The 121,896-nt window shown below is 40.4% G+C and overlaps 1 protein-coding gene and 1 non-coding gene across 11 annotated transcripts; one reads left to right on the forward strand and one right to left on the reverse strand.

Moving 5' to 3' along the window:
* The first annotated feature begins 53,170 nt into the window (after positions 1-53,170).
* C1galt1 (core 1 synthase, glycoprotein-N-acetylgalactosamine 3-beta-galactosyltransferase 1) lies at positions 53,171-121,660 on the forward strand. 10 transcript variants are annotated; one of them, XM_060374013.1, is made up of 5 exons: positions 53,171-53,216; positions 71,102-71,338; positions 74,034-74,701; positions 110,172-110,297; positions 113,436-114,533. In XM_060374013.1, exons 2-5 carry the CDS (start codon positions 71,119-71,121, stop codon positions 113,658-113,660), a joined length of 1,239 nt encoding a protein of 412 aa, XP_060229996.1. In that variant the 5' UTR covers positions 53,171-53,216; positions 71,102-71,118; the 3' UTR covers positions 113,661-114,533. The 10 variants fall into 10 exon arrangements, with proteins under 10 accessions (XP_060229996.1, XP_060229993.1, XP_060229997.1 ...); XM_060374010.1 differs by lacking the exon at positions 53,171-53,216 and adding an exon at positions 53,708-53,919 and having other exon boundaries at positions 113,436-114,532; XM_060374014.1 differs by lacking the exons at positions 53,171-53,216; positions 113,436-114,533 and adding exons at positions 53,709-53,919; positions 120,092-121,660.
* On the reverse strand, positions 96,266-96,372 carry LOC132649788 (U6 spliceosomal RNA). Its single transcript, XR_009588305.1, has one exon. It is a non-coding gene; the product is annotated as a U6 spliceosomal RNA (small nuclear RNA).
* Positions 121,661-121,896: the final 236 nt, after the last annotated feature.

A 121,896-nucleotide genomic window follows, 5' to 3' on the forward strand; every position in this document is an offset into this window, starting at 1 on the left:
CAACCACATGGTGGCTCACGACTGTCTACATTGGGATCTGATGCCCTCTTCCGGCATGCAGGTGTACATGCAGATAGAGCACTCACTCATCTACACAAAACAAATAAATAAATCTTAGAAAAAAGAAGTAAGTCACCCTGAATACACAGAAATGTAGCCACAAAGAGGCAGGGATCGCTAGGAACTATTTCAGAGGCTGTGACCATGTGGCATGATGCCCATGATCCCCAAGAGCATGTAGGGGAAGCTTAATTGTCTAAAATCCAGTAGCGCATAAATACTCATGTTAAACATGGTGAGGTTGTGACAATATCCAAACATAGACCAATATACAGCCCGACTATATGGACAGGTCACTAAATAAGAACAATTATTCTTACAGGGTAATTGGAGTATACTTAGGGTTTTTTGGAGGCTGAATCTAGAGCCTTATGCATGCTGGGAAAGTGTTATTCCTTTGGAATGGACCTCTATCCATGACTTTCTTTTTCTCTTTTTTTAATTTTGGGTCATATATTAGTGTTCTGCCAGGGCCCACCTCTCCTGCTCTTGCCACAAGCTCTTCCAATGCTCTTATGGAACTGACTCTGAGATCCTACCTGCTAAAGTGGTAAGATCTCCCCTCAAATCTCCTCTTTGTTTTTACACGTTCTCAAATCAAATCTCATTGCTCACGTACTGATGCTTATTTATTTTCTTAAGCCTGCAGTCAGGCACTGCAAATACTCCATCTTTCTTCATTGATGTCAGGTATTGATTCTGGGTAAATGTGTTGGTTTCGCTGACTCCACCTTCCTCTGGGATGGGCTGCTCCTGGACAACAAGTAAATTTAAGTGGCAAAATAATATAGCTTAAGACTAGAACCTCATTTTTTTTTGGGGGGGAGCACCAAAGAGATGCTGGAGGCTGGAGGAGGTGATATGCAGGAGTAAGTGGTGTCAAATGACCATGAGTTTTTTTCTCCCACACTGTGAAACCCGGAACTAACATTATAGACAATGTCCATCACCAAGCCCTCAACAACCAAAATTAGTGGAGAACATATCATATTCATGCTATTATATCATACATGTTAAAGAAACTTACTGAAGGGGACTGATGCCAACCTTGGGGTCAGATTCATGCCTGGGACACACAGAAGGAAGCCAGGAAATGTAGATTTTCTTCCTGGATATTTTACTTTTCACAAATTCAGCTGCTGAGAAATAGTACTGTTCTAACTTGTCTCTAATGTTTAGGAAATGGGGTCACAGCACAGACTTGGGGACTAGCATCTTCAATCTAAACACCTGTGCTGTTTGTACCAGTCTTTCTAGATGTCAGCCCATATGAGGCGCTAAAAATGAAGTTTCAGTGTCTGGAAAAATAGGAGGGATGGTCAAATTGAATGTGATGATGGAGGATTTTTTTTTCAATGATGCTACGTATAAAATGTAGATAATTGCATGTGGTGTACTTCCTTTCTTTCGTTAAGCTGGATGCTATGGTGTCTTTGAATCCTCCACTTGAGTAGTCTTGGCCCAGGCCTGTGTCAGGACAGAGCTGGGAGAAGAGGCTCTTGCTGGGGAATGGCACTTCAAACAGACACCTGGTTTTACTCTGTGGACACATGTGGACAGGCATTGTGATCACTAACTCCTCAAAGAGGGAGAAGTTAGAACAATTTACTATTGACTGAAACCACAACTTACCCAGATAAAACGAAGCCAAAGAGAAGCAGCAAAGGGTTGAATATTCTCTGTTGACAGGGCTGCGCAGGAAAGCACACTCCCAGCCCTAAAGGGAGAGTTAGCAATGACAGCAGACCCTTCCCTATCTCTAGCTACAGGCCCTGGCCTGCCTTGCCTGTAGAGACAGAGATGAATGAGTTTCCTTGGTTACACAGGCTCAGTCACTTGTGGCTTCCAGACAGGCATCTGCAGGCCTGGAAAGGGAGTTCCTGCTCTTGTTCCCATTTGCAAATACTTATGGATTTCTGACATTCTGCCTCTTACTCCACTTCAGTACTTGTCACTCACTGACAACAGCTGTCAGTAAGATCCTTTCCACTCTAAATGCTGAGGTATTTAAAGGTCTATGCAGATAAGCACAGAACAGCATTGCTACTGATTTCTGATTCTCACTTCAGCCTGCTAATCTATGGAGTGGATCCTAGATTTTAACAGCCTAGAACTGGCTCAGTTCAGTAATCCTGGTTCTGACTGTCTCTTGTCAGATCACCTCCTCTCCCTTTAGCCTTCTTCATTATCCACCGTATCTGATCCCAAAGACCCCTAACTGATTTAGTTGTTCAATGGACCTAACCAACCATTCTTGCAGTCTCTTCTCTTACCACATGGCCTGTATTCACTTGTTCTAAATTATTTACTCTTCAGAAAAAACAAAACCCATACAACTGTGCCCTGGCAGTCCTAACAAACTGGGCTCAGCTACCAGTCTTCACTATATCAATGAAAAGGACAAGTTGCAGTGAGCACAAAATGGAGATTTATCTAGGATTGCCAGGTTAGGGAGAGAAAAAAGAAAGAGGTCAGTGACCCTCTACATCTCCCTTCAAGGTACTGGCATCAGACCTAGGTTGTAAAAAAAAAAAAAGAAAAAGCAATGGATATACCTAATTGGCTGTCCATGTCAAAGTGGAATCCTACTTCTTGTCTCTTGGTCTGTCCTGCAAGTTATCAGCATTCCTCCCGGAGGACAGGTTCCTCTCTGGCTGTCACCTGGGCTTCAGCTTTCCCCACTGTCATGAGCCACTATGCTGGGGACACAGAGAACATCATGGGTCTTTCCATGATGTCAGAACTGATTGACTCATACTAAAGTCACAAGGCTTAGCACTCTCAGTGACAGCGATTTGCCATTTAACCCACCTGCCCTGGAGTCAAAAGCTGCTTGTGAAATGGAGTCGGCCTGAAAAAGACACTGTTTACACACTGTGGAATACTTTAGAGTAGGGCTTAACCTGATCTCAGTACTCTCTCCCAGGATGAGATTCCTGTAGAAATTGTCATTGTAGGGGGGTCAATTCAACAATCATTTCAACAGTCTGATAGCATGAATGACTCTCTTTTACACTTGCTTTTCTCCTGCCAGGACAACAGGACTTGTGGCAAGTTCACAACGTGACTTCACGATTGGTGTATATGCTGTCCATGTTTTTCTTTCTCACGATGGCGGAGCTGAGACCTGGTTAAGATCATGAAAACAATGCACAAAAAAAATTGTCACATTTTCTACGTTGCATCTACAGGACACACATGCTAATGTTATTCTATTAAGTCCATTTCATGATAATATTAATGTGACATTTTAAAATTGTATCAAAAAATTTCTTATCATTATGGTCCTCATCCGAAATGCTTTGCCATAGACTCCTGTGTTTGACCGCTGGGCTTCCACTGGTGGTGCTCTTTTATGAAGCTGGGGAAGCATTAGGAGGTGGAGCCCGGCTGAAGGAGATGGATCACCCGAAGTGGTCCTTGAGTGCTGTGCCTTAGCCCCCTGCTCTTTAGCGCAGCTCTCTATTTCCTGACTATTGCCTCCATACTACCAGCCTGACTCAGGCTCCTGTGTCACAGCCAAAGAGACTCCCGCTGCCAGACCACCCCACCGTGATGAACTTTGCCCCCTGAGCCGTGAGCTTTCATCCCTCAAGTTGCTTCTGCCACAGCAATGGAAAAAAAGCAGCTCATGCTCACACAACCATTATTTTCAGAAAGCATTTACTAGGACGCTATAGCAAACATTTATTATATTCAGCAATAAAACTAGTAAAATTGGATATGAAAGCCAATGAGTAAAGTAGGGTTTTCCCAATAAATAGCTTATTTAACAAAGCATAGTGGACACACACATCTTCTAGTAAAGATAAACTTAACTGGGAAAATTTGCTATCACCCAGCATGGAAATGGCAGTCTGCGGAGTTTAGATTTTTATGTTGCGGGATGAAAGGTAATAGTAGCTCAAGCAAATTTAGGAGAAAGACTCTGTCTTCCAGAAGTACTTGAAAAATTATCATCTTTTGACTTCATAGAATACTTTTAAGACTCTTGTGAGCTGTGTCTTAGGGGGAAGCTTGTGAGTAGTGTGCAGGATTTGAATGTGAGCTAACACCAGGTGTGTGTGTGTGTGTGTGTGTGTGTGTGTGCCCATCACTGTGTGATAATCACTCCTCCATTATGATTTATAGATTTCACACTGGTAATGGAGCTTGGAGGTGGTGGTGTGTGCGTAGTCCCGGCTACTGGAGGCCAGAAGTTCATTCGTTTAGGGTTTTGTTTTCTGAGACTGGGTTTCCTGTAGCGAAGGAGTTCCTGATTCTTCTGCCTTCAAGTGCTAGAAATGTGTGTTTGCTGCTATGCCTGGCTCACCCAAAAGCTTGAATCTGTCCTGGGCAGCACTTCAAGACACACCTATCTCAAAACAAACCCCAAACAATTAAAACAGAAAGGAAGTTCCCCTTTTCTACCAATAGGTGACAGTATTGCTTTGGGACAAATAACAATTTGTCCCCTTTACCTTTGAGTCAGGGTCCTCCAATGCAGTCCATGTTGGCTGGAGGCTTGCTGTGTGGGCCTCTGTGGCCACTAATTCGAAATCCTGCCTCGGTCCCTTGAGTGCTGGATTACAGACATACCACCACTCCAAACCAGTCTACATAATTCCAGATCAGTTTCCTAATCCCATTGAAACTCTAAATTTCAGGCTTCAAAGTGCCAGTATGACCCACGTGTTCAGAGGCTGCCCCCTTTGCACTAACTTCTATACCCAAAGAAGGCTTCTCTCCCCTATCAAGGAAATCTACAGGCTCCTTGTTGCAAGCGGTAACTATGCGTCTCTGAAAACTCTAGATGGGCTGTATATTCAGTTCAGTGCTTCCTAATCTGCTTCCTAATCTGACAAGGATTTGTGTTAACAATTTATTCATACGAGGTTTTTTTTTTTTAAAATGTGTTTGTTTCAGTAGCAATCAGGGATCCTAGTCTTTTTGGTGTTTTTTTGTTGTTGTTGTTTTTGTTTTTTTTTTTTTTTTTTTGCATGTTGTGCTACACACCTGTATCAACACACTCGTTTAGGTATTGAGGGCCCAAGAACATAGCTTGGTGATGGAGCAGTTTCTCACGATGTCCAAAGTCAGATGTTTAGGACAAGCAATGAGTAGAAGGAGCAGGAGCAGGAGCAGGAGGAGAAAGAGAAAAAGAAACTTTCACTCTTTCAGAAGATTCCTGATGCTCTTTTACTTCCTAAAATTGAGAAACTATTATATTTTTCAATTTTTTTTTAAAGCAGCTGGCAAACAAACAGGAAAACGTGAGATGGAAGAGTTGAGGGGAAGGCCTCCCCACACATTGCTCTAGGTCTCTCTATGTTGCCTGAAGTGAGAGTCCCATGGCAGAAGGCTTTTGGAGGGCATTCCAACTCAGGAGGCATTTCTCTCTCTGAAACTGGCTTCCCAATCCATAATGTGGGCTTTCAGGAAAGATATTGTGTCTGTAACTTCCTGTACTTCTGGATATAGTTAATGAGGAAAAAAAAAAATCAGTAGCTTCTGATTTGTTGGCCAGAAACTAGAAATTGGGAATTGTGTCATTGCTCGATGCATGAGGAAAAGGTGAAAGGACATAGAATTTTTGCAATGTTTTTCAGGATGCAGAGGGAAGGATGAAAACTCAGTCTACAGCCCCTCACACCTTTATAGACAAATCCCTGTGTTAATAATTGTTAAATGAAGTCTTCCATAAATGTAAATATTGGCCAAGGTGACACACAGGTAGTGGCAAAGGAGAGGAACAAATATTTGTGTTCTGTGCCAGAAGGCAGCCTCAGGAAAAGGAAGAATGAGAAGTAGGAGTGGGAGTGGGTGGGGCAATGCGGACCAGAGCTTTGTGTTTCCGGGGCAGGAAGGAGCCCAGCACTCCGGAGCCCAGCAAACCAGGGTGTTTTCCTGAAGGTTGATATTTAAGAATTTTTAACATGGCTGCTCTACCACTCTCTTCAGAAGAGGAGATTTCCTCCACCTTCCCAGTGATAGCAAATCTAAGAACTGCCGTCAGTTAGGCCTGGTGACACAGGTCTGTAACCCGGCAGTTGGGAAGCTGAGGTGGGAGGGGCCTGTGTTCAAACCAGACTTGGCTATACAGAGAGACATTGTAGAAAGCAAGAAACAGTGCAAGAACAGGAAACGGATAGCCTTTACAAGTGAAGGAGTGGAGGCTGTAATTAATCCGGATCCCACATGTATGTGTACATACACGCATGCGTACACATGTGACTCTGCAAACACACACACATACATACATATGAGATATAGGTATGCTTTAAGCTACTGTTTGTGATAATTTATTACAGCTGAAACAGACACTAGTAGATTCCTATTTAGATAATTGTTGCCAATATTTCCTCCCTCAAACGCTTAGCTTATTTTCATAACAGTAACAAAAAACCTTTTACTCGAAACCTAATCCTGAAATTTATTTCATGTTTGTTTACATTTACAATCCTCTTGTTTTTCAGCATCTTTTATGTACTTGTTAAACATGTCGATTTGTTTGGGATTACTCTGAGGTTTCTAGACCTAGACTGCCAGAATTTCCGAGTTATGACTGCGTATTAAACGTATCTTGTTAGACATTTGTTAAACCGGTTTTAATTTAGTGGTTTGTATTTCCTTTCTGCTCTGGTAATTAGGCTGCATATGAAGCCATGTGGCAGTATTTACCAGAGGTCTGACTGAATACCAATAAGGCCTTCCTTAGTGAAAAACAGCCTGCTGTTTTTATCTAGTCGTGTTGCTGCCCAGAGAAAACAACTCTGCTTCTCGGTGGGCCGGGGAGGTGAATGCAGGTCATCAGGATCACGCAGACACCGATGCTTCAGGCTAGGTGCCACGACCATGAAGAACTCCGTCCTACCTGACTTTGTTTCATGCATTGGATTTAGAAGTAATGGCGGCAGCTTTAGCAGCCATCTTGGCCGATGAAGTGGCTATTGAATAAATAGAAGCCATTTGGTAGGGAAAAAAAAAAAAAGGAAGGTGAAAGCCTGATGCTCCTGGTGACTCAACTATAGTCTGGGAGCTACCTTGGAGCTTCCTTTTTCATTGTGAGTGAGCAGCTTGTATTAATCCTAGTGTTGGCAGGTTTAATGATCTTCTGCAGTATGTAGTGTCATGGAACACCAACATCCTCCCCCTTGACTTCTGTTGCCTACCCTTCCCTCTCATCACTCTATTTTCAGGTGAGTTTCATGGTCATCTTTACATTTGTATATATATATATTTTAATCATTGCAATTGCAGTTTTTCTTTATAGAGTGTCTTTTGTTTCTTCTTTGACAGTGTCATGGTGTATTTGACATAGCTCAATCAGATCGATCTCTGGATTCTCCTGCCCTTTTCTGACACCCCCAACACTTCTCCCTCCCATCTTCATGTCCTCTTGCTCAAAGGCTTCCCCCAACATTTAGTGCCACTGAGTCCCTTTAGTGCCACTCGTTGGGATATTGACTGATCTGGCGCAGGTGTCGTGAGGCCACAGCTGATGTAAGTTCAACATGAGTGCAACCATCATGTCATAGCTAGAAGGCAACATTTCACAACACTCTTCATCTTCCATCTCTTATATTTTTTTTTGCCTTCTTACAAAATGCTCTCATTTGGGTCAGTATGGATGTTCTGTCTGGAACATCTCATCACTTTGAACAATTATGAGTCCCTGCTTTAGTTGCTATCATAGAACAAGGCTTCTCTAGCTAAGGATAAGAACAGCATTAATCTAGGGGTCTAAGCATAGTAGAAGGTTGTTTGACAACATGCCCATTTAACTAAACAACAGTAGTGGTAAATGCCACCATCCTAGAGCCTGGACCTATTTTATCGTATAAAAGAATAGCTTATCTTCTGGTAGCATAAATTTTATTGGGTTGTGTCTAATAACTTTTAAATCTCAGAAGTCACCAATTGGAAAGTCTCTCCTATTTTGAAGTCTCTCCTATTCTGCTCTCTGAATTTTTTTTTCTTTAGATGACATTTTGTATTCAGTTATTTATTTTGGGTTTTCCTGTTTGTATTAAAGACTGGTATCTGAAATCTAGTCATCCTTCATTGCCACTCAAGAAACAAGAATGAAATGAATTAACGTTGTGTGGATGATGATAAGATACTGACAAAACCACACATTTTTGTGGTATTCCTTCAAAGGTAACCATAAGGAAACAGTAGAGAAACTGAAACCACAAACTAACAAACATTTTACAAAATAATTCACCAGTGGTCAAAATTGTCAATGCTACAAAACAGAGTAGAGAATTAATCCCACTGAAGGAGACTAAAGTAGTCTAATGCAATATGATTTGTAATTTCTTTCCTTTTTCTGTTCTCTCTCTCTCTCTCTCTCTCTCTCTCTTTCTCTCTGTGTGTGTGTGTGTGTGTGTGTGTGTGTTGCTAGGGATGGAATTCAGTGCTTCATAGAAGCTCTACCATGAAACTACACTCTCATCCAGCCCTGGAATAAGTCTTTGGCTAAAAGGGACTTAAAAAAAATAGTTGGCAAATCTGAATGTAGTTTATAATTATAGGCATTATATCAATGGTAGCTTCCTGACTGATATTTTCCCTGCAGTTATATAAGAGAATGCTTTTAAGCAACACACATATGGGCTGAAGAGATGGCTCAGCTGTTAAAGGCTAGGCTCACAACCATAAATATAAGAAACACACATGTGAGTAACTAGGCTCAAAAGGGCATCAGGACAGCAATTTGCTCTCAGAGAGTTCAGAAAAGTGAAATATATGTCTGTGAATATGCTTTCATCCATCTCTGTAAGTTGCTACTTCCATACCTGTCTATAGGGATAAAGAGAAAGGAGAGTGAAGGATAAAGTGTACTTGCTAAAATGTTCATACTTCATGAATCTGGTTATACTGCCATGGGACTTCTTTATACTTCTCTTCTAGGTTTTTCATAAGCCTATAACTATTCCAAGTAAAATGGTATTTTAAAAGGGTACTGTGATGTGAAGACTGGTTAGTGGCAGGCTGCAGCAGAATGCGTGCAGGCCGATCCAGCCGCATCTCTGAGGACTCTGGGATGCCAGAATTAGGAGGCATTCGTTCTGGAAAAGTCTTCCTTCCCAGCCCTGACCATCCCTGATTGGGCCATGTGGGCAGGCTTCACGCTGGTTGGTTGAACTTGGGGGATGTCTGGCCACTGGCTGGTCAGAGGCCTTGCTCCTTGTGCTTCAGCTAGGGTAGATGCCCCCACTGATAGATTCCCTCCACCATTAATCCAAACTCAGTACAGCTTGTCAGCAGTCAAGGAGGGATGGTGAAGTTGTCACTCAGTGGATGAGGAAGCTGTTTTTGGAAGAGGAGTAAACTAATGAATCTCCAGAAAGAAATGATCACATGCATGCGGGAGAGAAGCTGAAATGAAGCAAGGTCGTGTCTTCCTTCTGAATAGCTTTCCGGTTTTGGCCAGGCCCCATTGCACAGTGGTATGATTTATTTCTAACATGGAAAAAAGTGCTTTTCCCTCTTTCAGTCTTGTTTGTTTGTTTGTTTGTTTTGAGACAGGGATTCTCTGTGTAGCCCTGGCTGTCCTCGGACTCACTCTGTTTGAGGCTGGCCTTGAACTCAGAGATCCGCCTGCTTCCTGAGAACTGGGTTTAAAGGCCTGCACCAACACTGTGTTTGTGTGTGCATGAGTGCATGTGTGTGTGTGTCTGTCTGTCCATGTATATGGTAGGTGCATGTGTGCATGAAGGCAGTGCCATTTTTCAGGCGCCATCAATAGCCTCTACTTTTAAAACAGGGTCTCTAATTGGTCTAGAACTAGTCAAGTAGTCTAGGATGTTTTTCACACCACACAGAGACACACAGACACAGACACACACACACACACACACACAGACACGTACATCCTACAGGGATCTGTCTGTCTCCATCTTCCCAGGGGCTGATATTTGGGATTATGAGCCACCATCCCCAGCTTTTGAGTGAGGGTTCTGCAGATTCAAACCACATCTGCATGCTTACCAGGCAAGCACTTCACCTACTGAGTCTTTAATAAACTGTGCATCTAAATTAACATCAATGTCAACCAGAATACATATTAAAATATCAGAGGATTAGAAGTTATTCTCATTTCGCATAGATCTTCAGGTGAAATGTAGACTATGTCTCACCAATCCATGTCTAGTTTTAGTGAGTTTAATCAATTTCTCCTATTAGAGTAAAAAACAAACAAAAAATATTTTTCAAGAATCGCTCATTGCTCCAGCATGAATCTTCTGTGACAAGAGCTCCTGAAAAAATTCCTGTCAGCACCAACCAGAGAAGCCTAACGACCTCCCTGTTCCCAGCATTTGCTCTTCTCCATCTCTTTCCAGCAGCTGGAGGAAGACAATGCACCTGAAATGTCTTTCTGTAGCTGCTATGGGAAAAGAAGCCTAAGTGTGAACTTAGACCCTTGAAGCTAGACATTCTTCTCAATTTGAAGTCTAATGGTTTGGAGGCAGGGGGAATGCATAGAATTATAAAAACATAGCCAGAATAAAATTATTTAAACAAATTCTAATTTGAAGGCATTATAAGGTAATTTTATAACCACCCTCCAGATACTCTCCAGGTCCTGGTGTTTTTGTACATTCTCTGCAAAGTGAACACAATGGATTCATATCTATGAACTTCAGCTGTCCAATGGTGAGGTAGGATGAAATCATTTCAATTACCACATGAAAACTTTATTAAAATGTTGAGCCAAGTTTCAGTAGGAAAAAATACTTTTACGACAAAGTTTGTAAATTTCATCACAATTTCTTGAGTTAAAACTAATGTTTGCAAACAAGCCTAGCTGTCCTGGGGGTGAGCAGTTTATAAGAGCAACTGCCCAAGGTCCTCAGCGGTTCCTTCCCAGAACAGGTAAGAATCTGATCTAATTTCAGAGAAAGAGAGAGGGGGGAGCCAAAACGGAATAGATTTTCATATCAGTGTTTCCACTATAAGATGTCTTGTATTCATAAAAAAATACCTTAAAAAATACCAAGTTGGGGGAAATTTTTCCATTGTACATGAACAAGCTCTTGTTAGTTTGATTTTCTGTGTGTGTTCTTTTTTTTTTTTTCATTGAGGCTTTTCCTGATACACAGAAACAGCCTGTATATGTGAATGGGATGTCATGTGGTGTTTGACCCATGTACACTGAACAATGATTAACCCAGGTTACAAGGTTGTTCACTCATTTATCACTTTTTTGGATTGAAAACTCAGAATCCTTTCTGCTGGCTATTTGAAATGTGTGGTAGGTAACTGTTGTCTCCAGCAGCTCCACTGAGCAATGGCACTGTGGAGCCTACTGCTCCTATGTAGCTGTATCGTAGGACTAATTCAGCAGCCTTGCCCTAGGTACAGTTTTTAAAATGTCTTAATTAGCATATCTTAATTATACAAAACAGTTGGCTTCATTTTGATACCTGTATGTATGTATAGAATGTATTTCAAGCATATTCATGCTCTTCTGCTCAGTCTTTCTCCCTCACTCTCACTTTCTTACTCATGTTTTGTATTTTTTTCTTTAGTTGTAACTCACTGAATTGCAGTAGAGCTTGTGTTTGTTTGCTTGTTTTTACAGAAGCATAGGTAAGAGTCTCTTTACAGGATAATGGGAACCTTACCAGTAAATATACCACTGAAGAAAACATCTCTCTCTCTCCCATAGACTTTTTGTTTATAATTTTAAAAAATTTGAAATTATAGTATTTTATTTCTCTTCTTTCCTTCCCTACATCTAACCTCTTCCATGGAACCCTCTTGCTCTTTCTCAAATTCATGACCTATGTTTCTTCAATTGTTGTTAGATATATATGTACATATACATATATGTATGTGTATACAAACACAAACATTCCAAAATATACAAAAATAACCTTCTCCATTCATAGGTTACCTGTATGTATACGATCTCAGCGCTGACCACTTGGTATTGGAAAACCAATAGGTCAGTGCTTCCCTGTGGAAGACCGTTTCTCTCTCAGTATTTCCTAGTTCACTGTGGTACCATGTCTGTGGTTGAGGCATCTAAAACCTCCCCCTTCCGTGGTAACACATCCACTGGTGTTGTCATTACTCAGGTTTTGTTTCCCATCAGCTATTGACTGTGTGTAAATCCTCACTGTAGAATAGGAGCCGCCCAGGAGCCGCCCCCCCCCCCCCCCACTTTCATGACAGAAGACTGATGGGCCAATCTTGTACAGAGTGTGTATACGTGATAGTGTATGTGATAGCAGCTGCAGTGGTTTAATAATGCGATAACCATGCCCTGGCCAGAATTCAGTGTTCCACCTCCCCCGCTTCCTCTGGTTCTTACGTTCTTTCCACCCCTTCTTCTGTGATGTTCTCTGGGACTTGAAGGGGGTCATGTAGCTGTCCCACTTATGGCTGAGCAGTAAAAGTCACTTATTCTCAGGACTTTGACTACTGATCACTGTAAAAGTAATCCTCTTTAACCAAAACCGGTATCAGCACTATTTTATGAGTATAAGCATCACTATTTCGGAGGCAATTTTAAAGGTACATCACATCCCTTTAGCAAAATAACAGCAATAGCTTCCCCACTGGGGCCTTGCCATCTCTGAGCATAGACTGTTGAGTAGGTTTATAGTACCAGACATGAATTAACCCCCTGTGGAGCCAGCATTCCATCCAAGCAGAAAATGGTTGGCTACCCCCATAACAAACTAGCTACTGAAAGGGTTAGACTAACTTTGTAACCTGTATGTCTTCTAAAGCCTATAGTTTTGAGTTTTAGGTTCAGGTTAAGCTAAAGCCTCTTAGTACCTTTCCAGAGAATGGAAAAATGTGACCCTATCTACGAGGACAGATAGAAAAGAAGGCAAGCAAGCAATGACCTTCACTCAGTAAAAGAAAAACTCCTGTCTTTGAGATAGCATTTCTTAGCAATGAACCCAGACTTCTTCTGAGTAGCTTTTGACCTGCAGCCAAAAGTCAGCAGCCCCTAATCTTCAAAGATGAGCTAACCACCCCCACCTTAAATTGCAGCTGCATCCACACTTGGCAGGACTGGCCAAGCTTGAGCACCTAAGACTAACCAATTGTCTTACTTTATAACTTCCTCATCCAATCCTAAATTGCCAAAACCGCAACTTCAAATTTCCCGCAATTTTTCTTTTAAAAACCTAAAGGCCTTTGTCTCCCGGGGCCACTCTTTGATGACCAGCAGGGGTGACCCCATTGTGCAATGGTTAATCATTTTGCAACAAGTCTTGGTCTGGGGGAGTTTCTGGGAAGGGCGCGATCTTGAACTCCTGAGCTGTGAGACCCCAGGTCTTACACTACTACTGCGGCAGTGGGCAGATTTTTGACTGGCCAGTTAGAATTGCTGGACACAGCATCCACAGATAAGTAAGAAGCTTCCAATCTAGTTCTAGCTTGATTTCTCTGTGGCCAAGTCATTTGACATCTTCAAAAACAGGATCTTACTCTCTAGTTCTGGTGAGCAATCAGCCACAGCAGCAATGCTTTGGGGCCCTTGAGGAACAACCTTGACCAGCAACTCTAATGAAATAGTCCATCCCTGGTATTGGAATTTTCCTTTAATAATTTATAGCTTGAGAGTCACCTTAGCCATCCACATAATGTGGCTCCATTCAAATTATTTTTATTGTATTTTTAAGTTAGCTTCTCAAACATTAGATTTTTTGTTAGATGCACTTTTAATACAGCCTTCTGGTAATAAACCGAAAGATATAACTACTTTTCATATACAATAAAGAGCCAACTTACATAAAATTCTGGTTAACTTATTTCAAGTACAATGTACCATTTCCTAATGACTTCTCTCAGATTTACTTGCTAGGAGAAACCATTTGGCCCCAATTACAGAATTTCTGGTACATGTGTTTTGAGGGAAGAGGGAAAAGCATCCAAAAGCAATGCTTCTCAGACTTTGCTGCACATGGGATCCATCTCCCAAGCTTGTTAAAATTCATGGTTGGCATTTTAACAAGCTCCCAGATTACGCGGAAGCTTCCAGGATCCCGACATGCACCACGAAAGATCCTCACACAACGTAAGACACGGAAAAACTGATGGAAGACCATGTTTGCCTTCCTGTATCTACCTTCCAATAAACCCACTGGCCACAACCCTGGCCCATTTCTGGGAAGGCATGGGATTATTTCTCATTCCTGGAATGCTTCCCAGCCTGAGGGTGGAGTAGAACTTATTTGTCACAGTACAAGTGAAAGTATTGAGCAACTAGGTTGAGTTCCTTCTCTCTGTTGGAACCCTTCCAAAGATTCTAATATATTTGTTTATCTCGTTTTCCTTGGTAATAAACCAATCATACCGAAGGCATGGCTTCCTAGAATAAAGGCTACAACATTTCATTTCCCAGTCTCACTAGAAGATGGATGTGACCATGTTATCAAGTTCCAGTCAATATAATAGTATTGAAAGAGAATTATGCACACAAGCTATGGTTTGAAGATGAGGAAGTAAATTATTCCACCACTCCAGGCACAACACCAAACTGCTAGTGGAAAATCCCATGTCCTAGAAGGTGTGGCTCTGTCCCTGTTACTCCTTCTGAACTCTGGATGGTCCCAGTCAGTTTCCAAAATAATCTTTTAAGAATGAATGACATTACTAGCTACTGTGCAGGGAATGGTAATGCACACCTTTAACCACACCAGAAAGTTGAAACAGGTGGATTTCTTTGAGGTAACGACTAGCCTGCTCTATGTAACAAGTTTCAGGCCAACCTGGGTGGCATAGCGAATCTCTCTCTTAAAAAAAAAAAAAAAAACCAAAAAAGCCAAACAAACAAAAAACTCAACCCTTCAAATCTATATTATTATTAATTACCACACAAACACCACAGGAAATTTTTCTTGGTTAAAAAGATATTCTCTCTCAGGAAACTGAGAACAGCTCTACTTTGAGACCCAGCTATATACCACTCCTGGGCATATCCAAAGATGTTATGCCATACAACACGGACATTTGCTCAACTATGTTCATGGCAACTTTATTTGTAATAGCCAGAAACTGGAAACAATCTAGATGTCACTCAACCAAAGAATGGATAAAGAAACTGTGATACATCTACACAATGGAACGCTGTTCAGCTTTTTTTTAAGGGGGCAGGAGGAGCATCATAAAATTTGCAGGCAAATGGATGGATCTGGAAAATACCATGCTGAGTGAGGTAACCCAGACCCAGAAAGACACCCATGGTATATACTCACTTATAAGCTGATATTAACCATACAATACAGGATAAATATATTACAATCTACAGACCTAAGGAAGTTAAGTAACAAGGGGGACTCTATGGAGGATGCTTAATTCTCATTCAGAAGGGCAACTAGAATAGACACCGGACATGGTTGAAGAGAAGGAACAGGCTGGGAGTCTTCCATGGATGTCTTCTGAAAAACTCCACCAGTGGAGGATTGAAGTAGATGCTGAGGGAGTCTTATGGAAGAGTGAGGGGCAGGGGGATAGAAGGACCCGGAGGGGACAAGAACTCCATAAGAAGACCAACAGAGCCAGCGAATCTGGGCCCAAGTGGGGCCTGTAGAGACTGAAGCACCAGCCAAGGACCATGCTTGGAGGGCTGTCTCTGACATGAACTCTGTTGCCTGTTCTCTAGTCACTTCCCCTGGGGCGAGACAACCTTGCCAGGCCACAGAGGAAGAGGATGCAGGCAATCATGAAGAGGCTTGATAGTCTGAGGTCAGTTGGTAAGGGAGGAGGGCTCCCATTTCTGAAGACTAGGGGACTGGGATAGGGTGGAAGAGGGAGAGAGGGACCAGGAGGAGTCGGGAGAGGGGGACTACAATCAGGATGTAAAACAAATAAATTAATTAAAAAACTAAATTTGAAAAGATTTAAATAATAAAATTTGTTAAAATATTTTATGGACATGCGGTATCTTTGGTAAATAGAGTGAAAGAACTGAATGAGACCAATGCCTTATACACAAAGAAAAGGTGTTTTTTCTTATTCTATAAATGATGTAACATCCTACTTTTGGTCCTAGGGGTCTTTTGGCTGTCTGGTGCTGACTCCACAGAAAACAAAGTCTTTCTTCTGGAATGATGTCATTTCTGCCTCAGGTGGGCTTCTCTTGACTAGTGAGAGCTCAGCCCAGAGGACTGAGATTTCACTGACTTGAAATAGAAAACCCTGTCATTTATTATTAATCTTGCCTGCAAGCAGTGCCTGTAAATGCCTTCTTGTGTAGCTTGCTTTCCGTGTAACTTCATAAAAAGGTTGGAGGGGCTGCTAATCCTTTTGCTTCAAAATCTAGTGCCCTTCACTGCAAAAACGCGCTTAGGAGCTATGTGGGAGCAAACAGATCTGTCCACAGCACCGAGATACGGCGTGGGAGGCTGGCTCTATGAAACCTCCGCAGAGCTATCACGGGCCTTCAGGCTGCTGTATACAGCTGTGTAAAAGTAAATAATGTGAGAAATAAATTGTACGCTTTATTTTCATCATCTCACACTTTCCATCACTCACAGCAGAAGCAATTCTAACAACCCATGTGCCCCTGTTATGTCAGGTTGATCCCAGCACCCCCATACCCACATCCTCATACCCGACTTTGTAATTTAGGATTTTCTCTGCTCCTTACTTTCTGTACTTTTAGGTGCTTCTGCATTCTCCTCGAATGCTTCTGAGCAGAGAGAGAGATTTCCAGCACTGCTAACTTGGCAGAGATGTAATCACTTGGATTTACTTACTAGCTCAAGGAAAAACACAAGTTGGATTGTCCAGCTAGGAAGGGTTCTTTGGGAAACTCCACACATATGAACCGCAGTTCACAAGAAAGGCATAGAGTGTGATGACTGTGCTTGAGAGCCAGCCTTGTTATAGGGCACAGCAGGAAGCAAGCACTTGACAGTAGCCTGATAATTTCTAAATGTCTGAAAAATTCTTGAGCCGGGAAGGCATTTTTTCCTGGACATCTACTGAGAGTGAATGATTATGCCTCTACAGTGTTAGCAGGGTTAGAAGGCCTGGAATATCTACCGACCTTCCTTATTCATTTCCTGCCAAAGTCCCAGCCAGCATGTGGGCGTGGGCATGGCTGTCAGGAGTGACTCTTTCAGTTTCCCCACTCTAGAGAGGCAGTAAAACTTCTGCGTCATATACCAGTGCAAGCCTGGTTTGTCTGTATTTTACCATTGATCCAGATAGGTTTGCCTTATGTGGTTGCGAGGCTCTGGGTGGTATCTTATTAAACTAAATGCACCCCTGAAATTTCCCTGTAAAATATTTAAACAAAGACTTGTTTGGTGAGGAAACGTGTTTAATTTCTGATTACAGGGAAGGGTTTTCGAAATGCACAGCCAGTCACTAAAGCACCAACGCCAAGTCAGCAGGAATTTAGAAGCATCTCGGGAGACTGTACAGGATATCCTCTTCACATCGTGGCCTGCTCTGCGGCATGTCCTCCTCAAAGTGTGTAACATGCATGACATACTTTCAGATGGCCTTCCTGAGGAACTGTAGAACTACGTTTTCACAGCATTAAGTATTACTTCTTTACCTGTGGCGAATAAGGAGTTTGGGCTCGGTGGTGAGCAAGGGCTTCGGTTTCCCTTGAAGTCAAGTGAGCGTTATGCATTTCACAAACTCTCGAGCCAATGAAGCTACTGAGTACCTGTGCCGAACTAGGATGAACATTTAATCATGTCCTGGATGCAGGGCTGATCAAGAGGAGACCAAGTTCCACCCTAGCCTACCTGACGAGGACTAGCTCTTCAGAAAGCAATTCGTCCTCAGCCTCTGTCATACCTGCTGTCAAATGAAGTATTTAATGAGCCATTTATTTCCTGCTTCATATATTCTGTGATTCAGTGATAATATAAAGTATGTGCCACATGAGAGGGTGCAAATGTATTTTGTTAGTGGCTAAAACAGGAAAATGACTTGGCCATAAAGGAAAGCCACATCCTCTAACTGGGAGAGAACTTGACGATGCAGATTTTCTCCAGTTTGAGAGATCCTCAGGAAGTGTCAGTGTGAAACAATAGCAATTTTAATTACAGCTGCTCCTTAGTGAGCACTAGACAAAATGTATTATCTCATTTGATTCCCACAGTCATCCTAGGCATTATTCCCATTTTACATAACGGAAATTGGAGGCACAGGAAGATACAGAATTTAAATGAGCAAGAACCCAGAAGCACAGTCTGATGCTTCAGGGAATAGCTTCTGTTCACTTTTTATTGCAATTACATGTGAAAGGCAGGAGTGGAGTTCTCCCCGAGAAAGCAAGAGTGTAGATGAATTTGACCGGAAGCATCAAGAACAGAAAAGGATAGGCCATCAACAAGAATAATGCTGTCGTCACATTCCAAGTGTCAACTGTGTGCTTTTATGCGTGAGCCCTAGCCTTCTCTGGTGTTTTATCTTAGTTTTAAATTATCATCATGGAGACAAGAAATTTAAGTTCAGCACATTCAACTTGTATAAGGTCAAAATTAGTAGGAAGCAAATCTGGGATTTAACTCTGTCTGAATCAGGGACATGTTCCATCATGTCATGCTGCATTCTTGGCAAGAAAAAAAAAAGATAGAGAGAAAATAAGAAAGAAAGGAAGAAAGAAAGAGAAAAAGAAAAAAGGAAAGAATGAAGCTATAAGCAGGTACTAAATGCAATTGTATCTCACTGCAAGCCTGTGTTTATTTGAAATCTAGAGTAGGAGAAATGAGTTGATAGTGACAGAGAGTGGATCAGAGAGAAGTGGGGATTGCCTGCAACAGGATACTAAGCATCAGAGAATTTTTGTGAGTGGTAGATTTTATGTTTGGTTTTCCTCTGAGACCAGGTCTTTCTATGTTATCCAGCTGGCCTTGAACTCTTGAGCTCTTAGCAATCTTTGTGTCTTGTGTGGCGGTGATTATATGCACATCATCTGTTAAAACTCTTTGAATTGTACACTGAAAATTAGTACATTTTATTGTATGAAAACTATTCCTTGATGAAGATAAATTTTTGAAGGCCAAAATGAATCCAGTATCCAGTATAAAGGCAGCTACAACCTTGCATATGCATGGAATCAGCACGGGAGATGCAAAATGCTGGCTCTAAGCATCTATGCAATCACCTTCCTTGGTATCTTTTCTTTCTGAAGAAATCAAGAAGCTCAAAGATATTGTGCTGGCCAGGTTAATGCCAACTTGACACAAGCTAAAGTCATTGGAGAACAAACCTCAACTGTGAAAATATCCCCATGAGATGGACCTGTGGACAAGACTGTGGGATGTTTTTCTTGATTGATGATTGATTTGGGAAGGCATTGCCAATCTTGGTTTTGTGGTCCCAAATTGTAAGAAAAAGCAAACTGAGCAAGCCAAGATGAGCAAGTCAGCAAGCAGCAGTCCTCCATCACTGCTTCCAAGTCTGTAGTTCCGGTTCTGACTTGTCTCAGTGATGGAGTGTGACCTGAGATCTGTAAGCTGGAATACATCCTTCCTTCCTCCCTGAGTTGATTACGTTATGATGTTTCTAGATTTTCCAGAATCTAATATATTGTTTGAACATATTTTTCTATTTTGGTTGCTGAAATGATTTCTGTTTTCTCTGGAGCCATTCCACAAAAGAATAGATTTTTTTAATCAAAATAATAATTACAATAATTACTGTCATCACAAAACTAAAGGCAATGTTTACTGAGTACTGACTTTCTCCCACAATAAAGGCAGTGACATAAATGTAGAAGTGGATTTTATTCTTTTTCCCCATCTTCATAAATCCTGGGTGGACTTGCCCCTTATTCTATGGATGACAACAAGCAAGCCTAATCCCAGACATTCTTTTTCACTTCAGCACCTCAAAAAAAAAAAAAAAAAGTCCAGAGCCAGTATCATATAACGCAAGGCCTTCATGCTGTTTAAATCCTAGGTGCCCTCTTTAGTCAAGCTCCCTTTAGACTCTCAAGGCATATTTTTCATAGATCATGTAGCAACTCATTTTAGGACATGGTGGGTTTCTATCTCAATGCTTCTCCGTTTTTCCCACTTTACTTTTTATCTCCCTCCACTGCCAGACTGCCTCAGGATTCTTTGTGGTTGAAATACTGCTAATAAAATAAAACTAGGAGGGGAGAAGTCTAAATTATTCTGAGTGTAATCAGGTGTTGGAACCATCTGGGTATAGCAGATTCCCAATGCTGATTTTTCTCTACTGAGCTGCTGCATAGATTCAATTTCAGCCTTCCAACTATAACTCCTTTCTCAGATCACCACAGATATGAATAGTCTCAGTTTCTGTATCAGAGGGTAAATGTCCATCTTCTTTTGGCAGAGGTCCTGCTTGGCAGGAAACCCTCTTATGTAGAGGGGATGTCTTGAAATGACCTTAGATCAGGTTCTTTCTGTCACCTGATGGGACACTTAAAAACAAAACAAAACAAAACAAAACAAAAAAAACAAACCTTTGCCTTATTCTGCTATCCATGAAAAAGTATATGAGGCCCCGAAACCACTATCTAGACAACTACCAGACACATGACTCTTCCTAGGACTCAAATGTCCCTTCATGCTTCTCTCAAGCTCGCTGAAATGTCTCTGTCATCCAACTTGATGGGAGAGAAAAGCATTCCACACCCGCTCTCATAGATAGCAAAATCAACCAACTTTTTCTAAGAACGATTCCCTAGCCTTGTAAACATAGAGATAGGTGATTGCCTGTAGTTGAGCCCAGATGGCTTTGTAGGCTCTAACTATGGCTGACACGACGTGTCAAGCAAATCACTTTGGGATGTAGGGGTATTTTGCTGTTTCTTATTTTGGTTTTGGTGTTTGAGGCCATGGTCCAGATGGAGACAGAATATATAACATCACATTACACATGTGTCATTTAAGAATCACATGAACTCTCCCTGGAAACAAAAGCTCCATCTTAGAAACAAACTGAGCTCCCAACTCAAATGAGCCTGATTCTTAGATCTTTGTTATTCACGATTATCATGTAAGGCCACACTGGTACCTCGTAGGGCTTGAATTACATGCCCTAAAATTTATATGTTGAAGACTTGGTACCTCAGAATGTAACTGTACTTGCAAACAGAGTTATTACAGATGCACTGATTTAAATTATGATAGGAGGACAGATGGCTCCTGATCCAGCACAACTGAAATCAAAAGGAATAGACTGAATACAGACTCCTGCTCAGGGGAATGCCATCTGAAGACCACAAGCTAAGGAAGGATCAACGGCTAAGAGGAAGTTCCTGAAAAGATCTTTCCTCAGGCTTTCTGAGGCAGAGTGACCTGGCCTCCATTTTATCTAGTACTCTTAGACTCCTGGTTGTACAACAAAAGGCCACTCTGTTCGTGCTGTGCTGTTACATTCCCAGAAACCTGTCACACTGTTCCATGACAGCTGTGGAAATGTGACTGAATGCACTCTGATGGGAGAACGCTTGACCTACTGAGAAGAAAGGCAGCCAGAGAGGGACTGATATGTGTCTGTGCTGATTGACAGATAATTGGGTGGGTCATTAGACTGGTCAAGTACAAAGCTTCTAACTTAATCAACCTCCTGTACAACAGAGACAGATTTCTAAGTTTACCTTGAAAAAATTTAAATGAACAATTCTCAAACAAATTTTACATAACTATTGCTGGGAAGGTCTGGAGAAAGTTGAAAGTGAGCCAGAGACTATAGTATACCTGTATCTGACTGTTGAGAATTTACAAGTAAAAAAAGGATTACAGAGTAGAGAGTATATTTAATATTTAATGTTCTCACTCATTTTGAGTATAGAAGTGACAAGACAATAGAACACTTCATGGAATTTACTCATGTACCCATGGGACCTTCAAATGTATAAACAGTAACAAAGACTTTCAAAGTATAATTGATGCAGCTTATAGGAACACATTTGCATGGCCTAAAATGCATATTATTATTTATATTTGAGATTCAGCCTATTTTAAGAATGTTGGTTTAAGTTGTACAGATACACAATCAAATATTAATGCAAATCTCTAAAATCCAGTGGCTGATAACAATAAATATATATTTTTCATTCACATCGTAGTCTAATATGGGTCAGGGCCTTGAGAAGCTTCTAACTATGCCTCTTGGAAAGCTTGGTATCCACTGTAGCGGGGGAAGGGCGCAGAGGACAGCGCATTGATTTCTAATTACTGCCATGCAGAAGTGACACAGTATCAATTCTGCTCATTCTGCAAGTGAGTCTGGGCAATGTCGGAGAACACCTGGAATATCTAAAGAGCTCTAATTGCCTTTGCCATTTGGCGAATAAAGGGAATAAGAGTCTGAAATACATTAATCCACGATGAGATATTTGTTAGATGATTAATCCAAGAGTGGAGACACCATGTTAGCGGGGGGGTGGGGGGGTGGAGTGTCAGCCTGCTGTTTCCCGGTCCATAGGTAGATTATTATAGCATAGCTTGTGGCATTAGCTAAATGGCATTCAGGATCCTTCTCTCATTTACCCCGGGGACTGACAAAGGAGCGCCTCAAAACTGAATTGGTTCAAGTGTAAACAAAAGACTTGGAGGTTTCAAGGCAGAGTGGGAAGGAAGAGGTAACAGGGAGAGAGTGCCAAGACTTGGAATAAAAGTTGAAAGGAATGTGAAGGAAGGCTCTCAGTTAGATGGCGGCAAGCCCAGAGAGAGAATAGTAGCCAGTGTCACATGGGTCAGTACCATGAGCATCTCACAGTCAAGTTTGAATTATTGTCAGCCCTTTCTTTATCTGCAATCCTGTCCTTAAACTTAAAAAATACCAAAAGCCTGTTATCTCAGAGAAAAAAAAATCTAGTGCAGTCTAGGGAAGACTGGACTGTTCACATGGATTCTTGGCCCATACTTCCCAGGGCAAGGACGCTATTTGATACTGTATTTTAAATGATTTACTTCTCAGCCCTTGTGTCCCATTTTTAAAATTGTCACCATGGAAATCATCTCTGCGGGAACATGGAAAATAAAGAAGAACTTTTCTGTGCATCAGGGAGAGCCCATAGAGAGCAGATGACAGCACAGAATTGAAAGTAGGTCCAGGAAGCATATTTTCATAGTTTCTGCCAATAACATTCAACAGAGAAAGAATGTTTTATTTATTTCAATTATGTTATATTTGTACAAGTAAACCTGGAACACCCAGTAAGCTAATCAAATTTAGCCATGAAAGGGAAAAAACGGGGCTGGAAATGAGACTTTCTATCAGAGACTCTTGTGTTTATTATAAACCATGAACTATGTGAATATGCTATCTACCCAACATTTTAAAATCTGTGAAAAAGGAAAATCTTTCACGATCATAGCTTTGTTTTCAAGCCGTTTTAGGAGAATGAAAAACAGGCCAGAATATATCCAGAATGAAGCACTAGAAAAAAAAAAAGTCAGGCATTAGTATAATAACCATGTCAGGATGTGTAGGATGTAGAGCAAGAGGCATTCTGGGTAACTGGATTCTCCTGACCCATTACAACTTTCTCAAAGCTCTGAAGATACTTAGAGGGGCAGGGAGGCAAGGAAGAGGAAGGTGGTGACACTGGCTTTCCATATAGTGGTAATGAGGGCTAGAAACTTTAAACGTTGGATATTAGCTGAAAAGATGGTTCTAAATAGATGAAAGACTCAGGGATACCAGGTGGCAGGTATGTGAATTATATCAGCATATATCCAAGTAGTCAAGGCTCTCGGCAACTTGGCTGATTCTTTCTAAGTTTCTCTTCTCTCCTCTCTGTACCAATTCTTTTTTTTAGAGACAAGCGAGGCTAGGTGTTGAGTGGACACAGGATAAATTAAAGGTAAGGTGTTCTCATGCTGGGTTTGATAAAAACTAACTTCAAATAACAGGTGTTATTATGTTCTACTCAGAAGGTAGAATTTCAAAGAGTTTTCAAGTGTGGGTGGTAGCTACACCTGAGGAGACTAAATAATGTAGACTGGAAAGGAAAGGAAGGGGAGAGAAAGGAAAAGTAGAAAAGAGGAATTGGGGCTTCAGAATAATTCTGTGTTACAGGCTTTATCCCACAGACACAAGTTCTTATCAAGGCTTTACCTACACTACAAGTAAAGACTGTAAGTAGGTAAGGCAGAGCCTTCCAGACCAGGTGCACCTAGTGAGGGACACTGGCTCTTAGTGGAGACTGGTTTGTATCTGCTGGACCAATGCAAGAAGTGAGAGACCATTTAGACACCACTGCCATAGAGATAGCAGTTAGTGGACTCCTGAAATGAATCTGGTACGCTGCACTTTCCCATGCTCTGTGCTTCTGCTCCCTGAGAAGCCTTAGGTAAATCACTAACCTTCCTGATGTGTTGCTTTCTCAGCTGCCCACTGCATTACAGCGTTAGCACAAAGACTAACTAAAACATCATGGGTAGAGCACCAGGCACAGGTCAACGGTGGATGATCAAAGATTAAAAAGTTCTATACCTCAAACACACTGCAAAACAGTGCCTTGCTATCTGCCCTTCTGTGAGGGACTGCTGAGCTGAGTGTATCTCTGTTATCTATTGCAATGTAGCAAAATGCCTCAAGACCAAGCATGAGAGCCAGGGAGATGACTCAGTGGGGAAAGACACTTGCTGCCAAGTCTGAGTTTGATCCCACAGAACTCACATGGTGAAAGAAGAGAACCAGTTGTCCTTTGACTTGCACATACATGCACAAGTTATCCTCTACCTACACACACACACATGGAGACAACAGAGAGAGAGGGGGGAGTAGATGTATTTTAAAAGCCAATATTGATTCTTCAAGCTGTCTAATTCTTTGTGACTCAGGGCTTTCCATATAGTGGTAATGAGGGTTAGAAACTTTAAATGTTGAATATTAGCTGAAAAGATGATTCTGGATAGATGGAAGACTCGGGGATACCAGGTGGCGGTTATGTGAGTTGTATCAGCATGCATCCAAGTAGTCAAGGCTCTTGGCAACTTGGCTGATCCTTTCTGAGCTTCTCTTCTCTCTGCACCAATTCTTTTTTTAGAGACAAGCTAGACTAGGTGTTGAGTGGACACAGGATAAATTTTTTCTTGCTGAGACTTCTTCATGAAACTGCATCCACCTGGACCATGCTAGGAAGTCTAGATAGTGCTTTAATCCACATGCCCAGGACTTTCATTAAAGATGGCTGGAAGCTAGAGCTTCACTCTCCCTCCATGAGTTACCATCATTGCACAATCTAACTCAAGCTTTGTACATGGTGTCTGGCTTTGAAGACTGTAGAAAATTTTTAATCCAGCAACATGGCTGCTCTGGCAAGTGTTCACATCCAAAAATCTATGTCTATGTGATTGAGCCAGAATGCAGACAAACTCTGGATTGCAGTATGATCTGGCTGGAATGCTGATATGCCCTTAGTACATGCCTTTAATCCCAAACAATGAAGGTAAATTTAGTTTGTAGAAGGAAGAAGGCATATTTGAAAGTGAGGTCTAATTGAGGGATAGACAAAGTGATGAACCAGAGAAAGATATGACAAAATGAGTCAGAGATATGTTATGCCCAACTCTCATGAGAACAGGACAGGAAAGAGAGGTTACTTAAGAGCAGTGCAAGAAGAGAGGTTTTTTGTTTGTTTGTTTTTTAACCCAAGTTTCTTACTGAAACAGTTTTACAGAGACAGGTTGTAGAAAGAACAAGCTAGATACAGATGAAGACAGAATGAGCCAGAGAATGAGAAAGAGCCAGAAGATTAAAACATATTGTCAGAATTAGTTTGATGCCAGGCAGAGCAATTCAGTCAGAAGTGAAGAGAAACCAGTTTGAATCAGTCAGCTTGGAGAGGAGTTTAGGCCAGAACAGCTGAGTTGAACCAGCCAGTGAGAGTTCAGAAAGAGCTAGAAAGGCTTGGAAACAGCTCTCATCTCATCCCCTCATCTGAGGAAATAAAAACATTTACAGAAGACAGTGACAATCAAACTGCAAAGTCTGTTTCTGGTGCTGTGAAATAAGCTATCTTTAGACAATTTAGCCATTCACAATCATACATTATTTATTGAGAGGGAATAGTTTTTAGAAATGTTTCTCCAGGTGACCCATCTGGTAAAAAAACGTAAATATAGTCTAATGAGACACTTTAGCTATCAGACTATTAAAAGGGGGGGGGGGGTGTCTTTAAAAAAGTTAGATTTTTTTCCCAGAATATTATACTGGCAGAAGAAAAGCCTGAACCAGCAAGACCAAATAGTACCTGCGAACTCTTTTCTCCTCAGGAAAGAGATTTGTAACTTTACCGAAGCAACAGTGAGTCAAAAGTGGGTGAGAGCAAGCCTTGACTGGGATTGCTGAGATGTGCATATCTGCGACCTTCTAGCTAAAAATTTAACTCCGGGACCCCAAATATGGGGGTAAGGTTATCACTGGATCTCTTTGTTCCTCATCCCAATGTGGACACATGGAGTAACTCTCCCTTTTCTAGTTACATATCACTAATCTTAATGTTGTGATTGACTTTTCAAGGAAAGGGGGCTGAATTTGAATTCACAGGGCACAGACTGTGTCACCAAATTTAGTAATATTACCACCATATGAACATCATGGGGAGTCCTTATACAAGCCCAAGGATACGGGCCAATTGTCCACTGTGGCCTCTTGGTATCATCAATGTGAAGAATACAACTCATCTCAAAAGGGGTAAGAGACAGTTTATTCTGGATCCAAATATGAGTGGCTATGGCCTAGGATACAGGTTGCCCCAAATTCCATGTTACCACATAGTAATAGATTCTTGAAGTTTTAATAGGAACAGAACAAAGAACGTAAACACCATGACACTTTTTAAAGACATCAGCCTTGCAGAAGGTTAAGTGGAAAGTGTGGCTTCTTGCACTCACAATGCAACCAAAAGACATGGTAAATATAACACACATGAGGCTGCTTATGGGTGATACTGCATGCTCTTCTAGAGTAAATTTTTTATGTCTTTTATTGAAATAGAATTACTTCAGTTTTCCCCTCCCTTTCTCCCAGCTCTTCCCAGATATACTCCCTTGAACCACTTCCATGACCCTCATATTTGTAACCTTTTTCTTTGATTAATATTGTTACACACACACACACACACATGCATATACATATGTGTACATATATGTGTGTGTGCAAACAGATATTTATAGCTACAACTTGCTTTGTTGTTTTCATGTATATGGTTTCAGGGCTGATCACTCTTCATTCAACAGCCAATAAACGGGCTCATCTGTAGGAGAGGCTCATTCTCCTTATGCCAGTCATCATTAGTTGCTTATAGTTCTTTGTCTAGGAGTGGGACCCTGTGAAAAAATTTCCCTTCCACATTTAGATATCCATTGATATTGTTCATTATTATGGTCTTGCTTATGCCCCCTTTTCCAGGAAAGACTGTTTCTTGGTATTCCGGCTCCTAACAATTTCCCACCATCTCTTCTGCACTGTTCTCTGAACCATAGTTGCATGGGCTGTGGCATAGATGCACAAATTGGGTCTGTTAATATCCGTATTGTGTCCAGTTGTGGTTCTATGTGTTAGGCTTCATTTGCTGTAAAGAGAGACTTCTCTGATGAGGGGTAGTATGTATACTTCTCCAGGAAAGGTGTCTTACACACCTAAGTGGTCGTCTTCTTCTTTGTTTAATCTACAAAAAGCAAACTAAAACAATACAGCATAGTAAATGCATTCACTATACCAGTAACAATATTTTATTATAAACACCAAGTTCTGTGAATAACAATTAATTGTATGTGATATACTTATTTATTACTGGGAAGCTAGTAGGTCTGTTTACATCGCCATCATCACAAACACATGAGCAATGCACCACAGTGTGACATTACAAATGTCACTAGGATTTGAAACGTTTCTGTCTTTGTTATCTTATGGTACCAGCATCATCTATGAGGCCCACCATCAGCCTGAATGTTGTTTATGAGGCGTGTGACTCTGTGTGACCTATTTGTCATGATTTTACAGTTTGAGCGGGAATTGACAAGCTAACTCTGCTCCACTTAGGGATGACTGGGGCCACGACAAAAGCTAAGATCCAGGGCGTTAAGTTTCATTCAGATGCCCAGAACTGTAGCTGGTGTCACTGAAATGGCCAGACGTTATCCAGGTAGCTCTCCTCACCCCAATTTTCATCTTGCAACAATGCAAGCATTGCTTTTTCCATGACAGCTTATCCCTCAAGTAAAAAAGGAATTGGTGAGGCCTCTTAGAATCTAAGCCTGCAAGCCATCCTGCATGTTTAGCACATTCTATTGGTTTAAAGAAGTCAGGAGTTAATTAGAATTCAAGGGACAGGAAATAGATACCTCGTCTTGATGAGCAGGCTATAAAAGTGACAACGCAAATGGAAAAAGAAGAATTATAAAGGTCAACCTGAGCAATGACCTGCTCTGGAGAGCACAGATTTGAATGATCTTCACATTGGCTTTTAAGTTTTGCTTAACCACTCATTAAGGATGCTCTCTTTAACTGGGCCACACTGCCTTTCTAAGTGTGGTCACTGCTCCTCATAAGCACTCTTTTATGACCCTCCAAAGATACTAGAAAACTCCTAGGAAAAGATGGTCTTAAGAATATTTTATGGCCAGGTGGTAGTGACTCATGCCTTTAATCCCAGCACTCGGAAGGCAGAGGCAGTTTAAGTTTGAGGTCAGCCTGGTCTACAGAGTAAGTTCCAGGATAGCCAGGGCTACACAGAGAAACTCTGTCTAAAAAACCAAAGAGAGAGTGAGTGAGGGAGAGAGAGAAAGATAGAGACACACAGAGAGACAGACAGAGATAGAGACAGAGAGAGACAGACAGACAGAGACAGAGAGAGAATATTTTATGTTCAGAATTTAGCACAAAGCCTGGCACTTAGTAACAGAGGACTACATTAAGTAGCTCTGCATTGAATCAATAAGTATGTAGGAGGATTTGCTGTTTGTTGCATGTTTCCTATATGCCAGAGACTATATTTTACATGCTTTCTACATACCGACCTATGTAAGTATTACAACTGCACGTGCAGGTATTCTCACACTCACACTAAGACTTTGAGACACAAAGGGAGTTAAATCAATTACTCAAGGTGTTTTATCTCCTGGGTGCTGGCCTTGGCTTTGGATCTACTTCATGTGGTTCAGAACCTGTGCTGCCCGGCTTTGCTGCCTTAGCAAGCCTATAAACAACTGTGACTAAGACAGGATTGAAAAGTGAAGGAGGGATGGCTGTCCGAGGCAGAATTACAGAGAAGCATTGGATTATACTGGTTAAGAGCATCAAGCCTTGAGAGAGGAGCACACCGTGAATGCCAGCTCCTCCTACTGGTTCTGTGTTACCTTGGTGGATGCCCTCTGAATCTGTTCTATCATCCGAAAGAAGTAGTTTCAGAATAGCACCTCTCTCATTTGGCTCCAAGAGAACGTGCCAAGGACAGTGCTAAGTTTACTCCTCCCTGCACAAGAGTGCTCCACATACCTTCACCATGAAGCCCACGGAAACACAGGGATGTGTAATGGCAAAGCAATGCTGAAAAGACAGCATTGGGGCCAGAGTTTTTACACTGAACATCATAAAATCTCCTTTAAAAAAAAAAAAAAAAAAGACTGCCTTGGAAATTTTAAATACAAAGGAAACTAAATGGGTAAAGGAAAAACAATTAAAATTTCTGAGTCAAGGGAAGCTTGAACATGAAGATTCCATTTGAGCAGCTTTTTCTTTCTTGAAGGATGCTGTGCTAAGTCTTTAGACACTCAGACATACAGATAGCCAGACAGGGAAGGGGGGAAGGAGAGAGGAGAGGGGAAGAAGGAAGAAAGCAAAATCCAGGGCACTAAATATCTAATGCCAGTTTTCAAAAGATCAAGAACACTGTTAAGAAGTCAATGTGTGAGCACCCAGGGCTGAAAGGTTTGAAACCTATTGACATGGGTTTTATTAAAAGGAGAAGGTGCCGGGTAAACTGAATGAGCTGTGATTGATATCTGATGAAAGAAGAGTCGCAGGCATGGTCACTGGGGTTGTTTAAATAATTACATTAGTGGCACACAGATGAAGCCTTTATTAGAAAATTAGCAAATAACTTCTGGAGAGAGAGAGATGCATCCTAAATTAAATTTCTTTTATCTTTCCTGAATCTGCTGTGACTTGACCTTCTCCACTGTCCTTCCCGTCTTCCCTAAACTAAGAGTGACAGTGGTGTGGGGAAAAGGAATATGTAAACTCCTGAGGCCAGTGGAGCTTATACACACAGACACAGACACACATGCACACACACACACACACACACACACACAAAAAAAAAAAAACCCACCACACCGAAAGGGTTGTTTTTCAGGAGGAAACTGGGCATGATTTATCTTCAAATAATAAACACAAATTGAAATAAGCCACACGTGCACGCATGCGCATGTACACACACATTTGAAAAGAAGAATTTCTTAAAAGAACTGCTATACAATGCTGAACAAGGCTCTGCAGGGTCTGCAAAGCTTTTTCACATTTCCTGTTCATAATGCAGCATTGTGAACACTGTCTTTAGAGAAGAGGCAGAAGAGTGTTAGAACAAAGTGTTAAAACACAATGAAAGACAACGTTGTTTAGGTTTCATTGGGTAAAGCAATGGTACTCATTTAATCAACCATTCAGCAAATATTTGTGAAATGCCTGCGACGTCCCAGGCACTATTCCAGAGCCTGGGGAGATAGGAATAAACAAGACAGAGTTCCCATTCTCTTGGGTTTTCTATTTCAGTGGAGGGAAACAGACAATAAACAAGGCATAAAAAGTGATCGCATCCAATGGTGAAAATCATTCGAAGCTGAGAGCTTACAGATCTCAGGGGAAGGCATTCAGGAAAGGCCTTCTGATGAACAGAACCCTGAAAAAAAAAAAAGAGGAAAAGAGGGACCCTGATGAGAGATCGTCTGAGTAGATACATGACGAGTTCAAAGACATGAAGCATAGTGTGCGGCTTGTGCCCCTCTCAAAAACTCCCACGCTCTCCTTAAAGCTCTGCTGTCACCAGGGCACCTCCCAGCAGGGCCAGCCTCTGAACAGTGCTGCCATGGGGACCATTTGCAGCACAAGCCCTTAGCGGGGACATTTACAAACCATCACAAAGATGGGAGTAGAAACAGAAAAAAAGAGGATTTTCTGATAAATAAAGATTAGAATGGATATGGTTTGCAATTGGTTGGCAGGGTGGTGCCATCATGCCAACCACTGAGGCACGTAAAGCGCCTATAGCGGGAGTGTCTTCATCACTGCAAAACTCAGAAGAACACAGCCAGGGCTGAGTGTTTGATACAGGTGGGAACTGACCACCAGCACCCAAGATACCTGTGGCTCACTGAAGACATTTTGAAATCAAAGGATGAGTCTAAGTAAACGGATCTTTGTGGTGATGGTAACGTGTTCAGATTCACGGTGACTGTTGACAGATGAATGCCACCATGATGTGAGTAAGTCCATTATTTTTGAAAAAGAGTTTAGGGGCTTGGGAAGTTGCCGTGAAAACATGAGAGGCAGAGTCTGGTCACAGCATAGAAGGCAGGCCTGGCTACATGCTCCTGTAGTCTTAGCACAGCGGAAGTAGAGAAAGAAGAGTCTGAGACCAACTAAAAGATCAACCACAAACACACACCACTTTACAATCATCCAATTGTGAGCACCCTCCTTGAACTCAACAGTCACGTTAAAGAAGCATTCGGTGTCCAGGCTTCAGAAGGTTTGCTGAAGGGTTCAGGGCTGTGCAGCGGCAGGAGTCTGGATCAGCCTTGAGCATCGTAAACTACCACTTTCCCATTTCTTTGGACGCGGAGATTGGCTGTTTGAGCAAGTTCTCTCAGAACTGCTTCTCCTGGGTCCAATGTTCCAGCTACTGCTATTCTGGGCAGCAAATCCTATACCCATTGTAGTTCACAGGAGGCTCACGGAAGCTCACAGATTCTCTCTCGCTACCAAGCTGGCATGCCACACAATCTGTTCAGTTAAAACTGCGAAGTTTTCCTCCTCTCCGCTAATCATACTCATTACTGTTTTTGCTTAGGTCCCTGGAGATTTGGACTTGCTGTGACAAACATTAAATGTTAGTATGATTCTCACTGAGTGTTTTTTATAGGAAGTGCTTGAATTTCATTACAAGTTTAAATTAAAGCAATATTGATATCAAATGGATACCTTACACTCACAGTCCTGATCTGACCTGTAGCGTGTACATGGTCCTCTACCAAAGTATGGATGGAATGGCAGGGTCATGAGGGCAACAGCTTTGTCCACTCAAGTGGACAATCATTAGCAGGTTTCCACACTTACAACACAGGCTTCTACTGCAAACCTCTAATTCAAACTCCAACTACCTATCAAATATTCTAAATGGCGTATCTAATAGATGTTTCAACCTAACATACTCTAAAAAATAGTATGTGATATTTACCAAAAACATCATTTATTTTTCTTTAGTTCCACAATCCACTAATAACTAAAACCTTTCCTTTTGCAGTTGCGGAGATGAAAAGACTTGGCATCACCTTTAATATTCCTTGATCAAATCCACATCCAATCAGCAGCAAACACTGCTGCCTCTGGCTTCAAGATAGAAACAGGAGTTTTAGAAAAGAAAGGGCTTTTGTCCCCGCTTTAAAAAAAAAATCTAACTATAAACCGAGAACTTGACACAGGCTGAGTACTCAGTAAACCTGGGCTATGTGACTGCAAAGTAACCAGAGGCTCCTGGTGAGCTTGAGTCTCCAGAGAGTTTGCTATTGAGCACACTACAATGTCATCGGTTCTAGAGACCACTGGGTTCCAAGAAAAGCTTACACTGGCCATTTAAGATTTCTCAAGGTTCCCTCGCGCACCACATGAGTGCTTACAGAACAGTGCCTGTGGGAAAGCTGGCCACCCCATCACGGTCCTAGAAGCCCAGGCCTGGGTGGGCCTCCCCATCAGCCCATCACATGGGTGTTTAAAGCAGAAGTCACAGGAATCCTTTGAGTTGCCACTGCTCCTGCCGCTTTGGTGCCTCACACTAAGCCCCTGGCCCCTGCCCCCATCTCCTTCAGGCCTTAGAACACAAGAAGCTTCCTGTTTCTCGGAAAACAGAACTCAATACCTTTGAAAAAGGGCCCAGAATTTAGAGAAGCCAGTTTGTATTCCCTGGAGGATGAAAAGGCCCAGAATTTAGGAAGGACAAAGACCTTATTTACCCTTTCTCAGTACCCTCTCTCTGTCTGTCCCTGTCTCTGTCTCTCTCTCTGTGCGTGTGCGTGTGCGTGTGCGTGTGCGTGTGCGTGTGCGTGTGTGTGTGTGTGTGTGTGTGTAAGAGAGAGAGAGACAGAGATAGAAACACAGAATGTTCATGCTCACATGTCTACACCCCTAAAATTCCTCTCCTAGCGTCATTTGCCTATCTTTTCTTCAATAGCAATGTCTTTCCTAACCTTATCCTGTTGTGAGAATACTGAGGGATACTGAGAGCATGTTAAGTCACAGTCAGCAAAGGAGAAACTTGGCCGACCAAGAAACAAGGGTATTGCTATGTTCAGGTGCCAATTCAACTTAATTAAAGGTAATCAAACAAGCTAATGGTTATGTTAAGTAGTAAAACCAGAATGTAAGCCAAGGTCAAACACACAGAAACAAATAATTTTAAGGAAAGCAATTGCCTAAGGGGTAGTTAAAAAAGAAAAAAGAAAAAAAAAGGAGTTATCAGTCTTACCTACATAAGCTAGAAAATTCCTCTGGATTCAAAGGTGCCCGGAAAATAAATTTGAAATAATTGTTATGTATATCTCTAAGGCAAACGAGACTACAATAGTAAAAGAAAGAGAAGGGAAGATATAAATTTAGACACATACATGTTTAAGTACATAAAGTATAAGTGAAAACTAACAATTGGAAGAATTTTAGTCCAAGCATATCAATTGTTCTCTTTCTTCATCTTTCTCAAAGAATCACAATAACAGCAATACTGATCCCCAAAGCAGTGACGGCACAGCAGCTAACCCTTGCTGATTACTGTAGACATCTACACTCAGCAGTGTTACGCCACTGGATCACAGTCATTCTTCAAGGTCAATGCTCTTGATAGTAGTGTTTTATAAATAACAAAGTCAAGGCTGTGGAGCTCCAGAATTTAACTATTATGCTATAGAACTTAGTTTTCTTCACAAATGTTCTCATCAGTAAGGAGATTTCTACTTTTTATGACTTTGTTTCTTATAAAATCATACTCTAGCTACTAGGCAATTATATATATATATGTATATAATATGTATATATATATATGTGTGTGTGTATAAACATATATATATATATATTCTAAATTTTAGATGTTTTGGATTCAGCTCCCAGCAATGATGTGAAAATGTAATAACCAATCTTAAGCCTGTAAAACACGTTGATGTCTGAAGAAGAAACATATCACTAGAACCATTTGCAAAGCATTGAAAAAAGTAATAACCACACACAATTAAATGCCCACAGGGACATTGTGTTAAGTCATGTGGTCATTTAGAGATAAACTTTCATTTGGTGAAGTGGAAGGGATATTTTTAGTTTTGTGGTAAATTACTGCCCTTTAATATGCTTCATATGTTATAAACTGGAGAAAGGAAGGCTCTACCAACTTGGCCTGAAGTAAAGGGATTGGCAGCTCCTTGTCTCCTAGTCTTCCCCAGCCCCAGCCATGAACAAAAGACCTTTCTTCTCCAGAGGCAGAGCCTGTTTTTGCTTCTCCGTAAGAGACCACCGGGCCTGCGAGAGAACATTGTGTGGACAAATATATTCATGTCTAGCTTTCCTGCTCATAGCTACTACCTTCTTTTTTAAAATTTTTCTTTATTTCTGGTTATATTTTTTCTTTTTTAATAATTTATTCATTGTCTATCCTGACTGAATCCCCCCCTTTCCCCTTATCCCCTTCCTCTAGACCATTGAGAAGGAAGCAGGAGCTGCCTCTGCCATGAACTCAGTTGCCAGCTACTATCTTCTTAGCACTCAGCCTTTCTTGTTCTCACTCCTGGAAAGTGTCATTTTGGCAAGTCTAAACTTACGCCAGTATTTCATCCGAATCCAAAGATCAGCTAGAGACAAACAAGAGAGGGTTACTTAAAAATACAATGAATGAACTGAAGGCATGGAAACCTCAAGAGAAGAAAAGAGAAGGCACCGTACAAACTTCCATTTGCATTCATGTAAAATCCATCTTGAAGTCTCTGTGATTTAGCATAGCTTTCATCAATAATGAAAGACGATCTGACATATGTTGTGAAAAAAGATGCCAACCTATATGCCATATGATTCTAGTTTTGTCTTGACCATGATTATATAGCATATAGCTGTTCAAAGATAGAAACATCACAAAAGATCATGTTTATAACTGATACTAGCTTTTTTTTTAAGCTCATTTGGACTATAAGTAATAGATCTTATTTCTAATGTTTCTATGGTAGACATACGTGGCTGCAATTATTAAGTAAATGGAATTATTTTATTTTGCATTAGGTACAAGGAACATAACTTTTTGTTTATTTAGGGAGGAAATGAGTAATGATATTGAATGTCATTGAATATGCTTTTTAAAGTAAACTTCACATAGCACCAAAACACGCTACATCAATTTCTTGGTTCACCTGTGGATCACATGCACAGCTTAGCCACAAAACTTGGAAACAGTTCACTTATTTAAGAAGTAAGGTGCTAAATTATTGAACCTAAGTTTTTTCTCTGAAAGTAACATTCTTTCACCACATTTTCAATTCTGTGATGGTCAGTGACAATATCCTTCCCCTTTCTATCTGTATCTGGAAGTGCATTCACCTCCTCCCACTTATAAATTGGTTCATCTATCCATTTGCTCAAATATCATTTATTTATCGGCAGGCTCTCAGTTTCTGAAGTTTGGTTGGAGACTTTCCTGAAGTTTTCTCAAGGAAGCATCTATCTGGGGTAGTTTTCTCGGGACTTAGAGGCCCTATGTATTTGTATGTTCATAACTGCTTAGAGTTTTGTGCAATTTATACTTCAGAGTAGTTTTTGTATACGAATCATGGCTTCACACTCCAGCAAGGACCATGTATGGATGTGACCTAGAACCTCTGCTTGGATGAAACCCGTGGTAGCTCAGTAACCAATTGCTTTCCCATAGTAAGGGGAACAGAGACTATTTCTGACAGGAACTCAATGGCAGGCTTTTTGACCTCCCCACCCCTCAAGGGAGGAGCAGTCCTGCTAGGCCACAGAGGAAGACTTTGCAGCCAGTCCTGAAGATATCTGATACAGGTATCTGATACCTGATACAGGGTCAGATGAAAGGGGAGGAGGTCCCCCCTATCAGTGGACTTGGAAAGGGGCAAGGAGGAGATGAGGGAGGGAGGGAGGGTTTGGGAGGGAATGAGGGAGAGGGTTACAGCTGGGATACAGAGTTAATAAAATGTAACTAATAATAATAAAAAAAATGAATCATGGCTTCATATTTTCTTTAGCATCATAAGTCTGTTTTTCCACCAGTTTATGAGAAAAAAAGTCAGATGTAAGTATGATTTATTTATTTTTATAGTGACAGTCTTTAATGACTAAATATACTTAGAGGGTTTCGTTTGTTTGGTTTTTGTTTTAGCTGTTCGGCTTTGCCCAAATTATGTCTCAGCAATGAGCATTCCAGATTCATTTTCCAGTGTCAACAGTGATCTTTGAATGCAGGTGTTCTTTTTAATTTTACAAGGCTCTCCAGGCACTGCGAAGTTTATTTTGGCTTTGTTCACTGCTTACATTTTTGTCCATCCACTGTAAGTTACGCGCTGGGTAGGCTTTCCTTTCCTGTCTTCTATGTCACCTTTCCTCTTGGCATTTACTTATTTATACTTCTCTTTAAAATGAATTTCCAAAGTCTTGCCTGTGATAATTGTAGAGTAGGTTATTTAAGAACAATTTAAAAGTATTGAAAAATGAAGCAGTGCGCATTTATGAGGCCAGAATTTAGAAAGAAAAAAAAAAAAAAAGAAACAGTTCATTGCTTTTCTTATGGAGGCTTTTGCCCATTTGAAAACAATAAATGAAAGGATGTGAAATCGAAAGAACATTCGATGGATTCAGGAATCTGAGTGAAAATTCAAGTTAAGCTCTACCCAGGAAAGAGAGGGCCATAAAACATCCTGGTGTTTCAATTTGGAGTGAAAGGGAAGTATTTTAGGCATCGGGTAAACTGAAATTACCCCAGAGCACAGCAGCTCCAAACTGTTCTGAATTATGGCAATCCCTGGTTGATGTATACCCGCCGTATCTGCTGTTCTTTGATAGTTTCTCTTTTTATCTCCTAAAACGTCGTTGTTTCGTTAGTTTTCACCTGATTTTTTTAGTAATTATCTTCTGGCGTAGACTTATTGTCTATAGTTTCATTGTTTTTGTGTGTTGGTGCACACGGGTGTGCCCATCTTTGCTATTGTACCACATCTGTGTAAGTTACGTTTCGTTTCTTGGTGCTGGGATCAAATACCAGACAAAGGCAACGCAGGGAGGGTTTATTGGCCCCATTGTTTAAAGGTGCTATCCCCAGTGGCGGGGAAGGGCGTGGCAGGGTGAGCAAGGTGCAGGCGGCCATACTGCATCCACGTTAGGGAAGCAGAGAAACGTGAATGCTAACGCCCAGCTTGCTTTCTCCTGTTCAGTCTGAGAGCCCAGCCTGTGGGTGGTACTATCCACATTCGGAGCGGGGGTTCCCTGCTCAGTGAAACATTTGTAGCAACACCATTACTGCCACATCCAGTGTGTGTCCCTGTGATTCTAACTCTCACTGACAATGAAGATTAGCAATCACTAAAACCGTTTCTTATTGTTTGTAAACAAAGTCAGGAGCGCTGCATATTTAGGAAGTGGATTTCTTACCAGGGACCGGGAGAGGTACCGCAGAGGCTTTTCGTTACTTGAAAGTTCCCATCTATTCCTAACACATAGTAGAGAAGTAGCTTGGTTGGTCCACAGATGGAGATACAGATACACTTTCTGGAGATGCACTTTCTGGATACACTTTCTGGATACACTTTCTGGATACACTTTCTGGAGATGCACTTTCTGTGTAGTGATAGTCGCTTTCAAGGATCTGCCTCCTCTAGACTTCTCCCTCTGCCTCCCAGGGTTGAGTAAATTCTTTTCCTTCCCTTACACTTGTCTCCTCACTTTGCATTCTCTTTACATAGTATTTTTTCACAACAGAGGATAACAGCAATGTTTTCCACAATAGAGAGGTTTAGTTAGGTTTTTCTGAGGACTCCTTTGAGTATTTAAACCACCCCACTGCTGATTGATCACTCTGCAGTTCCTTCCTGCGTGGTTGAGAACGTTTCCGTTTCATTCACCTGAAAATTGGAGCTTGATGTCCTTTCCTTTCCAGAAGTATTCTCACAGTAACTGCTGAGACCCTCAAAGTAAGATCCTCTTTTAACTTTCTATACCGCACTGCTGGAGAGATGGCTCAGCAGTTAAGAGCACTGTCTGCTCTTCCAGAGGTCCTGAGTTCAATTCGAAGCAACTGCATGCTGGCCCTCAACCATCTACACTGCACTGTTCACCGAACCACCAACTCTGTTCTTTCCTCCCCACTTCCTCTGTCCAGCTGTTAACCCAATATAGATTCCACTGTTGCCTGTGGTTTGGGCAGGGCAAAACCCCCTGCATTCTAACAATCATGGGGATTTTCTTTCTTTCTTTTTTTGCAGTTAGTTTTCTGGAGAATGTGGTGATTATGGTTTTTGCTAGTCTAGTTACTCAGTGTGTTTTTAGGAGCATATGTGGAACAATTCTTGACTTAAAGATGGGCCTGTTTTTAAACCATGAGACTAGCAATCCGTCCACACGGGCTCTGATTCTTCACTATTCTGTAATACTAACCGGCTTCTGAGAATGTGCTTGTAATACAGTTTCTGTAATACAGTGATTATTGGCTTCTATAATTTAAAGGTTTTTTGTTTGTTTTGTATAGCAAGTGTCATTCCTGGAGTTGCACATATTCAGATACTGCTTTCATTTTCTTTCCTAACCTTCTTCAAATTTTGGCTTCCTTCATTAGCTACTCTTAGTTAAAAATGGGCATGTGCATTTTGGGCAATTTCTTCAATCAGTAAGATTCTTCTTCATTTAATATCAGACTTCACTTGAGAACTGTCTTAATGCTTAAAATGCTCCTCTTAGGCACGGTTCATATTGTTCTTTATATTTCAGGAGCCCCAGCCAGAATGCCTCCTTTAATGTTCAGAGGACTTGCTAAACGGAAATGGTTTCCATGCGTTACTATTGAATTAACTTTATAGCACATTCCTTTTAAATGAAAATTGGAAGATTCAAGCCAGTCGCTCTCTCACTGCTAGAGCTGAAGAGTAAAGTGAAATTATTATATTTCTCTGAAAATTTATAGAGCTTTACCTACTCCTTAGAATTTTAGAATGACATCTTTTCTCTAATGACAAAAAAATTAAATGGGAGGCCAGGATGAGCCAAGGAGAAGGGTCTGTGACTGCAGAGATTTACTGCAGAGCCTGTAATTGACTCTGATGGTTTAATTCACTCAGCATCCCAGCACTCCATGAGTGTATGCTACATTTGTATTGCACAAAGATAAACAAGAAATCATCCTCCAAGGTGCATTAGATGTAGCTCTAAAAATTTTAGATATAGCTTTAAGAGATTTTTTTTTGTAATTAGAAAAGTATATATGTGTATGTGTGTGTGTGTGTGTGTTGGCATGCCTGAGCCAATGTTTGCCACATGCAACCATGTGTCTATGGAGGCCAGAGAGGGTGTCAGATCCCCTGGAGCTACAGTTACAATCAGTTGTGAGAAGCCTGATATGGGCACTGGGAACCCAAGTCGGGTCCTCTAAAAGAGCAATGAAATCTTTACTTCTGAGACCTCTCTCCAGCCCCTTAACTCTACTGCTATCCAGTCTGTTCGAGTCTCAATCTCCGAGTGCAGTAATTCCTACATGATGACATAGCGGTGGCAACAACTGTCTATTTTAAAAGTATATATACCTCATGTTATATATGCATATAAATGCATATACTTGCAGACATTTGTATAAAGCAGTCTTTCTATATCTGTGGGTTCAACTGACCATGGAGCAAAAAAAATTTTTTTTAGATTTTACTTGTTATTGTGTATGTGTGTATGAATGCATTGTATGTATGTATGATATGTGTGTGGATACACAGCTCAGCCATGTGTGGAGGGAGTGGACAATTTTTGGCAGTTGGTTCTCTCCTTCCACTATGGATCCCAGGAATTAAATTCAGGTTGAAGGCCTGTAAAGTAAGCACACTTATCTGATGACATATCTTACTGACCTTCAAAATATTTTAAAAATGCAAATATGTGACGAACATTTGCAGACATTTGCTTATCATTGTCCACTAAACAATGACCTCTTTACTTACATTTTGGTGAACTCTGGCTTTAAAAGTAAGCTACAGACTTAAAATACATTGACTGATGTTCATATGTCGTAGGTTTAAGTGGTCACAGATTTTGACATCTGGAGGATCATGTAACCAATTCTGGCAGACACTGAGGTAGACACCCCCGCCCCCACACTGTGTACACATTACTACATCACACGGGAATCATACATATCTAAGTGCATGCGCTCATATCAACAAATGTTTGTTCCTTTGGCTATTGAAGGTGTCAGACTGAAATGCAAAGCAGCTCCTCGGGAGCAGCTGTTAGGGAGTTACACGCTGGCTTCTCTTCAGATGGTATAAATCTTTCTCTTTTACTATTTTTGGAGAGCAGCTACTTCATTGACTATGGACGCTTTATCTGCTAAAAATGAACCTAGAACCCACTTTATCTAACTTATTTACTTTAGAGATAATTGTCCCTTGAATGAAAAATCACACCGTTTCCATATAAGTACCTTTATAGTGGCTATCTTTGTATATATTTGCTACTCAGTACTTCTGCAAAGGGACCAAAAATGTAGCAAGAAAAGAAAAAAGAAAGAAATATTTGATAAAAAGTATTGCCTCAAAATTTTCGGTCAGTTCATTTGTCTTTCTATAGCTGCTGATAAAACAACTATTTATATTTGCAATTATACTTCAACTTAGCCCTTCAGTAGTGCAGAACCATGAGACTCAGAAAATAGAGCCAGTATACATCTCTCGCACCATACATATCAGGTTGAGTCATGATGCAATTTTAAAAACCACTTCAGTAAACACCAGGACTTCCCATAGAAAATGGTATGTGCTATTTCAATCTTAAAGGAAGTGTATTGTGCAGGTAATATTGAAGATAATATTGGCAAAACTAGACACAAACAGGTCACAAAGAAGGCTGACATACTCAGAGTAGTTTGAAATTCTATGATTAAATATGAAAAGTTTAAGACTTTTCACAATTGCTCAAATTACCCCTGATTGACATAGTAAATAATCTAGCAAGTTTTCCCTGTATGGGGCACTGATGCTAATGGACTTTCTATGCACAAAGAGGTCATGCTATGTAAGCAGAGGTAACTCACAGCTGCCCACTAGTGACTTTAGATACTTAAAAGTTTGGATTTCAATAAGTTTGAGAAGCAGATCTTCATCAGGTTTTGACATACAGGGTTTTCACAGATTCTGAAATGGGGACTACTGTGCAGAATATTTGTTAATGAGTGCTTTCAAGGTCAATCAATCGCTGTGGAAGGGAAGCAAAGAAAAAGCATTGGTTGGGAGGGAGAGGTGGGCTGTGATATGGTCTAAACAGAAGCCAAAGCCCAGTCCATGGGAGCTCCAAGTCTGGGGCGGCTCTAAAGGGTACCATAGTTTGGGAGTGGGGAGCTGGGTTTTATAGATCTGTGCTGATTCATCATTGGAACGGATTTTCTGAGAGGATGATATACCCGTGGGATGAATGCCAGGTACAGCTGAGACAGCTCCTTGATAGAGCCACAGGTCCTGTTTCTAAAAAGTTTCCCTGTAGCCAGCCTATAGGGTGACAATGAGAAGAATGGCATTTGTTGAGATTAACTGCCCTCTATGTATGTAACAGTTGGTTTAGTGAATAAATTAGCTGTTATGTTGAAGCCTGGTACATACATAAGTGGCACTAGCTACACAGCCTGACTCTGTCTCATCATCAATAGCAGCAAAAAAACACGTATTTTAATGCATGTTATACATAATTTGATCTTAAATTATAGATAAAATTTTAATATTAAGATGATAAAAAAGTAAAGACCCAGATGCTTATTCCCTAAAGAGCACCGTTAAGACTTTCTGAATTGTTAACATCATCTTCAGTCAAGATGTCCATTTCGTAGAATCACGAAGGTTTGCAGTTCTCCTCCAAGGAAAATCACTGACAGGATCAAAACAGGAAGCACTTTTGGAACATCAACATCTTTGGCACTGCTTGTGCAAGCACGCACGGAACATTAAAGTAGAAGACCTTCTTGAGAAGAAACAAGGGGGTTGTTTGGAATGGAAGAGAGAGATAAGAGATAATACATATGTATATGTGTATATACATATATGTGTGAATGAAATTGTGAGAGAATAAATTTCTAGCACACCACATTTTAAGTCATTTCACCATCATTTGCTAGACACTTGCGGTTCTCCCTACCCCTTGGCATTTACGAATACTGTTGCTGTGAACGCTTGCGTACTGGTGTCTCACCTTGCCCGTGTTTTCACTTTTTAAAGCTTATCTAGAAAAAGAATCAGCAGATCGTATGGTGCTGGGTTCTGAATGTTCTGGTCCCCAGCTGGCAGTGCACTTTTAAGACATAGTGGAGACTTTGAAAAGTAGGGCCTAGCTGGAAGAGGTAAGTCACTGGGGATAGCCTTTGAAGCTTGTACTGGCTCCCGGTCCTCTTCTCATCTTTGTGCCCTGTGGTGTGAATTCTCTACCAGGCCCTTCCCACTGTGATGGACTAAATCCTCCGAAACAATGAGCCAAAAATAAGTGCTTGCTCCTTTAAAGTGTTATGTCGGGTAACTTGTCACAGAAAACATAAAAGTAACTAACTTGTTTGGTAAACCCTGTGGTTAGTTTTTATTCGTTTTACACAGTGTCTCTACCACTTTGTGTTCCTACTAGTGACATACAAGTACTCCAACTTCTCCATATCCGTGTTAAAACTTGTTGTTTTGTGTATATATATATATATATATATGATATATGTATATTCCTTATAGCTATTGGACAAATGTGAGAAAGTACCTAATTTTTTGTCTTTGATGTATATGAAATCAATTTGATTAATGATACTGCTGTAGCTGAACTTTCTGGCTACTTATTGGGTTATTTTTCCTACTTCCCTATACCACTACTATCTCTTCCAATCTTCCCAACACTAGGTAGGAGAGAAAGAAGGATAAGGGGGAAAGGGTCATAGATCTCTTTGGACTACTTCCTGCTGATTTTGGGCATCGAGATCCTTGGGACAAGTCCAATCTTCATTGTCAGGGTATCTCCAACCACCTACCCGCAACCAGCAATCCAGCAACCAGCAAAAGCAGCAGCAGGAACCAGCAACAGCAGGAGCAGCAGCAGCCCTCAGAGCTCCTCTGGGGCTCTAGCATTAAATACCCCCTGAAAAGTCCCCAGAATTTTAAATATAAACTCTCTTCAGCTGGCACAACCATGCCCCTACCAGGGTGCAAGGCAAATCATAGTTAGCTGCCGTGAACAATCTAAAGCAGCCCCATATCCCACACCTGGAATTCAAACAGCAACAACAACAAAAAACATATTCACATAATATAACTTGGTTTTGAAAGAAACCAAAATTCTCACTACATACTGCATATCTTTCCTGTGTTTGTTGGGTCTCTTTCTTCTTTGGAGAATGGTCTACTTTAGTCCTCTGCCCACTGTTTGCTCAGGCTGTTCATATATTTTAACTTTTGGTCCAGTTTATCAGTGCTTTGTGGAGGATTTTTCCTTCAGTATCTATAAAGGACACTTGTATCTATATTCTCTTTTATGGGCCCTATTATAAGTTCATTGGTTATATTAGGTTGAACCTTTGCTGTTGCACATTCTGTGGGTTTGGAGAAATGTATAATGACATTTACTCCCATTTCCCTACCCTGCTCCAAATCTCCTACACCCTACCTAGTCATGCCACCTTCCTTTCAAACTTCTGGCAACGTTTGGTCACTCTGCATAGTTTTTTTGTTTGTTTGTTTGGTTGGTTTTTGTTGTTTTTTTTTTTTGTTTTTTTTTTTTTTTCCTTTTCTATAAAATCATCTGGTTGAATCATACAGCATGGAGCTTTTTCAGTTCTTTTCCCACTTTATGATAGGCATGTAAGATTCCATTATATCTTTTAGTATCTTGGTACCTTATTTCCTTTTAGTGTTGAATAGCATTTGTACCACTCATCTTAATACTCCAACCAAGGGCCCAACAAAAACACTTGAGAGAAATGAATGAGAAAGGAAAGGTTAATTTGGGCTCACAGTTCTAGAGAAATCTTAGTCCACTGTGGGGATGAGATTATATAGTGGGGACTTCTCCTATGGTGGCAGACCATAAATCACAGGGGGATAAAAGTAGGCCAAAACCAGCGTGGGTAACACCTTCAAAGGCCCACCAAATGTGATTTACTTGTATCAGTAGATCCTACCTCCTACTAACCACTCAGCTTTCAAAACAGCAATATGTAAGTTGGAGACTGAATACTTGAAACAAAAGCCTGTGGAGATACTTCAGATTTAAATCATTTTATTGTCTAAATCTACTATTGTTTATCCAGTATTATCTATTACTGAGCTAATCTATTGTGGTTAGTATAACAAAATAGCAAGGACTGGGTGACTTAAACACCACAAATTTGTTTTTATAGAGTTACTGAAGCCAGAAAGAAGTCTATGATCTGACAAAGTCTAGGAACTGACACATTCAGTTCCTGCTCAGTGTTCTCTGCCTGGTTTATACACAGTCGTCTGTTTCTAATATCCTCACATGGTATTTTCTATATGTCTGCCTAGGGAGGGAGAGAAAAAGAAAGAGAGGCATGAAGAGAGAACATAAGAATGGAAAGAAAAGAAAATGAAGGGGAGAGGCAAGGAGGGACATTCCACCTCTTCATCTCTTCCTCTTCTCATGGAAAAACCAGTTCTCCCAAAATGGTTCCTTTCCTTATGACCTCAACCTCTGTGTTACTTCCCCACAGGCCCCTTTTCCAGCCACCCTGCAAATTAGGGCCATAACATGAATTTGGGATGGTTCAGCTCATAGTACCCTAGTCAGGGTCAACCAGACAGACTCATTAATTTGAGAACCAAGTCTGTTTTATGCCTTCTGGAACCTGGTGAATACTGTCACAGGAGCAGTAGGATCACCGCTGCTTTAAGACTGCTGCCTCTTTGTGGCCGTGGCAGCTTTACAGTCCTGCCATCTTACTTTAAGTGCCACTGGAGGTGCACTGTGGAGGAGAGCACCAGGAGGGATAGCAAGACCACCAGAAAATGTCCTTATTGCTTTCAAGTGCCCCTTTCTCGTGTCAGTGCCTAGCTGGTTGCTATAGAGTCTGGACTGCGTTCCAGGGTTTTCACAAAAATTGGCTTTAACAGTCCCCAGTTTTCTGATGTTTCTACAGTAGGACAAGGGCCTGGAGCTCCCTCCTGTGCTGTTTGATTGCCTTTAAGCTTCCAGGCTCCTCCTAAGCCTCGTGCCGCTTCTTAGACCAGCGCTTTCTGCTTCTTACTCCCATACATTATAGTTACTGATGCCTCTCCTAAGTAAAATGATTAAATATATTTTCATTTTTATGACAAATTCACGTAGATTAAAAAAAAACAACTTATCTCTATATTTTTTTGAGATAGGATCTTCACACATAATCCAGGCTGGCTTCCAAGTCTCTCAGTCCTCCTGCTTTAGCCCTCTAAGTGCTGGGACTACACGTGCGAATCACTGTTCCTGGTGAAATATACGTGGAAGAGTAGGAAACCTATCTGTTCAAATTTAACAAGAACAAACAAATTTAAAAATAGATGCCTACGGGAAAGTGCAAGTAAAAAGAAAAATCTCTATAGATCATGGGCCCCAACTTGCAGGTAAGACTTAGAGAAAAAGAGCTGAGAAGTGGGCTACTTCTCAAGGGAGGTGGAAAAACCTCAAAGGTACCTGCTCCAGGTCTAGCTAATGGGCTCTGTGGGGAAAGATGTTTCCTGCCAAACCTGATACATGGTAAAAGGAGGCAAACTACTTTTCCAAGTTGTCCTCTGCCTCCCACGTATGTGACATGGCACATGCATGTCTCCCCAGTAATACACAGAATAGATGCCAAGAAATAAATGTGATAAAATGAAGTTATCAATTACAGTCCCTCTCTAGGTCTAAAACATGCATTGAAATTTGTGAGACTAATAACTGACTCCTTCAGGATTTCAAACCAAAGCAAGCTTCCCCTGTTACATTTACTGTGTTGCTTTTGGAGAGCCACCAAAGAAAACAGCTAAGGATTTCTGTGATTCTTACACTAGGAAGCTAGGGAAGACAGAGCAACTTCAGGGAACCTGACCTGGTGAGCAGGAAACATTCTTGAGATGACATCAGTTCCTGGTGATCACATGGCAGCCTTTGATTTGAAGCTGATATGTGAGTCATGCTGAGTCCACTTCCCTTGAGGTTGAAAGTATTTCCTAGACCTTCTTACTCTACCTGCTCCCCTGCCCTGTTCTCTATCCCTTGCTCCCCATGCCAGTCAATTCATAAAGTGCGCCAGCCTTCCTCAGATTTTCTGAAGACGTGGCTGATATGAATAAAGACCATTTAGAAAATTCCAGAGGGGCAGAGATGCTCTGTTGGAAGGATCCTGTCACTGTATTTTGGTTTCCTCAAGTTCATCCTTTATTTCTGTATTTGATATTGCAAAGGAGTATTAAAGTTCTGTCTCTTCCCTAAAATGCTTCTTCCTACTCAGAGATCACCTGCAGCCACAAACCTTCCAATGTTTATTTAAGGAAACAGATTAAACAGATTTTGTAGTCATAACTAAAAGGCAGAAAGTAAAACAACAAAAATAGCTTTCTTTTACTCTATTTTATTTGGGGAAGGGGGGGCTCCTCTTTACCTCTTCTCAATATTTGCCCCTAATTATTACTGCAAGTTCCCAGAATTAAGTTATTAAAATGTTTTACTTGTTCATCGTTCTGATTAGCATGAGAACTCTCATGCCATGTGACTCCATTTTTGTCTAGCACATCGATAATGTAGATACCACATGGCCATCTCACACTTTACAGCTCTCTCATTTGTCAGATCACCATCATACACATTGCTCATGATGAAGGAACCCTCCTTTTATTTAATAGTAGCCTCGAAGTACAATGATAACACTGCTAATAGTACGGCTGCAGCAAAGAGAAACCAGAATGTACTTCCTTTAAATGAAAGCTGAAAAGTTTTTAGTAAGAACAGAGAATTACATGCTGAGGTTTCTAATGTACCGTAAGATTGTGGGATGGAAACCAACTTTTTTTTTTTGCCAGTTTTATTTTATTTTTTTGTAATTTATAGTTATTTTATTTTTTATAATTTATTCACTTTATATGCTGATTGTAGCCCTCTTTCTCCTGATGCCACCTCCCTCCCTTTCCCCCCTTATCCTCCTCCCCTAGTCCTCAAAAAGGGGGTGACCTCCTCCCCTACCATCTGACCTCAGCCTATCACGTCTGATCAGGACTGGCTGCATTCTCTTCCTCAGTGGCCTGCCAAGGCCTCCCTACCAGGGGGAAGAGATTAAAGAGAGGGCAACACAGTCCATGTAAGAGACAGCCCTGCTCTCCTCACTAGGGAACCCCTAGGGAGATGGAACTGCCAATCAGCTACATCTGAGCAGGGGGCCTGGCTCCTCTCCTTGCATTGTCCTTGGTTGGTACATCAGTTTCTGCAAGATTCCTTGGGACCAGATTTGTTGGCTTTGTTGGTTTCCTTGTGAAGCTCCTGTCCCCTCAGGGTCCTTCTATCCCCCTATTCTTCCATAAAACTCCCTGTGCTCTGCCCAAAGTTTGGCTTTTAATAGTGTGCTATTATAATTATCTTTTTAGTAGCTGTTATTAATCTCTTATTATGCCTACTTTATGAAGTAAAAGTTATCATGGCTATTTATATGTGGGAGGAACATAGTATACACAGGGCTTGGTACTGTGTACCATTTCTGCTGAGCACTGAAGATCTTGAAACCTATTTCCTGTTGACAAGGGTTGTCAAGTATAGCACAAAGCCAGGGAGATTGGAGAATTAGCTCAGTGCAAAAGCAGTACTTGTATCCTATATGAAGGGTCTAGCTTACTCATTCTGATGCAGTTACTTCTTCCTCTGCTGGGACTTAGGGCTGAAAACCCACCGCCTTACTTTGTATTTCAAAAGAAAAGAGGAAATAGAACTTTGAGAAGGAAAGTGGATTTATTTATAGCTTCGCCCAGAACCAGGGAAAAGAAAAGTTCTCAGAGTCTCTCCACCTTTCCTATTTTCACTGAAACATGAAAGGGAAGCCATGATGGTGGCATCTATTGATTCATCTGTGGGATGCTGTCAGAGCCCTGTGGAATCTTTCTGGGAGGGAGGTTCTTCCTCTGGCCCCAGGGCTTTAGCTTTTTCCTCTCCCAGCATGGGCTTCCTGGGGAGGTTTGAACTCCTTGGGGGGTCTGTTGTTTTCGGGTCCCTGGTACACTGTTACACCACCACAGAACTGAGGGCTGACCATAACTGTGTCAGCTCTACCTCCTTGTGTTGCAACTCCTCTCTTAAAGAGAAAGAAACATATTCTACTACTTATTCTCTTCTTATTGGGTGCAGTTTTTTTCCAGGATGAACTCTTCCGACCATTGTTGGTTAAATGTTTGTTAATGACTAGGAATATTTAAGCACCACCGTGCTGCAAGCAGGGACAGACACAGAACCCAGTTACAAATTAATTCTTGAAATGAAAAAGCAACCAGTCATAATTATGTATTCTCTTTAAAGCACAATAAATTTTAAACAGGCTAATAAAGTGAGGTCTGCCACATAATAAGGTACTATCCTGCAACACAATTAAATCCAACCTGCTTGTTATGAATAAGATTGATATTTTACAAAAAAAAAATATATATATATATATATATGAATCAGTAATTAAAATGCTTCCTCTTTAGGGAAAATCTCCTGGTATTTTACACACATAATATTCAAATTTCATCAATCTAAATTTTTAAGAAGATTTTTTTTAGTTATGTGTTTGTCTGATTTGTCTGTATGTGCAGCATAAGCAATTGGTCCCCGAGGTGGCCCGAAGAACTGGAGTTATCGACAGTTGTGAACTACCGGATGTGGGTGCTGGGGATGGAATTCTGGTCCTTTGGAAGAGCACTGTGTGAGTCCCTTCTAATTGCTGCGGCATCCCTTCAGCCCCTCACCAGTCTAACTTAATTAAAGGGATGCTAACGCTTTCCAGTTACACAGTCACATAAAACGTCATTAGCTGTCTTCTGAACCAGACTCAGATGATTGCCCCCTGGTTAAGGAATAGGGACGTCGAGATTAAGGAGGGTTAGATTACTCAGGTAAAGGGGGCAGAGAACCTAGGCTTTAAGGATGGTGTTATTCTATTTGCCAAGCTACATTCAAGACTGTCGATATCAGAGCTTGTTGATATTTTAACGGATTTCTATGAGTTTGTTTTAAAAGCTTTATATGACACAGACGTCAGGGATCAAAGATAACATCAGTATCGGACATAACCCACTTCAGCACGGCAGATACACTCTACGTCATTCAGTGGTTTAGTCATTGAAACAACAAATGATTAAGCACTGGCCTGACTTCCAGGACTGTACAAGACTCTCTACCCAGATCTTCCACACCTGTTGTTGCCTAACAAGTCATCCCAACTTAGTGTCGTAAAACAATTATTTAAACATGGATTATCCCAGTTTCTGTGGCACAGGAATTTGGGAGCAATTTAGCTGAGTGACTCTGACTCAGAGTTCATCTTGTGGTTATCATTAAGACGTTGGCCAACGACGTGTCCGGGTGCTTGAGGATTAACTGGTGGATCTGCTTTTGGGATTATCGGTATGGTTGCGGGCCGTTCGGCTTAATTACTTAATTACTTACTGAGGTGACCTCTTAGGAAGTCGCCTCAGTCTTGTAACTATCGTGCGTTAGTTCCAGAACAGAAAGAAGGCTGGCATACTGTGTATAAACTCCTCTGAGTAGTCATACCACATTGTCTCACTCTCCTATTCGGGAAAACAAGTCATTAAGTACAGTCCAATGTAAAGAGAGGAATTAAGTCACACCTGAGAAAGAAGCACTACATAATAGGTAGATGTATTTTACAACTTCTTCATGAGTGGATATAAGTTAAATTAAAATATCAACTTAAATAAATTAAAATTATTTTTGAATATTTATGTATTTTTAATTAATTTATTTACTTAATTATTTTTTTGAGAGAAGTTCTCAAAAATATGTAGTCCTGTCTGGCCTGGAACTCCCTATATAGACCAGGCTGGCCTCAAACTCACAGAAATCCACCTTCCTTTGCTTCTTGAATGCTGGGATTAAGTGTGTGTGCCTGACTAGAAATAGCCTAAAGGAGATTCTGCCATGACAGAAATAGCCTAAAAGAGAAAATGCTACTTTGGTTTATGACTTGAGTGTTTAGTCCATGTTTGACTGGCCTCACGTGCTCTACAATAGGAGTGTGCGTTAGAGAATGTTTGTCATTTTTGTTTGGACTATGAAAACTAGAGGGCAAAGGAAGAGGTCAGGGAGAGTTATATCCCCCAAAGACACATCCCCAGCATCCTACTTCCTTCAAAGGTTCTACTGCCTCACCATAATGCTGTGACATTATGAGCCCATCAAGGGATCAGAGCTGTCAGCGCCTAATCGCCTGACGGAATGACGTAGAGGATATGCTCAGGAGTGTGCTCTGGTAATCTCCTCCAGGTTCCTTCCGCCAATCAAAGTTACCAGCACAACATCCCTGTTATGAGGAAAGGGGTAAGTGTAGGTTAGAGTGCTGAAAGGACATTTCGTCCATAAAGCTTTTCTTATGCTCGAGAGACACTGACTTTCACTGATGAACACATGGCCAGGCATAACTTAACAACAGTCTGAGGAGGTAACCAAATTTAGCTGGATTCATTGGCCCTGAAGTAGTCATGACTCTGCTCAAGAGGTAAAAAGGATATTGTTTAGACAACCTTTAATGTCTGTCTTCTTATGCCAAGGAGCTTTGGCACACATTATTTTGCTCCCCAGAGCTTTGACACACACGTTTTTCAGACGTTAAATACCAGCTGGGATTTATCTATGTTTTAAATGAGGGAGTCCAGTCAGCTTTGAGCCCAAATATGAAGTTTCAAAAGTTGTCATTTTTTTTTCTAGTTAATAATACTGAAAAATTAGCTGACATGAGTGTCATTTCTAGGGATACTTCCAAGGAGATAACTGCATGGTTGTACAAAGGAAAGTTCATCAAAGAGTTGTTTATAATAGTAAGGACTTGGGATGTATCACTGCAGGAGAAAAGAATTATATGTCAAATACATAATTTGTGAGTTAGCATGTGCTCTTGTGGGTTTTTATTTTAGTTTTAGAGAAATATCTAAAAGAATAGAATACAGAAATTTTAGAATTATTATCTCTAGATTATGATATAATTTCATCTCATATCTGCACAATTTATCTGCATTTTTGTTTGAATTGGTTTACATGTTTTGAATCTGTTTGAATGTGCATGTATTATTTTCATAAAAATGACTCTTAAAAAAACTAAGGAAGGGAGTGGTCATTTGATCAATATTGTTTCTATCTGCATTCCTTTTTGCCTGTAATTCTGTTAGATATGACTATGACTGAACTTGGAATTTATCCTTGGGTTCATTTTTCCTTATCTTTGCTAAAATGATGTTGTTCTTTAGCTCTTATAACTTTTAATAGAATTAGGGTCTTGTAGAATCCTGAGGTCTGTTTTGTTTTTAGAATACTTTGATTTGCAGATGGTTCTCTTTTTCTTTTACGACTGGCAAAATTATTTTGTGGAAAACTGCTGGGGGCTGTTAAAGCTGAGCAGGGGTTGAGGAAAGAGAAAGACGGTGTTAAGGATGCCTGGAAGAGAAGTTGGAGGGCCATAGACCAGTGAACTTAACTGGATATCAAGACACCCACTCTCCCCTTCTCTTCTGGCCTGAGCCCTACAGAGTTTATCACTCTGTCCTCAATTTTCTCATCTAAGAGAGAGAGAGAGAGAGAGAGAGCGACAGAGAGACAGAGAGAGAGAGACCTTTGAATTAAAATCACAAACTTTGCTTCAAGTTTTAAACTTCCTTTGAAAAAAATTTTTTTAATTTATTGGTGCTGTCTGTCCTAGCAAATGGCACTAACGCTGAACCCAAGTAAATTACAGGCAAATTAACAGCAGCAGCCAACATTCACTGTTTATTGTTCTTCTCAAACATGCTGTTCAGTCACTTACTAAAATTACTAAGTGAATGAATAGGTCAGCACCTAGATCCCAGCCTCTTTTGAAGGTGGCTTGTCCTCTTCAGTCTCTATTATCATGCCCTCACAAATGGCTTGATCCATTCTTGTGACTAATGGATTAATGAATGAATGGCTTATTCAGAGACTGCCATAAAAGTGAATTTGGCTAGGTTTCCTCTAAGTTTTCTGTTTCCTAGCGTGATATCCTGTTGCTTCAGTTCAGGACTTTCAAACAAAAATGTTGGAAGGCCATTGATCAGAGAAGGACACTTACCTGGAAAAGTTCCTTGATCTTTGTCTAGAATCACGGCGGAAATATAGCCGTTCTTTGACGTAGCAGCTATAGTATTAGAGGCAGAAAATGGATTCAGACACAGTTTAAGTGTCTTATTGATTCAACCCCTCACTTTTATTTGCTATGTCCTGGTGTGCTGAGAACTGTCTAAATTGAGCATTTATCAAACAGTGCATAGCTTTTCAGTCCCGGGCCTGGCTCTGTGGATGATGGTTGGGGTCAGTCGTCTCTAGACCTTACTTCCGCTCCCTGCTGCCTCAACAGGTGGCAGCCCACTTCCTCTGTGGGAAAGATAACTTCCTGGTTCACAGCACCTTTGCCCGTAAAGGGCAGTTTTGAGAAGCTCTTAAGTACTTGCCCAGGGCAGGGCAGAGGTAGAGCGCCACACATGAATTCCTCCAAGAGGCTCTCCGTTACCGCTGTCTGGGTTTTCTCTTCTTCTGAGGCACAGGTCTGGTTACAGAGCAGCACCCTTCTGCGAACTTCGTTACGCCACATTTCTTGTCCCTAAGGACAGAGAAAACTACTGAGAGGAAATGCAGGGAAAATAACGAGGGGACAAAGATTGGGTGAGAGATCAGCGCGGCGTCAGGGTTTGTTCCGCAGACACCAGGTCGTAAGGCACCTCTCTCTAACGCGCAGCCCCTGCCAATTTCGCTTTCCGCTTCCCCGAGAGAATAAGCCCCAGCAGCACCCAGCTTCACCACAAGGGGGCTGAGCCTCCACCGGGGGCTCGGGGAAGTCGGGGCTTCCCAGCCCCCTGCACGAGGGGGCGGGGCGAGCCCCCGGCGCCCAATCCCGGCATCCGCACGTCGCCGCGTCCCCGCCCACACCGCCCGGGCCCCGCCCTTCCCTGGGGCTGGTGCGAAGGCCGCGACGTCAGCATCCCCGAGACCCCTGGGTGGCGGCTGCGCCGTAGGCGGGCCGCGCGGCGCCGAGGGGGCGGAGCGAGCGGCGGGAGCGAGCGGCGGGAGCGCGCGCCGGGCCCGCCTCGGCCGCCGCCGCCGGGGGATGATCTGGGCGGCCGCGGGCGGCCCTGGCTAGCGGCCCGTGCCCGTGCTGCGGCCGGCCAGGGCGGCGGAAGGTCGCGGCTTCGCGGGTCGTCCTCCTCCCCGCCTCTGGGAGGGGCGAGAGGGAGCCGCGGCTGATGTCAGGTACGGCGGGGCGGAGGCGCCCCGGGGGCTGCGGGGGTCCCGGGGCTCGGCTGCCGGCGGCGGCGGGGACCGGCGCGGCCAAACAGGTGTCTCGGGCGGCGGGCGAGCGGCCGCCCTCGCGCCGCGCCGCGCTGCGCTCCGCCCGGCGTGTCCGGCGGGGGGCGTCCGGGGCGGGCCAGCGCCTAGCGGTCCTGCCCGCCGCCCCGCCCCGGCCTCCGCGCGCCCAGCGGCCGCCGGCCCTGCACTCAGGTGCGAGCACCTTCTGGCCGCTCCGCCGCGGAGTGCCCGCCGCCGGCAGGACCGTCAGCCTGGTCGGGGGCTGCTCGGTTGCGGTTGGAAGTTTCCCCGCCGTTGGCCGAGAGAACTAGCCAGGTGTGTTGGGGGCTTGCTTGCGCGCAGCAGGGTTGGTAACGAGGCGTGATGGGATCCCTGCATGTTGGCTGGTTACACGAACTGCTTTGGCTCTAGAGACTCTGGTAAACTGACCGGGATTTAGGGATGAGGATTGGGAATCGATTCTTTCTCAGCCCCGGTCCACACTCAGAAAGCGGCGGGAATATTCAAAGATCCCTCACATTCTGGAAAATAGATTTCTTCCCAGCCTGGTTTTCGGCATTCACGATACTGCCTTTTAGTACGAACAGACCAAAAACGCTTTCCGAATCAGAGAGTTACAAAGTTAGAACTTTAACGCGTCATGCTGAGTAATTAGGCAGTGTGTAAGGGACAGAAAATGTGGTAATTTGCTGGAAGTTGAGCGTAGACCGTAGATAGCTCTGCCTGGGTGCCAAGAAAAAGTGCTGTGCACGTTACAAGTTGTTTTCTTTCTTTCTTTTTTTTTTTTTCTTTTTTCTGGTGTAAGGTTGGAAGTGGGAATCTGAGGTTTTCGAGGGTATTTAGACGACAGTTTTCCAGTCCCTTATCAGATAAATGTCAGATACGCCTTATGCATGATTGTGTACTCTAAGCATTTACAGCATAAATTTTATTTCCTGCCAGCCTTACTTATATATTTTTGGACAGTTTAAGTGAATATAAAGTTTCAAGTTACCAAACAGTTAACTCTTTTCACCATATGTTAAGTAAAACAGTGATTTAGGAAGGCAAGTATGACTCACTTAAAAATTCAGCTCTAGGGGAGAACTATGCAGCGTCTCAGATTTGCTTGAAATTTATGTTTTCCTGTATCTTTTTCCTCAGGACTCAGCATTTTACAAATTCTTTGTGGTTACTGACCACTTAGAGTCCCCCCGGCCCCAGCTACGCTTTAAAAACATCATCCTAGCCTATAATTTAATACCAATCAAATTTGAGAATTTTAAAAGCAGTTAATTTAAGAGTACGTGTAATGAGCTGATGTTTAGCTCATCGAATGCAAAAGTGCTTCACTATATGTTGGCTGTATGCTGCTTGTGTGTTGATTTTGCTGAAATGAATATTGCGTTATGCATGTAAACAAGTATATATGTGGATTATGTTTATAATTCATGATAATATAACGTCAGGTCTGTGTGATGAAATCAGTGGTTGGAATTTTTTGTGACAGCATATTTATAAATAAAATGTAAGTAGAAATTTTTACCTATTACACTCAACTTTTGGCTTTTTAGTACAAACATTTAAAAAAGACTTTTTTAGATTTGAGTAAAACACTTAGTTGAAAATTACATCAAGGTTAAAAGAAAGATACATGTTTTTAATATCAAATCTGGTGGGACTTAGGTCTATTTAAAAATTAAAATTTTAAGTTAATATGCAAAGTAATGAGATCCATATACATGCATGCCATTATACTTGCATGCCATTATACTTGTTTTTATTCATTTCAGGAATGAAAAACAAGACTTGCTCCATAAAATGTAAAGTTAGCATTTAATCTATGAATCTGGTAAGAAACAAATGTCAAAGTATACTTAAGTTTTTCACTAATTCGAAAGCACGCGTCCCCCTAACTGAGTAGGTAGGGAACTCTACTACAAGCTAATATCTCTCAGGGTTGACAACGTGCAGCTGTTCTTTATGAACCAAGGAGTCCCTTTAGAATGTGGGATAGTCCCAAGAAGAAAGTTCAGTCAAATTACTTTGCACCGGCACTGAGTGCATTGAGGGCCTGGGGAGGCAATATTGAGAGATTCTGAATTCGGAAACCTGATTATTTTACAGTGAAATCTGTATGCTGAAGCACACTTTAATTATGGAATTGAAGTAATATACAGCTCCGTGCAGTCACTTGCTTCTTTGTTTGCTGTATTAGTTTTCCGAGGCTACCAGAATCCTGTTACTCCAAGCTCCTGTGTCTCAGATTGTCCTGGGCTTTCTGTTATATCACTCCAGCCTCCGCCCCTCTTATCACAAGGCATTGTCCTTGTGTGACTCTGCAACCAAGGAACTTGTTAGGAATTCAAATTTTCAAAGTTCTCTGGTTTTGGAAACTTGTAACCAGCCCTCCAGATAGGCTGGCTGATCAGATGCCTTGTTTTTAGGAAGTAAACAAGTTAAGTGAAACTGGCAGACCAGCACCACTGGAGGCTAATGCCTGCTGGACTTAGGAGTTGGGTGTGTAGAGAAGACCCCTGTGAAGCAGAGAGCGGAAATGGTTTGGAGAATGAAACAGGAGTGCGGGAGAGAGGAAGGAGTGTTTGCAGCAAAGAACAGCAAGACCCTGGTTTGTTTAAGGAAAAAAGCAGAGTCCAAAGTTAAAACACAGTGGGGGAAAACAGTATTAGGCATTATTGAATAGAGGCCATTCTAAGGTTTTGGTTTTTAAAAATGAGGCAGGTGGAGGTGGTTGAGGCTTTTGAGAAAATGGGTGACAGGATCTGATTTCAGTTGCTAGGATGCCTCTGGCCTAACTAGCAATAATAGGCTGAAGAAAGGTGGGAGGAAGAGAAGTACTGGCTGGAAGGCCTTTGCTGTAATTGAAAGACAGCTCACCCTGGGGCGGAGGCAGTAATGGCAGAGCATGCCCAAGACCAGGTGGGAAAAGGCTTTCCCTTTAGTAACCTTGTCGTCCTTAAAGATTAGCGACGTTGTGATTAGTCTTTATTTGTGCTTTCTGAGGGGAGATTTTTATATATACATATATATATATATATATATATATATACAGACACACACATGCATATACATATGTGTGTGTGTATATATATATATATTCATAAATAATCATATACCCCCCACACGTACACACATATATGAGAAACTATGCTACTGTGACCTACAACAGGTTGGTGCAGGGGTGTGCCTGGGCCAGTGTGGGTCAATATCAGGTGCCTTCCTCAGTTGCTTTCCACCATATTTTTTGAGACAAGGTCTCTCCCTGAGAGGAGGTCACCAATTCTGTTAGAACAGCTGGCTGGTCGTCAAGCCCGGCGAGGTAGGGGCCCATGTGGCACTGTTTCCCTGTGCTGGGATTGCAGGCATGTGCCACTGTACTTTCCTTGCTTTTTGACATGGGTTTAGGGGATTGAGCCCTTGCCCCTTCCTCATGGAGTGCTTCTTGACTAAAGCTGATTTACTCCTCTGTGAGGACTTTGGTCCTCGACCACATAGAATTTTGGTTGTCACTACTAGAAGAAATGCTGTTGTCATCTAGTAAATACAAGGTGAGAAGTTTCTGAACATCTTAGGAGTTAATAGCACAGCCCTCACAACAGTGCCACTAGCTAGCTCACACTGCCACTTGTACCAAGATTAAGAAAATGTGACTTAAAAGTACTTGCTGAGGTGAGAACAGAGGGAGTGGAGAGAAGAGGTCATTTTAGATAACACAAGAGAAATATGGAGCTAGCTACATGGAGATGTTTAAGAATCTGTTGATAGTCAAGGTTATTGGATGGATTTGTGAAAGGTGAGATTAGAAATATGGATAGAGTCATCCAGGAGAGACTTTATATGCCATGTTAATTACAGATGGTTCATTTTACACTTGTAGGCTGTAGAATTCTGTGAGGATTCATGGAGTGGCAGGTGCTAGAGGTCATTCTGGTAAAGTAGAATTGAGTTGAAGAGTGGCACATGGCAGGGAGACAGTCAAGAGAGTGAAATAAGGTAAGAGTAGATAGGAAGAAGAGGATGGATTAGAAATTTTAGTAGAAAATAAATTGGCAGTGCTTGGTACTTGGGGTGAGGGTAAGTGGAGTATTAGGAATGTGTTTGTGTCTGCTTAGCATGTGAAAGGCCCTGGGTTTGTCCACACCCCTCTCCCCCACCCTTACACATGCACTATTTTTTTTCTAATTACTAGTTTCAATAATAAGATGATTCTGAATGAAATAGGAGCACACTGCTGAGTAGCTTAGATAATTACTGATATTTAAGTAAGAAGAACAGGTTAAGGGAGGAAGGTATTGGCTCGGTTTGGGGCTTGTTGAGTTTGTATTCCCTGTGGACAAGGTGGAAGTGTGTAATTGAGTCCATGTGATTTTGAATCTTAGAGAAGTCTTTTAGGATAAAGAGTTGTAATGGGGAGGCAGATTAGTATGTTTTAATTTTTACTCTCTAGATAAGTAAACTACTACCTTTACTTAATTTTTATCAGAAAAGTAAAAACTTTTTAGCTTTACATATATGGAAATTTGTGTGTGTGTGGATGTGTATGCATTAACTATTTAAAAAAAAGTCTTTTATACAGTTAAAATAAGTGAGGCTATATTGGGTAAAATAAGTGATAATGATTAAGTAGAGAATAGTAGGTCCCTTTGTTGTAAATTTCAATGCTGTTATAGGGGGAGATTGATGGTTTGGGAGTTACAGGCATTATTTTGTTGGTTTTGTTTTTTTTGAGACCAGGCCTCATGCAGGGCTGGACAGCCTTGAACTTGTGGTCCGTCTACCTCTACCTTCTAAGTGCTGGGATTATAGGTGTGATCCACCATGCTGTCTTCTATTTTGGAAGGCAGGAGGAGGGTAGGGTTTCATATAAAACTTCATGGCAAGCTTAGGTAAATAATAAAACCTAATGCTCTTTTGTATATTTTCTTCCCTCTGTTTTTTGAGGGTTTTTCCTTGTTTTCATTCTGTTTTGTTTTGTTTTGTTTTGATGCTCTACTTTTACAGAATACACATTATAACAATTCAAAATATTAGCCACAGGTGCATATATATTATTCATCAACATGTGTAGGTCAGTGTTTTTAGCAGCTGCAGTGTATAGTACTCGGGGGACTAACATCTGAACATGGCTGTCATGAACATCTTGAAAGGCTTTGATGAGCTTTTCCATAAGTTAAATGACTGATCATGAAATGACTGTTCGGGGTATAGTCATGTAAGCTTCTAAAATAATAGCCAGATATTCTTTGAAAATACAGTAAAAATAAGGAAGATTTTATGGTGCCAGTTAATACCGTATATTAATAAACTAGAAATTCTGCCAGTATGCTGGCTTAGAAACAGTTTCTCTTCATTTGATTTACCCTTTCCTTAATTGTTGGTGAAATTGAATGGCCTTGATTACTGTGTTTGTTTTCTGGAGTCTTTGTGTTCTTCATTTTTTATATTGTTAATCATTTGTCTTTATGCCGTATACTCATTTTAAAGCATGTTATAAAGAAACATTCCTTTGAGCAGCAGCGTTGCCTCCAAGACTTGCTCACTGAATAAACTGTTTTTCTATAGGCCCAGCATCTGAGTTTTAGGAAGCTCCCAGTTCACCGTATAAATATGCAAAAAGATGTTTTCTTTTAGTCTGTTTTTAAAATACTGAAATCTTAGGAGCAGTTGTAATTGTTAATTATTAGAAAAAGACTCAGCTGGTTGCTTTTGTGTTTTCCAAAGGATTAATTATTTTCATACGATGCCTTGAATAAGCCATTTTTTCCTTGATGTCAAGTGCTATGTGGATTACGTATTACATTTCCACATGCACTTTTTTTTTTTTTTTTTTTTTTTTTTTTAAAAGCACAGACCATTTGAATCTGATGAAAAACTACCTCAGTGTCTGCCTGGGGCTTGACAAGAGAAGGGTGACTAGTTTGCTGCAGTGGAGAATACTGTCCAGCGAGGGAATAGCAGATTTCACTGACAGAGAAACCAGTACTGTGAAGGTTCTAGAGAAGGTTGGTGTTGAGACACAATTCTAGTAGAGACTGGGCGTCAAAAGGTTAAACATCCCACCTGCTGCTTGGAGACTGTCGAGGTAAGATAGTTGTGAACTGTTATGTCTGTCCACCCGTATCTGAGGTTGCTTCAGACGCATAATGATCAGTCATTCATGCAAGAAGTGGAGGGTCAGTCTCACTGGTAGCATTTCAAACGGTGTGTTTTCTGGCAGTCTGTAGAGTTGCTCAGCAAATCTTTGTTACTAATTGACATGCTTTCACAAAGGTGGCGATTGGCCTGTCAGCCTGTCAGTCTCAACATCAAATTGTTAACTTACTTCAGTTGACCTCTGGTTTGTTTGTTGTTGGTTAGGTTAGGAGAAAGAGGAAGTGTGTGTGTGCCTATTTTGAGACAAGGTAGCCCAGGCTGTTCTTCAAGGCCTGGACCCCTTTGCCTTCACCTCTTGAGGGCTGAGATTATTTGTGTGTGCTGTTAATGCCTTGATGGAGACATATTTTAACATGCAGTATGCATCGTGTATTTCCCTCTACCCATTCACCATTCAGGAATTAACTCATTCTGTGGCCAGGCATGGTGGCACAGGTGTTTAATTGTGAGACAGAGGCAGCTAGATCTCTGAGTTCCAGGCCAGGTTGGTCTACAGTGCAGGTTCCAGGACAGCCAAGGCTACATGGTGATCTGATCTTAAAAACATAAATAAATAAGTGAAATTTATGCTCTCATTTTTCCAAATCTTTGGGATATTTTTAAAGAGTTGTTTAACTCTTAAAAGTCTTTCTGTGTTTTGGCTAGAATCACATCACATGCACAGATTGATCTGTAGAAAACTCATCTGATTTGTATGTGTGGTAAAATACACCCAAAATGCTAATCTTAATAATTTTTAATTGTACAAATGTTCTGACCAGTTCACGAACCCCAAAAGACCAGGAATAAACAGACTCCGCTGTAAATACATGAGGTTCTTTTTATTGTAAATTACAAGCTGCAGCTTGGGCCCACACACACCCACCGCGGAAGCGGTGGGAGCCAAGCGCCCCGTGCCCAGGTTAGTTAGGTGATTTAAAGATTCTGGTCCATCCTAGCATGCCCAAGGTAGGGGCAGTTCCTGCCTGGCAAGCATCTATTGGTTAAAATGCTACATTTTGAATCGGTTGGCTATAGGAAGGTTCCCAGACCATTAATGACCTGGTGTCCCTCCCTAGGGGGATGGTCCAGTTTCCTAGCAACTTTATCTCTAGTGGGTGGGGAAAGAATGCAGTGAGGTGGCCCTTCCCCTCAGGGCATTACTAGACTTCTTTCACCTACCTACTTCAGGCCTTAATAGTAGCTGCTAATTTATCTTTTGGTCTCTCACAAGTCAATGATGGTTACAGTTATATTGTTCTACTTTAGAGTTCTGCATCCTGTGAGGCTGAAACTCAATACCATTTAAACAAGTCCCATAACCTCCCCACAGCTCTTGTCAACCAAAATTCTACCCTGTGACTGAGTTTTACTTAAAGTATTAAGAGAAGCCATACATTGTCTTTTTATGATTGGTTTGTTTTACCTAACAAAATGTCCTCCTTTTGTGTGTTTGTAAGAGATTGGAATTGCCTTCATTTTTTTAAGCTTGGTCAATAATCTCTTGCATATTTACTAATTTATCTACTTGTCAGTGGATAATGTGTCCCTACCCCTACTCCATTTTAATATTGCTGTGAATACCAGTAGGGGATTCTACTTTCAAGTCTTTAGGGTATGTACTCCAAAGTGGAATTAGTGGATCATGTGATAATTAACCCCTCCCCCCCGTTTTTGATATAAACGGTGTATATAACTCTGGCTGGCCTGGAACTCAGTATGTAGACCAGACTGATCTGGAGCTCACAGCGATCTGTCTGCTTCTACCAAAGGGCTGGGATTAAAGTTGAGCACCACCACACCCAGTGATCATTAGTTTTAATTTTTGAGGACCTTCTGTTCTGAACTGCTGTCTACAGTATTGTTTTACATTTCTACTGACATGCACAAAGATTCCATTTTCTTTATGTTCTTGCCAATAGTTGTTATCTTCTGATTGTTGATAGTGGCCATCATTATGAGTTATGAACTTGCATTTCACTAATGATAGACTTATGAAGAATTGTTTTACTTTCTTACTGACTTGTGTACCTTCTGGAGAACTATTCAAATCACATGTCTATTTTGAGTTGAATTGATTTTGTTGTAGTTGATTTTTAGGACTTCTTCATATAACATAAACCCCATAAAATCCCAATCATGCACGCACACACACACACACATAATATGTGTTTTGTTCATTCTGTCCTTGATTTTTTTTTAAACTGTTGATAAAGTCATCAGTTAAAAAAACAGAACAAAACAAAAAAACAGATGCACAAACTTTTGTGTGTTTTTTGTTTGTTTTTACTGCTGAGTTCAGTACTACTTTGCTTAAGGTCTCTTGAGATTCTATACAAATTTTACGGTGGGCTTTTTCTATTCTTAAAAACAGTGTTGTGGTTTTACTAAAAATTTCCTTGACTCCGGAGATTATTTTGTCACTGTATTGACTGTAGATCAATACCGTATCCTAACAGTGGTAGGTCTTACAGTCCATGAACATGAAATATATTTGTATTTTTTTTTGTTTCATATGTTTTAGTGATCAATTATTAGACACACATAATTGTTTTATATTGCTATTTTCTTGGTTACTATCTGCATGGAGCCTCTCTTTTCTATACTTTTACTTTCAAACTATTTGTCTTTGGCTCTGAAGTTAGTCTCATGGTTAAAATATAGTTGTATCCTGTTTATCCATTCTACCTATTTCTGCTTCTTGGTTAGAGTTTAATCCATTTTCGTTTAAAGTAGTTACAAACCAGAAGGGACTCCTGTCTTCGTTTTCTAGCCCCTAGAAAACGTTTTCATGAATTACTTTCTCATTTTCTTTTGCGTATGTTGTTTAGCTGTTTTCTTTGGTTATCAAGGGAATTATACTTTATGTCCTTAAGCTTCAGTACTCTAGCTTGAGTACATACCCATTTAACTTCAATAGTATTTCAAAAATGCCTTTCTTTTATAACTCCCCCAGTTCACTTGTTGAAAACATACAATGACATCTTTATACATTGTGTGTCAAAACTATACTAATGCCTGTCTCTTAAATTATATGGAAACCAAGTGTAGAGATAAAAAATAAAGCTATAATAGTACAAGATATTGTGTCTACCTGTATGTTTAATTTTTTATTTACCTTTATTGTCTACTGTATTTTTAAAGTATTCTGCATTTCTAGCAGAGCAGGTGTGTGACAATGAAGTGCTTTGGGGTTTGTTTACACAAGAATGCCTTAAGTTCCCCTTTACTTTTAAAGGAAAAATTTGTTAGATGTAGGATTTGTGGTTGACATTTTTTTTCAGCCCTTCTAAGCTATCAGCCTGCTACCTTCTGTCCTCCAAAGTTTCTGAAGAGAAATATGAGAAGCTTACTGACAGTCACTTATAGGCCATGAATCACTTCATTGTGCTTTCAAAATAGTTTCTTTGGCCAACAGTTTGATTACATTTTATTTTCATATGTCTTTGAGTTCATCCTCCTTGGCACCTATTGAGCCTCTTGGGTGCTAATATTGAAATCTTGTATTGAATCTGGGGCTTGCCAGTGATTGTTCCTTTGGATATTCTTTTAATCTGTTTAGGAATTACAGTCTCTTTGCTGGATTCCTTCATAGTGTCCCACAGTCCTTTTATGTTCTCACATTCATCTTTTTGTTCCTCCTCAGACTCAGTCATTTCAATTGTTCTGTCTTCAGGCTTACTGTTTCTTTTTTCTGCCTGCTCAGATTTGGGTTTATTCTTTCTAATAGATTTTTAAATTTAATTAATAGTGCTTTTAAGCTGTAGATTTTCATTTGGTTTCTTTTAGGTTTTTTCTTCAAACTCTTGTTTAATAGATTACTGTCAAGTCTGTCTTAGAGACAGTTAGTTGGGTTTTGCTTCCTTGTTGCTCTGAATGAATCATATTTTCTCATTTGTGTGCCTTGTGTTACTTGTTTAAAAAAACATGTTTTCCGTTAATAATGTGGTCATGAAGTCAGATTGCCCTATTCCCTGGTGTTTGATGTTTTGTTTTTGATTGCTGTATTCTGTCTCTGTGTAAGGATAAGTAAAACCAAGGTATTTCTGAGATTGTACTTTATCTGGGTTTGTAATTGCCCTTGTGCATACAGTTCTGCCTTTTTTATGTCTTAGTTCTCAAACAGAGGTGGAGGAGAAAAAAAGAAAACGGTATCAGCCTTTTGAATCCCCTAGAAGTCGCTCCAACCAGAGAGGGAGGATTTACAGTGGTATGTGAGGGCGTATCAGCAGTGGCTGGCTCTATATCTAGTTCTGTGGTCTAAAGCAGCAGTCACCCTTCCAGGGTTCAGGACAGGTTTCTTATTGCCCACCTTTGTTTCCATAACTGTCAAAACAACTGCTCAACAAATATGTGCTCCAGAAACAGCTGCCTATGAAGCAGACCTAGTGGAGCAAAAGATGGGTAGTTACCCCTAAGAGGTTAAATTAATGGAAATCACCTATATCTACCTTACTTTTCAAGTCTTTCACAGAAAAATTTGAATCTTTGATAGTTTTTTTCAGACATCTAAAATAGTTAACATCAGACTCTATCCATATAATGTCTGGGGGAGGAGTCTTATTCCTAATACTGGTCTACCCTTTCCCCAAAAACTATTGTTGATTTTTCATATATCAGACTATGTCATGCCTTTCCATTTATTTGGTTTTTATTCTTGATCCTTGAGTGGGATTATATTTCCCTTCATGTAGCTCTTGTGCTTTTAAAGTAATAATTTGTTACCTACAGCTTCTTTGGTTTCTACTACAATTATTTTCTGTATAATTTTTTCTATATATAGAAATTGATTCATTTCACAAATAATCACCTTTAAATGATTTCTTTTAAGTGTTTCCAGCTCTTCATAGTTGGTCAAATTATCAATTACCATGTTGGTTTTGACACCTTCTTAAATACATATACCTGTTATTTTCTTATACAGTTACATTTTTGTGTGCTTCCCATGCACGGCTAAATAATGGTGGTGATAACTTAAACCTTTATATTATATTAATATTTCATTTAGTAGGAGAACATCTAAGGACACTGATGCATCCACCATAATTGGTAAAGTTAATCTAGGCTTTTATAGATATGGTAGGCTCAGAAGTTAACATTTATTAACATTCTGGTTAATAAAGGGTACTTTTATGAAGATAGAAATAGGGGAAAAGAGAAACCTTTTCAAAATAGTCTACTAAATCTTCATGGCTCTTCCCTGGGTTGGATTTAAGCCTTCTGGTGGCTGCAGAGCTGATGGGGTTTATAGGATATTAGCTACTCGTGGGTGGTTTTCCCAAATGTTAGGGCTGGTGAGTGCTTCCTGTTGGCTGAAATGAAAGAACAGCCTCTGCCACTTGTTCCTACTGATGTGCACGTACAGGTACAGCTGGCCGAGCAACTCTGGCAACTGTGGACTGAGTCTGTTGAGACTGTGAAGCAAAATGAAATTTTCCTCCTTTGCGTTGTGAAGCATTTTGTCAAAATGACCATAAAAATAACAAATACAGGAAGCTCATAGTTTAACAGTAGAGAGGGGTGCATAGGCTTCTGATAGTATATCATGAGTGTCATAGAGGTGTAAGTGGAGAAATAAGGAAGGACTTCATGGGAGAGTAGTTAATTTACTCATGGGGAGCCATGCATGCCAGAGAGAATACGAAAGCTAAATGATAGCTATACATCTATCCATAATATAAAATGGGATCAATTATTCAGGGTAAGAAAAATGGAAGGGTCAGAGCCGTCCCTATAAACGTTCATGGCAAACTTTAAGACTGGGCAAATAAGATGAAAGGAATGTACACTAGAGCTGGATCTTGTCTGCCAAGTTTAGCTGATGGATGTACTCATGTGGCATTAGAAAGGCACAGCAGTCGTAACCATCTCAGAGTGCTCTCACTGCACATGCTGCTGCAGTTAGTCTCCTCATGGCTGTCTCGGCTCCACTGTCTTAGTATTTCAGTACTGTGTTCAGGCTGGCCTTATTTTTAGTAAATAACGGCTCCAAACTCTTACAGTGGTGGTAGGGGCAATGTGGGCACGCCAGAAAGAAGCTTCAGTATGCTTATTAAAAGTGAGAAAAGGTTAAAATTGTCCACTAAGTTGAGAAAGAGTTGGTGAGCTGTCATGAAAGGTTAAAGTAGAGCGGTGCGAAGGTCAGGCTAGCTAGCAGGTGTGGGGAATGGATAGTGTGCTACTTGCAGTCAGTTTCAGGGTGTTTGCAGCACTGCCGTTTGCTTCCTGTTGGGTGAAGCTGAAGAACAGACTGTGCTGCTTGAGAAAAGCAGCAGCAACTGTGGTAGACAAGGTGCTTTAATTTTGCTTTCTTGAAATCTTTAGTCTAGACAGATGAAAATTCAGTGATTATGTCTCTATAGTAGAACAGATTGTCTTGAACTTTTTGTCTTTGTGTTGGGCTTAGGAGGATTTAACCCCATGGGGAGTCAATGAGCATCAGGATTTTGTTTAATGATAATACAGAAATTTAAGGGAGTTAGTATTGTGTGTGATGTGTATGAGTCTGTACTTACTACAATACATGTGTTGGGGTTCAGGGGACAAATTTCCGGGGTCAGGTCTTCCATTGTGAGTCCATCGGTGGTCTGGCTTGTGCAACAAGCACTTTACCCACTGCATCAGGATTTTAAGTGGTTCAATGTGTCTCTTCAACTTTTTATGATGTGTTTATCAGGGTATTAAATACATTTGCTCCTTCCTTGAATACTTTCAACTTACAGTGAGTTTATTGGACTATAACTCCATCATAAGCTGAGCATCTGTCTTAGGGTTTCTGTGATGAAACATGATTTGGGAAGGGAAGGGTTTATTTTGCTTACTCTTATATCACAGTTCATGGTTGAAGGCAGTCAGGGCAGGAGCTTGAACAGGGTAGGAACCTGAAGGCAGGAGCTGATGCAGAGGTCATGGTGGGGTGCTGCATACTGGCTCGCTCTTAATGTGAACTGTGGACTTGGGTGATTCTTAGGTTCCTTACATATTTGGAGCTTTCTCTAAAATGTCAGCTAATTCTTAGCTGACTTCATAACTTGCAGTGGTGCTGAAAATTAATTGTAATCTCTGGACATGTTTTGGACCAGTAAGCCTCAAGTGTAAGATGACCTAAAGGGACTGCGTCCTTGGTCAACATTATGGGAGTTCTACACGACAAATCCAAACTAGTTAAGTTTTTTTTAACTTTCGATACCCTAGAATTGTAGCAGATGAAGCCAGGGCTCTGTCCAAACACCTGCTAAGGTCTTACTTTTTCTTAAGTTACTTTTTTAAACTCTTGGTGCTCAGTCCCAACAAGAAGTTAGTGAATCAGTCAGAACACATAGAATCTTTATTAGGTTCATGGTCCCATACAGGTGAGACCATGGTCTCCAAATAAAAAAATTAAAAAAAAAAAAAGAAGGAAATCATAAAAAAAATTTCATGGTCTTCCAAAACAGTACTAACACTGATAGCAAAGGTCACTGATTCCAGATCACCACAATACGTAGTAACGGTGAGACAGGCCTGTAACCCTAGCTGTTTAGGATGCCGAGACAGCAGGATACAGAATGAGTTCCAGGCCAGCCTGGACTTCTTAGTGAGCTATCTCAAACTAAGAAGTGGAAGGGCTTGCCTGGCATGCATGAGGGTTTGGTTCCTAGCACTGCTCCTGCAATTTTGGTGCCTCAGAATTGAGGGCATTACCAAACTGTGACAGTGTGGCACAAAGTGAGCGGGCGCTTTTGGAAAATAGACTTACTTGTTCAGTGTAGGACTGTCACAGCCTTCAACTTTTCATGACCACCAATGTCTGCAAAGGTAGTATAGTACAAGACACGCCTGGTCTACAGGGAGCAAAAACAGTGAACTTCTACAAGGGGTCAAAACTCGTGCAGTACCCATGTGAGAAGACCATGGCAAAACATCTACAAATTTTGGAGGAAAAGGTGTACTTGATCAAGTTGTACTTCGAAAGTAACCACGAGTGCTCTCAAGCCTACAGGAATTCCATTTGTGGCACCAGTTAGTGCCGGCACAGCTAGTTACTGCGTTCCAGTTGGTAACATGTAACGGAAACGAAGATAGCTCTGTTGAAATAACTGTTGATGGACTTGGAGTCTGACTTCCTATAGATCCAGGATGGAGCTATGAAACAATGAGTGCAAAGCAAACATTTACCAAATAAAATTAATAAAGTTGAGTGTGGGCATATGTTTACCTATGGATTTCCACATTTCTCACAGCCAAAAAAAAAAAATTCATAATTTTCTATATCTTTAAAAAGGATCATTTGAGAAGGATCATTCTAAATGTTTAACTTTTTCAGATTAATTTCACTTCCTTTTTTTCTTATAAGTTCAAAAAATAGAATTTACAGTTAAAATTTTGAAATTGCATGACCAGTGTAATCTCAGTTCTTTAAAACTATAACAAAGTGGTTAAGAGTCCAAATTTTTTTTGTGATTTCCTTCTTTATTTTTAAATTTTTTTATTAATTACACTTTATTCACTTTGTTATCCCCCCTGTAGCTCCCTCCCCTCCCAACCTCTCCCTTCCTCCCCCTTCTTCACACATGCCCCTACCAGTGGACCCTCCCCAAGTCCACTGGTAGGGGAGGTCTTCTTTTCCTGCCTTCTGATCCTAGTCTATTAGGTCTCATCAGGAGTGGCTGCATTGTCTTCCTCTGTGGCCTGGTAAGGCTGCTCCCCCCTCAGGGGGAGGTGATCAAAGAGCAGGCCAATCAGTTCATGTCAGAGACAGTCCCTGTTCCTATTACAATGGAACCCACTAGGAGACTGAACTGTCATGGGCTACATCTGTGCAGGGGTTCTAGGTTATCTCCATGCATGGTACTTGGTTGGAGTATGAGTCTCAGAAAAGGCCCCTGTGCTCAGATTTTTTGGTTCTGTTGCTCTCCTTGTGGAGCTCCTGTCCTCTCCAGATATTATTTCCCACTTCTTTCCTAAGATTGCCTGCACTCTGCCCAAAGGTTGCCCATAAGTCTCAGCACCTGCTTTGATAGTCTGCAGGGCAGAGCCTTTCAGAGGTCCTCTGTGGCAAGCTCCTGACTTGTTCCCTATTTTCTCCTTCTTCTGATGTCCATCCTCTTTGCCTTTCTGGATAGGGATTGAGCATTTTAGCCAGAGTCCTCCCTCTTGATTAGTTTCTTTAGCTGTACAGATTTTAGTAGGTTTATCCTATATTATATGTCTATATGAGTGAGTGTATACCGTGTGTGTCTCTCTGCTTCTGGGACAGCTCACTCAGGATGATCTTTGCAGACAGTGCTCCTGATCTGCCTACATTATCTGTAAAATGCAAAATAATAGCCCTCAGTTTATCCATATAAAATTCTTACCATTTTGTACTTATTTATGTTTGTGCATGCTCACACATACACGTGTCATGACATATGTGGGGGTAAGAGGACAACTTGCCGGAGTCATCTCCTTCGTCATGCAGGTCTCAGAAACTGAACACCATTTGCTAGGCCTGGCAGTGAGTACCTCTACTCACTGAACCATTTGACTTTCCTTCATATGAAGTTATTATTGTATAATGTTTCTGACATGTTAGTTATAGTTACCTCTTCTCTTCTCTCCTGCTATGCATAGCAGAGATCTGTAAGCACTCTTACCAAATGCTAATGGTGTTTTTTTTTTCTGAGTACGGAGCTTTGGATTGTTTGTTGGTTTTTTTTTTGTTTGTTTTTTTCTTCATAACAAATAATAAAAGGCTCTCTTTAAAGTAAAGACGAATTTTAGTTTTCTCAGTTCTTTTTGCATCTGAGGTCCAAATTAAGAAGCCTAGAGATCGGTATTTTTAAAGTGTTGCTCATGTAATTCTTACGATGTGTAGGGCTTACTAAGCACTTGGAATAGACAACTTCCTCCCTCCTGACAAGCTTCCATAATGGACAACATGGTTGAGTTGTTAGTCTACTGCAGTGTGACTGAAGAATCTGAGAAGCTGGACGTGATTTCATCAGAAATTCGACTGGGTTTTGGGGATGCAGTCCACCTTCATAGATGATTGCTTTATTTCAGGGATGTGAAAGAATATGGGAGTTCACAAATAGTCATAAAGGGAAGAGTCCTTGAAATTGGAAGGGGAACAACAGGGAGGGGCCTTCAAAGGTAACTATTTATGGTCTGAGAAGGGTAAGTGTGGATGGCAGGCATCAGACAGCGTCCCAAAATATTTTTAAAATGGAAACAAATAATAAAACACCAAGTGGGGGGCTGTGTGCATTTAGTTATCCTGATGTTTTAGGATTTTCATCTTCTTATACTTCTCAGTTTGTTTCTGCAAATGCTCGGTCGATCTTTTTTTTTTTCATGGTACTGATCTCATCTTCATGTGGTTTCTTCAAGACAGCCAGTTGTTCTCTAGTGTTCTCTCGGAAGTACCAATCCTCTCCAGCCTTCTCTTCCCAAGGGCCTGCCGGCTATTCAGATGGAGCTGGTGCCAGTGTCCAGGTTCTCCAACCCAAGAGAGATACGGCTTTTACATTTTTAAAGAAAAAGATGGAACAGGGGACAGTATGTAGCTCACAAAGCCGGAAGCATTTTATTTCTAGTTCTTCAGGAAGGTTGCTAACTCCGTATTGAAGAATAGACTAAGTGATGATTGCTACAAAAATGAAGGCTCTAGAGTTGACAGCCAAGAATGAAAATTATTCTGGCAAACAACCTTGGTTCATGGAGGATCCTGGTGAGAGGAGGATCCAGGCTCTGTGCCAACAATAATGAGTCCACCTACTACTGCTTGTAATTGTCCACTAAGGGCTGTTAAAGCAACACATAAAGCGGGAGAGTCATAGGTGAGGAGAAGTTAAATATTATTAGAAACATTTTCTTACAGAAGGGATCAACTTCCTATGAAAACTAAACCTCAGAATTTTTCTTCTTGATAATTTAGATTGCTATCTAATTTTATAACAGGAAGCCAATTTTTAAGTTATTAGTTTATTATTATTATTGTTATTTAATTATTATTATTATTTTTAAACAGAAATACACTCCCGGGAAATGGCCTCTAAATCTTGGCTGAATTTTTTAACCTTCCTCTGTGGATCAGCAATAGGATTTTTTTTATGTTCTCAACTATTCAGTATTTTGTTGGGAGAACGGGCTGACACGCAGCCTAATATGCTTCACAATGACCCTCATGCGAGGCATTCAGATGATAATGGACATGGTCACCTTGAAGGACAGATGAACTTCAATGCAGATTCTAGCCAACATAAAGGTATGCTCCATGTTACTAAAAAGTGTTTAACTATTGTGTATGTTAAGAAAGTTATATAAATCTTGTTATGTTGCTGTCTACACCAGTAGATTAAAATGAGCCTCATGTGTCAGATATTAAGATGATATTTGATTTATTTGCCTTGGGAGAAAAATGCAAGATTTATTTAAGAAGTTAATAATTTAAAATTAGTTCTAGATGGAAATGGTTCATAAATCATGTCATAGAGAAAGACATGAGCTGGAGGTAATTTTTCTTACAGTCAGTTTTATTATGACTTACAAAAGCTGTTTTGTTTAGTCCTGTTACTATAGAGAAAGGATGTGTATATAAATCTGAATTTGAATTTTTATCAGTGATTAACCTAATTATTTTTCTTTTTGAGGGTCAAAGAAGTAACAACAGTAAGTGTGTGTACAGTGACTTCATCTTCTCCTGGCTTGTGTCCCTGAAACCAGGCTTCTTTCAGGGGCATCTGTGTGATGCCACCAACTCTTGAAACTTTGATATCTGCTGTTTCCTTACTGAGGTTATCTTCAGCCCATTTCCAGACATTGAGAGAAGACTTTTTTTTTAACACAATACCAATATCTCTGCAAATGGATTTATTGGTAGAACAGGATGCAAGTAGTTTAGAAATGATGAAAAATCTCCCTCTAGTTGAGAGTTGGTTCTTTTACCTTCTAGCTGAGTACTTACTCTTAAGTACAGCTCCATGTCTTCATCTTCAGACAGTTAATTGGAGTAAAAATTATGAATTACTGAGAAGCTGTGCTGGACCTTACTGTATGCACATATATTCAAGAAATATTTGTTACCTTCATGGACCGAAAAATGTGGGTAATGCTAAAAATTACTCCCCCTTCTCAAAAATGTATACATTGAGCTCCTTTTCCTCCCCACTCCCAGAATTACTTTTGTTTTCTTACCTTACCTAGCAACCATTGGTGTAACCTAGGAACTGTGAAACTGGGGACATGCATCCCAGTTGAATTTTCATGTGTGTCGCCATTTTCCAAGACCTCTTAAATCCGAATGTTCTCCCTAAGTCAGGCTTGCAGCTGCCTGCACGGACCTTCATTTGATTAAATTTCCTTGTGCCTTTTCTTATCTTTCCTTTTAGTGAGCGCATACTGAAGATATATGCCCTACATCGTCTTTTCTAGTGCCATTTCATTTTTCCCTTCTGTGCTCTGCTCCAGTTCTTAGGCCACTACTCTCATTTAATAGTTCCCACATTTCCTTTTCCCTCAGCATACAGAACTCTTTAAATACTCATTGGTCAGGCTAGATGGAGAGATAACTCAGTGATTAAGAGCACTAGCTGTTTTTCCAGAGGACCTGGGTTTGATTTCCAGCACCCACATCATGGTCTGTGACAGTTACCTCCAATTTAAGAGTGATTCAGTACCCTCCGGCCTCCATGCTTATGGCATGGTTTACAGACATTTAAAAATAACCCTATCACTGCATTTCTTTCTTTTTTAAAAATCTTTTTGTCATTGCGTTTCCTACTATGCAACAATTACTGATCTATCCCTGGCTGTCCTAGAACTCACTCTAGTCCAGGCTGGGCTTGAACTCACAGAGATCCACCTGCCTCCCCAGTACTGGAATTAAAGGCGTGCGTTACTACCACCTGGCTCAAAAAAAAGGACATGAAGTTGGGGGGGAAGAACAGGAGTTGGGGTGAGGACCCTAAGGGGAGCTGGAAGGATACAGTGCTAGATAGCTATGACCAATACACATTATATTAATATATATAATTTCAAAGAAAAAACATGTTTTTAAAAAAGCGCTAGCCCAGGTCTTCTAATTATGCCCTTGCTCTATAGCAGTGCTGCTCACGTTGTGGGCCCGACAGCTTGAGAATGCTTTACATCCAGGTGAGGAGCTTTGGGCGCAGATGATGTGCAGTTTCAGTTCCTCAGCTCACTACTGTGTGTGGCGGATGGTGGTACCCTGCTCTACATTCTGACATGAGCCTCCTATTTCTTTGCAAACTTAGCTTACAGAAATTATCTAGATAATTTCAGTAATCCAGCTTCTACCATTGCTCTGTTGGATTTCTAACTATTGCAATTGCATTTTGGAATGAGGTATATATAGTATTGTCTCTGTAATCTCAACCCTGCATTAACTCCTATGCTTTGAACTGATCTTATAGAGAAAGTCTTCAAGAACACCTTAGGGTGTTCACGTAGAAATTCGTTACAGTTGACTCGTAGGCTTCAAAAATAATAAACTGACTTTAGCAGCGTAGTTTTTGTTTTGTTTCTTTTCTTTTTTTATTTATCTGTCTTTTGGAAACTCATTTCCAGGGGTGTTCAGCTACTTTATTAGTATTAAATAGCAAGGAGAGGCTATGTGAGGTAGTATTTGAGTATGAATTGCTGGATGGGGGGTGGGACCTGCTTTGCAGCTCACTTCTAACTAACGAGCTTCCCAGATGACGTTGATACTTTGGTCAGTTCCAGTAGTAAGCATTTAGGAGCTAGTGACTCTTCAGAGATCTGGTGGATAAAATTGACAGAAAATTAGAATGTCAACTCAGATTAGGTTGTATGTTTCTCAAAGTCATTAATAACAGATGGGTAAATAGAGCCTTGGAAATTATTTATGAAAAAAAAAAGTTTGGTGTGATTTGGATTTTATGTCTGTGTAAAAGTAACTTTTTGAAATGTTTGTTTGATAGATGAGAACACGGACATTGCTGAGACCCTCTATCAGAAAGTTAAAATTCTTTGTTGGGTTATGACAAGCCCTCAAAATCTAGAGAAAAAGGCCAAACATGTCAAAGCTACATGGGCCCAGCGTTGTAATAAAGTGTTATTTATGAGTTCAGAAGAAAATGAAGACTTTCCTACTGTGGGATTGAAAACCAAAGAAGGCAGAGAGCAGCTGTATTGGAAAACAATTAAAGCTTTTCAGTATGTGCATGACCATTATTTAGAAGACGCTGATTGGTTTATGAAAGCAGACGATGACACATATGTCATACTGGACAATCTGAGATGGCTTCTATCAAAGTATAACCCTGAACAACCCATTTACTTTGGGAGAAGATTTAAGCCGTATGTGAAGCAAGGGTATATGAGTGGAGGAGCAGGATACGTCCTAAGCAAAGAGGCATTGAGAAGATTTGTTGATGCATTTAAAACAGAAAAATGTACACATAGTTCCTCCATTGAAGACTTAGCACTGGGAAGGTGCATGGAAATTATAAACGTGGAAGCTGGAGACTCCAGAGATACCACTGGGAAAGAAACCTTCCACCCATTTGTACCAGAACACCACTTAATCAAAGGTTATCTCCCAAAAACATTTTGGTACTGGAATTACAACTATTATCCTCCCATAGAGGTAAGTCCAGAAGTTGTTGTTGTTGTTATTATTATTATAGAAATACTTGAGACTGACATTTGTGTATCTGAATATGAAAAAAGGGCTACTTAATAGGTGTATGTTTCATTAGGACCAATAACTAGAATCTTTTAAAATGTATATACTGACAGTATACCAAAGCAGATGAGAACGGAGGCCGCAGCCCGTCGTTTAGTAGGTATCTATTCATACCGCTGTATGCCAGCCACTAGCATATAGAAATCAATACGTCACTGGCATACAGTGATTTACCATCATTGACATAGAAGTCAGTACAGTCAAGTCAAGTCCCAGTTGTCTTAATGTTCTTCATAAGGAGGTACAGAATAAATAGGCATACTTATAAAAGATGTGACTTTAGATAATGGCAGGTGCTTTAAAGAAGTGATTCTCAACTTATGGGTCATGACCCCTTTGGCAAACCTGTTTTCAAAAGCATTTACATTATGATTCATAACTATCAAAATTATAGTTAGGAAGTAGCAACAAAAACAATTTTATTGTTGGGGTTCACCACAACATGAGATATTAGAGAGTCATGACATTAGGATGGTTGAGAACCACTGTTCTAAAAAAAAGAGAGACAATGTGACTTGAAGTGGGGTTGGCTACCATGTTTTGGGTGATTAAGAAAGTGACTTTGCAGAAAACTTTGGATAAGGTTAGAGAGCTATGTGAAGGTCTAGACCATGAGCCTTATAATTACCAAGAAAAAAAAAAGGTTCAGAAAGACTAAATTCAAATCCTATTCTTCCACTTCATAATTGGATAATTAAGCCAAAATTTGGCTTATCTTTTAGCCTCAGTTTCTTCATTTGTAAAGTAGGTGTGATGTATCTGTCATTTACTTGTAAGTACAGTGTAGTATAACCCAAGACGGTCGTTAATGACAAGCTTGGCTCTAGTTTGTATCTTAATTTACATGTCTCAGAATTGGACCTGGGTTACATTGTCTTTATGAACTATCTCAGATGTACATATATAACTTTACCAAGTATAAATCTATTGCCACATTTGTCAGTGTTGTAGACAGTTGAAGCCTGTGTGCCCTTCTAATCTGGTTCTTTTATCTTTTTCACACTACCAGAAATTAAGTGATATGCATTATCATTGCAAGCTTTTATATTTTCCCTTCATACTGATATGTGTGTAAACGAATCAGCATTGTTTTGTAGATTTTGAAATCAAATTACACCGTATATGTCTTATACATTTTCACTGGGATTTAATCTCATTGATATAACTCTGCTTCATTCATCTGAGTTCTATGTGATAATATATGAATATGAATCCAGGTACAGTGGCACATTCCTGTAATCCCAGCACTTGGGGAGGCACAGGCTGGCGGATTGCTATGAATTTGAGGCCAGCCTGGTCTACAGAGTGAGTCTAGGACAGCAAAGCTACACAGAGAAACCCTGTCTTGAAAAACGAAACAAAAAATTAGTATATGAATATGCAATAATTAATTCATTTTGCTGCTGATAGGAGATTATTATAAGCACCATTACAGTGAGTTACTCAGTGAGACTAGGATTATAAAACCTAGCTTTTCAGACTTTGTTATTGTTTAGTAATGCCTTTAGGCAAGTTACTAGTTCTTTATACTGCTTATTTATGGCCCTAACACACTAACAGTACACTTCAGGGTGTCATTCCAAGCCAGTTCTTCAGATGGTATAGAACATTTTCTGTCTAATATAAGAAGATTTGATGGTTTTTCTTAAGTTCTGAACCCCTTCCCATATAAAAATATATTCATATTCATCATTACAAACAATGTAATGGATATACCGAGATACATACAGTATTTTATAAAGAGTGACAGGTATTCTGTACAGGTACAACAGAAGCAAAAGGGTACAATGCTTGTATCTTCTTTTTAAGAGTGCTTTACAAAAAGGGTGTATTTAGTAAGATGTTTTTTTTTTTTTAAGATTTATTTATTTATTTATTTATTTATTTAATGTAGACGAGTGCAAGTATATCTGTATACCAGAAGAGGGCATCAGATGCCTGTATAGATGGTTGTGAGCCACCATGTGGTTGCTGGGAATTGAACTCAGGACCTTTGGAAGAGCAGCTGGTGCTCCTAACCTCTGAGCCATCTCTCCAGCCCCCAGTAAGATGTTTTATAAGAACAACAAAGATTCGGGTCTTCTACTTAAATCGTAGTGGCTTTTAAATGGATGACAACATTTTGCCATCCTTATAAAATATATTCCAATAGGTTGACAATTCAGAAACAAAATACAAGTATTGAAATTGTATAAATCTTCTAAAATTCCCCATTCTTTGTCAGAAGGTTCTAAAGCACCCAACGTGCAAACAAAATTTTATTATTCATTTATCTTTCAATATTTTTTCTCTTTGTGGTATGTTACTGTCTTCAAAACTTTCTAAATAGATGTTACTTAATAATCACCAGAAATACAGTTTTTGGTCTCGTTTTGGAGTCTTTCTTATGGTTTAATTGTTTTGGTCTGTATTCTTTTTTGTGAGACAATAGGCTGGCCTTGATCCCTCAACGATCCTTCAGTTTTTTGGTGCTGTGAATACAGGCTTGTGCCTCTCACACCTGGTTACAAAATTGTTTAGCTTAGCAAGTTAGGATGTAGGATAGTCAGGTTGATCTGAATTATGTTGTAATTCAGAAATGACAGAATCGAATTTACCCTCCATTTCAGATATTTTTCACATTAACTTTAGTCTGCCTAAAACAATGCATAGTTGAGATGGAGAGCTCCTGGTTTTTCCAAGTTGTTGAATCATTTCTTCGACTCTTTATAGTGTAATTCATTGTATACCATAGTGTCACCTAGGGGAAGGTCAGGGTCTAGGATTTCAGTTCTGTGTAGTTTTTCCTCTTTGGATTTGGTCCATGTTGTTTTGAACCTTTTACTTTTAAAATGTTTTTAAGCCATTAAGGATGTATTGCTCTCCCTCTTTTTCTTTCTCAAGTGGCAACTGTTCTGTCTCTTTCTTTGTATATAACTCATTAGTTTAGTGAAAATGATTACTTTGCCCAAAAAGTTTTTTAGAGTCCTTGGCTAAATTTTATAGTTTCCCTCAGATCATTGTATAGTATTGTTTGGTTTTTTAGGTTTATTTATTTTATTTTGTGTGTCTGTTTTGCCTGTGTGTATGACTGGTGCCCAAGAAGATCAGAAGACAGTGTTGGATCCCCAGGTTGAAGTTACAGGTGCTTGTGAACCACCCTGTATGTAGGTGCTTGGAGCTAAACCCTGAGTGTTCTACAAGAGAAACAAGTGTTCTTATTGCTGAGCCAGCTCTCTATCTGCAGACGGTCATATCTGAAATTCTCCCCTACATAGTTGGTGTATTTGCTGCTATCCTACTTGGGCTTTTTTAAAGTTAATCTTTTTACTTAACTGGCGTATGTGAGAATGTAGATAGTTTGTTTTCAGTGTTGCGCCTAAGGCCTCACACATACTAGGCATGTGCTCTACCGCCCTGCTGTACTCCAGCCCTTTGAGAACTTTTAAAGTAGCTTTGAATCTGACTAGTACAGCAGTCAGATTTGTTGTTGTTTTTCTAATAATTACAGTTCTTTTCTAATGCTTAAGAAAAATATCTTAGCCATCCCCTAAAAAAAATCAGACAAATAAAATAAAGCCTTATGTTGTGTAACAGCTTCTTCTTTAATTTGAAATCAAGAATGTTAAATGGTTAAGCACTAAAAAAATAAAGGTAAAAAATACAGTTTTAGTTGAAAGTGCTTTGACAGTTCCAGGTTTGGTTTTAACTGTGTGGGAACTGACAGAACTATTGGCTTCTTCCACCGTCTGATAGTGAGACACCCCCGCCTTCTTCCTCCAGCTTTGACGCTTCCGTGTTTTAAACTCGTGTGAATATGTGACAGCGTGCAATGCGCAGCTTATTAACAGTGTCTGCTTCTGTTGTTTTTTAGGGTCCTGGTTGCTGTTCTGATATTGCAATTTCTTTTCACTATGTTGATTCTACAACTATGTATGAATTAGAATACCTCGTTTATCATCTTCGTCCATATGGTTATTTATATAGATATCAACCTGCCTTACGTGAGAATATACTAAAAGAAATTAGTCGAGCAAACAAAAACGAAGATACGAAAGTAAAATTAGGGAACCCTTGAAAGCAGAACATGAGAGAACTGAGGTTAAATGGTGTACATTGCACTGAAGAGCTCCTGCGTTCTGACAGAACCCTGAAATCCCAGTGGGGAACTCATCTGAAGGGAACATTCCATATAGAAATCTTTCAAATGGATGACTATAAACTGAAGCATTTAAAGAGCTGTGAAGTCTGCAAAATGTTTTGATACAGTAATATATAAATATAAATAAATATATATAAAGAATTTGTGTTTTTAAAATGGTGACAGACAGAAGAGCTTAGAAAGATTCTGTCCCCTGTTGCTGACAGTGTGTATTATCACTAAAGCTGGAGTGGTTCAGTCTGTAACCAGCTACTGCACCCAACCCTGACAGAACACATGCTGAATGGATCTGCCTTAAAACCAGAAAGACTCTTGCTCAGTGGTGTTCCTCAGCTCATGTGGATATGGTACAAACCAGCCTTCCGGTTCCCAAACGAAAAGTTTTCTGTAATTATATTATTTATAATTGGCAGTGTTTCCTCAAGAAGAAGCAGAGTAAGGATGGCACTTGCCCTGAAGTGCACTAATAAACCACATTTTCTGATTATTATGGGCCTTGACTATATTAGTTAGTTCTACATATAAGCAGTCTTAGACCAAGTTCCCATTGTCTCTTGAATATCATTTTCACTATTAATGCTTATTTACTCAATGCATTGGCAGCATTCTATAAACCATGCATTTTAAAATATTTTGTTCCCAAATTCACTCTTTGTTAACTGTAGGTAACAATTAAAGTTAATGCTGTTTGGACAAGCTTTTTTAGTATTGGTACCACTCTCAGGAATTATTAGTGACATTGTAAATTATTTAGAAGTCTTTCCAACTACATAATTATTGCTCCTTTTATTTTCATCCTGTGGAGATAAGACTTGTTTGTGCCTTTCATAACTTCTTTAAAGCACTTTTAAAATTAATTTTTATACCTGATATATATGTCTGGTAACACTGGCAAAATTGTTTGAATGCAGGTTTGGTCAGAATTAGAAACAATAGCAAGTAAGGGATTCTTAAACAAGCTAAAATGTCATATACGTTATAAACAACAACCGATTTCATGCTTGCTTCTTATTTGTGGATAATTGTCTTTCCAGCAGTAACTCCAACACAGCAGAATCCCATTCAGACTGCCATCAAAAGAGGTCTGTGTATCACTCTAATTCCACAGTGGTTGCTTACAAACTTTTTTTTTTGTCATCAGCAATACTAAGTAGAGCAGAATATTTTACAGGTTTTCCGTAATATTTTTTAATTGTGAATGATTTACATTTTGTATCATGCTACTTTCGCATGATAATACATGTGGACTCGGTTGCTTGGCTAAATAATGAATATAAATAATTTTTACTTATTGTGCCAAAACTATAGCCTCTATGAATGGTATATTTGAAAGGGTATTCGTTTAATTGGCTAGTTATGGATCACTGTCCACATGAAGAAACTACAAACCAACTTTAGAAATTAATTTGGTTTAGGTTCTCATGGTGGTGCCATCTACCCATAGCCTAGGCTTCCCAGACTGTTCTTTGAACGGCCCCTTACCATGGTTTGGATAGCACTTTGTCTGTGCTCCAGACACTAGCAGAGTAAACGTTTCATCATAATGATCCAAACGCTTAACATTTGTTCACAGGAAATGAGTGCTACAGTGAATCCTGGCTGCAGAGTCAGGCAGCCTGGTTTTTAAGTTCTTCTTCCATCGCTGTTTATGGAACCTTGAACAATTTACTTAATTTCTTTGTACCTCAATTTCCTCATCTATGAATTAGGGATAATGATACTACCTACCTCACAGGATTTTAATGAGGATTATATAAATGAATATACATAAGGTTATTAGAACTGTCTGGCTCAGATTGGGACATCACTTTTAAGTATGAGGTTTCATTCTGTTACCTTGGAGTATAAATACTTTGATTTAGATAAATGAAATGGTCAAATCAGATCTGAAGGAAATATTTTGCACATTTCTTATAATATCTAGTATTCATCTAGTGCCTGCTGTATGCCAGATACTGTTCTTATTCTGTACATTTGTGTTAATCCTCATAAACTGGGTGTTATTTCCATAATATAGATGAGGAAACAGGCTCAAAGAATTCAAATAATATTTTCACTGTCACAAAGCTAGTAAGAAAGAAGGCTGGGATCTATAATAAAAACATATCAGCCATATATATATATATATACACACACACATACATATATATACACATACATATATATGTGTATGTATATATATATACACTCACACACACACATACATACATATATATATATGGCTAACAGTTTGGTTTAAAGAAGCCCTGAAGGTTAACCTTGCTAATCCTATGTTGAGAACCGTTGCCTGTTTACCTACACGATTTTGGTGCAAATAGTCTTTGGAACACACTCAGGATTTCCACCCAGGAGAGAGACATTTTTCAAAGACTCTGAAACATGTTTTAAATCAGTGTAGTCCAGTATCATACTATATTAAAAGTAAAATGCTACAAAGTTTAAAGGGTCAGTGCATCATTGGTTTTGGCAAAATTCTGTACTTCTCCTTAGTGACTATTATCAGGACCCTCAAATTCTCCAAGTTTAGTCATTTCACACTGAGCAGAAAGGGTTCAGTACGTACTAGTATGTACATATGAATTCATTAAAACATATGTAAATGAATATCATGAAAATGTCTGCTAGTTGCTAAAATTTCCAATAGAAATAGAAAACTGCTACTTTATATATGCCAAGTATTTTCTGCTACTTTATACTTATACTGTCAGCTTGAGTTTCGTCACTTTCAAAAACCACTTGCCTATCTTAAGATCTAATGAAGCAAAAATTTCTCCCCAAGTATTTGGTAGAGCACATTAAACAGGATTTTGTGGTGATAATGATTTATTCACCATCTTTTAGATAAAGATCTCTGTCTTATGAAAAATTGTAGTGTGGTTTCAATACATAAGACTTTTAATAAAGTCTTGTATTCTCTATTAATAATATACTTGTATTTTCTAGTGGGAAGTTTATTAGACAAAGCAGGTTTTTGTCCCAGAGTTTGACTGCTCGAACATGCCTAAATTTCAGAGATCAGCTTGTTACTATAAAAGGACTAGCCACTTCATAGTATGTTTTGAATATGGTAATTGGGTTTGAGCATTAAGTTTGCTAACTGGTTATTTTCATAGCTATTTCTTGAGTATTATTTTTTTTTTTTTACACTCTTAGCCTGTTAAACTATATTGCCGGATTGAGGCCCTGTTATACTTGAAAGAAATTCTCACTTGGTTTGTCAAATCCTACCTAGCTTTGTTCTTGCACTTTCAGTTCATGAGGTCATTCATTCTGTCTTTGATGGTTCCTTTATAAAAGCTTAACTCCCTTGCTACTTGTAGTGCTGTCTCCTTGCAGTTCATTTGGGTCATCAGAATGTTTATCATTTGTGATGGTTTCCCATGAGACTAACAGTCCAACAATATCTGCTGGGTCTCAGGCTACTTGCCCTAATTGAACTTGCACAGCCTAAAACAAGTCTACATCTGTGATTAAGGAAGTGAAGTTGTTTCCCCTCCTATTAAAAGCAAAAGGCAAACACATTAACTTCATCTCTCTTGTTTTGTATTAGGCCTGATAGAAACATCATGGGGGACAAGCTGGATATGTTTTACACTAATGTAACCTTTGTTGATTAAAGCTGTATTGAAATCTTAACACCGATTGAAATGAGAACTTTGTACAGATTCTTTTAGAGAAAAGCATCATCAGAGTTGAATGTACTTTGTTCCAGCTCCCTTCCCTCTCTTGAGTTTTCAGTAACATTAGTTAAGTTTGAGTAACTTTGCAGGGCGCTATAAACTAATGATCTACATGAAGTGTATTATTAGATGGAAACTAATCTTACTGCTAAGCAGTGTATTGTATTATACAGTGAATGTTTGTGTTTTGAAATTTAAAAATTATTTAAAGTAATAGTGTCAATGAAGGGTTTAAAAATGTCTGGTGACTTGCTTATTTTAAGTGATCACCATTAAGTCAGAAAAATGTATTTTTAAACATTTTTTAAAGTGCCTTTTGAGAATTTTTAAATAATGGATTCAAACAACTGCGTAAAATAAATTACCATGTTCAAAATTGCTTCATCTGTGTATTTTTAACTGCCGTAAGGGGATAGTTTGGGGGATTTTTTTTTCTGTTTGTATAAACTTTCTTAAATGTTCTAGAATATATGTATGTAAAGCAACAAAGTATCCCTCATGGGACTTGAAGTAATGTACCTTTAAAATATCTACTCTCTAGCATGTGTTGTCACTTGAGTTTCTGGTCTTAGCCATTCTGATAGGTGTAAGGTAAAATCTCAGGGTTGTTTTGATTTGCATTTCCCTGATGACTAAGGATGCTGAACATTTCTTTACGTGTTTCTCTGCCATTCGATATTCCTCTATTGAGAATTCTCTGTTTAGCTCTATACCCCATGTTTTAATTGTATTGCTTGGTTTGTTGGTGTTTAACTTAAGTTTTTTATATATTAGCCCTCTGTCAGATATAGGGTTGGCAAAGATCCTTTCCCAATCTGTAGGCAGTTGTTTTGTTCTGATGACAGTGTCCTTTGCTTTACAGACGCTTTTCAGTTTCATGAGGTCCCATTTATTGATTGTTGATCTTAGGGCCTGTGCTGTTGGTGTTACTGAGTCCTTAGGGCCCTGAAGAGAATGATACCCCAACCAAGGACCATGCATGGAGAGAACCTTAAACCCCTGCTCAGATGTAGCCCGTAGACTCAGTCTCCATGTCGGGTCCCTAGGAAGGAAAGCAGGAGCTTTCTCTGACAGGAACTCAGTGGCAGGCTCTCTGATCACCTCCCCCTGGAGGGTGCAGCCTTGCCAGGCTACAGAGGAAGACAGTGCAGCCAGTTCTGATGAAACCTGATAGGCTAGGGTCAAATAGAAGGGGAGGAGGACCTCCCCTATCGGTGGACTAGGGAAGGGGCGTAGGAGGAAAGAGGGAGGGAGGGTGGGATTGGGAGGAGATGAGAGTGGGGGCCACAGCTGGGATACAAAGTGAATAAATTGTAATAAATGATAATAATAAAAGTTAAAAAATAACCTAAAAAAAAGAATAACCTAAATAAATAAATAATAGCTAGTCACTACAGTCCTAGAAAGTGGGGGAAAGGAGGAGGATAATGAGAAACAGCAAGAAAGAGAAAAAGATTGGTTTCCTGTTTGTTAATTATCAATCTTTTCCATAAACTGAGGAATCTGTTTATTCAATAAGTAATTATGCCAAACATCAGCCAGAAATAGAGTCGCAAGCGGAACATACAGGCTCTCTGTTCTCTAATTTGTCATTCTAAAGCCAGGAGATACGCCAGTAGATGAGCAAACATGTAGCAGCAGGTCGTGCCATTAGGAAAACAAAGTCCTATAACACAGCAGTTTTCTGAATGGTGCCTCAAAGAACTCTGAGAAGGTAACGTTGACCTGAGTGATGGGCATTTTGTGAATTTCTGAAGTCATCTATGTCTGAAATTCTTTGTTCTTGGTATGTAGAAACAGACTGCCATCTTAAGCATGCTTTCAGCACATGTGTGAACTCACTGCTTTGTGATGACAAGCTGGGATACCTGATATTTGTAGTCTTAATTCATCTGGAACTCAAATCTGGTAATGTTACACTGGTCTGAGATATTTAGGATAAATACCAAAATTGATGTAGTATTATTCCTAGGCAAATTGATAGAAATGTTTATAGGGCCCTTGAGTCTAACCAGGGTGACTCACTTAAATAATCTGCTCCCATCTGTTCATCATTAGCGTACATACCTGTATATGTGTGGCAACTTTGGACAGCTAAAGACACATGCCATGTCATACTGCTTTAGTAACAGTTTGGTGACTTGGTTGTATGATTTTAACTCAGATGCCAGAATATTTTCAATTAGTAAATTTGTAATGCTAAGCTTATCGTTTTGAGTAAATACATTCAGATTTACTGTGTTAAATTTTTCAGGGTTAGTACCTCATAGTACTAGAAAGAATACAAAACTATTGAGTTTATCTCCTTTCTAAAAGGAAGAGCCATATATACATAATTTAAAAATATATAACATATATATGCATACATAAATCACTGTATTTTTTTAAGTCAGGCAGTATAGACTACTCAGGAGAAATTCTTTTCAGACCAAATGGACATTTAACAACTGAAGCCCAGCAACTTCAACATTCACTAGATATGTGCATGAGGAACATGGAAGTATGTTGCCGGCATTTTGATTTACTAGTTAGTGAAGTGTGTGTGTGTGTGTCAGTGCTTAGGACTTTGGTCTTAAACTATGTTACATCATTTCTTTTGCCAAAAGAACCTCAACTTATTTGTGCTAATGCCTCTTGTATTCTTTTACTGGTGGGTTTTGGGATTTTGGTTTGATTGTTTGATTATATGTTTTTCTGCTTTTTTTTTTTTCTCCCATGACTAAAAATTTGTCTTTGTTTAACAACCAAACACATCTTACTTTGTAGAAACAAGGTTTCTCCCACCCTTTTAAATAAAATCCGGCCCTTGATCTTTGTTGTGTGAGTTTTCCAATAATTCCTAGCTAAAGATTTATGGCTCCTTGTCATTCATAAATGAAGTACCAGCAGTTTGAGCGAAATGGTCCAGTTTGGATTTTTGTAAGCTTTAACTTACTATCCTAGATGCACTTTACATTGCCTTTCCCCCTCTCCTTGTACTAACAGAGTCATAGTCTAGATTGAATTTCACCTTCCATTGATGTTGTCCTTATTACAATGTGGGGAGGTGGTGATGAAGTCCAGAAGTAGGGGAGATCATGATTCAACATTATTTTATTTAGTTCCATACAAAATTGTCCTGGTTTTGTGCTGTTTAGTAATATGTATGTATGAGACAGTGTGGTGTCAGTTGCTTTTCTGTTGCTGTGACAAAACATGAAGATGTCAACACATAAATCATGTAATTTGACTTAAAGCTTTAGAGGGTTAGACTCCATGCTGGAATAAAGGCATGGTGGCAGGAACAGCTGCACCCTCAGGTCTTACTCCAAAAGTAGGAGACTGAACACTGGGAATGGTAGATACATTTTCTGAAACCTCAAAGTCCACCCCCAGAATACATCTCTTCCAACAAAACAACACCACATCTCTCCCAAACAGCTCCTCCAACTGGAGACAAGATAATGAAACATGAGCCAATGGGTGCTATTCTTATTCCGACTACTACAGCCAGTTAGTATCCCTAAGTCCGTAATGGCCGAGCAAAAGCATGTTAATGAGAACAGCAGAAGACTCACAACTTCATCCACAACCTTGAAGCAGAAAGCTCTTGGAATCTTGAAGGAGTCTTGTGAGATCTTGGAAGCCACCCTTAGTGACATGTCTTCCCCCAAGGAAGCCAAACCTTGAAGCAGAAAATTCTAGGAATCTTGCAGGAGTCTTTTGAAATGTTAGAATCCACCCTCAGTGACATGTCTCTGCCAAGGAGGCCATACCTTCCTAATCCTTCCCTAATGCTTCCATCATTTGGAGACCAAATAATCAAACATGAGCTATGGGGGCCATTCTTTTTCAAATCACAAGTATGTTTATGGTTATGTTAATTATTCTATTTCTCTTTAAAACATGAGGACTCTTGCCTTTTGTGTTCAATATAATCAGCTTTCTTGATGAGGTGAAAGTATGTGTTTAGAATAATTGGCCAGAGATGACTTCTGGCTTATAAAGTAACTTAGAAACCTGCTTGCCCAGTTGAATTTCTCTGCCCTTTGCTTTTTGTTTTTTTTCGAACCTCACCACCAATTCCCACTTCCACCCACACCCCTGTTATCTTCACATATCTTTATAACTTGTTCCCATTTCTTATCAGCAGGTACGTTTTGAAAACTTGTTTTGAAATTATATCCTATTGGATAGTTAAAGGAGAAATAAGCAACTTGCCTATATGTCACTGACAGAACATGACTAAGAAAACATACTGACATGATCTAGAGTTGTTTTTTTTTCCCCTACAAAAATGTTTCTAAAATTCACCTAGTGAAAATATATATACTTAAATAATACTACCCAGTGAGATTAATTTTAAAATGCAGTAGATACGTCCTCTGGCAAAACTGACACTTGAGATTTTGACTACTGTTTAAAGGGAGCTCTTAATAATCAGACATGTTTTTCCACTTGTTTGAAACAGTGAGGCTGAGTAGTCTCTGCTTTGCTGGAGGGGAAGTTCACAGTGTAAAATAATGATTGCTGTTCCTTAACAGGTGTCTCGGGTGACAGTCCTTGGCACTGCAAGCAGCCCTTGGCATCCAGAACTTCAAACACTGTTGAGAAGCAATTGTTTCCCAACTGAAGGGAAGCATAGCTAGTTCCTTCAGCTCGAGGGTGGGAAGGTAACAAGAAACCCACGCTCGTCTCCTGGGTACTGCAAAGAGGGCATTGCACCTGATTTAATGCCAGTGGGCCAAGGAATGTAGAAGTGAGGCATTGGCAAGGGATATGTGAAATTACTTGAAAGAAGTAGATTCAAACTCTAGTATTAGCCCTGGTAAAGTCAGTGGTCTCAAGGAGCTATATGCTGGTTTAATTGGCTCAAATACATTTCTTTTAATTAGCACACTTTTTTTTTTTTGAGATGCCTGGACCTCTAACATCATGGAGCAAGTTATGTTTAATCTTGAAGATTTGGGGAATTGGCAAATAATCACAAAAAGAGACTGTATTTCATAGAGTGAAACGTCTCAGTATGAAGGACAAAAACATCCATGCATTGTAATCCACCTCAGTTGGGAGACAAAACCTTTGCAGGCAGAAAAGGTTTTAGTCTTCAGTATTAAAATAATAAAACTCTTGAAAACTTTCATTGTTGTATTCAATTTTTGCACTATAGATTGAACGTACATGCACATGCTATATATATATATACATATATCTTTTATATTCACTTTGGAGCCTAGGCAGGGCTTGAATTTGTACTCCTCCTTCCTCTGTCTCCCAAGTAGCTGGAAATACAAGCTTGTGGCACCAGGTCCAGCTCCATTACCTCCCCTTGCATCACAGTGTACTTTAAGATTTTGTGATCTTCCTCAGCCTAATTTTATGTCATTTCCTTGTTTGCTGATACGTATTACCCAAATACTTAACTGCACACAAAATCAGCTTCTAACATACCTTTTAAGCAGGGTTTGACTGTCTACTTCTAATAAAGCACCAAACTGTATAATAGGCAAATTATTTTTTTGTTGGTCTCAGAGAACTCACTTTCTATGAGGTATAAAATGAAAAAATTTAAAGGTAGTTATACATCCAGGCCGTGAGGATGCTGGCGGCTACTTCACACCATAGTATTCCATTGAGTGAATCTTTAATCATAATCTTGGTGGCAGCCATAACCTGTTTGTAGAAGAAGTAATTTATTCAAGTCTATGTGAATGACAACTAGCAGGGTCAACATTTCAACATGTCAGTAAAGTAGGTCATTAATCACTACTGTCTATACTATAAGGCTTTAAAAAGGAACAACAACAACAAAAAAAAAACCTTGGCCAGTTAAGTGTGTTTTTTTTTTTTCCTGGCAATTTCTATTCAGTGACTGTCCAGTTTTATCCAGACCATCCAGTCTGTATTTTAATTAATGAACCTGATCTCTTTTATAAAGTCATCCTAGATCAATGCAGTCAGAAGTAGTTTTTTCCTCCTCAGCCATATGCTATAGTACTGTGCTCCAAATAGTCCAGTGGTAGGAGGTGCTGGCTTTTTTCCATTCTTATTTCATTGTACTTTCTGTAGGTGTACATTTATGCTTACATATGTTTTGATGTGACATTGTATACTAATACCTGGAAAGTCAAGATACACGATTAAAACCACTTTACTAATAAAATAACCCATCAAAATTTCACTCTTGCCAAAACTAGAGTCACAGCCTGGTACAGCATGTGTCCTGGTGGGCTACAGTTCTCCGAATCTGATACACTGGTAGGGGCAGCCAGTGCCTCACTAGTGTCTAGGGCAGTAATGTGCCCTACTTCTCCCATTAGTGAGTTGGTACCTACCTAATTATATTCCAAATCCTTTAAAAAATAGATTTACACTCAGTTCCGGGAGGTTTAGTTTTATCTTCTGTTTTGTCCTTCACAAATGATCATCCAGAATAGTTTGTAACTCCTCCTGGGTGATCTCTTTAACACACATTTTACATCTGGACATGCCTAAAATAAGGACCTTTCTAGATGACCACAGAATGCTGAAGCAAAAGTTTGTAAAAGTATTGCAAACAATTGAGCAGAAACCCACAAGTTTAAGTGACCTAAGAATGAACAATAAGGTTAGTGATTAGGCATTTTAGGTTCCTCATCCAATGATAGTGGAACATCTTGAGAATTCAGTGAGAGACAAGAGCTTTTCGGTGGCAGTGATTTTCTCTTGGATGCCTCCATTGGAAATGATACTTAGTAAGGAATCTCAGACCACGACTGAATACTTTGTTTGCTCACTGAAAAGCATGGGGGAACAGAAAGAACTTTATGCTGCACAGGAAAGACAAAATCAGTGTAAGAAAGGCTACTCAAGCGGCCCCAGAATGCCTCTCTCCCGTACCCAGCCATGAGTGTGGAGGCCCCTCTGCAGCACTCTGAGCCTTTTACACCATAACCTCATACTGCCAAGAAAGCTTAAGTTACTAAACGACCCTACATCTGGATGCCCAGAGAAGAGAATTCTACCTCTCTGACATCATCCCACCAGCCCATCCAAGCTGTCAAGACTGAGAAGTGATGTCTAAGAAATGCTTTCTTTTAAAATATTTAAAATCTTCCTTCTCTTTTCTGTTAATTTTTTCAAGACACAGAAAAGTGTAAATAAGAAGTTAGCTACCACCCCAAAAGTAAATTGTGTTACCCTTTACATATTTCCTGGCAGCCTTCCCCCCATCCAGTGGGCCAGTAAATCTATTTGATAAATGTGGAGGTCAACTCTTTAAAAAAAAATTAAACATTAAGGTTCAAGAATTAAAATTCAAGCAACAGAACTCTAAATTTACCATCTAAAACTACTTTCAGAATCTATTATGCATACTTAACAGACCAGTAGCCTAAATGTATAGTTAACACTATTTTAATGTTATATATGTATTTAAAGTAGAGCTCTTGAGAATCTGCAGATTGACCTGGAGTGAAGATGGCCTGGGATCTAAGCAGCAACAAAGTTGTTACTTCTGTGGAAAGAAGGGGTGGAAGGAGGCCTAACAGACTGTCTTTCAAGTTCTCTATAACAACATCCAGTGTTCAAGCAAAGCCTACCAGAGTGTCATGGTGCCTGGGGGAACCCTCACTTCATCCCAAACATAAAGGCAAGTAGGAAGAGTCAGGATACATGGCTATGAAAACTGAGAAGCGTGGATAAGCAGTAGAAAGGTGGGTGCTGATACTTCAACCAAGGACCATACATAGAGGGGACCTAGACCCCCTGTTCAGTTTCCAGGTGGGTGACCTAGTAAGGGGTACAGGTGCTGTCTCTGACATGAACTCTGTGGCTGGCTCTTTGATCACCTCCCCCTGGGAGGCCACAGAGGAAGACAATACAGCCAGTTTTGATGAGATCTGATAGGCTAGAGTCAGATAGAAGGGGAGGAGGTCTTCCCTATCAGTGGACTAGGGAAAGGGCATAGGAAGAGAAGAGGGATAGTGGATGTGACTGGGAGGAGATGAGGGAGGGGACTACAGCTGGGATACAAAAATGAATAAATTGTAATAATGAAAGAATGAATAAAATATAATAAAAATAAATAAATGAAAGGTGGGTGTTGATTATCTAGTTATTTTAATAAAAATTAAAATAGCAGAAGATGGTTATAAAGCTTGATTTTTAAAAAATGAGAAAATTGAAGATGGAAAGGAAGGCCCTAATTGCGTTGAGCTTTTAGAACTTAGAAATTTTGTGAAATGTATTCCTCCAGAAATAGGAATAGGATATGCGAACTACATTCATAAAACTACCAAAATAATTAAAAACATAAGCCTGCTAGCTATTAAAATGCAAACATAAAGATAACACAGGCCATGGAGCAAAAGAAAAAGAACTTAAAAGTGTTAACATAATAAAAGAAATAAGACATATGCGAATACAAATGAACACACATGTATGTGCCCCTCCCACACACATGGGATGGTATTAGAATTGAAAGGGGATTGTCATGTTTTGATTTTTTAAAATAAACTTTATGTCTTTGATAGCAGAGACTGTTTAAGGGGAAAAGGGGCTCCTAGCCCTCTGCCATGGTGCTATAGCTGCCTGTGGTGAAGAATGGCCACAGGCACCATAAGCAGCGCCTCAGGTTCACACATGAAGAGGATCTCAGAGCTGGCATAGGTTCCTTGTTTGTCTTGTCATAAGGAGTCCTCCAATAAAGGATATGGGGATAGATGCTTAGTTAATGATAGAGGGTAGGGGAGAGAAGTATCCACTATGAAGACAGCAACAGTCAAACTAGCCAATGACAAGGAGCCTGCTCTTAGCATTCTTCCTCCCATCCACTCAGAGGACAAAAATACTTGGTAGATACTGTTTATTCTCTAAGCCTTGGAGTCATGAATTTTATTTATTTAGTCATGAATTTATTTAGTCAGAATATTTCCACATCTTAAATCACATCTGTTCTGGCTTAGGTCTTTTGTCTTTCACTGAGAGATAAGACAAAGTGAGCCCTTCTCCACATACAAAAAATAAACAAAACCCTACTATCATCTAGACATTAATGAGGTCCAAACCGGTTCTTTTGAAAATCCAGAAGCAGCGACACCAAGTTTACAGAGATGACACAATTAATGCCACTTATCACAACAGCTTGTCCTGATGTCTACTCAGCAGCCCCTTGCCTTACTGGCATTTCCATTTTTCCTGCACAACCTGAGTTGTACATTTTACTAATAGATAAAGCCAAATACTTTTATTCTGTATTTCTCTCCCACTTGCAAACATATTGTAGGCACCATTTAGTGTCCAAGCACTGTTACAGCTGAGTCCTTAGATTTTTCTTCTGTAATCATCAAGGTGTGTAACGCAGACATTTATTGATCCACTTTGTCCGTAACAAAATGGAAGCTTGAGGAGGCTGGGCTTTAATTCCCATAGTGTGTTGGGTAGTGGTTTTATTTGGAAATGCTGAGGTAATTAGCTAAGGCTCTCGGGATGAGATAATTCTGATGTCCTTCAAGAGAGGGGAGAGGAACAATTGTCACACAGAGAAAGAGAGAAGGCCATATGTGCACAGAGTCAAGGTTGAGGATGAGCTCCCACAAGCCAAGGAAGGCTAGGAGCCTCTAGAAGCCAGAAGAGATTGGGATCCTGTGTAGAGCTTTAGGAGAGAATATGGCCATGCCAACACATTAATTTCATGTTTTCCAAATTCCAGAACTGTGAGAAAATAAGTTTCTGTTTTAGTTCTCTGAGTTTGCCATTAAGTTTTTACAGCAGCCAAAAATAAACAGTGGTTATTGCAAAAGTTCTGGAAAGCAGCCACAAAGGGTTCAGTTTGAGGCATCTGACTCCCAAGCCCTTGGGAGTTATAAAGAACATGCTGTGAGGTGGCTTCCCTTCCTGCCTCTCTCTGTTCAGCCTAGAAACCCCACTTTGCTGACTCTTAGACATGTACAATTTCAGAATCAGCTCTTATTCAGAAGTTCTGTTCAACCGCCATTCAGTAGACAGTACTGCTGTCTACTCTGGACTGGTCAGCACTCAGGGAAAAAAAGGTAATTGGTTTTTAAATTATATAGGGGGTTTGTTGATCCTATGTGAGCAGGGATTCAGTGTCTTATTTCCCATTTTGTATGCTAAATATGAATCATGTATTTTGCATAGAAATAAACTGTAGGCTTGTCACTCTAAGGAAAGTTGAGGCTGGTGGATAGCTCATGCCTTGTTGCCTTCCATATTTATGGAGTTGTCTAGCCCAAACTATGATAGCCCTTTCTTATGAAGGCAGCAACCCCCTCAGACAGGTCTACTCCAGAAAATGTAGATTTGAACTTCTGCATACCTTACCACCTAGCAAAAAGCCTTGTATTTATACTGAGAGAACACAGATCAGAAGAAAGAAAGAAGGCAAGACTCTATAGCTGAAGCCTACACACACTCTAGATGCAGGGCTTGGGGGAATCAAGCTGGTACTGAGCTGGAAGCCTCCTTCCTGAGGTCCAACTCCCACAGCACGGGAAGGTGCTAGTCAAGCTGCCAAAGACAAAATCCAATCCTAGTCCTATCGAGCTCTTACGCCTGTGAAGCACAACAATGACCAGCGAGGCAAGACATCCCGGTGTTACAATAGCGGCACTCATTTCTTGGGGGCAACCAACATCTATCTAATGAGACTTAAAGCCACACAACACAAGGCAGTGCATGCCTGGCGTTGTAAACCGAGATAACTACCCATGGGTGGAAAACTTGTGGATCCTGAAGGAGAAGTTACTACCATTTTCCTAAGTCAATATAACTTCCTACAGGCAAGTGTAGCCCTTGCCCCTCATCAAAAAAATCTCTTTTTTATAGCAGATGAAGGCCACTACGGAGATCCACAACCAATCAGAATACAGAGAATAAGTGAGCATAAGCTACCTAGCCCCGATTAGTTCATCTACAACACAACCCCTACACCTAAGGCCCAGGAGATGTGCTGGGGCTGAGGCAGAGAGATGGTAAGAACCAGAAAAGCAGGAAGACCGCTGCAATACAGTGTCTTCTAGACATGACAGAGTAGTTGCGCCCACGAATCTCAACAATATGGCTGCCTAAATAAGACGGAGTACTGATAATATCAGTCAGCAACTAACAGCAACTAACTTGGCCCCATTTCTAGATGAAGAACAATGGGAAGTCCATGAATGCTAAGAGAGGGAGAATCAGTCTCTTTTTTTAGGAATGAGACCCCTGTAGGTTTGCCAATTCCAAGTGGTCAGCCCTAAACACACAGACATAGGCCAGCACAAAATGGACTCAGTAAGTTGTGTGTGTGTGTCTGTGTATGTATGTATGTATAATACTATCATTATAGAAGAAGAGGTCATGAATCCTAAGGCAGTGGAGGGGTAAAGAGAATGGGTGGAAATCGTGTAAATTCAGTGTACTTATGAATGAAATTCTCAGAAAAAAAATAATTCTCATGTTTCCCTCCATTTCTCATAGGTATTTGATTTCGTATGTTTATCTTTTTCTCCCTCTCTTCTGAATTTAGGAAAATATTTTAGAAAATGGCTACTGAGCTATCTCAAAAGACTACAGTCAGTTTTTCAATTAAAAAAAAAACTAGTATTCTATACGACTTTACTTTTTTAAGCTTATCCTGCTATTTCCTGCCTATTCTGTAATATCAGTGTTTTTAGACTTAAACAACAATTGTCAGAACAATTTTGTACAGACGATATACATGACTATGCCACATACCATGCCATTCCCTGAACTGGCTCCAATATTGCTACCAAAAGAAGCCACCCTTAAAGCGTTGACCTGAGGGAGCTCGTATCATTTGTACCCAGGCAGAGGTTGCCGCCTCACGTAGTTCCCCGGCTGTCCTTCTAGTCACAGCCACGTGGACGTCGTGCTACCTTCTGCTGATGACTTCATACTATATCTTGCTTGGCCCTGGGGAAAAACCTGATCTTTGTTCCCTTCTACCTCAGTAGAGTTACATTTCTCCAACAATTCCAGAGGGCGAAAGAAAGAGTCCAGAGACTCGCTGTGGGAGTCACGAAGCATCCTGCGCCAGCCTGGCTCCCGGCTTTCTTTCTGTTTCTAGACTACCAGGAGTAGCTCAGCTGTCTCATTGCAGAAAACGGTCCAGGTCCCACATCTACTGATGCTGAGCTGATTGACCGCTAGGAGCACTGACGGTGTCCTTTCACCCCAGCTTCAAGACCTCTAAGCCCCTCATTTCTGCTGAAGGGCTGGCCTCAACCTGGGAGGCCAACAGGGAAAGCATTAGCTATTTTAGAGAAATGTGGTCTGCAGTTTGGATTGATGCTCCCTATGAGAAAAAGCTCCCAGTACTCTGACGTTTGTTACAACGTCACAAAGCCTGTGTCTCACTGAAGCAGAAGAAGCAGCCAAACCCAGACAGGCGGAGCCAAGCCCAGCCCCGTTCCTGCTTTGCTTTCGGTGCACGGAGAAGAGTTTCAAACGTCCTGGCCGCAAAGCTCCACTGTGTCGCCCTCTCACACCAGCTAGCCTTGTGGCAGAATGCTGCTTTATAATCTTACTTACATTCTAGTTTTTGTTTCGTTTTTATTTTTAAATTTATTTTATTTTATTAATTACACTTTATTCACTTTGTATCCCCCCATAAGCCCTCCCTCCTCCCCTGTAGATCCCGCCCTCCTTTCCCTTTCTTCACGCATGCCCCTCCCCAAGTCCACTGATAGGGGAGGTCCTCCTCTCCTTCCTTCTGATCTTAGTCTATCAGATCTCATCAGGAGTGGCTGCATTGGCATCTTCTGTGGCCTGATAAGGTTGCTCACCCTCGGGGGGGGGGGGGTGATCAAAGAGCAGGCCAATCAGTTCATGTCAGAGACAGTCCCAACTGTTCCCATTACTATGAAACCCACTTGGACACTGAAATGCCATGGGCTACATCTGTGCAGGGGTTCTAGGTTATCTCCCTGCCTGGTACTTGGTTAGAGTATGAGTCTCATACTGTGTTCAAATTTTCTGGTTCTGTTGCTCTCCTTGTGGGGTTCCTGTCCTCTCCAGATCTTACTATTTCTCCCTTCTTACATAAGATTCCATGCACTCTGCTCAACAGTTGGCCATAAGTCTCAGAGTCTGCTTTGATAGTCTGCAGGGCAGAACCTTTCAGAGGCCCTTTGTGGCAGGTTCCTAGGTTGTTTCCTGTTTTCTTCTTCTTCTGATGTCCATCCTCTTTGCCTTTCGGGATGGGGATTGAGCGTTTTAGTCAGGATCCTCTCTCTTGATTAGTTTCTTTAGATGTACAGATTTTAGTAGGTTTATCCTATGTTATATGTCTATATGAGTGAGTATATACTGTGTGTGTCTTTCTCCTTCTGGGACAGCTCACTCAGGATGATCCTTTCCAGGTTCCACCATTTACCTGAAAATTTCATGATTTCCTTATTTTTCATTGCCAAGTAATACTCCGTTGTGTAAATGTACCACAATTTCTGCATCCATTCTTCAGTTGAGGGGGCATCTGGGCTGTTTCCAGCTTCTGGCTATTACAAATAAAGCTGCCACAAACATGGTTGAGCAAATGTCCTTATTGTGTAATTGAGCCCTATTTGGATATATGTCTAGGAGTGGTATGGCTGGATCTTGAGGAAGCGCTATTCCTAGTTGTCTGAGAAAGGGCCAGATTGATTTCCAGAGTGGTTGTACAAGAAAAATATGGAACGCTTCACGAATTTGCGTGTCATCCTTGCACAGGGGCCACGCTAATCTTCTCTGTATCGTTCCAATTTTAGTATATGTGCTGCCGAAGCAAGCACTTTTGTTTCGTTTTTAAATAAGCTACTTCCAAATTAGTCTCTGTCTTCCTTAAACCAGCAAACCTTTTTAGGGCCTTCAGAGATCAGTAAAGATTTGTCTTACAAGTGTAAGAACTTGATTCTGACACTCAGAACTTACCAAAAAGCATTAGATGTGGTGGCAAATGTTCATAATGTCGGTGCCGGGGAGGTGGCCAGGAGGATATTAGGTTTGCCGGCCACTCAGCTAAGGACAGACTCTATCAAGGACGCAGACAGTGCTTTTGAGAGTGATACTCTGAGGCTGTTCTCTGCCTTCTACAGGCACATAGCTGCCATGTACATGCACACACTCACGCGTACATATGCGAACACGTATGTGCACACATACAACTAGTGGAAGGGGAAAATCAGTTGCAGAGAAAAGTGAAATCACCTTTTTCAAGTATGTGTAAGTTAGACCCCGGAGCACCAATTTCTGAGGTTAAGTGGTGGTTCTCTGTGTGAGAATAGCCATCCTTATCAGGATAGCCACTTTAGACCATGCCGCCTTTTATGCTTAGACGCAATCAGCCTGCTGCACAAATCCTCCCACAAACCTGCTCCATGGAGAGATGGCATCCAGATGTTGAGCGACTCAGTGAGAACAGTGATGAAGAACGAAGCAGAGAAATCTAACCTGAGTGTGAGGTTTCAAAACCTATCAAAAGTCAGTCTTCTTACTGTTAGAAACTATGTAAAGACAGAGCGTGGGACAACATAAAAACTGCTTTGTGCTCTTATATTTCAATATACAGTTACAAATGACCTCACCCACAGCCAGCGGCCTCACAATAATGCAAACTAGTGGCTGGGTGTGTAGATTCCACTCTACCGTAAGCAGTAGGAATTGGTTCAGCTGCATTCTCACCGATTCCATGGTCTACAAATACCAGGCTTTCAGAGAATTTTCTAACTGTCTTCTTCGATTCCTCCAGGCCACTGCTTGGGATTATTTGAAAATCACTCATCGACTTACCTTTTTCTTTTTTTTTTTTTTTTTTTTTTTTGCATTTAAAATTTTTAATGCCGAATTACTCAAGCTCCCTGTTTCTAACCGAAACCAAAGGAAGTGAAGCCAAGGAAGAAGGAGTCTGCAAAAAACATTAGCAGTGACTTTACCCAGAATACTCGGCTGTTGTTCGTCTTAATTTTATCTCCTTAAAAAAATGTGAGCATCTGTGAGCTTCTCATTCTAATGAGGTCTCTTTTAAAAGCAGGAGCTTACTTTGAACTGACACAGCTTTCCCCCTTACATGACAGGACGCTAATCATTTTCTTCTTAAAGAACTAAAGACTGACTTCACCCCTGGTCTGGCATGTTGATGTCCCTGGGTGCCAGCATTACTTTCTCTTTAGGCTCTCAAACAGGAATTTGACCCAACATTCACCCAAACTATCCAAATACCGCAGGTCAGCAGTCACTTGATTTTTTCCAGCTCTAATATAGGTCAAAATCACACCCGAAAGACTCGGGTGTGGAATACATCAAATCTGCAAGAGATGCTTCTTTCACGTCTTTCTCTTCAATCTTCCGCTCCGTTTCCCTGTTTTTCAGTTATAACTTTTATGTTCATATAAATGGCTGTTTCCTTCCCTCAGGATATTGCTGGGGCTGAAGAGAGGGAGAGAGAAGGTTCAGGTCACAGGAGCTGTATGCACCCGGGGATGCACGTGTCCTCCAGCTCAAGGGGATAATTAAACATGCCAAGCCAGCCTGTGCAGTTAAGGCTGGAGCATCGAAGTAAAGAGCAACTCAAAGATGAAAAATCCTCACTCCCCTAAGCAAGGCCATGTAGTGACTTATCGTGGAGTTTTCCTGGCAATACTTGGCTACTGTAAAGCCCGTTTTGAGTGATTGGTTTTGTTTTAAAATTTTAAACTTAAAAAATATCAGTTGGGTACTTTAAAAAATATTTTCAAGTCTCTGCTGGTATTCATATTAATTCTTATTAATTCTTATTTTCTTAAAAATGCTCGGCACAATCATAGAATACAGGTAAATGATTTCCGGTACACAGATCTTTTATTGTCTGTTATTTCTTTTGGTAGCCATTTGTATTTTCTTATCTTATTTTGGGTGGAAAGCTCTCTTTGGCAGGAACATCACACTTCTCAGAAGCCTTCTGACCAGAAAAATGAACCTGTGGCCTACCTTCCAGAGGCCACAATACGTACTTTTCATTGTACTACTTCCCAAGGTTGCTGTGGCCATGGTATATGACTGACAGCCCAAGATCTCCACTGACTTCTGCTTGCCAGTTTCTTACTGAAATTATAGAGAACTCAACAAAGAAAACCTTCCTCAGAGTAATGGAATCAAATGAAGCAAGGCCCCAGCCTGATGTCGGCAATGTGGAGAACACTCATCTTACCTTGGTTAGTATTCAGCCCAGGGAAAATCTCTCACGTTAGACAATCAAGGGTGAGCTGAACTCTACAGTGTTAAGAGGGAGGACAGTCCTACACTTAATCTCTTAGCAGCCATACTTCAGTGGACTCCAAAATTAAATTGAGAGCACAAGTGCTGAAGAGGGGTAATGTTTTTCACTCTTCAGCATGGCTGTATCCTACAGAAAGCTCTAGTCGCATACTCAACTGACCTAAATTTACAGAAATCTACAGATGAGAGAAACTGCAAGTCCTCCCTTAGATAGTGAAGACAAAGAGTTGCATCCTGTACATTTCCAGACTGGGGCCAATTAATAAAGTCAATCTTAAAATATGGACTAGACAGCGGGGCTCAGCTTGAATCTTGAGGTATGAAAAAAACTCCATGGAACAGTTAATATCCCACAACAACTTCATGTAAGTAAATCATCAGAGCATGGCATACTACATAGCGAACACAACCATAAACCTTGTAAATGTATTCATGTATACTAATGTATATTAAAGCCACATGCCTGGTGTGATTTCAGCTTTGACGTCAAAGTGGCCTGTTCGCCATCCACCACCCTGGTGGTGGCTTAGAGCTTGGAAAAGAATTTAAAACAAAAATAAAATCACTAGTTGGAATTTTATGAGCATTACATTAATGGACTTTCAGGAGATAATCTTCACGAAGAATAAAAACAGAATTAGGAGAAGTTAAATGAAACATTGCTGAAATTTAGATGACATTTTAGATTTGTGGAGTACAGGAAATTGTTTTATATTATCCCTACACATTTACAAAGATAGGTAAATATCCATAAATATTTGTTCAAATAAAGGGTTCTCAGATTGTCACATGAACACTATGATTCATCTATATGCTTTAGCTACACCTCACAGTGGTTTGATTAGATCTCTCTATAAAGGCTCTACTAGCCCTAAAGCTAATCTGCTCATAATGGAGGTTTTCGTTGTGTTTTCCTGTTGCAGAATCACCTGGTATACCACCAGGCCAGCTAGATCTAGAGTGAGGTGCAGGGAAGTTAGTTCTATACATCATTCTAGATGCTTCTATTGCAGATAGTATGAAAGCTAGGTTACAAGCATTGACTTGGACATATACTCTGTTGTTTCCCATATTTGCTTACAATGTAACAGTTCATATAATATTTGTCCCTCTAAAGAATACTGTTTTAACTGATAAGAACACATTTTTTTTTCTTGGTACTTTACATTTAAAGAATCTTAGAGTCTAACTCTTATCCCAAAATGTCTATAACTGAAGACCAGAACCTTGTGCTCATCCTTCATCTACAGCTGGCTGCCAGATTTCTCATGACATTCAAGAGCACTTGTGACCTAACTACGTAAGGGTGGGCTTTTCTCATGCTATCCCAATTGCCACGAAAACCAAGGATTTAAGAAGACATAAAAAATGTCTATGGACTTGCACTTCAGGGCATAAGACAGACATTTGCATGTGTCTTTCTCCTCAGGGGATTCCACGTTGTTCTATTCTTTATACATTGTTCCTCTCCTAGGATGTTTTCAATACTCTCTTAGCCTCAACTTGCCAGTTACTAGCAAATTAATGCTTTGACCCATTTTGAGTAGAGGTCAAGGGTGAGGAATCCTGCTACTCTACAAAGAGAGCCAACGTGTCTCAGAAGTAATACTTATCACTGTTGCCTTTCCAGGTCACAGTCCTACCCACCCGAATTGACCAGATAGAGAATGTAGGTGGATTTTTGAGAAACGATTTCCCTGAATTGTTGTTTTAAAGATGGTAGAACATTGTTAATTGTTACTAATTTGAATTTTGAAATGGCTCATCTTGCATAACTACACATGAATGACAACCTACTCCCCCTCCCCCCGCACTGTAACTCAAACATGGCATGTCTAATGCATCACTAAGGAAATGGGTCTGATATATATATGATGGGTCCCATACATATGATATATGTATATATGGTCTCTGGGAAGTTTTTAACTTTCCATCATTTCTCTTCAGTTGTCTCCTGGGAATGAAATTGTAGTGCATGATGGGATTTTTCAAATCTTTCCTCCTCAAATGTATCTTCTACATTTTAAACTTTACATCCTTTTCCCCTTCCTTCTCAGATTCACTAGAAAGCATGTGTGTCCTGAGAACAGATGCATACCTACTGTGAACATACCTGTCAAACCATCTACCCTTAAGGCCTGTCAGGCTGTTGGGATCTATTGTCAGCCACAGAGGAATACATAGGCAGGTTGTGGTTGGTGCTGTAGGGTTGATATCTCTAAAGCTGTCAAGGGAAAAGGACTGGGTAGAGGGATGGGCTGAATTGTGAAGAAGCCAAGGCCTGAGCTGATGACAGGATGCATTATGGACAGCTGTTTATTTTTGCTCTTATTTGAGGCAAGACTGCTGTTCTTGCATTCACATTATCAGTCATTGGAAAGTGATGGCCAGAAAGGGACCAAGACTTTGGGCAAAATGCCTCTCTTTGGCTAAGGCTAATTCCCTTATGAATACTCAGCAAGAGCCATCAGCTGCCAACATGTCAGACAGCTGACAATGAGTGTCTCAAGTTTGAGGAGAGAGTGGGGTGATATATCATTGTCCATTGCAGAATCATGGTAAGAAAGAGGTGTGTGGTGGCTGGAGATAAATCCCAGTGTTATAGTGCCTGCCTGGCATGTGTGGGACTCTAGGTTCAATTCTCAGTACAACACACACACACATACACGCACACACGCACAAACCACTACCATGAATGTTTACCTGCAGTTTTCTACCTCACATTTGTAATTCTATGGCTTTTGCTTTTTTTGGTCTCCTCAATTCAAAAAAGGTTTATTCATTTTGTGGGTGCAAGAGGTATGGCATAATACACTTTGTGGAAATCCGAGGACAACTCGCAGAACTCTGTTCTTTCTACCATGCCACGCCCTGGAATGAAACTTGGGTGGTCAGTAGGCTTGGCAAGACACGCCTTTACCGTAGCATCTTGCTGACCCTGGTTTGTCTTTTGAAGATTTTTACTCCAGATTCTCCCAGCACTACTTTCTTTGCATTCTCATTTTAAGGTAAGCTGTTTTCCAGTATGATGATTAAAAATCAGAATAAAACAATGCCAGCTTGAGAATTCCTGAAAAACTGCTCTGAACAACTGTAAGATATATACGCCTTGGCATCATTCCTGCTCTACTGTGTGCTTAATATGGTATATAAATTATACTTACACGAGCTACAATAAAAGACATGCTGGTGGGTATATGTCACTGAATGACTATAGAAACACTGAAAAAAGGGAAGCTCAACAGGGGAGAAAATGGGGAGCCACAGCAGACAGGATATTTACAATCATCCTCAAAGATGTTTTATCCTATTCTGAAGAACCTTTGACCATGATGACACAGCACTTCTGTGATCTTCCCAGCTGATAAAGTACAGGTAACCTTAAGATAAAGAGATTATCCAGACTTATCCACATGAGCTCGGAGTAACCATGTGAGCCTGTAAACATAGAGAGCTTTTCCAGCTGGAGGCACAAAAGGAAGCCAGAGTCATAGCTTGAAATGGACTCGGCACACTGTTGAGGCTTTGGCGATGGAGGAGACCATGAGAGAAGCTTCTAGGAACAGGGAGAGGATCCCAGCTTGTCTCCTACTCAACAGACTAAAATTGATCAAAAGCCCGAGTCTAATCAAAAGCAGATTCTTTACTCAAGAGTCTAGAAAGAGCCTAAACTGGCCAACATTGAGACTGAGCTTAAAAATCAGCCCAACCTACCTGGCCTCTAACCTAGAGCTAATGAGTCTGTGCATTAAGCTGCCAGATTTGTGGTGATTTGCTGCTACGGCAATAGAAAACTAGTATAGTTGCTACTGCAAACAAATGCACTCACAGATTCAGTGGCAGCATTGCTTTGGAAAGAACCTGTTCCCGTAATCATCTGGCATAAGGGAAAGTGGATTAAGATTCTAAATTTATTCACCTATTATGTGTCCGTGATGAGCTTCAACAATATTTGCACACCTGTCTCCCGGAAGCTAACACTGATCCTAGGTGACAAATAGTATTATAATCTTAGCAGCATTGCTGTAGGCTTCCAACAGGTGTTGAGAGAAATTTATTACTCCGAGTTATGGTTGAGGAGAAGGTTTTTATCGTAAAACCTATGAAGAAGAGTACAGCCAGAGGCATCTGGAAGAGTCCAGATCAGGGAGAGAAAGTAGAACACTGAGTATGGCCAGAAGAATGAACTGGCATGGGCGGGGTGGGGGTGGAGAGGAGAGGCATTAAGACAGGAGGGCACATAGCCAAAATGGCAGCATTATATAGGAAAGAGAAGCTGGGGGAAGGGAAGCCAATGAGTTGGAGACGTTTAGGGTAGTGGGCAGAGTGAGGAGAGCTGAGAGGAGTCAGGATGCTAGTCTAGATCCTGTAACAAGTCTTTGTGATGCTGGAGAACCCATACGCTTTGGTATCCTAATGGGCACCACAGATAGCCATTTATCCATTGGACCTGAGCATGATGAATTCCCCATTCCAGTTTTGTTCCTGAGTCACCTACTATCTTAATTAAATGTAATTAATTAATTAATTAGAAATTTCATGATGACCCTCACCCAAAATCAAGGCTATCCAGGCATCTGGGACTTTTTAAAAGACCCTTGAACGATTGTCCTAAAACCAGGTGATGTCCAGCGGTGTGGTTCATAAGTCTCTCCACTGGTGTCCCTCAATACTGACACAAGAACCACGTTATCCCTGTGGTCCTCCACTGTCTACCTCTTTACCCATGCTATGTAGTTTTTTCTTTGGAATTGAAGTAGTCTCTCCCAGAGGGAAGGGAAGAAGCTCATGAAATTCTCCAGCAAGTTACAAGTGCCATAAGGCCCCTTCTGAGGCTCTCTAAGCATAAACTACTATGGTTGAGTGGGGGAGGGGATCCTTCTGTGCAGATGCCTGTCGCTTCAGTGAGTTTCCAACCATGACAGTTGGGCTTTTCAAGAATGCAGCTGCCCAAGTCTCCCAAGTTCCTAAGAAACTCATTAATTCGCCATGCTTGACTTGGGTGGACTCATTGCTTTGGGTTGCTGTCAGTGCCCTGTGTAGGGTGAAAAACATTTGTATGTCTTCCCAGTCTAAAAATGCAACAACTTAAACCCCAGGCATGCCTGGGGAAGAATGTATATTTGAATCATCCATCTTAGTAAAGGAGATCACCTTCCCTAAGTAAGGTGTACCGCAGCCCACCCAGGGCCCGACGCCTGACTGAAAAGTGAAATCAGTAGAAGAAGCAAGAATCCACGGGATTTCTTGCCTCGCCTTGTCATGTGGGACACCTCTTCTGGCCCTTTACTGACCACAATTCTCACTCCTGGTTCTCAGGTCTTTGTATGAGTGGACTAGGGGAGGGGCATAGAGGGAGAAGAGGGAGGGAGGAGTTGAGGGAGAGGGCCACAGCTGGGATACAAAGTGAATAAACTGTAATAAATGATAATAATTTTAAAAAGAATAAAAAGAATTACTGCAGCAGCTTTCCTGGCCTTCAGCTCCCAGACTGCAGATCATAGTAGAACTCTGTAGTACCCTCCCTGCTGTGTGTGTGTGTGTGTGTGTGTGTGTGTGTGTGTGTTTGTCAGCATATATGTATGTCCTTTGGTTTATTATTGGATTATAAACTTATTAAAACTGATATATCAAAAACTCACTAAAGGGCTCAGTGGGTAAAGCCCCTTGCTGCTAAGCCTGAAAATGTAAGTTTTGCTTCTTTTGGAACACACGTATAGGGGAAAACTGACACAAATTGTCTTCTGATCCCCACACGAGGGCTATGCCACGGTGTGTGCATATGTGCATGCACACACTAAATTAATATCAATACCTTCACAGATTTTAATCATTTTTATTATGAATTAAAAAGTAAGAAAATACAGTAAAAATTTTAACACCAAGCCTATTTTATAGTGAAACATTGCATGTACCTCCTGTCATTTTTTTGCAACACCGTATAGATCATGAGTAGCAAAATGGCTTTGTGGTCATTCCCCATGAACATACCCAGCGGCACATTCACTGGTCCTGAGGAATGTCCGAAGCACTGAACCGGGGTAGTTCCTACATGATGAGGCGGCTCAGGGCAGAGCAGAAGGCTCACCTTCATGCTCATGTGACAGAGGCTGCAGTTCCCTGTTACTGAGCATTGCAAGAGAGAATCACACAGTATTCCCAGCACTCAACCACGAGGTGAAGACTTTTTTACTGGGGCTGGCAAGGTTGCTCAGTAGGGTAAGATACCTTCCACCAAGCTTCATGCCTGAGCTTAACACCCAGAACCTACATTATCATAGAAGAAGAAAACAGACTCCCACAAGTTGCCTTTGCTCACATGTGTGGGCATGCAAATAAAAATAAATAAATAATACAGTAATAATTTAAAAAAATAATGGTTTTACTGAATGCATACCATTTTTATGCTATCATAAAGCTAAAATGATCTTGAATTGAACTATAAGTTGGGCCATTTCTATATAACCCCGCTATACTGGTTTTGTTTCTCTGGAGAGGCCTTCCCATCTCCTTGAGGCTACAGGCAGCCATTGATATTGTTCTGGCAAAAACATGTAAGGAGATACCATAAGTAAGGAATTTCTGGGAAAGAATTTTCCTCACGAGAGACAGGAGAGCTAGTTGCTTTTCCAACGGTCCCAGAACTCAAGTCAAAAGACTCACAAACACCTGTAACTCTAGCACTGTGAGATCTTATATCCACTTCTGGCCTCCACACCCGTGAGTACATGAGTGTGTGCCTATACCCACGCTTACACACACATATAGACCTAATTACAATAAACTGTATCTTAAAAAAAAAAAAGTAGAAGACTCACAAGAGCACTGACAGTGTTATTCCCTGGACATAGCAGAGAGAGGGTGTGCTGAAGGAAGCAGCCATCATCAGTGGTCGTGGACTGAGACTTCTTCCGATGAAAGTCAAACAAATGCCGAAAAGATAGGACCAAACAAGAAAAACCCAAGACTGCCAAGATTGAGCTTCCTTATCACGAGACTTGTTACAGGCCATAAAGAAGTTATTATTTGCTTTCTTTGTTGTTGTTTCTTACAGCTAATGGAACTTTGTAAAAAGTAGAATTTTCATTGGTGGGGGGGGGGTTTCTTGATTTTCAGCCACTGAGTTTTCTATGTGAAGTCTAAATACTACTGTTATCAGCTCACATAGTCCACAAAACAAAGCCAGCTCCAACTCTACAGCACTACAAACCAAACCAATAGAAAGGCATCTTCATGGCCCAGTTACTGTGAGAATGACAGTATTAAACTTCCCGGAAAATCACAAGGAGAGTCTCAAGAAAACATGCCTACCAGCTTTCTGCCCAGGGAAGGAAAACGTTTGTAAAACGCATAATTGTAAATAAATTGGGGAATATGAGTACTTCCGGAGGGATAAGAAAAGAAGTAATGAAAATGCCATGCATTTATTTTACATATTAACTGAAAAGGATTAGCTGATCATAGGAGAGAAATGTTGGGGGCTTCACACATTAATTCCACCTGTCAGGACATACTTTGGTAAGTTAGATATTGTAACAACACAATATCTTTGTCTGACATCTCCAGACTTTCCATTTTGAGTCCGTTTATTTTCACCCTAATCCGGGTGTCATCTCTGACAATTCATTTGGAAGTGGCCTCATGCCTAGACAGCCTTACAAGGAGCTAGGCCAGGCCTCCTCCACTCACTGCCATACTTGTAGCCTGCAGCACTAGCTCTGGACACAGCAGCAGGAGATGACTGACATCAGCTACAGGACCCCAGATCCTCCGTGTGGTCATTTACACCCCAGGAAGTTGCTTTGTGGGAACCTAGAATATTCTTCTGTCTCATTCCCTCAGACTGAACCCAAACCACTGAATGGGCAAGTGAGTTTCTATAGGTCACAGGGTTAAGTAATGCTCCTTAAGCTCAACACACACACACTCTCTCAAAAGTCAGCTCAAAAGCACCTGATACCTTCCTCAAAATCTCCCTCAACATTTCTACTGTATGGAGATTAAACAAGACACACAAGTATTTTACCCTCAACCAGTAACAGTCTGCAGCTATTTTTAAGAAAGGACTTAGGGGTTCCTTTACAAAATCAGAATCTACATCCTTCCAGTAGATAGTATAACACATGATTACAGCAGTCATATTAAATATTCATTTGCCACAATGATACGACAAAGCACATAATTCCTGACCTTTTTTTTTTTTCCCGTCACCTTCTTCAGATTCCAGTTTGATATTGTATGGCAAGAATCAGCAGCTCATTAAATATATGAAGATATGAAAATCTGTTCTTCTCCAAGTCACTGCAGTAATGAATCTTATCTTAGGACAAGCTTTGTCAACTATAAACCAGCTAATAAAGAAATCAGCTGATTGCAGTTTCCTGTAATTACTTCCACCTCACAAGGGCTTGTTTTTCTTTCACCTAGGAGGAAAAGCATTCTCTTGCAAAGAACATAAATTTTCTTAAATCTGGGTTGTCCTCTACCCAACACTAAAATCAGCACATTTCTCCTATACACCTCAGAATGAAGTTATACTTGGAGTAATTTGTGGGAAATTAACAACTCCATACTTCGTTACCCCACTTCTGGGGTCTTTTATTCCTGTAAAGAGCAGCTGGTCTCTGAGGATCTTTTTTGCTCCCTGATGGAGGGAAACAGCCCTGTGTCTCAGGCCAGCGGAGCTGACAGCCTCCTCTTCCCCTACGACGGTGGTGAGATTTCTAAAGCGTTTGAGGACAGTCTGTTTTACCTGTGACTTCCCATAGCCCCTGTCTCCATTCTCCAAGTCCTCGTGCTTCCAGGAGACCCTGACACTTTTCTGTACTTTCTATTGTGTTCATGTTATGGTTGTTTAGAACAACGCTTTTTTTTTTTCCTCCCCAGAACAATTTTTTTCTTAAAATATAAATTAAATTTCTCAGAAGGCAGGGAGAAAGTCTAACGTATTTTCCCATGTCTTAACAGTATCCAGGATAGGGGATGGAACCCAAGGTGAAGGCAGAAACAGCTGGATTTCTGAATCACATCCTGAGAGCCAGTGTTTAGAACAAACTTCTCCCTACCAGCAAGGGGAACCTTGCCTCCCAGCCCCAGGGGATCCAATGAGCCACAACTGTGATGGGCATTCAGACACACACCATGTTTGAGCAACCAAATTGCTGGCATCTGACAATCCAGAACTCCTCCAGTAACAACTTGCTATTTCTCACAGCGCCCTTCCAAGGGATCAGTGGAGAATTATTGCCCATTGTTTGATCTCTAACTTTATTTCCGGTAAGTGAAGTCCTAGCTGCTAAAAGTCTAAGACTGAAGCATTTGCTTTATGAATAAGCGTCCTGATCATGGGTCAGCAGTCAATGAGAACATGTCCTCAGAATGGCTTCCTGGAAGAAACTAAGGGTAAAGAGTGCATAAACAGAAGAGTGATGTGTAACGAAGTCCAGTAGCAGATTAAAATTACCCTCTCTGTTTCTGTGGGTGTATGTTTTTTAATTGATTAATTTGTTTATTCATTTTATATCCTGACAGTAGCCCCCTCTCTTCTTTTCTCTGGTCCCACACTCCCTCCTTCTTCCCCAACTCCTCAGAAAAAGGGAGCCCCCCCCATCCCCGCACCAATCCACTCCAGTACATCAAGTCAAATCAGGACTGAGGTCATCCTCTTCCCCCTGTGACCTAGCAGGGAAGTGATCAACAAGTAGGTAATAGAGTCCCTGTCAGAGACAGCACCCCGCTGCCCTTTCAAGGGAACCCACATGAAGCCTGAGCTGCCCGGCTGCTACACCTGTGTACGGAACCTAGGTCCAGTCCATGCACAGTCCTTGGTTGGTGGTTCAGTCTTCAAAAGCCCTTCTGGGCCCTGGTTAGTTGGCTCTGTTGGTCTCCTTGTGGAGCTGGGGTCACCTCCAGGTTCTTCTATCCTTCCCCCACTTTTCCACAAGACTCCCTATGCTTCTGCTAATGTTTGGCTGTGAATCTCAGCCGTCTGTTTTGATCTGCTGCTGGGTGGAGCCTCTCAGAGAACAGTTGTGCCAGGCTCCTGTCCGAGAGCATAACAGAATATCATTAATAGCGTCAGTAGTTGACTCTCTCCAATGGGTGGGTCTCAGGTTGGGCCAGGCATGGGTTGGACATTTCCTCCATCTCTGCTCTATCTTTATCCCTGTACATCTTGTAGGCAGGCTAAATTTGGGGTTGAAGTTTTTGTGAGCAGGTTGGTGTTCCCGTCCCTCCACTAGAAGACTATTTAGAGGCTGGCTTCTTCAGTCTCCATGATCCTTGCTGCTAGGAATCTCAGATAGAGTCACCCCCATGTCCTCTCAGAAGCCCATCCTGTCTTAGGTATCCAGCTTGTCTCAGAGGTACCTCTGCTGATGGTTTCTCTTCTCTCTGCAAGCCCTCTGTACTGACCCCCACTGTCCCCAGGACTCATCACCCTCATTTCTCTGTGTTCCCTCTTCTACCTTGTTCCCTCTCTTCAATCACTTGTGCTGTCTATTTCATTCCCCCTTCTGGGTGAGATTTAAGCCTCCTCTCTTGGGTCCTCCTCGTTACTTTTCTTAGGGTCTGTGAATCGTAGTATGGTTATTTTTATACTGAATGGCAAAAATCCACTTATGTGTGAGTATATACCATGTGTGTTTTTCTGGGTCTGGGTTACCTCACTTGGGATGATCTTTTCTAGTTCCACCCATTTGCCTGCAACTTTTATGATTTCCTTGTTTTTAATAGCAGAGTAGTATTCCATTGTGTAAATGTACAACATTTTCTTTGGCTGAGGAACATCTAGATGGTTTCCAGATTCTGGCTATTCCAAATAAGGCTGCTAACATAGTAGAGCAAGTGTCCTTATTGTATGGTAGAGACATTTCTCAGTCTTTTGTATACAGGAGGTCTACTGATTTCTTTTTAAGTTAATTTTGTGTCCAGCCACTTTGTTGAAGGTGTTTATCAGCTGCAGTAATTCTCTGTTGAAAATTTTGAGGTCACTTATGTATACTATCATATCATCTGTGAATACTTCTTCCTTTCCAATTTGTATCCTCTTGGTCTGGCTATCTTATTGCTCTGGCTAAGACTTCAAGTACTATATTGAAGAGAAATGGTGAAAGTAGGCAGTCTTATCTTGTCCCTGATTTCAGTGGGATTGCTTTAAGTTTCTCTCCATTTAATTAATGTTGGCTACAGGCTTGCTGTACACTGCCTTTATTGTGTGTATGTATGTGCCTTGTATCCCTGATATTTCCAAGACTTTTAATATGAAGGGGTGTTGGGTTTTTGTCAAATGCTTTTTCAGCATCTAATGAGATAATAATGTTTTTTTTTTTTCTTTCAGTTTACTTATATTGTGGCTTACACTGATGGATTTGCATATATTGAACAACCCCTACATACCTGGGAGGAATCCTACTTGATCATGGTGGATGATGTTTTTGATGTGTTCTTGGAATCCATTCAATTTGTGAGTATTTTATTGAGTATTTTGCATTAATGTTCATAAGGGAAATTGGTCTAAAATTCTTTCTTTGCAGGGTCTTTGTGTGGTTTAGGTCACAGGGTGACAGTGACCTCATAGAATGAGTTTGGCAATGGTCCTTCTGTTTCTATTTTGTGGAATAGTTTGAGAAGTATTGGTATTAGTTCTTAGAATTCTGCACTGAAACCATCTGGCCTTGGGATTTTTTTTTTATTAGAGACTTTTAATGACTGCCTCTATTTCCTTAAGGGTTATAGGACAATTTAACTTGTTTACTTGATCTTGATTTAACTTTGACAAGTGGAATCTATCAAGAAAATTGTCCATTTTATTTAGGTTTTCTAATTTTGTGAAGTACAGGCTTTTGAAGTAAGACCCAATGATTCTTTGAATTTCCTCAATGTCTGCTGTCATGTTCCCCTTTTATTTTTTATTTTGTTGATTTGAATATTGTCTATCTACCCTTTAGTTAGTTTGGCTAAGGGTTTCTCTATCTTCTTAATTTTCTCAAAGAACCAGCTCTTGGTCTCATTGATTCTTTGTATTATTCTCTTTGTTTCTAATTTATAGATGTCAGCCATGAGTTTGATTATTTCCAGCCATCTACTCCTCTTGTGTTTGCTTCTTCCTTCCTTTCCTTCCTTTCCTTCCTTTCCTTCCTTTCCTTCCTTTCCTTCCTTTCCTTCCTTTCCTTCTTTCTCTCTACAGCTTCACGTGAGCTGTTAACTTGCTAGTATGAGATCTCTCCAATTTCTTTATGAAGGCAGTCACTTAGTGCTATGAACTTTCTCCTTAGCACTTCATTCATTAAGTCCCATATGTTTGGGTATGTTGTGCCTTCATTTTTATTACGTTTTAGGAAGTCTTTCGTTTATTTTTTTCCTGACCCAGTGCTCATTGAGTTGGGAGCTGTTCAGGTTCCATGAGGGTGTAGCCTTTTCATTTCTGTTGTTGTTGAAATCCAGTTTTAATCCGTGGTGATCTGATAGGATACAAAGGGTTAATTCAACTTTCTTATGTCTGTTAAGACTTGCTTTCTTACAGACTATATGATCAGTTTTGGAGAAGGTTGTGTGAGCTGCTGAGAAGGTAGCATGTTTTTTTTGTGTTTGGGTGAAAAGTTCTATAGACATCTATTAGGTCCATTTGATTCATGTTATCTGTTAGTGTCATTATTTCTCTATTTTTTCTCTGTCTCAATTATCTGTCCATTGGTGAGAATGGGGTGTTGAAGTCTCCCACTATTAATGTGTGGGGATCAATGTATGGTTTAAGCTTCTTTCACAAATGTGAGTACCCTTGTATTTGAGACATAGATGTTCAGGATTGAGATGTCTTCTTGGTGGATTTTTCCTTTGGTGAGAATGATATGTCCTTCCCCATCTCTTTTGATTAATTTTGGTTGAAAGTCTATTTTATTAGATATTAGGATGGCTACTCCAGCTTGCTTCTTGGGTCTGTTTGCTTAGAAAACCTTTTTCCGGGCCTTTACTCTGAGGTCTTGTCTATCTTTGTTGCTGAGGTATGATTCTTTTATGCAGCAGAATGTTGGGTTCTCTTTATGTATCCATTCTGATAGCCTGTGTCTTTTTATTGGAGAGTTAAGGCCATTGATGTTGAGATATTAATGTCCGATGATTGTTAGTTCCTTTTATGATAATGTTGATGGCAGCAGTGTCTGTGTGCCTGTCTTCTTACAGTTTTGCAGTAGTGAAGTTATTTACATATCCTATGTTATCTTGGGTGTAGTTAACCTCATTGGGTTGGAGTTTTCCTTCTAGTATCTTCTGTAAGGCCGTGTTTTACAAAGATACTGTTTAAATTTGGTTTGTCTCAGAATATCTTGTATTCTCAACCTATGGTGATTGAAAGCTTTGCTGGGTATAGTAGTCTGGGCTGACATCTGTGGTCTCTTAGGGTCTGCATGACCTCTGCCTAGGCCCTTTTCGCTTTTATAATTTCTGCTGAGAAGTCAGGTGTGATTCTGATTGGTTTGACTTTATATTTACTTGGTCTTTTTTTCCTGTAGCTTTTAAATATTTTTCTTTGTTCTGTATATTTAGTGTTTTGATTACTATGTGGCTGGAAGAATTTCTATTCTGGTCTGATCTATCTGCTATTCTGTAAGTGTTTTGTACGTTTAAGGGCATCTCTTTAGGTTGGGGAAATTTTCTGCTATGATTTTGTTGAAAATGTTTTCTCACCCTCAGAGTTGAGAATCTTCTCTTTCTTCTATTCCTATTATTCTTAGGTTTAAACTTTTCATGGTGTCCTTGATCTCTTGGATGTTATTTTTTTTTTGTCAGACTTTATTTTTATTTTTTATTTAATATTTTTTGACAGCTGTGTAGATTTCTTTAATTGTATCTCTATGCCTGAGAGTCTCTCCTTCTTCTCTTATTTTCTGGTGGTGATGCTTACTTCTGTGGTTCCTGTTCTCTTCTCTAAGTTTTCTATTTCCTCAGTTTGTATTTTCTTTATTGGTTCCATTTATATTTTCAGATCTTGAACCATTTTATTCATTTTCTTTGCCTGTTTGATTGTGTTTTCCTGTATTTCTTTGAGTGATTTATTCATTTCCTCTTTAAAGGCCTCCAATTATTTAATGTAGTTTTCTATATTTTTTTGAGGGATTTATTCATTTCCCCTTTGAGGCTTCTACCTTCTAGGCATTGATTTAAGGATGTTCTCTTGTGTTTTCAACTGTGTTAGAATATCCAGAGCTTGTTGCCGTATTGCCCTGGTATTTGTTGATTGTGTCCTTTAGCTGGCCTTTAGCCATCTGGTTGTCCTTGGAATTGGCTGGTTGTTTCTGGAGCCTGTTGGGCTTCTTGGCCATGCAGGGGAAGCCCTAAGTTGTGGGCTAGGGGCTGGTTCTCCTGAAGTAGGCTACGTCTCTTCTCTGCTGGTAGTATCTTAGGTGGACCTATATAGGTAGGGATATAGCGTGTAGATTTCTAACTGTGTGATCCTGAGGTCCTACACTTCTCCTCAATACAGCTAGTAGAACAATGATCCTTAGGCTGGATCTGCACGTCTCTGAAATCTGAAGTTGTCCTCAGGATGGTGGGAGTAGCCAGGAAGTGTGGGAGTCTGACAGCTGGGAACCTCTACTCTCTCCAGGGAAACAAGAAAGGATTCTGGCCTTTTGGAGTCTACAACACAGCAGCTTGCTCACCCTGTAGATTCTGTACTGCTGGTACTAAGACTCCGCTGGGCTGCATCATCTTGGAGTGGGACCCTGCATGTTCCTATTGTATAGCCCATCTTCACCTGGGACAGGTAGAACTGTGGATTGGAGGCTACAACCCTGTCCCTGGTATCCAGGAGCTCTCCTTGGGGAGGTGAGAGGAGTCTGGGGTCTGGATACTCAAGCCCTGCATTTCTGAAACTCCAGAGTCATGTTTGCGTAGGCAGAAGCTGGGAACCTAAGACTGGGTGTGTCTCTTGGCCCCTGGAGCCGTCCGTGGGGGGCCAGGAACTGTGTGTCCCTAGCTCCTGGGATGTCTCCTTTCATCTGGGAAATACATTGTCATTTTGGAATCAGCAGCTAGATCACTCACTTGGTCCACAGTCTCTGACCTTCTGCTACTCAGATAAACCACAGCCTTGAAGATCTCCTATGTGTGTTCTTTAAGACATACTCAAACAAGTTCTGGATCAACATGGATGACAAGCTAGAAGGAAGGCCCCAAGGCACACACGAGACAGAATGGCAAGGTGACCGGAGACTTTATAAACCATGGCTTAAGAAATACCATGAATGAAAAACTTACAAAATTCTAAATAAGAGTTCTAGCAACAATGGTGTTTGACTTTGATGGACAGGTCTAAACTATTGTTTAAATAGTAAATAAAGTTTGAATTAGGAAAGCTTGACATTGTAACCAACAGCAAATTTTTCTCTTAGTTCTCTCAACAGTTTGGCACTTTTCAGATGACTGTTGATGTTTCTAGAGAGATTTCCATGGTGACAATATTCTACTACACAAATACTTTCTATATGAAAGTTTCTTATTAAGTGCACTTTAAAACATAAGTATAACTGCAAAGAAACTTGCCAACCTCATAATACCTTTGCAAATATACCTTATTCTATAGCCTGCCATTTCCTGAACTTCATAGAGAATAGGCTTCTCACCAAACTACAACCCTATGTCAAGCAAATATACCATTGTCATCTTTTAATAGCACACACTCTGTTAATAGCAGAGAGTTTCTGTATCACATTTTGGTAATTCTCCCATATTTTTAAATTTTTAAAAATTATTACTAAATTGCTGATGACCACCTTTGGTCATTTACATTAGTTGTCACTACTGTAACTATTTGTGGCTGTTATGAACCATTGTTTTTTTTATTATTATTAATATAACCATTATCTGACAGAAAACAATGTAGGAGAGAAAGGTGTATTCTGACTCACAGTTTGAAGAACCTGAGTTGTTGCAGCTAATTTAATGGTATGGTCTAATAATGTTTATTATCAGCTTTATAATTATTATGATGATATTATCTAACCCACTATCACAATCAATAAAAGATATAGACAGCTGATAGATTTTAAAATAGCCTTATTTCACCTGGAGCACGGCAGATGTTAGTCCTCTAAACTGTCCTGTTGAGTACAGAATACCGTGAACCTCTCTTTGTTCAAGCACGCTCTTTCCAAATCAAAGTTTGAAAAATATTAGTCTGCATCATTATACCCTGGAGCTTTTGATTAGTTGTATCTTGTCCTTAAGGCATCTTTTCTCTTGTCCCAATGAACATATAAGGTTTCTCCCTGATGATGCTAATCTATTTAACACTTATAAAACCTTTATCCATATTTTCTTATCTATCACTTAACTCTACATTATGTCAGGCTCTTTTCTTTATCAGCACAGTGAAAACTGTACAGTTTTCACATTTTTGATGTATCTCACTGTAAATATGACTAAGTAATATAAATAGTAACATGGCACAGGCTGTTCATTATGGTGCCTTGAGATTTCCTTGGCCAAATGACTTAGTCTATTACTTCTAAATTTAATTTCACTCAGAGTCTTAGTACATGGGGAGACTATAGCCAGAAACTTTGAAGATTGCAACATGGATATTCCTGTAAGTAATTCTAATTAAGCGCACTGAGTAAACAGAGAGAGAGAAAGAGAAGAATATGGCAAGGACTAATAACAAAAGATGAACAACTGGGGAGAATGATATAATACAGGGATATAATAAAATCAAATAATTTACATGTATTAAAATACCATAACAAAACCATTATGTATAATTAATAGATGTAAATATTTTAATGACACCCATTATCCATAAATATCATGTGTTTTCTAAGTACTCTAGCTCTCTCCCTTTCCTTGGGCTTTTCTATTCCTAGGCATGGGAAAATCAGACCCACTAATAGTCTCTAAGTGTTCAAAGGAAAAAAAAAGTCATATATCTATCCCTTTAAATAAATTAAAAAAAAAAAAAACAACCCTATGCTTAATGAAGAAAGCTTTTCAAAGATGAGATAAATACCTCTTGAACCAAGTAGCTGAGTATAAATATAAGGAAAGAGTTTTGAAGGAAATTAAAAGTGCTACTCTAGGGAACACCCAAATGATAAGAAAGCAAAATAGCTTTAATGTAGATATGAAAAAATTTAACAGTCTGAATAGAAAATCAAACCAGCTACAACCTATTCCAGAGTAAAGCCTTAACTCTTAATTCTATGAAGACTGAGCAGTGAAGAAGCTACAGAAATATAGCTAGATGTGTGTTATAAATATTTAGTAGATATTTGTTCGTGAGGCAGAAAGGGGGAAAGCCATTTGTGTTACATAATCTAGTTTGAAACAGAAAGTGCTGTGCTGGTGAGCAACTCAGGAGATGCAGCTAAGGTCTTAGATGAAGGTGGCTACATAAACAACAGATCTCCAGTGTACCTTAATAGCCCTATGTTAGAAAAGAAACCATGCTGGATTTTCATAGCCAGCCAGATCCCAACCGAAGCCTGGCATCAAAACATCAAAAGAACCCGACTATTCCTACAGGACAATGCAGCTGGCTTCCTGGGTTGAAGCCAAGGCTCACTTGTTATTTCAAGGTTCTTATGGACAGTAAAAATTACAGAAAATCTGCTCCTCCTGTGTGCTATAAAGCTCATCTGTTTATAACACAGCTTATTGGATATTTCAAGTGTATTGTTGAGAACTTCTGTTCAAAGAAAAATTGCTTTCAAAATATTATGCTCACCATTTGCCCAAAAGATTTGAAGGAGGGGTACAGTAAGACAAGTGTGATTTTTATACATGCTAACACAGAATCCATTCTGCAGATTAAGGAATAATTCCATATTTAAGAAATAATGTTCCTAAGGCATCAGCACCACAGATGGATGGTGAGACAAGTTAAGTGAAAACCTTCTGGAAGGGGTTTTCTTTCTAGAAGTCACTAAGAGCTCTGTAACTCACAAATAGGTCAAAATGTCAACATTAACAGGAATATGGAAGTAAAAGATTCCAGTTCTCATGCATGACTCTGAGAGACCAGATTTCAGTGGAGGACATTTGTTTGTTTGTTTGTTTGTTTGTTTTTAACCGGTCAGAACACCACTGGAAATAACACATTAGGGAGGCATCACAACTCCAATTTCTTATAGCTTCATCATGAGAAGACAGAAAGACCTGAGTCTAAGGAAGCTATCTCAGCTCTCATTCTATGGTAGAGACATAATTTCTCAAAAAGGAAAATGAGGCCCAAGAATCTCATTTCCCGATATAAGACATTAACATTTTGCTCCATCTCAATGAACTGTGATCCAGCTGTAAAGACATATATTTATATTAATTTTTTAAAGGGAGAAGAGTCTGTCTTTCCATCTCTTGCCTGATGCCCTAGCTCAGTCACTTCTTTGCACCACAAAATATTACTGATAAGAGTCTGTGCCCAGCTGTGGTGTCGTGCAAAACATTTTCCACGCAATAAATGTCATTACTGTGACAACTTAGATAGACGAGAAAGAGGTCTTTCTAGATGTTTTCAAAACCAGATTAAAGGAAATGTCAATGAGGCATGTAGCAAAGGCATCAGTCTACAAGGGATGCCAACGCATTTCTGAGAGCATAAGATTAAGACAAATGTTCATCAGATTTCCCAAGGAGATCTATTATGTGTGGGGGGAATATTTTGACAGATTCCTAGCACCACTAAAAGATGGAAAAAACAATGAACACAGATTTTGTCCTATGACTAAATAGGCCTCAGGCCTCCTATCTTCTTAGCACCCAGCTCAGCAGACTATACAATTAACTGAGTCAAGTGCTATTCATTTATATATGTAAATTGGCATATGTGCAAATGCCAATCACAGTGTGTGTGGTGGTGACGGTGCCTGCCCTATGGCGGCTTCACTGGCCCCGCCATATAATTTTGTGATATATGTGTAGATGAGAACATACCAGTCATCTGGATAGGTTTGCCTAATTAATTAGACGTTTCCTCTTAACATGTTGATTTGTTTACTCCATTGTAAAATCCCATACCTTTGCTAATTTTTGTTGCTCCATAAAGACACAAATAAACCCAGAAATTTTGCCTGGTCTCTCTTGTGAATTAGACAGAGATAGAACTTATATTTTAGGTAATTGGACTGGAGAATTCGATACTACGATGGAGCAGCTGAGAGTGGCCATTGTCACAGTAAATTCTACCGGAGTGGACGCAGGACTAGCCACAGGATTATCAACATGGATTGCTGCAGCCATGAATCATCTGAAGGAATGGGCGGGCATGGGAGTGTTAGCAGGCCTTCTGGTGTTGGTCTCCTTGGTTTGCCTGTGGTATATATGCAAGATTAGAGTCTCACAACAGTGTGATGCAGCCATGATCATTCAGGCCTTTACAGCCATTGAAGCAAGACATTCTCCCCAAGCATGGTTGGATACCATAAAAAGCTAAAATGATACGCTCAGGATGCGAGGCTAAGCACTGCACTCAGGGTCAGCCGCTTTGGACCCAGAGAAGAGCATGTCTGATTGCATGCGGGTTGATGCCCCAGGTCCCGCCTCTGAGAAAAAGGTATCGGACGGGTCCGATGCTCTTCGGGTGGATGACACCTAAATGAACATCTGTACAAAGTCCCAATTTGTTTCTAATATCAGAGATCAGACCTCTACTCTTGCCTGATGCGTCTAAAACAAAAAGGGGGAACTGTAGAGAGCTGCGGAATGCTATGCCTTAAAGATGGAGCTGGTTTCCGCCTTCCACCTTCCCGATGGTGAGTGCTCTCTGTCAGGAACAACTCCACATTTGGCTAAGGCCGAGGATCTGGCTTGCTTCCATGTATGTGGACCTATCTGCATTGCCCCCGTGGCATGCCTGGGTTGGCTACCCAGAGGCTATTTAAGCTGTGGGCTGGCTTTCCCCGGGGTCCGAGGATTGTTCAATGTTCCTGAATAAACTGCATTGAAAAAAAAAAAAAAAAGAATAAAGAATAATGCAGACGTGTTTTGTAATTGTAAGATGTATACTTTCAGAATGGATTAACAAGAGTTTATTGTGGTCCAATTGCTAATATGAAGAAATTTCAAAAGAGTTCTTGTCATATATCTTATTTTGTTAGAACAGCTTAATCAAATTTTATAAGCCAAGGAAAAGACAATATTGAGCAGTTATATGTATATGTATATATATATGTATATATACATATATATGTATATATATTATATATATGAGAAAAACTAATTAACCTACATGTTCTCTGAATGTATAGGATAAATTGTATTTATGTCAAAGCATTACTTACTCACTTTTTAAAAGAAAAGGAAAATGTATATTTAAAAAAAGGAGCCTCATTTGAAGGACAATGGAAAAGTATTAGAAATGTTTTTTGAAGGTTGTGTTGAAAATGCACCAAAGAAGCTTCAGGGTGTCCCTTTATCTAATGATGATGAGATCTGTTTAAAGAGCTGTGTGAAAAGCCAGATGTCTAGGAAGCACAAAAGCGAACATAACCCCACACCTCCCTTACGGGAGTGTTAAGCCTCATGAGCCATACCACATTAATGTTTGGAGTCAAGTGTGGGTATTTCGCAGTGTCCGAGAAAGACAGTGCAGATGAATTCTTTTGTGAACTGTTTCAGTTAGCTGTGAAAAGAAATGGTGTATGCAATCTCATCCTAGATTGCCTTTGGAACACAAAGTAACACGGGCTTTGTGTGGGGCAGTTTGTGCTGATGGTTCCCTGTTGTGTTTGGTAAAATGGCAAGCTTTACTGCCTATATTCTTTTTTTTTTAAAGGAGTAGATATTTGTATACTGCAGTCTAATACAATACTGCAGAAGTTTGTCTAAACAAAACACTTCTGTGTTTTTATAGAAAACAAAGTTCCAGAAGAAATCTTTCCTCCTCCCGTTCCCCCCCCCCCCCCGTGTTTTTTTGTAAAGGAATTGGCCCACAATCTCTCTTTACACGGAGATGCAGGGACTACCTGTAGCAACACATTTTGTAGCAGTCATGAATATTAGCAGAATGCTCCTCTTTTTGGCCTAAGAGAGCATCCTTCCTGTAGCTCCCCCTGATGCCTAACTGAAGGCAGCAGTGTGCATTAGTATTTACAGTGAGAAAGCAAATCAAAACTGTATTATGTAACTCTAGCAGTGTTTTGCAGAAAGAAGAGGAGGACTTGAACTCCAGTGGCCTCATTGGGAGTGGGGTTCCAAAATAGTCTTCTCTGTCCTATTTAATGTATCAGTCCCTCATCCCTAAGATCCAGCTTATGGATTCTCTTACAGGCCAGAGAAGAAGAAACCTTTGCTACCTTTGACAGCCAAGCTCTAAGAACTGCTGCAGTATGGTGGGAGTCACAATATCACCAAACAAAAGAAAGCACATCTCCACTCCTACCAAGAGAAGACAGGATGGGGAAAGGACAAGAAAAAGCTGAAACTAAAATGCTGTCTCTGCTCAGGCATTGCTCACCCCGTCTTTGACTCACCCGTGGGTTGCAATGCAGAAGCAGAGAAACATAAAAACTTCCCTTCCCCAAATCTCCATTTGGAACTCTCGGAGACTCTTGTGCACCAGTGTGAAAAGAATCCATGCTGTAGGGTAGTGTGGGTCAGCAGGAGGTTGTGGTTTCTTCAGTGTCCTCAGTTTCCCCATGGAGTGTATGGTGACCCTTCAGTTACTAGGCTGTGGTGGGAAGTGCCCCCATTCTGGTTACAGTAATAGTTGTGGGGTACCAAATAGTGATGGTTTTGGGGCATGTCACCAGGATTCTGAAGCAATTGTCAAGAACCCACATGGACCTGATGAGCTCAATCAGCCAAGAAGAGGCAAGATGATAGACGAGCCACAAAATGCTTTAGATGAGCCCATGCTGTCACTACATGAACACTAAGAGAACAGTATGTAGTGGTTTAATCATTACTATTAAAACAGAAAAGGCGGTCTAGAAAAATATGAAGGAAATTAAACTTAGGTACAGAACTAAGGGAGCCCCATGAACATGCATTATACAATCCACAACAGCTGTGGAACGGAGTCACAAGTGCCAGCCACATGAACCATGACCTTTACTCCCGAAGGCAACTTGTCCATGATCATCTCCCTAACCCAGCCAAGACAGTCAGGGAAACCACAATAGTCTTCCATCGCCGAAGAAGCCATTAAAGAAGAGTCAAGGAGCTGGACTGGTGGATCAGGGGCTAAGCGCACTTGTTCTTACAAAGGATCCAGATTCTGTACCTGTCACCCACACAGGAGGTCACACCACCTGTAACTCCTGTTCCAAGGAATCTGAAAATCACTTCTAACCACTGTGGGCATGGGGCATATGGCACACAGACATACATGCAGGCAAAATACTCACACACATAAAATAAAAATAAACAACTTAAAAAATTTAAAGAAGAGTCCGAAAAAAAAATCCAAGATAAGAAATTACAGAAGGAGGGCTGATGAAGTGGTCTGGCCAGTAAAAGTACTCATCACGCAACCTTCACGGCGGCACATCCCTTTAATCCCATCACTCAGAAGGCAGAGGCAGGAGGATCTCTGTGTCTTTGAGGCCAGATTGATCTACATCGTAAATTCTAGAACAGCCATAACTACATAGAGAGACCCTGGCTCAAAAACAAACAACAACCCCCCAAAAACAAAACAAAACAAACAAAAAACCCCAGAAAAACAAAAAAGAAATACAAAAGAACTTTTTTTAAAAATACTGATCATCATCTGGAGGGATTATTAGTTTAAATTAAGATTTTATTCAGACAGGACTAAAAGTGATTTTTTTTCTCTCCTATTACTAGACATCAGTGGAAAGACAAAATATTTATAGATTAAAAACAAAAGAAGCATGTGTTGGTTATGGTATGAGTTTGATGAGAAACTCTGGTACATTGCTTTTAGACATCACGAAGATACAAGTCTGCTTATTTACAACCAGAGTAATGTCAGGGTTGAGTTTTAAAATGTAAAATTTAGGCTCCCATCCTGTTTCTTCTTTTCTACTGCTTCCAGTGTCTATCGTGTTTGCCTTCTGAATGAGAATTAAGCATCCTCCCGAGGGCCCTCCTTGTTGTTTAGCTTTTGT

Source organism: Meriones unguiculatus, chromosome 21 (genome assembly GCF_030254825.1).
Source record: "Meriones unguiculatus strain TT.TT164.6M chromosome 21, Bangor_MerUng_6.1, whole genome shotgun sequence".
Lineage (NCBI taxonomy): Eukaryota > Metazoa > Chordata > Mammalia > Rodentia > Muridae > Meriones > Meriones unguiculatus.

What these genes read in the sequence shown, in the direction of transcription:
- C1galt1 (XM_060374010.1), top strand. An exon ending in ACTATTATCCTCCCATAGAG is followed by an intron (nt 74,702 to 110,171) that starts GTAAGTCCAGAA and finishes TTTTTCTTTCAG; the next exon opens with TTTACTTATATTGTGGCTTA. An exon ending in TCTTGGAATCCATTCAATTT is followed by an intron (nt 110,298 to 113,435) that starts GTGAGTATTTTA and finishes TACTCTCTCCAG; the next exon opens with GGAAACAAGAAAGGATTCTG.